General features: G+C 36.5%; 2 protein-coding genes and 1 non-coding gene across 6 annotated transcripts; 2 read left to right on the forward strand and 1 right to left on the reverse strand.

The window, feature by feature from the left end:
• Nucleotides 1–4,382: 4,382 nt before the first annotated feature.
• On the reverse strand, nt 4,383–85,509 carry SLC30A7 (solute carrier family 30 member 7). Of its 2 annotated transcripts, none has more exons than XM_030868818.2 (11): nt 85,359–85,509; nt 84,286–84,387; nt 71,387–71,500; nt 66,964–67,051; nt 66,203–66,329; nt 57,252–57,395; nt 53,211–53,261; nt 49,812–49,947; nt 24,663–24,753; nt 18,587–18,736; nt 4,383–9,710 (listed from the first exon to the last, which is right to left on the reverse strand). In XM_030868818.2, the coding sequence occupies exons 3-11, from the start codon at nt 71,470–71,472 to the stop codon at nt 9,663–9,665; spliced, it is 921 nt and encodes a 306-aa protein (XP_030724678.1). In that variant the 5' UTR covers nt 71,473–71,500; nt 84,286–84,387; nt 85,359–85,509; the 3' UTR covers nt 4,383–9,662. The 2 variants fall into 2 exon arrangements, with proteins under 2 accessions (XP_030724678.1, XP_030724675.1); XM_030868815.2 differs by lacking the exon at nt 85,359–85,509 and adding an exon at nt 84,605–84,828.
• Nucleotides 20,526–20,631, forward strand: LOC115859966 (U6 spliceosomal RNA). Its single transcript, XR_004042283.1, has one exon. It is a non-coding gene; the product is annotated as a U6 spliceosomal RNA (small nuclear RNA).
• A 71-nt stretch (nt 85,510–85,580) lies between the features above and the next one.
• Nucleotides 85,581–99,506, forward strand: EXTL2 (exostosin like glycosyltransferase 2). Of its 3 annotated transcripts, XM_060302102.1 has the most exons (6): nt 85,997–86,137; nt 88,350–88,429; nt 89,909–93,094; nt 95,282–95,709; nt 96,358–96,428; nt 98,988–99,506. In XM_060302102.1, exons 3-6 carry the CDS (start codon nt 93,051–93,053, stop codon nt 99,474–99,476), a joined length of 1,032 nt encoding a protein of 343 aa, XP_060158085.1. In that variant the 5' UTR covers nt 85,997–86,137; nt 88,350–88,429; nt 89,909–93,050; the 3' UTR covers nt 99,477–99,506. The 3 variants fall into 3 exon arrangements, with proteins under 3 accessions (XP_030724681.1, XP_060158085.1, XP_030724685.1); XM_030868821.3 differs by lacking the exons at nt 88,350–88,429; nt 89,909–93,094 and adding an exon at nt 85,581–85,752 and having other exon boundaries at nt 85,971–86,137; XM_030868825.2 differs by lacking the exon at nt 89,909–93,094.
• Nucleotides 99,507–144,179: the final 44,673 nt, after the last annotated feature.

A 144,179-nucleotide genomic window follows, 5' to 3' on the forward strand; every position in this document is an offset into this window, starting at 1 on the left:
TTTGGGGTTCATAATCAACTTCACAACGTTGCTTTCCTCCGTCTCTATGATCTCCTCACTACTTCCTGGTTCCCTAGGCTCCCTTTCTTTAGTCCTCTGGCCAGAAACTTGGAGTTCTGTTTACTCTGTTGCTCTGTGTCTCATACCTTCATGATTGGGCCTACATCCTGACCTATATGGAGTGGGGATAGAGGAAAAAAGCAAGAGAGGTTTTCGCTACCCTCTTGAAATCATAACTCTGTCAAACAGAAAAATTCTCATCTCTCAGTTATAGTTCGTGTGGGTTTCCATAGTTGCTGGCCGCTACTACAGGATTGTCTAGGGGAAGTCTTTGGAAGCCAATGGGAAGCCTTTGCTCCAAATGATATAACTACAAATGTAGTAACTTTGTCTTGATTTGAAGTTCTGAGGAAGTCAATATGACCTGTGTACAAATTATTGCTCAAGGGGAAGTAGTATGATGCACATACAGGACAGATAACCCCTGTAAAGTTGAACAACAATCTGATCTAACTTAATGCCTAGGGTGGAAAACAGTGATGGCTAATCAGACAGACCTTATTTATAATTTTAGAAGCAGTTACAATGTTTTCAAAAGTCCAGGCCAAATGGCAGGGTTCTAATTGCTGTGAAACTATACCTATGCTTAGATGTGAATCTTAACTTCTTGTTTACTTGTACAGTGAGTGTCACCCTTTTAAAATATTATATGTACCTAAAGTCAGGAAATACTTTGGGGAATGCTTTTGTTTTCATATTATCTTGTTTTCAATCCTTTGACTTTAGCAGGGACTGTCTTTCAAAGAGTACAATTCACTTTAACAATCCATACAGAACCATTTTTCAAAGAGGTGCTAACCTTTATATTGTAAGCATAATTCATCCATTGTTTTCAATAAATATTGATTGTTTAAACGGTGCCAGACCTGATGCCTTTGAGTATTGTCACCCTGTTACCATTATTACTCCTATTGGTTATAGGAATTTATTAGATAAAGTAGAATTATTCATTTACATGTTGGTAGCTTGTGCTAAGCCTGAACTTCATGGCAGATTTTTTTTTAAGTCTGGAAGTAGAGCTGGATGAGCTGACAGATTGTTTGAATGAGATTGAATCCTATTAAAATGATGTTTTCTTTTCTGCATACAGAATGAAAAATACCAAATTGCTGTCATTTTATCTACATCTGTTAGACCTGCTTGCTTCTCTCTGCCTTTGCTGTTTCTCTGGTCTAGAGTAATGAAAAGTTTGCTTATTGCCATATCATGGGAAATGAGATTGAATAAGGAGGGAAGGCAAAGCATTATGAGTTGCTAAAGTTGTTCAGAGGAATTTGTATTTGATGAGCATTTAGGCAGCCACTCGATTCCTGAGCTGAAGGAATCACAATGGAAACTGGGAAGCTTACTTTGTTAGTATAACACAGGGTGGCTTCTGGGGGGAGGGAAGCCAAAAACTCTAGATAAAGAAAGATTGGGTAGTGAACTATTTTAGTAAATAACTTGCCTAAACCTGTATGTAAACAGAAGAGGCTGCTCTAAAGGGGCGTTGATAGGCCACTGTGGACTTCCACTAGGCCAGAGGCTAATTCCAGAGAACACAGGAAAGGCAGGGCAGGGAGTCCCTGGCAGGTGCTGTAGCTCTAGCAGGTCAAAGTCCACTATGCAGAAGGGCAAGCAGAAGGGCAATCAGGAAACCAGGTTAGGGGAAATGTTTATAAAGGGCCTGGACAGGAGTCTGATTCAGCAGAAATTCCTTGTCTTCCTGCCTAAGGGCAGAATTGTTTTTGTGGTGTGTTGTGTGTGCGTGTGTGCTGAAATGGAGGTGGCTAGAGCTGGGCATGGAATAGATGGGAAGTCAGACAGTTCCTCAGAGTGACTCTGCGTACAGTTATCAATGAAGTACTAGAGTAGGGCAGTGGGAATGGAAAGGTGAATTTAAAAGATTTGCAAAGAATTGTTGCAGGGACGGGGACCCCGAGAGTGGGCTGTCGTCTAATACTCGGAAATGAATTGTCCAAGGAGACACGTGTGCTGACAAAGCAAGAGACTATTGGGAAGGGGCGCCTGGGTGGAGAGCAGCAGGGTAAGGGAACCCAGGAGAACTGCTCTGCCACGTGGCTTGCCGTCTCGGGTTTTACGGTAATTGGTTTAGTTTCCGGGTTGTCTCTGGCCAGTCACTCTGCCTCAGGGTCCTTCCTGGTGGCGCGTGCATCGCTCAGCCAAGATGGATTCCAGCGAGGAGGATTCTGGGAGGGTGGTAGGACATAAACGGACTGGCATCTCCTCTCTCCTTTTGACCCTTCCCGAATTCTTCCGGTTGGTGGTAGCTTGTTAGTTCCGCGTTCCTTACCAGGACCTCCTGTATCACATGCAAGTGGTTGCTGTGATACCTGGCCAGGGTGGGCGGTTTCAGTCAGTGGTTCCCCTAACAGAATGAGGAGGACTTTGTGATAGGGATTCAGGAAACGGGGGTGTGGCAAAGGCGACGTTTAGATTTCTAAGAATTCTGTAAGGAATTCTGACAGAAATGGTAGTTGAAAAGAGATCTGAGTGGGAAAGGTAAATGTATTCTTTTCTTTTTGTCGAATTTGAGATGCTGGTAGTTATGCCACAGTTGTGACAAGAATCAAGCCACCGATGGCCTTTGATTAACTCCACAAACTAGGGAGGAGTGAAGCAATATTACTAGGAGCTACAGAAATGGTTAGAAAGGAAGTGGAAGAAGCACATGTAGACCACATGTAAGATGCTTGACAACAGACACCCTGAGGATGAAGCCCTCATTGTGTGGCAAAGACTGATAGTAGGAAGAGGCTGCATTTTAAGAGTATGTTTCAGAAAGTGGGATGAGTGGGATCTGGGGTTTTGTGGAGAAGTTACTGAAATAAAAGAATTTCTTCTGATTAGAGGGAAAAAATTTGGAAGGATAATGGAGGCTCATGTCAGATGGTTTTGGTCTTCATTTCCTATAAGCTGAGATCATAGGGAATGAGGTGAGAGAACAATTTGGGGTTAATGGTAATGTCTGGAAATACTTTAAGACTTGCTTATGAGGTAAAATAATGAGTATGAGGATCCACAACGAGGATCTTCACAATGTCAAGACATTTCCAAGTCTCCTGCCATCTCCTCTTTCCTGATCAACTTTGCTGTTTCTGGGCCCTGAGAATCATTCTTTCCCCTCCATTCCTTAAGTCCTCCAGAATCTGTTCCAATAACTGTTAAATTCACAGTGTTCTTTTCAGTTCATCAAACTAATAGACACAATTCAGGTAAAGATTTTTAAACAGAAATTTTATTGGAAGAATTTTGATACAATAGTTTATCATTCTTTTTAAATACATCTGAGGTTAAACAAAATATATACATGAATGTCTTCAAGTAGAAAAAAGTGAAATATACATTATGAATTTGTTGTGTTGTTCTTAGGCAAATCATAATTGCTCACTTTAGCATATTCAAACCAAATTACAACATAGTCTTTGACATTCCAACCTAGCCTTGTACTCAAACGTTTATTTAGAAATGTTTTGATGCCATACTCTTCACCATAGGAATCAAACCCAAATTCAAACTTGGCCATACGTTTAGAAACCATTAAAGACAGGGAGGTAAAGAGTTGTAGGGGTGTTTAGAATAGGATTTGGCAATTTTTCATTCACAGTATTTCTGATATAAAAGACCCATTCTGTGTATTGATCAAAGTCACAAATGTTGGGGCAAAATATCACTTGGGCAGAAATATCACTGAATTTGCTATTAGAGGAAGCAATGAGATGATTACTTGGCAAGCTCTTGACAGGATATGTCTAGTTCAGAACAGAATCTTCATTGAGCCTAATCGATGCATGATATATGATACATAAAACTCAAATACTAAAATTCAAAATAAAGCTTTTTTTTTTTTTTCCACTAGTGAAAAAGGGAAGTTTTACATTGGCAGAAGCAATGAAAAGAGATGGAAAATAAGTAAAGAGAAGCTCTACTGAAATTTAGTATTTAGAGGGGAAAAGACAGAGAAGATAAAAACTATCTTAGGAATGTTTAAATCACTTAATGAATACATGTAGTGTTGTTTTTATAGAAGTACCTTCAAGATATACCTTTGAAAGAGTTTTAGATGAAAATACATCTGGGATAAATGAAATAGAATGTTATACACAGGTCCTTAAAGTAATAGGAATATGGCAACTTTCTATAAAAACAAAGGAGAGTGTGGTTTCTCATTTGGCTATACAAAATATAAAAATTCAAGTGACCCAGGTTCCACAGTCCCAGTTCTACAAAATTCCTGTCCAACAGCATGCAAAATGGAAAACATCTTGATATTTCCACTGTTCCTGTATTAAAATGAAGGAGCAGCTAGCTTAGAGGGCTACTTGAAAAAAAAAATGGCCAAAGTGAATATAAACTCACTTATTTGTGCAAAAATGCCAAAGAAAAGCTGAGATGTCTTCTGTAATAAACAGTAAATTACTGGTTTACCTGTCCCCAGTCCTTACTTGTGTATCCACTGCTGTCTACAATATTTACTCACTGGTTATCCAAACATTTACTAAGTGCGTTAAGTGTAAATTCATGCTAAGTGTGGTGACAATAGGATGTATGAGACAAAGACATTCTTTTTTACAGGCTTTCCATCAAGATCAAAATTACAAATATTAAATTTTCAAAGCCATGGGAAGAGTTCAAAGTTAAATATTATTAAGTTTAAGCATAGATTACTACTAATTGTGAAATATATTTCTTCCTTTTGAAAAGGTGTCTATAAAATGTAATGTTGTAAATCAAATCCTATGTATCCCTCTCATGCAGTGCAAAATTATTTGTACTTCTTGGAAGACAACTTCCTACTAACTAGGTTAATGTCTCTTGGCCAGGAGTTCAGTTTCTCGTCACACACTGGTGCTGACACTATTGAATCAGTCCCTTTTAAGCAGCTTACTCTGTGTCAAAAAAACTTTAGTTTTTTTTAAAAAAGTTCTTAAAAGTGCTTAAAAGAGCTCTGATTGCTCTTTTTAGCCTGCACAGTTTAAGTTAAATGGCAAAGGTAATAAGCATAAGAGAGCATCCAAAGAAGGAATGAGTCTAACCAATGTATATATAACAACTATTCCCCTATATCAATTTTTTCATGGTGATGGTTCATGATTTTATAGGAGAGTGTGTTTAGATCTGCTACAACTTCTTGGACCTTTAAATCATTGTAGAATGACATACAAAAAAAGAGTAGTTGTCACCAAGAAGTACTGGATCTAGAGTCAGTGCTCTACCACTGGCTATCCCCCAGTTAGGTCATTTACAATCTCTCGAAACAGCTTCATCTGTAAAATGGAGTTATGAATTAATTCCTTCCTCACAAGAATGTTAGGAGAATCAGAAGATAAAATATATCTGAAAAAGATCTATGGATCAAAATCATGGAAAAATCTTTCTTTATAAAAATATGAGGATTTTAAATGTGATAACATGAAAAAGGCCATACAAAGAGCCTGATATATAAACACTTAATAAAAGTAACCCCACCCTTCCTGTATAATTTGTAGTTAGGAAATGGTTAAACATAAACCAAAGACACACTCATCAAAGACATCAATTTGACCTTTAAATAGAACTATACTTCTCTGCAAATACTTTTTTTGATACATAATTTTTCATTGTCTTGATTCTATGATAGAGGTCTGGATCACTAAGGCTTTTTGGGATTGTGTCTTGAAAGAATCCTCTATGAGTAAAACTTTTATCGAATGTTCTTTAAAGAATAAGATAATTTCCTTTTTTGTCAAAGTTCTGGTGAAGTGGAAAATAATTTGTTTCGAAGATAGTGACAGAAAGAAAAAAAGTTTAACTTTTTTTTTTTTAACTTTCTCAAGGTAATGCTTTTAATGAAGAGTTGAAAGTAGCAGTTTAACATCTGGGATTCTGATAAGACTTCAAAATTTTACCCTATTAAAAATTTTGTTTTGTTCTATACAACATTTAATGCCCAATTTTGTGTGGCTCTGAGAATAACGTTAAGAATTCAAGAGCTCTCTGGTGACTGAACAAGGATGAAATGATATGTCCTATGAATTAGCCTGGTTTCTAAAAAGCACCAATTCACAGAATTTAAACAAAATAAAGAAACTAAACAATCCTTAAATTGGATTTAGTCTTGGGCAATTAACAGAAAAATTTACTCACAAGTTAAAAGTATCCAATGCACACCTGTCACTATTTTTTTTTAAAAAAATCAGAAACTGGTTCCAGAAGAGTAAAAAAGAGTTAAAAAAATTAATCATATCTTTCATAAAGAATACTATGGAAATAATATTCTAAATCTCATAATTAGCTAAGAAAAATAAGACAATAAAAAAACTCCATTTATCACGTGCCTTAATGTACCAAAAATGGAGGTCAGACGTCCTTTATTTAAAAATGCTTCTTCAGAAGCATTCAGAACATTTACAGAATTACACTGGAGACAAAGCACAGTAAGTCAGAAAACCTGGATTCTGGTCTTGGCTTTGCCACTAATTATCTCTGTGACCTTGAATAAATGACAGCATTTCTGGGCTTCAATTTTCTCATCTGTAAAGTGAGAGGTAGAATGAGAGACTGCTTCTAAGGACAGTCTCCTTGGATGTAAAATTCTATGCTAAGCAATGAATTATTTTTGTTCTTAAATCCCAGCATTATATAAGAGGATGCTACCATATTAATAATTCTGTAAAATTGATTATACCATGGTAGGTAAAAACATTACAGAACTCTGATCATCTGCATCTGGAGTCAACGATTTGGCTGCTTTACAAAGGTGCACAAAACTCACAGTATTTTGGTTATTGGTGTTTACCAGTAGGCTTTGAAGAACGCTGGAGCATTCCAGGTACATGGGAAATGCCAGTAACATCTGTTACCACTTCCTTATGCCTCTGCAGAAGATGCTGTGGGGATGTGTGAGGTACACTGAGCTACAGATAAACTAGATACTGTCCTTCACAAAGTGCACAAGGAGTAAGCAAAATAAGGGAGCCATACATAGGTTAAGCCCTTCATCTCGATCAATATAATCTAGATTTAAAAACACAAAACTAGTATAGGTATATTTCTCTTTGGGGAAGTTTACTTGGCAAGGTAAACATTCCCTGAGCAATACAAATTTTTTCTCCAGAGAATATTTGGTTTTTAAAATATCAGCAAAGTTATACTCAGATTTTTTTCCCCAAGAATTAGGCCAACAATAGGGACATTCTAAATTTATAATAATAATCAAGGAGTATTTCTCAGTGAAATTATCTACTTTAGCAATACAACTGTGCCAAGAACACTGAGAAGACAAAGTATTTCCTAAAAGGGAGAAAAAAATTCCTTTTTGTCCTGCTGCACACACAGGTTTAAGAACATTTCATTAAAGTATAAATGTTAAGGCCAACCTGCTAAATGATATGAACTGGAGATCTCTTGTAACAGGTGCAAAACTAAGAGTTTCATCTCAGTCAAATGTCCTATATATATACTCTATTCCTTATCAAAGGAAAAAACCATACTCATGCACTTGTGTATTGAGAGCGTAGTTAAATAAAGTGATGCATATTTTGACAAGAAACTTCACTTGGAATGGAGGCCTCAGTGAAAGGCAGAATTGGATCTTCAATGTGCACTGTAAATTTTACAGGCCAGTGCAAAAATTATCTCTGTATGTGAAATATCAGTACAATTTCACATAATTAGTTTTTAAAGGCACACATCTAAAATCCCCGCCTTCCTCTAGATCTGTCATTTTACACAATATGCCAAAACCTATAGAATATCGCAGGCTTCTATCAGGCTTGGTAGTGGATGCAAACTTCCAAGTGACTACTTATAATGAAAAAGCAGTACCATTATCAGGACATTTCCTTTTATATTTCCGTCCTGAAACATCTTAACAATTGTTTCAGTTAAATGCATTCTATTGCAGGAATTCTTAGCTTTAAACTGCCTGGCAGTAAGTAAAAATGTTTTGAAAATACTACTTAATCTGCAAAAAGGGGACTATCAACAGTTCATGGCAACCTGCAGCGGTTTAGAAAAGCATGAAGAAAGCAGTCTATAGTTTTCCTAACACAGTATATTTCATAAATTGTAGGTCAGAAATAGGGAAACAGATACCTTGAAACTTAGACAAAATCAACAGTGATTTCTGCCACATCAGTGAAAAAGTGCTTATTACTGATCTACATTCTAAACATTCATTTCCATCCTGCAGGGTTTTCCCCCCAGCAATTTAAATTTTTCCCTTTCAGTTAAAAGGGAATATACATTGTGATAAAATGAAGTACAATGGGAAAATGTCTATTCAGAACAATTTCTTCATAAAACACAGAGAATATTTAAGTAGAACATTCAAGCACTTATCTCAAATTGCAATTTTATTTTTCAAATACACAAGAGCCTAGAAATCAACTTATTTATTAACTTCCAAGATACCTGTGTTAGGAAGAGTTCTATGTTACCACATTTACTCAGTACCTTCAGTACTTCAAAGTCAATAAAATGCTGCTTTAGGATTCCTGAAAGCAACTGTATTTGTGTAACACTTGCACAGGAAAACGTATGACTTGGCATTTGAAGAATGAAAAAGCAAAATAACATTGTCACAACCATTTCTGCCTTCACTCTACATGCCTTTTCCTTTCATTAATAGAATCTATAAAAACAGTAAGGAAAGATATACGAAAGTTTATCACAGACACAGTAGCTTTTATAGAAATTTGGAATTTAGCAGATGTTTTAAGTAAGTTAAAACACCCGTCTGTATAACAGAAGCATTTGCAAAGTTTTGAAAACACAGTACACAAAATAATTTAATGTAATAACTGAATTTGATTTAAAAAGCAAAATAACACCTTTTATTTTTTGATGGGATAAAGCAATAAAAGGCAGATTTTTATATATCTAAACCTATGCTGCAAGTACACAAAAAGACATCTGTATACATTACTAACAAGCGTCTTATTTTGTACAGAATACAGAATACCCATTAAAAAAAAAACATATACATGACCTTTGATGGTACATTTCTATGCTGGCAAATACATTTTCTGATACAAAGGCACTTTGAAAACCCAATATGGTTTGGTTCATAAGTTTGCAAGGTACAAACAATTTTACAAACATGGTTATATTGAAGAACGTCAACAATTGTGACATTACATATAAAGCAGATTTCCATTTTTCTTTTTTTTTTTTTTTTTTTTTAAATAACACTGGTTTTCTGGGAATGAAAGCAGTGGTTTCCAGCAGCTTCAGTGAAGACATTCCAGATGATTAGAGGCCCACTGTCTGAATTTCTTACTGGCTAGGATGAGGGGTGGGAGTGAGGGCATTTGAAATGAAAAAAAAAAAGGAAACAAACAGAAAACAATACCCTGGAACAAAACTAGAAACCTCAGAAATCAAAATGGTTTGGAGGGAAGAAGCACAGAAGACCAAAAGTCCAGGAGAGATCCTCTTAATTCTGATCCCTTAGTTGTAAACTCCTGGCAGAGCACAATCGGCTGACTCTGCCTGGTCTACTTGGTGCTGGGAAGTTGTAGTGATGATTTCTCTTTTTAAAAAGCTAGGTACCATGATTAGGATTTTACAGTACCAGAAAAAATTAGGTCCCCCAAAAAGCATAATTTCTTTTCATTCATTTACATGGCCGCAAAGTCAATCTGTACATAAAGCTGTCTCACTCCGGCCTGAAAAGTTAAAAAAAAAAAAAAAATTAGAAAATCAAACAAACCAATAATAGACTATACATTTCAGAAAAGTAGTAGGAAAAAAAATTTTTCTTTTCTTTTTTTTTTTTGAAAAAGGGAAGAATTATTTTTCTTTTCTGTCTTTGGGAAAGAATTCTCCATTTTTCATCATAAAGTGCCAATAATTTTATTTTAGAAACAAGTATGTTAATAAGTTGCAAAAAAGATTCTCCATTTAGCCCTACAAAAGAAAGCTATGCTACTAATTACATGCCCTGCCCAAGTGAATTTTGGAAAAATGAGGTTACCCAGCTACCATTATTCTGCTAGAAAACACCACAGTGCTTGACTAGTTGGCTACTAAAATCATAAATCTATCCAGTCTAAATCTTCCTATGATAAATGATTTTAAACACTGAAATAAGCATAACCATCTACTGGTTACTGAATTACTTTACACTCCAACTCCTCTTTTCAATTTTGGATATAAACTTGCTATTCAAGGACACTGATCTCAAAATTGCCCCCATCTCTCCAGTTTTATCAATTTTTCTATATTTGCTATCTATAATTCCTTTACTCTCTTCTCTCTTGAACTCATTTCAACCAAACTTTTGCTGCCAACCACTTCCCAAAACTGTCAAGGTCACCTCTAAATTGCTTAGCCCAGTGCTCAATTCTCAGTCCTCATCTTAGTAATTAATCTAGCAGCAAAAAGGACACAGACGATCACTTCCTCCTACTGAAACACTTTTCCTGCTCTTGGCTTCCAGAGAAAACTCGCTGGTTGCCCTTTTACCTCACTTATCAATCTTTCTCAGTCTCCTTTGTGGGTTTTTCCTCCTGTCTTTGAATACTAAACACTCAAATACCCAAAGGCTTAGTCCTCAGATCCCTTCTTTTTTGACACTTGTCCCCTAGATGGTCTCACCCAGTATCCAGACTTTCAGTACCGTCTACATGCTCACACCTTTTGTAGACTGGAACCTACCTACCATCTACCTGACAGTTCTACTTGGATGTCTGACAAGCATCGAAACACAGCCAAATTGATCCCTATTTCCTCCCCTCTAAACTGTTGATCCTATATCTTCTTAGGCTCAATTCCTTCCTCAATGCTGCAACTTAAAAACCTTTCTTTCTCTCATACCCAACCCATTAGCGAAACCTGTTTGCCTTACCTTCAAAATAATGCAAATACAGAATCTGATCAATTTACATCACCTCCATTGCTATCCCCTGGCCCAAGTCACTATCATCTCTTACCTACATTTTGTAACGGCCTCTGATCTCGTTTTCACTCTTTTACCTTTGCCCTCCTTTGGTCTGTTTCCAGCAGAGCAACTATAGTGATGTCACTCCATCACTCAAACCCTACAACAGCTTACCTTCCTCAGTCCTTAGCCCAGAGTCCTACAATGGCCTTCAAAGCTTTCCCATGATCTGGCCCCTATTACCTCTCTGATCTCATCTCTTACTTCTCTCCCTTTGTTGACTCTGTTCCAGCCACACTGGGCCCTCTGCCTGGTACAATGTTCCTCGAGATTGCCACATGACATACTCCCTTTCCTGTCATATCTCTACTCAGATGTCAGTGAGGCTTATCCTGACCACCCTATTAAAAAATGCATTCAATTCATTCATCCAACAAATACATTTTGTGCATCTATTGGAATCCAGGCCCTCTTCTGTCCCCCGGGAATACAACAGCCAACAAAACAGGTAAAAAATACCCTTGCCCTCATGGAATTTATAAGCTGTTGGGAACTAGGAAGGAGGGGAGATGATAAACAAGCAAGTAAATAAATATGAGATGATGAGATAGGTATTATCTATCTATCTATCAAAAGAACAAAAAACAAAAACAAAGCTTGGTGCAAGAGATGGTAAATGCCTCAGCACCCCCCCACCCTGCTCTCCCTATCTATAACACTTATCACTTTCTAATATATCATAAAACTTATTTGCTGTGATGCTGTTGATTGTTACTCTCCAATGATAATGTCCAAGATAAAAGGACTTTGTCCTGTCTTTTGCTGCTGACTCCCAGAACCTCAAGTAGTGCCCAGCACACAGTAAATGATCAATAAATACATGTTGGATGAACTGAAATTCTATTAATTTCCTTCTTTCAAATAAAAAACAATTTTTAAAGATTAAAGCATACAATCGGTTACAATTAAGCACTTTCTTGTCAGCAACATAGAATGAAGAGTAAAGTGGAACATCTAAGAGAAAGAAAAGCCGGAGTGGGGGATAAAATAATAACGCTACCTTCTCCCAGGAATTTCTGGGCTCCTGAAAGCATTACTTTCTACCATGGCTTTTCTTCTAGCATTCCAGTTGGAGGGCTCTGCCCAGCACTAATGAATGTCTAACGAGTCAGGAGCTGCTCTAGTGGAGTAAAAAGCTGGAAAAGACCCCAGTAGCTTTCCAGCACAGAAAACATGCTAGCGTTTTTGCCTCATTAAAAAAAAAGAAAAAGAAAGAAAGAAAAGAAAAATCCTTGCTGTGGTAAAGTTAAAGTTCTCTGAAAATACATTGAATTGCACGCACTCAAAGAGTTTTGTGGCAGAAAAAAGATAGAACTTAACATCTGTATGATTTTAAGCTAAAAACTGAAACAGAATCTCAGTTTTCCTAATTTTAAAAGTGTTGATAAATACCAATCCTACTTATCTCACAAAAATGTTATATATTCATCCAGTATTTGACAAACATTTAATAAATCCTTGCTACATATCAGGCACTATTGTAAGGATCATATGTGAATATACAAGAAAGGATTCTTACATGCTATAAAAAACAAATTATTATGGTTGATTATATTTGATTTACTCAACCCAGATGGGCCCCGTAATAACTGTACTTAGGAGCCCTTCTGCAAAATTCTTGTGTATCTAACCTTAGGAGAAAACAACTATTGCCCAAATAAACTGGCTTAATTTCTTTTCTCTTTAACAAAATTGTTAATGAAAGAAAAATGGACAAGGTAAGTTGGGCTCCCATTATTATCTCTGCCACTTTCCTAACCGCCCCCCCCATATACAGTGAAGATAGTAATAAGAAATGAGGTAGCCCAAGGCAATAAAAAACAAAGAGGAAAAACAAAGAGGCTAGGTAAATTGATCTTTGCATAATCACAAGTTAATTACTCAAGCTGATATCTTTCCCCAGAGGGCCTACTGCTTTACACAAAAGCCCAGTCTAACAGAAAAAGTCATTTTGTTTCATCCATCTGGCTGGATGGGAACACCTTTAAGTCTTCCAGCTTCCCATTTTCCTTTCTCAATTTCCTTCAATGTAGAGAAAAAAAGTGGAATTTCCAAAGACTCCTTTAGGAAGTCACCTACTTCCTGAATGCAAACTAGGTTTTCTTTACAGTTTATCCACACGACAAAGACATGACAAATACTCCAGCAGATCAAAACAGTGCCCAGTGCCATTAAATATTCTACCTACCGCTGGGATGACACTAAAGCCGGCTGAGGGTTGTCCTCAAAAAAAGTGAAAACCCTAGAATACTTGTGTCTTATATCCTGAGAATCATGTATAAACCGTAATTCAGTTAACACTTTTTTAAGTTGGAAAGACAGCTAGTTATTTTTAACATCCATGCTTCTAAGAAAATAAGTGTTAACCTGAAATCATAGACTTAGAATACTCTCCATAAATACTCGTTGTGGAAAGGAAGACAAATCAGCAGTAAAAATTTAGAAAAATAAACAAGAATACGGCTAAAGAAAATTACTGGGTTGTTTGTATTTCTCTACCAATTCTCAAAAACTGCAGAAACTTTCTACTTTTTTTTTTTTTTTGCAGTACGCGGGCCTCTCACTGCTGTGGCCTCTCCCATTGCGGAGCACAGGCTCCAGATGCGCAGGCCCAGCAGCCATGGCTCACGGGCCCAGCCGCGCCGCGGCATGTGGGATCTTCCCGGACCGGGGCACGAACCTGCGTCCCCTGCATCGGCAGGCGGACCCTCAACCACTGCGCCACCAGGGAAGCCCTCTACTTTAATTTTTGACTCAATGTAGAATATTAGTCTTTATCCCTTAAAAATGAATTCTTGAAAAACTGCCTTACTCTTCCATGTGAAAACTGAATCATCTCAGAATTCGTGAAATAGTGACTTAATATGATGAAATTACAAGTCATGAACAATAACTTGGGTCTGGGTTCCTTTTTCTGTAAACTGGGGAGAATACCCCACCTGTGCTGCAGGTAGATTAATATGTTAGGTGTCTATCGCAGTGCCTGGCATGTGGTGGGCTCTCAATAAGGCTAGCTGCTGCTGCTGTTATTATTTCCACCACCATCAACCAATGGACACTTAACCCCTGTGGATTAATTAAAACTAATCAATCATTATAAAAGATTAAAATTCCCTACAAACAGGAAGGGTGGAAAACTAGCTAGCCACCCGGAAAGGCATAGAGAGCTTCTCCTATTCCCTACTGTCAGAGACAGGAAGGGATCGCGCAGGCAGGACAGTGGTGCAGGTGGGAGGTCCTGAATCTGGGGGAACTCCCATCTGGGTTAGTGAGGAGGCTTTTTGGTTCCTTCCTGGCGATCAGTGTTAACTTCTATTTTGAGGCAAGAAAATAGAGCACAGAAAGCTGAAGCAGGAAGCCAGGGGTTCAGGACTTAATAGGTATAACAGAAACAGGCAGAAGAGAAGATGGAAGATATCAAGGTACAATTTCTATCAAGGAGCAAATAATATGCATTAGCCTTGATTGTCTTCTCTGCTGTGTGGAACTGAGGACGGTAATGAACCCAAGCATATTCTAGATTTTTCTTCAAACTTTATTTCTAACCAAAGTGTATTAAAAAAATTAACAGATGATACCAGACAGTTTAAAACAAGAAACATAAATGATAAATTGCCTTCCTCATCCAGTATCCCACATCCACTTCCTGTTCATATACTAAACATAAATAATAAGTTTTCTATTTCATCTGTTCCCAAATGATAAATCATTTTTAAAAAGTTAGTGCACGCGGTGGAAAGGAGAGGGACTTTTTCTATGTCAATAAAGAACCCTGTAGTTTAAAAACTGGATTATCACTTAACTAATAATCCCAAAGGAATCAAAGTACTGAAGAGACTTCTACCAATTCACTAGTATTGCTCTATATTCGTGATAGCAAGCCAACTGCCTTAGCCATTCATGATAAAGTGATAACTATGGAACATGAGAATAAAAAGACATGCTTAATGTACAGTTCCAAAACAGTTGCAAAGCTTATAGTTTTAAAAACAAAACAAAATGTTATAATTCTCAAACTTATGTTAACCTTTTCAAAGCTAACCCCATATAAATTTTAACAACTTTTTAACCAAAAAAAAAAATTTTAATTCCAATTTAAGATCAGCTATAAGAAAAATACATTAAAATGTCATAGAACCACAAAGTATTGAGAAAATCCTTCTTTTGGTCTTTTGGAACTAAGGCCACCAGTATTTCAAGTCTTTCTACAAGAAATGTACTTAAAGGATTAGTGTAATTTTTTTCTTAAAAATGGAGCAATTTGATCTTTACTACTTTTGATAAGTAAAATCTATGATTAAGATATAATTTAAAATTTTTAAAAAACGTAAAAAAATTTAAATTTCATTTCATGAATTGCAAATGTTACTGCAAGGTATTGGATATACTCATAGCATAATGAATATGCATGACTAGGGCATAAGCAGTAAAGGAAAATAAATTAATAAAAAACTTCAGTTTTGCATACGTCAGAACCAAAACAACTATCACAAAACAACTTTACAATCATTAAATGTATGGAATGAAAATCATGAGAAGGATGACTTCTCTCTGCCTGCTGGGAAAAATGTGTTGAACCATTTTCACTGCAAGCCTAAGAGAGTCCCTAGTCTCTGCAAGGAATGAAATCAAGTGTGCTTGACCTTAGCTGATAAAAAGGCTTAAAATATGTTTTAGAGCTTAAAATTTTCAAAACCCAAATACAGTTTCCAAAACCAAAGAGGCAGCTGAGTAAACTTTCAACTTCAGCCATTTTAAAAGCCAAGATTTCTAAGGTTACCAGAAGAACCTCCCTCCACCTACTTCAATTACAACTTCAGCAGTTCTAAGCACAGACACAGCTGCTCACACATTTCTAAACCTATAAATTGCATTCCTTCTCAGAGGGAAAATTAAGTGACTTAAGTGCCAAAGTCTTCGGACAGTATGAGGTATCCTAGAGGTGGACAGAAGCTCAGACTATGAGGGTGGAAGGACATGGTATAACTAGGAGAAAATCGAGACTGAAGGAGAGAATAATGACCTAGAAATGGCAGTGAAAAGCAAGGTTGTTGCTAGTCATGTTCTCCTTTTTGCCTCTGAAAAAGGGAGGAGGTGTGAGAAGGATTCAGACATGTTGTGAAGGTTTTGCATGCTGCATTATGAAACTCATGGTGGTACAGACTTCTTATAATGTCTGTTAAGAAAAGACAGTTCTTAAATGTCTAGAGTAAATAAGTGGTACCAGCATATTGTTTTGTAGTAGAGGACGTCTGGCTGTTGCCTACATTATAAGATTATTTCATTAATTATTCCAAAGGAACATAACCATACACCTCTATTAGAGAAGAGATCGTTTAATTTATGCTAAGGTCCTGAATTTAAACTGTCAGTCTGTCCCTCTCTCTTTCTCTATCTATATGATGCTTAGAAGGGTCTTTAAGGCTTCAGAGAGAAAGTAACAATTGAATTGGACCTTTACATTAGAGTAGGATTTTTGTCTCACACAGGTAAGTAAATAGTCTGGTGGGGCTGGCGTATGAAGTACATGGCAATGAATAATAGTAGGAGAGAGGCTTGAAAAGTTAATTGTGTCATGCTAGAAAGTTTGGGCTTTATCCTGGTGGCAATGAGGAGCCACCAAACTTTTATTTTTTAACTTTTTATTTTGAAAAGGCTTAAAGTCAAAAGAATAGCACCATAAATGCATATCTACCCATCACCTGTATAAACCAATCGCAAACATTTTGCCACATTTGCCTTATTTCTCTATATATGTATTTATTTATAATCCTTTTTACTTTTGCTGAAACATTTGAAAATTAGACATCCTGATACTTTGCCACTAAAGCCTTCAGCATGTATCTCCTAAGAATACAAGCATTCTTCTATAACCACAATACCATTATCGTACCCAAGAAGTTTAACACCTACACAATTATATGAGCTATTGTGTGGTCCATATTCTAATTACCCAATAGTTTCCTCTGTGGCTGTTTCTCCCCAGTCCAAGATCCAATCAAGGGCCACACACGGCATTTAATTGTGAACTCTCCTCTAATCTAGAAGAATCCTCCATTGTTCCTTTTTTTCCTTTCATGACACTGACACTTCTTAAGAATCCAGGGTAACAGTCCACAAGGTGACGGGATTCACATTAACTATTTCTGGCAAGAGTGCCACACAGGTCATGCTGTGTACTTCCCACTGCATCACATCAGGAGGGCTGGGTCAGTTTTTAAGCACAGATTTTTTTTTTTTAACATCTTTATTGGAGTATAATTGCTTTACAATGTTGTGTTAGTTTCTGCTGTATAACAAAGTGAATCAGCTATACGTATACATATATCCCCAAATCCCCTCCCTCTTGCGTCTCCCTCCCACCCTCCCTATCCAACCCCTCTAGGTGGTTACAAAGCACCGAGCTGATCTCCCTGTGCAATGCGGCTGCTTCCCACTAGCTATCTGTTTTACATTTGGTAGTGTATATATGTCAATGCTACTCTCTCACTTCGTCCCAGCTTACCCTTCCCCCTCCCCTTGTCCTCAAGTCCATTCTCTATGTCTGCGTCTTTATTCCTGTCCTGCCCCTAGGTTCTTCAGAACCATTTTTTTTTTAGATTCCATAAATATGTGTTAGCATACAGTATTTGTTTTTCTCTTTCTGACTTGCTTCACTCTGTATGACAGATTCTAGGTCCACCCACCTCACTACAAATAACTCAATTTCGTTTCTTTTTATGGCTGAGGAATATTCCATTGTATATATGTGCCACATCTTCTTTACCCATTCATCTGTCGATGGGCACTTAGGTTGCTTGCATGTCCTGGCTATTGGAAATAGTGCTTCAATGAACACTGAAGCACAGATTTTTAAGGCATGGAATCAGTTTCCTCATTAGATTTATGTGTTAGATAATTTTGGAAGCAGTGTCAACATCTAGATTTTTTGCCAAATATTTCCAGCAAGCTAGACCAAAAAAAAAAAAAAAAAATCTGTGGTCTCTCTCTTCAGATATTCTTGACATGATGTTCTTATTCTCCCAGTATATACAGAATAACCTAGTAATCACTTTTACTTTATCAGTCACTGACTATGTCAACTCATGATGGCATAAACATTACCTGATATAATTTGGTTGCAGTCATGCACTGACTAATTCGTGATTCCATATACAGAATTAAGAAAACCTCAACAGCATATTAAGCCATTAAATGACACAGAAGTAGAGATGGCTTTGCTATCAATAAAAATGTTAACATAGTTTGCTTTTAGCCAACGCCACTGACCAGACATTATTCTTATTCCAAATGCTACCTTAGAATTCCTAGCTTCAAATATCATATAACATGTCTTATAAGGAGTGTACAGTAAGGGAGAATCTACTTTTTCTTAAAGGAGCTCAAATCAGTACAACAACGAGTAAACAGGACTACCTTCATTAACAGTATTCACTAAAGTAAGGATCTCCCAAATTTGACTCTGTGGTTGAAAAAAAACTTTCACACTTACCTCACAGTGTAGTATATATATATTCAATATGTTAAATAGTAAATCTTTTTAAGACTAGTAGATACAATAAATTCCTAGACCCTTAAAAGAAGTTAGTAAAAAAATCATACCTGAGTAAAAATATTATGTGTTTGGCTTAAAATCCACCTGGCATCAGCATCAGGTGCTACTACTAATTTCAAGGTCCCAACATAAACATCAGAACATAAGGTCCAGAAATGCTGTTCTTGTAAACTGTAAACTCCTTGCAACTGCTGCACCTAAAATATAAAGAGCACATATTAACAAGAACTCAAGTATAAGTACACCCAACTTAAATCATGCAACACATCAGTAAACATGGATTCTACTCTCTAATGAAAAAAGTGGCCTGGTGTGGCGGGGGGGTGGCTTGCATTGATTAACAAATACCTACTGGGTACTTACTATGTGCTGGTACCATGACAGGTGTTTGGGAAATATAAATGAGCACGTATCAAAATTTGTGGGGCACAGCTGAGAGAGCACCTAAGTGAAATTTACATTTTCAAATACAGTTGACCCGAGAACAGCACAGGGGTTAGGGATGCCAGCCCTCTTCTCAGTCAAAAATCTGAGGATGCAACCAACCATGGATCATGTAGTACTGTGGCTATTTACTGTTGAAAAATATCCATGTATAAGTAGAACGTGCAGTTCAAACCTGTGTCGTTCAAGGGTCAACTGTACATCGATCAGAAGACAAATATAAATACAAATGAGCTAAGAAATTAGGAAAAAAACAAAAAAGTCAACTTAAGAAATAAAAAGGAAGGAAATAAAGGATGGAAATCAATGATCCACAAATTTAGAAATGACAGAGTTCACAATATCAAAAAACTAGTTCTCTGAAAAGATTAACAAGCTAGAGTCAGTGTTTCGTACGTAATGGGGGTATGTTTTAGACAGGATGATTCTTCATCGTGTACAAGTGTCAGAAACTACAGGATCTTTGCATCCCCAGGACCCAGGGAACTACATGCCAACATATACCCTTCCCCAACTCATGTGACAACCAGAAAAGGGAGGGATGTCTCAACGTTTTTCCAGTGGCTCCTTAAGTGTTCCACACCCTTAGGTTGACAACCACTGGCAAGACAAACTCTGATGGCGGTAAAAAAATAAAATAAATGAACATGCAATTAAACAAAGTACAAAATGAAAAAGGAAAAGAACTACAAACAACAGATTTTAAAAACTATAAAACGGAATACTATATGAATGTATCAATATTTGAGTGTACAAAATACTACAGCTGAGTAGGATCCAAACACTTCTCACCACCTCTACTGCTGTCAGGCTAGTTGAAGCCACTTTAGTTTGGATTATTATAATACCTTATTAACTGGTCTCTCTATTTCTAGCCTTGCACCTCTTCATCTATTCTCAAAACAGTAGCCCAAGTAAGAATCTGTTACGTTAGATCAGATGCTTTCACTCTGTTCAGAATCCTCCAGTAGATTCCCACCTTACTCTGAACAAAAACCAGTGCTTTCACAATGACTTACATGGACCCACGTCATGTGGCCCCTTGTTATTTACCTTATTTACCTCATCTCCTACTACTCCTCCCCTTGCTCCCTCTTCCTCAGCTACAGAAGCCTCCTCACCACTCTGAAAAGTCAGGCACACTCCTGTCCCAGGGCATTTGCTATTCCCTCTGCCTGGAGTGTCTTTCCTTCCAGATTTCTGCCTGGCCTACTTTGTTTGGGTCTTGACTCAAATGCCATCTTCTCAGGAGGCCCTTCTACTGTTATTCTATGTAAAACTACAATGCTTTTATTTTTACATTTCTCTGGTTTGTTTTACTTTTCAGCATATAATGTCGCACACTACATTACTATGTTATTTATATTGTTTCTTGCCTGTCTCCTCTGGCAGAACTCAAGCTCAATAAAGGCAGGGATTTATTTTCGATTTTTATGTTTTGTATCCTCAGCACCTAAAACTGTAAGGACCTAAGCCTGGCCCAAGTAATTGCTCAGTAAATAGTACATATATGTATATAAAATGAATATAAATTCAATTTTGGTGTTTGCTTTGGTAACACATATACTAAAATGAGAACGATCAGAGAAGATTAACATGGCCCTTGTGCAAGAATGACATGCAAATTCATGAAGTGTTCCATGGTCATTTCACAATGTACATGTATATCAAAACAACATATTGTACACTTTAAATATACATAATTTTCATTTATCAATTTTACCTCACTAAAGCTGGAAAAAATAAATAATAAAATCAGAAAAGCAACAACAAAAAACACAATTTCAAAAATCTAGACAAAAATGAATAAATTTCTGGAAATACAGAAAATGCTGTAAATAAGAAAAAACCAGAAGATATAAAAGGGCCATTAAAAACTGAAAAGGTAATAAAAGTTCTCTTTCATAAAACCCCCCCAAACCCCCAGTCCCAGAGGGCAGACTTTCAAGAAACTTAACATAACCTCTTAGTTTTGCCAGAAAATAAAAAAGAGGTGCTATCTCATATAAGAAATAATCTTGATCCCCAACCAGATAAAGACAATAAATCATAAGCTAATTTCTCTTATGAATTAAATAAGCTAACTCCAACAGTATATTAAAAAATGACGTATCATGACTACGTTAGGTTTATCCCAAGAGGGAAAGATTAAACATCAGAAATTCTATTACTCTTATTCTTCAATTAGTGAAGCAAAGGAGAAAAATCACATAGTCATTTCAATAAAAGCATTACAATTATTTAATAAAATTCAACCCCTATTTATGATTGGAAGGACACTTCCTTAACTTAATAAAAGCTATCTACCCAAAACGTACAGAAAACGCTTAAGGAAAAAACGTTAGATGTAGTCCCTTGAAGATCAGGAAAATCTTTACAAAGATGTCCAAATCACCGCTATTGTTCAATATCTCTGTATAGATCTAGAGGAGATGAACTAAGATCAGAAACCAGAAGTTAAAAAGATCTTTATAACAATTACAGCAATTTAAAAGAGAAAGAGGTTACTCAGTGAAGGGGCTAACTACCGATTCCTGAAAATAGTCAAGAAGCCGAATGACCAACTGAATGTCGCAAAGGAGATTCTTCCAACAGATAGAAGTCTGGGCCAAATGAATAATAAGATCTTTTTGAATTCTGAGATTCCCTGATTCTTAAGTAATCTATTTGGGCTGTCAATTAAGAAAAAGTTGAACTTATATTTATCAAAAATATTTATTTTTATCAGAATTTGTTGTGGGATCACTTTCTATAAGCTCCAAGACACTTGGTGGGAAATGTGAGACAATAACCATTGTGCCCTTTAAAAAAACTGCTTTTACTAGGGAAAGAGGTCAAGGTGCACTTCCTCTTCCTCTTTCAGGACTCTGATGACACAGTGGTTTGAACCTGATATCCCTCCATACTTTTCTAAATGGAAATGGTATACTGCTAGGGAAACAACACCCTGATTGAACAGATTTCTTCTACCTCCATAGATATAGCAGTACAAGCACATTCCTGCAGTTATCCTAAAGCATAAGTTAAGGAATGAATCTTACAGAAACTGGCATTAACTTTACTCGAATTAAAAAAAGTGGGGAAAGTGTAGCTACAGATGAAAATCTGTGTCGCTCTTCCTGCTCGGACCGTGTGGTTTAACAAAAAGAGCATGAGCTTTTAAAGCCAGAATGATATGGATTTGAATCCAGATTCAGCCACTACCATCTGTGACTTTAGATGAGTTACTTAAATCCTCAAACATCAATTTTACTCAATTTTCCTAGGGAAAGGAAGACGAAACTTACCCTGTATGGTTAATGTGAAGAAAAGAAACAATATATGTAAATCACTTAATATAGGGACCAGCTTAGAGTAGGCGTTCAATAAATTGCCCCTTTCTCTTCCACAACTATGCTGACTGGTCCTACCTTAAAATCATAAAACCACAAATGTCAAATGGGCAGCACTTCACTTTCCCTACCTCAAAAAGGACTATTCTATACCTTCTCTTTTCTCCTCTGGTCTTCTAATTTCTCTGCATGATTACTCTGCCCTGTAAATCAAAGAGAAAATAGAAGCACACAGAAAATCCCTTATCCTGCACCACCAAATCCACCAGTCAGCCCTCACCTCTTTCAGCACTTTCTGTCTTCCCTTGGGGGATACAGTACCCCTGGCTCCTATCTACAATTAATTCCTCCATAGTGCTTTGGGTTCTCTCCTTTTTCACCTTCTCAAGACCTTCATTCCTTCAGCAGGTAGTGAAGTAACCTGCTTCACTACCATACCATCAATTTCTTCCTGTAACACACAGGCTCCAGAACTGCACTGTGCAATACAGAAGTCACTAAACACATGTGACTAAATATATGAAAATGAAATGAAGTTTAAAAATTAGTTGCGCTATAGCTCAAATTATTAAGCTTCAAGTGCTCAATAGCTACGTGTTCCTTGTGACTTCCATACTGGGAAATGTAGATTATTGAACATCTCCATTATTGGGGAAAATTCCATGGGATGCTGTTTTAAAACATCTCATTTTAAAAACAAATTCCCTCACCACTGTTACTATATCTACAGCCAAGCTATCAGCTCATTTCTTTGTTCCCTTTAACAACACTTCTTAAAAAAAGTTGACTGTAACCACTATCTCTACCTCCCCAATTCATTTTCTCCTTAATCTACTATTATCATACTTTCTCCAAACTCTACTGAAAATGCTTTTATCAAGGCCATTAATGCTGTTCATGATCCCAATCAATGGTCACTTCTCTGTTCCTACTGTAATTGCCTCACAGAAATATTTGGCACCGTTGATTACTTCCTCCTTCAACTTCTTCTGGGTTTTCCAGCTCCCATTCCTGGCTTTCCTGCCTGTGCTCTAAATCTGGAGTGGAAGCTTGACCTAAAGATTAGAGCTTAATCCTCCCAAGGTAACCTCACATAATCCTAATGTTTTAAATGCTAGTCATATACTGATGACTCAAACTCCCCCTAGTTCTCATCAGTCCCTAAAACTCCAGATTTGCATATCCAACCACTTGAGTGACATTTCCCCTAGATGTACAGTAGGCATTTCATTTTTAACATATCCAGAATAGAACTCTTGATTTGGGAGGATTTCCCACCCTCACACCTGCATCAACCTCAACAAATGGTATTAGCATCTACCTAGTTGCGATTCAACACTTTTTCTCCCCTCTGCTAATATAATCCATCTCCAAAAACTTATCCAAAATATCTACTTAGCTCCATTTTCACTTCTACCACTGTAGTCCAGGCCATGATTTTTCAGATTAGAACAGCCTCTTAACTGGTTTTCTTTGCTTTCTGTCTCCCTAGAGTTTATTCTCTAATAGCAAGTAGAATAAGCTTTTAAAAACTTACATTTTGTGACACTCTATCTGCCTAAAAGCTTACTAATGCTTCCCAGTGAATAGAATTAAATCTAAACCTCTTAGTAAGACCAAAACCTCCATATGATCTGTCCTCTGCCATTCTCCCCAGCCTTTCCAGCCACTCTTCCCTTTATTATGCTTCAGCCACAATGGCTTTTTTTTTTCCTGTTTTTCAAACACACTAAATTAGTTCCAGTCATAGAACTTTTCGCATTAGCATTTTCCTTTGCTTGGAACACTCTTCTCCAAGATGTTCATGTCTGGCTCCTTCTTGTCAACAAGATTTCAATTTCCTTGAATATGACTTCCTGGATAAATCTGACATAGCCATCCATGTCTCACATGACTTTATTTCTATTATAGTAATCATCACTGATATTTTCTTATTTATTTATTGCTTAGTGCCTGTGTTTTCCCACCAGACCATAAATTCTTTGATAGACCCTGACTACCTTATTTACCATTACACCCCTAATACCTTAGAAGAATATATGGCATAAAAGGGGAGCTCACAAAATCTATGCTGAAGAAATGCTTATATCATCTGCTATTTATATTTATATTTTAAAAGAGCTGCTTGATTTCTAGATGAGGACAACTTCTACCACATTTTCTTTAGTGAAGCTCAATATTTTCCAATGATTTTATTCTGGTTCATATAAATGGCATTCATGGTCAGCATTCAGTCTTGGCAGAAATACTAAATTATACACACATGCTACCCATATTTATAAAAGTTATAACCCCTAACAGCTTGGAAACAACCAAAACCCAATGGTTTGGAAGCTTTGAAACTTACCCTCTGATAGCACTGAGGGAGAGTATTTTCCAAAAGGGGAGGAGTTCGCTGCATTAATATTCCAACAGACTCTCTTAAAAGAGGAATAACACTATAGAAAAGGAAGACATCAAACTTATTAAAGCCACATTCTGACAATCCCATCCTGCAAGAAAGTAATAATATACCTCCCAATAGAATATAACAAAGATTTGTCAGAATAATATGAGGAAAAAGAATCCAGCCATTGCTCCAAATTTTTCATGGGACAAATAAGTTATTCTTTAAAGTAAAAGTAAAAGAGCTAAATGAAATGTATCAATGTATGAAACAATAAACACGCCACCGAATAGTACTGGAGCATCTAAAATTTAAACACAGCAGTCATTCAACTGTCATTTATAATATGACTTCAAATGGCTAGAATCTTCAAGGATAATCTATAAAGCATATCATGGCCAACTGGTCCTTAACGTTTATCAAATATTTACATTCATTTATCTGAAGAGTACTGTTAAGGAAAATACAAAAAAAATTAATACAGCATATTAAGTTCATTTGTCCAGTGTTTTTCCAACCCGATTATATATCAGTCTTCATTGATTATTAAAAAAAATAGAAGCCTGGATATAACCACAGATCTAGTGAATCAGCACCTCTTGTGACAGGGCCCCAAAGTCTGTATGAACTGATGTAATTAGTCCTCAACCAGTATTTGGAAATTATGGCTTTAGGCTACTTGGATGGTTAAATGCACACAAAGCAATTAATAGTGTAATGGTGAGGCTGACTCTAATGCAGTAGTTTTCTAAACCAGCTACATATCAAATTCACCTTAGAGTCTTGTTTGTTGTCATTTCTAACATATTGAATGAGAACCTCTGAGGGAGAGTTGAGGCATCTATGTTTTTAAAAAGCTCTCCAGGGGGAGTCCAATGAGTCAGGGGGTGAGGCACTGCTCTATTGCTTGAAGCAGACTGAGAGGGAAGGTCAAGAATAGCTTCATTACACTTAATAGTTTAAGCCAGTTCTTTCTTTTAAACTTGTAGTATCTCAATATTTCTAGAGTAAAACCCCTCCTGATTATAGCTATAGGAGATAGAGATAAAAACAAAACAAAACAAAACATATACCTTTTTAAGGAAGGTAGAAGGTGAAGTGTACCTTAAAAGATTAGTAGTACTTCTGACAGACAGAAAAGAAAGAGAAGATATTAATGAAGACACAAAGGAACAGGGACAATGCTTGTCTTGTTCACTGTTATATTCCCAAGGAGGCCTAGTAAAGTGCTGGTCACAAAGTGGGCCCACAATAAATACTTGTTGGTTAAATGAATGATAAATGCATAGATATTAGATGTTTTAGAATCTAGATTAAAGAAAGGAAAGGCCCCAGGGAAGAAATTAGGAGACTGTTCCATACTTTGTGTACAGTGATAAGTATTTGGATAGGGAGGGTAAAAACAGGAAGAGAAACAAATAGGAAAATTAAACAGATACTGAGAGATATTGAGATATTTAGAAACTGGTGTCCAGGGAAGCAACACCAAGGGCAAGCTTAGAAAACTAAAAGTGTGGAGAGAATAGCAGTAATGAATATAAAAGCTCAATGTAGACAGGAGTTTAAGTCACATTCAAATGAAATTATTCTTCAGTCAGATAGTGATTTACGAGCCAAGAATAATTGGATGCCACCTTTAATTGCTTCTTCTCCCTTAAAACTCTCATGCTCTAAATCGCCAAGTTCTCATGACTTAACATTCTAAACACTTCTAAACTCCATCCCCTCCCTGTCATTCTATTACATATGTCTACAATAATCTCCGTATCACTTCACTTGGATTATTACAACAGCCTCCTAAATGGTCCCTTTACCTCTAGTCTTATTTCCTTAAGTCTGCTGTGATAGGCAGCTTTAAAGATGGATCCCAATGACCCCTGCCTCCCTAGCGTTCATGCTCTCGTGTAATCCCTTCCCCTCGAGTGTGGGCTGGATCTAGTGACTTGCTCCTAATGAGTAAAGTATGGCAAAAGTGACAAGATGTCAATTCTAAATTAAAGTACTCTGGCTTCCATCTTGTTCACCCTCCTCTCTTGCTCTCTCACTTGCTTGCTCAAAGCTGCCACGCTATGAGCTGTCCTATGGAGAGGCTCAGGGCAAGGAACTGAGAGATGCCTCTGGAGAGGAACTGAGACCCTCAGTCCAACAGCCCAAAAGAAACTCAATACTGTCAACAACCACTTCAGTGAGCTTGGAAGTGGATTCTCCTCCAGATGAGCACTGGAATGACTGTAGCTGGCTGACACCTTGACTGTTAACTTGTTAGAGACCCTGAGCCAGAGCCCAGTTAGCCACGCTCAGGTTCCGGAACCAAGGCAAAGATAATAATGTGTTATTTCAGCTATGAGGTTTTTGTGTTAAGTTCTTATGCATTCATAGATAACTAATATAACCATTCTTTACAAAGCCATTAGACTAATCTACCTAAAATCAGTATCTGACTCTATTCCTTCCCCATTTAAAAAAAATCCATTAAGAGCTCCCTACTGCCTAGCGGATTAAGTGTAAGCTCTTTCACATGGTATATTTTTTGATCTGCCCTCCTCTAGCTTCACCTCCTATCATTTTTGCTTCACATTTTAAGCTCTCTAAAACGTAATCATGTTTGTACTTCACTTTCTGCTGTTTTTCCTTTCATGCTCTGGCTCATGCTGCAACCTCTCTAGAATGTCCCTAAACTGCCCTGTAATCTGGCTTCTATTCCTTCTTTAAAATCTCAAGTGTCACCCCTTTTAGGGTATATTCCCTGATCCCAAACTGTCCTCCAAACTGTATAAATGTCCTCTCTGTGCTCCTGTAAAAAATCTGTGATACCTATATTAACACTGGAGGAAAAATGGGTGGAAAGCAACTGGAATCGGGGTTAAGGATTTTGACAGTGAAAGAACATCGGTTATTCCTTCATCTAACCTGAAGAGTAGTGTCTGTTTCTATCTACTGTGCTGTTATTAAATAGGTGAGGACTCCCTGGATTTACCAAAAAGGCAAAGAAAAACAACACAGTAGAATAATAAGGCATAATTCAACCATTACACTTTTTTCTTTCCTCTCTCCATCCTCATTTCTCAGGAAAAAGAAAGGATCAGTCACTAAATGTTTCTATATATCTAATTTACACAATTTTTATGTTTTCCTACTTTCCTTATTGTACTTCTCAGAAAATGAGGCACAAAAATGGTTCCCCTAGAATAACTGTTTGAGAATAAGTTTAAAAAAATTTTTTATACAGCAGGTTCTTATTAGTTATCTATTTTATACATATTAGTGTATATATGTCAATCCCAATATCCCAAATCATCACATCACCACCCCCCTGACAATAAGAAAAGTTTTTCCATGTGCCCACTAAATTTAGCTATTTTGATCATTTCTTCTCCAATCTTTGTCTCAAGAAACTCCTAATAATCTGGAGATATCTGAGGTGGAAAAATCACTCAAATGCAAATCATGAGACTTGGGGTTCTAATTCTGCCATTAAATAGCTTCAGGCAAATAGTATAACATTCCAGAGCATCAGTTTTCTCATCTATAGAATGAGGAAGTAGATTAAATATCTAGGCAATTTCTTCCATCTTTAATTTATTTTCATTCAATAAGAAAAAGAAAGGTCAATCTACAAGGAATACTAAGAGAGAATATATTTAGAAATGAAAGAAAATATAAGTTGTCTTTATATTCTAAACAGCAACAACAACAATGCACAACAGCATCATCAAATAAGATACACTTTGCGAATGAATTTAATCTATTACTAATTAGGTAATCCTGCAAATGGATTTTATTACACGATCAATACAAATAACCAATAATTAAGCACTACATGCTTTGCTTGGCATCAGATTTTCTCGAATCAGATGGAATCTTACTCTAGAGTTGTGGAAATGGAGACCTAGTGCACCAAAGTAACTTGCCCAAGGACATAGCTAATGAATGGGAGAGCTAGAATAATAAGAACAGGTCTTTTGACTACAAACTCAATTTTTAAAAGTTCAAGTCAACATTTACTATATGCCTACCATGTGCCAGACATGTGCTAGGCACCAGAAATAAAAAGATAAATAATACACAATGCCTTACCTCAAAGGAATTCACAACTATTGAAAAAGCCTGTAGAGATCAATGGAAATCAGGCAACAAACACTTATTTAGGACCCACCATTTGGAGGAAGGCATATGAATTCAAAACAACTGTAGATTAAAAGCCTGTATCCAATTTCACTTCCCATGAACTTTTGGTGAACGGTTTTTTTATTAGTATGTTGACAACTTACTTTTAAACATACCTTTAAAAATAAAAAGTATAACTTTCAAAATAAAGTGGGGGAAAAAGGAATAGAAGAGAACATGGACTCTACTGTAACAGAAGACATGCAATATGAGCAATGATATTACTTAAGCAATAGTTGTAAAATATCACCTTGCAAACAACTTTTAAAATATTTATTGTCTTAGAATACCTAGGGCTAGTCTAGCTTTCCCTGCAAAGAGCTAAAACACAATTAATACAAAAGAGTTGAGTCCAATCTAAAATAATCCTTAAGGAGATCAGCTTTAAAACATTAAAGACATTCCCTTAATACAGTCTCTTAATAAGTCACCCAAAATAACCATCTACAAATTTATCCAAACCTTTGTTCAAATTTTTGTGTTAACCCACGTGTGTTGCCTCTCAAAGACTGCTACTCCCTTGTAAGAACAACAACAATAACAACAACTAGTATGGCCCTTTTTCTCCTAAAGTTTACTTTCACCTGTGGCCCTTAGTTTGAGGATTCTAGAACTGGTAAAGTTCCATGATCACAGATTACACACTATTAGAATTAACAGAGGGGACTTCCCTGGTGGCACAGTGGTTAAGAATCCGCCTGCCAACACAAGGGACACAGGTTCAAGCCCTGCTGGGAAGATCCCACATGCCACGGAGCAACTAAGCCCATGTACCACAACTACTGAGCCTGCGCTCTAGAGCCTGCGGAGCCACAACTACTGAGCCCACGTGCCACAACTACTGAAGCCTGTGCGCCTAGAGCCCATGCTCCTCAACAAGAGAAGCCACCACAACGAGAAGCCCGCACACCACAACGAAAAGTAGCCCCCGCTCGCCGCAACTAGAGAAAGCCCACGAGCAGCAAAGACCCAACGCAGCCAAAACTAAATAAATAAATTTATAAAAAAAGAATTAACAGAGAATTTAGAGATCACTCATTTTAACACAATTGAAGAACCATAATGCAGATAAATATTTTAATAATAAAATTAACGTTGGAAGCAAGCATCTATTTTAAAATAACTAAATAAAAGATATAACTGAAATGTATAAGGAAATAATATATAGAGAGTGTACCAACAGGTTCTTACTGATTTTGCTATACTATAAAATTTGGAATGGTTGCCTACTTAGGTAGAATTTTAATAAAATATTTACATTCAACAGCAGCAAGCATTTCACCAAAGCACATGGAAGCATTACACTAATTTTCTCCAATAATAATTTTAAAATATTGTTAAGAATTTCAGATGTAGGAGCTATATAACTAGGTTATGAAACTGGGGTGGGGAGAAAAAGGTGCTTGCTAAATCACATGGTGATAAGCAATTTAGAACCAAAGCCAATTTCTATAACAATCTCAGAGGTCATAAAAATGTAAAAGGAACCTGTAGAAACTCTATTTTTGCTTTTTAAAAATTGTGTTTAGCTCAGGAGCTTACGCCCATATTTTTCTGATTAACTATTGTAATAGGGAATCATAAAGTAGATTTTAGCATGGATCTATCTAGCCATAATGAAAGGATATGGGGAAAAAGACAAACTCAGCAAATTCCTGACTGAGCTAAGACTTAGAGCTGCATCCAAACCCAGAAAGTAAGCATTTGGAAACAATTAGAGGTTCACTTCTGGTTGACTAACTCAATTCTAGCTTTAACAGTGAAATAGCATTTTCCTAGCATATATAAAAAGAATGAGTCATTAGGTACATGAGTTCACCAGTAAACATGGTAATTGTTTTATTCCTCAAAACCTGAAGATAAATCAAATTTACAATCATACACTTAAAATTAATATGAAAGCTTAAATGTTAGCAGATTAAATAAGCAACAGTTATTACTCTTTATTGCCAGTAACTTTGTAAATGAAAAAATACTAAATCTTACTTCAAAAGCAGCATATTTAGTGAGTCTCACCATTTCAACAGTACATAAAATTATCTAGCAATAATTATAAACAAACCAAACCAAAGAAAAGGGTATACATTATGAAAACTTTTGAAGAACAGACTGGTGATAATCATAATCATTAACAATAAAAAATTTCAGAGAGTTGAAACTATTACTTAGATCTGAGAATAAATATTAATAATAATTTAAAAAATAATTACTGATTCAACTTTTTTGAATTGGCTAATGGGCTTAAGTCCTCCTGCATATTACCAGTGGTTCTTATAATCTACAAGCGTATAGACAGCTGTACTTTATAAAAGAACCCATAAATTTGAAGGTCTAGTATATATCACATACTCGAAAATGTTTAGTGGACCAAAAAACCAAAGAAAATTGGCCCCCCAAAGCAATGTATTCTGCATTCAGACATGGTGGTCCTATGACAAGCTGTAAATATGCAGTCATATTTACACAAATACAATGATTCTGTAGTAAAAAACAATTACCCATTAACCCAGAATTTCATGAGCCTAATATAGAACAGATAACCCAGAACCACAGGAATTGTGGTTCGCCTTATAATTATTCTGAGTTTCTGAAACCTATGGTTTAAATCAATGCATATTTACAGAGTACCTACTTTACTCAATAATGGAGACAGTAAGATATCCTAAAATACCCCTAGAACTTAGAGCCAAAGTCATGAAAAGGTCACTCTTTTCCTTAAACTTCTGGAACTTAGTTATAACACTTAATGCATTTGGTCTTTGGACTGAAACCATTAGTAAATAATGTCGTTAGTAAATAGTAATGTCTTTGTTTAGACAACACTTAATAGTTTTTAAAGTATTTAATAAATTTTTTCCAATTTGATCCTCACAACAACCTTAAGTAACTTTCAGAAAATGCTGGAATCACAGATGTAAGCAAGATAATAAGAGATCATTTAGGCCAACCCCCTCATTTTACAGAAAAGAAAACCATCTCAGAGAGACTAAGACAACCTGTTCTTTGTTACACCCTGGTAAGTGGCAGAGTTGGGTGGGATAACTCCAAGACTAAAGCTCTCTGCACTACACTGCAGTCTCATCATGATTGAGTCCTCTGGAGTCAGAGACCATATTATATTCTTTTAATTCCCAGTGCCCAGCACAGTGTATGGAATATAATAAGTGCTTGACATATGTCTGCTGAATGCATAGTCTATTTTAAAATTTCAAACACTAGAGGAAGATTATTAAAATGTAAAACATCCCTTGTTTGACATGACTTTCAACCCTTCACAATAACAGCTAAATAACAAAACAAGAAAAGCGCCCCTCAATTTAGTCATTTCCCCAAAAGAATCTCCAATAAATAGAAGCAAAAGTATCTTATTCTCTATTCAAGTATAGGTGAGAAATAATTAATTACACTTAGGCAGAAGCAATCAACATTCCCAGCTCTTTATGTGCAATTTGTTATCTTAATAAAGGCTCTTTATTATAATGAATAAGAATATTCTCATAAATAAGAAACTAAAATCACACCAACAATATAAGTAAAAAAAAAATTACTAAGTGACACATATGTATCCATGAAGAGCAAAGGTGCAAATAAATAAGAAAAATGAATGAAAATTCATAATACCCTGTCCAGAGGGAGGGAAATGGGGAAAAACAATGGAATAAAAGAAGTAAGAAGAGAAGACTTCTCTGGTGGCGCAGTGGTTAAGAATCCCCCTGCAGGGGACACGGGTTCGAGCCCTGGTCCGAGAAGATTCTACATGCCGTGGAGCAACTAAGCCCGTGTGCCACAACTACTGAGCTTGCACTCTAGAGCCCACGAGCCACAACTACTGAAACCATGTGCCACAATTACTGAAGCCTGTGTGCCTAGAGCCTGTGCTCTGCAACAAGAGAAGCCACCGCAACGAGAAGCCCATGCACTGCAATGAAGAATAGCCCCCACTCGCTGCAACTAGAGAAAGCCCGCGCACAGCAACGAAGACCCAAGGCAGCCAAAAATAAATAAATAATTTTTTTAAAAAAAGGAAAAGCAGAGAAAAAGGTGAAAGGATTAAAAAAAAAAGAAAAAGACGAGGACAAAGAGCACCACAAGATATACATAGTTTTGAGAGAAGACTGGAATAAATCTTCTTATTCTTATTAAATATGGTAACGTTTGTATTGAAAAGATCATGAGACTTGGAGGTACCTCCCCATTACCTCTGCAACTCACTGAAAGCAGTGGCGAGGCTAAGATGGACAAAGGCAGGAGATGAAGCTCTTTAAGGAAATCTGCATTTTAAAAAGTACAGAAGTGAAGGAACAGGATTTTATTTAGGAAAACCAGATAAGAGGGCAAGAAATATTTATTAATCACTTCAGTGATCACAAGTTTTAACTCAGAACAAAAAGGGCTTAAGATCAGCATGAAAAATCCAAGAGGAGTGGGACCAGAGTGCTGATCAAATACCTAGGTTCAACAAGGCTATTAGGAATCTGAGCTAAACAGTGTCTATCTGGTTTTAGGTTAAGCAATTAACGCACAATGCTTGCCAAGTGGCAGGTCTGTTCTAGGCTTGGTATATCTTAACCTATTTAATCCACATATAGCAAATTATGAGGAAGATACAACTATCATTGCCACTTTAAAGATGAAAAGTGGCTTGTCCAAGGTCACACAGATAAAAAGTAGAAACAGGATTTGAACCCAGGCAGTTTTGCTCCACAGTAAATGCTCTTAACTTTTCTGCAAGACTCCTTCCAACTAAGTCATCAGGGTGGCTTTGCTAGTGCTCCCAAAACACCTTTACCCAAAGGAGAATTCTGACATTAGGAAATGCTGACCTTCAAAGTGTATAGGAGGCCTGGACCACAAAAAGAAATTTAAAAGCTCTGGAAAAGATGATCAGTAATAACAATATGAAAGTTTTCTGCCATCTGAGAGCTGACTGGTAAAGTCAAAAGTTGAACAGAAGCAAACCCCTGACACCTAGTTTCTGTTCTGGACCCAGCCTCAATGATAACTTCCAAAGTCACATGTCTGAGAAGCAAACCTAACATAAGAAATGAAAAGCAAAGGAAAAAGTACTCTTATTTGCTTACCCAAATTAAACTTAAAATACCACTGTGAGAGTATAATTTTTATTAAATATCTCAAAGTAGGTTTCTAATTGCTACAGTGCTACATTGGATGCTGACTACATTAAAATATTTAGTTACTGAGGTAGGAATAGAAATCATGTTTTCAAAGGATAAACTAAGCAAGAGAACAGAGTAACAAGTGCAGACTATACCTAGTGGTGGAGAATTTCAAATTAATTACACACAAATTAACAATGAACAATGAATAATCAAAGGGACGAATAGTTTTTCTTTTGGCAGGAGTAAATTAAGAGTAGAAAAAACTTAATATGCTTTCAACCTTTTAAATTTTACTTTATTTTTTTAAAGGCTAAAAATGTCTATGATTCCGAAGTCAAAAGTATATTTAAAATATACTTCAACGTCTCACTTCCAATCCCTTCCCTCTGCCTAGAGGTAACTATATTTATCATATTTGTTTTTGGTTTATTCTTTGTGTTTCTTTTCAAAATTATAAGAAAACATGCAGATTATACGTGTATCTCTTCTCATTATGGAAAAGGTAATAGTGCTACTTTTTGCCTATCTTATGCTATAATCCTATGTATCATTTGCTACATATCAAGTGCTATTTTGTTTTCTTAACAATACATCTTGAAAATAACGCCACATTACCATATAGAGATATTCCTTATTCTTTTTTTTATTATTATTATGGTAAAAAACATGTAACACTAAATTTATTATCTTAACCATTTTTAAATATATAGTTCAGTAGTGTTAAGTAACATTGTTGTGCAAAAGATCTCTAGAACTTTTTCACACTGCAACACTGAAACTCTTTACCCATTAAACGCTATACTTCCCATCCCTCCTGCCCCAGTCCTTGGCAATCACCTTTCTACTTTGTTTCCACAATTTTAACTACTTTATATATTTCATATGAGTAGACTCATACAATATTTGCTCTTTGGGATTGGATTATTTAGCTTAGCATAATGTCCCCGAGTTTCATCCATAATGTAGTGTGTGACAGACCTTCCGTCTTTTTAAAGGCTACATAATATTCCATTGTATGTATGTACATTTTCTTTATCCATTCATTTGTTGACAGATATCTGGGTTACTTCTACCTCTTGGCTATTGTGAATAATGCTGCAATGAACATGGATATATGAATATCTTTTTGTGATCCTGCTCTGAGTTCTTTTGGACATGTACCCAGAAGTGGAATTGCTAGATCATATGTACTCTATTTTTAACTTTCCATAATGGTGGCATCATTTTACATTCCTATTAACAGTGCACAAAGGCTCCAAATTCTCCACATCCTTGCCAACACTTATTATCTATTCTTTTGATAGTAGACATCCTGATGGGTGTGAGGTGATGTCTTGTCATTTTGATTTGCATTTCCCTAGTGATTAGTAACACTGAGCATCTTTTTACGTGCCTATTGGCCAGGTGTAAATCTTCTTTGGAGAAATATTTATTAAAATCCTTTGCTTATTTTTAAATTGGTTTATTTTGTTGTTGTTGTTGAGTTGTAGACTTTCCTTGTATATTCTGAATATTAACATCTTACAAGATATATATGACTTGCAATTATTTGCTCCAATTCCATAGGTTGCCTTTTCACTCTGCTGATTGTTCCTTTTGATGAGCTGAAGTTCTTAAGCTTGGTAAAGTCCAATTTGTCTATTTTTTATTTTTTTTGCCTGTCTTCTTTGGTTAGTATCCAAGAAATCATTCCTAAAACCAATATTCTGAAACTTTTCTCCTAGGAGAAAAGTTTTTGTCTAGGAGTTTAATAGTTTTAGATCATATGTTTAAGGTCTTTAATCCATTTTGAGTTAATTTTTTTATGTGGTGTAAAGTAAGGGGCCAACTTCATTATTTTGCATGTGGATATCCATTTTCTCAAAACCATTTGTTGAGGAGACTGCTTTATCCCCATTGTGTAGTCCAGGCACCCCTGTCAAAAATCATTTGGCTATATATATGCAAATGTTTACTTCTGGGCTCTTTATTCAGTTTACTGGTCTATATATCTGTCTTTATGCCAGGACCACACCATCTAAATCACTGTTTCTTTGTTGTTATGTTTTGAAATCAGGGAGTGTAAGGCCTCCAACTTTGTTCTTCTTTCTTAAGGTTGTTTTGGCTATCATAGTCTCTTCACATTCCATACAAGTTTTAGTATTTTTTAAAAATCTATTTCTGAAAAAAAAAATTTCATTAGGATTTTGATAGGGATTGCACTGAATCTGTAGATGACTTTGGGCAGCATACACATTTCAACAATATTGAAGTCTTCTGATCCATGCATGAGATGTCTTTCCATTTATTTATATCTTCTTTGATTTCTTTTAGCAATGCTTTATGGTTTACAATGTACACATGTTTCACCTCCTTGGTGGAATTTATTCTTAAGTATTTTATCCTTTCTGGTGCTATGGTAAATGGGATTGTTTTTAAAATTTCCTTTTCTGATTGGTCATTGTTATTATATAAGAATGCAACTGGGTTTTGAGTGCTGATTTTGTATTCTGCAACTTTGCTGAATTCTTTTATTAGTTCTAACAGTTTTTGTGTGTATGTGTAATCTAGGATTTTCTACATATAAGATCATGTCACGTGTGAACAGGGATAATTGTAATATTTCTTTTCCAATTTGTATGCCTTTTCTTTTTCTTGTCTGATTGCTCTGGCTAGAACTTTCAGTACTATGGCAAATAGTAGTGGGAAAATTGGGCATCCTTGCCTTGTTCTTGATCTTGGAGGAAAAGTTTTCATTCCTCCCCAGGTGTGGGTTTTTCACATATGGCTTTTATTACGTTGAAGTAGTTTCCTTCTAGTCTTGGTTTGTTAGTGTTTTTAATCATGAAAGGGTGTTGAATTTTGTCACTTTTCTGCATTGTTTGAGATGACCACATCTTTTCTTCCTTCATTTTGTTCATATGGTGTATAATACTGATTGATTTTCATTATGTTGAACCATCCTTACGTTCCAAGTATAAATCTCCCCTAGTCATGGTGTATGATGCTTTTAATGTGCTATTGAACTTGGTTTGCTACTGTTTTGCTTAGGATTCTTAAATCAACACTCATCAGGGATACTGGGTCTATAGTTTTCCTGTTGTGTCTTTGTCTGGTTTTGATATCCAGTTAATGCTGGCCTCATGAGTTTGGGCTTCTCCTCTCCTCTTCAATTCTCTGGAATAGTTTGAAAAAAACTGGTACTAACACTTCTTTAAATTTTTGGTAAGATTCACCAGTGAAACCGTCTGATCCTGGGCTTTTCTTTGTTGAGAGTTTTTCGATTACTGCTTCAATCTCCTCACTAGTAATAGGTTTGTTCACATCTTTAAAATTTCTTCATGATTCAGCAGTGGTAGGTTGTATGTTTCTAGAAATTTATCAATTTCTTCTAGGTTATCCAATTTGTTGGCATACAACTGTTCATAGTAGTCCCCTATAGTTCTTTTTATTTCTGTGATATCAGTTGTAATATCTCCTATTTCATTTCCTATTTTAGATATTTGAGTCTTTTTTTTTCTTAGGTGGTCTAGCAAAGTTTTATCAATTTTGTTGATCTTTTCAAAAAACCAACTCTAGGTTTTGTTGACTTTTTTCTATTGTTTTTCTATTCTCTATTTCATTTATCTCTGCTCTAACCTTTAGTATTTCCTTCCTTCTGCTGACTTCGAGTTTAGTTTGTTCTTTTTCTAGCTCCTTGAGTTGTAAGGTTAGGTTGTTGACCTGAGATCTTTCTTTCCTTTTTAAAAAATGTATGTGTTTATAGCTATGAACTTCCCTCTTTGTACTGCTTTTGCTGAATCCCATATGTTTTGGTATGTTGTGTTTTTGTTTGTTTTCATTTGTCTCCATATATTTTCTAAATTCTCTTGTGATTTCTTCCTTGATCCATTGGTTGTTAAAGAGCCTGTTGTTTAATTTCCACATATTTTTGGATTTTCAAGTTTTCCTTCTGCTATTGATTTCTAGTTTCATTCCACTGTGGTCAGAGAAAATATTTTATATAATTTCAATGTTCTAAATTTTGTTAGGACCTCTTTTGTGACATGACATATCTTCTTTCTGGGAGAATGTTCCATGTGCGCTTGAGAAGAATGTGTATTCTGCTGTAGTTGGGTCAGGCTCAACAACAACCTGTTAGGCCCAACTGGTCTACAGTGTTCAAGTCTTCTCTTTCCCTATTGAGTCTCTAATGAATGACTGGTTGATTTCCTAGTTCCTCTAAGGTACTGAAGTCTCCTACTATTACTATGTTGCTGTCTATTTCTCCCTTTTTGTCAATGTTTGCTTTATATATTTGGGTGCTCTCATGTTAGCAGCATATGTATTTACAATTGTTATATCTTCCTGGTGAATTGACCCTTTTATCCTTACAATGTTTCTTCTTTGTCTCTTGTGACAGTTTTTGTTGTCTATTTTGGCTAAGTATGGCTACCACTGCTCTCTTCAGGTTCCTGTTTGTACGAAGTATCTTTTGCTACCCTTTCACTTTTAGTCTATGTGAGTCCTTATAGCTAAAGTGAATATCTTGTAGGCAGAATAAAGATGACTCTTTTTTTCTTAAAATCCATTCAGCCAGTCAATGTTTTTGAAATGGTATGTTTAATCCCTTTACATATAATTACTGGCATGGAAGGACTTACTATTACCATTTTGTTCAGTTTTCTATCTTGTAGCTTTTTCATCTCTCTTTCACCTTTTTTCCCTCTTTTACTTCTTCATTTGTGTTTCATTGATTTTTTGTAGTGACATGTTCTGGTTCCCTTCTCATTTCCCCTTTGTGTATATTCTATTAATATTTCCCTTGTGGTTATCACTGCATGTGACAAGTTGCTCTTCTTTTGCTGCTTTCAAGATTCTCACATTATATGTAACTTTTGACAGCTTGATTATGATGTGCCTCAGTGTAGGTTTCTTTATATTATATTTATCCAAGTTGAAGTTCTTTACATTTCTTGAATTTGTATATCTGTTTTTCTTCTTAGATTTGGGAAAGTTTCTTTAGCTAGGTATTCTGCACCTTTCTCTCTTTCTTTACTTTCTGAGACTCCCATAATGCATTTGTTGTTCTGCTTGTCCATAAATCCCTCAGGCTCTCCTCATTTTTTTTCTTCTTTTTTTTTACTCCTCTGCCTCAATAATTTTTGTTAAGTCCTGCCTTCAATCTCACTGATTCTTTCTTCTGCCTGGTCAAATCTGCTGTTGAGGCCCTCCAGTGAAATTTTCAATTCAGTTATTGTTGTTCTTTTGTTTGGCTCTTCTCCACAGTTTCTATCTCTTCGATGATATTCCCATTTTGCTCATGCACCATTTTCCTGATTTTGTTTAGTGTCTACCTGTGCTTTCTTTTAATTCATTGGGCATCTTTATGATGGTAATTTTGAATTCTTCACCTGGCAATTCATATGTCACCTTTTTTCAGGTTTGGTTTCTGGATATCTAATTGTTTCCATGGTTGGCTGTTTCTTTGTATGTCTTATTTTTCATTGTTGGGATTTCAGCACCTTAAGAATCAGTCAACTTTCCAGATTTTGTGGTCTGGTTTCATGCAGGGAGGACTTACTCTATATAGCCTGGCTGGAGATTCAGGAGACCTCTCAAGTCTTTTCTGGTACATGCCCTCTCTGAGCTTGCGCATGTAACCTCCTATTTGAAAAAGGATGCTGGCTCCTATTCAAGAGCTCCTCCTGGTGTTTATCTGCAATACTGCTGCCTCCTGGAGCTGTAGTAAATCACAGTCCTGGAGTTCCACCTAGTGTCTGTCTGTGATACTGCAGACTGTAATGCCCAACTGACGTCTGTTCCCAGGGATGCCCAACCAAGGCACCGATTTTTGTCAGTGCTTGGATACAAGCAAGACAAATCTCTCAGGCAGCACCACCCTAAAAGTCAGTTAATGTTAAACTTCTTTCCCCCCGCAGGAATATGGGAATTGGAGGTTTCCTCCCAAACAGTCCACCATGTGCAGGCTTGGGTGGTGGGAGTGGTTATGAGGAGAGAAAGTGGGGAGTGTCATGAATTTCCTGTCAAGCTTCCATGTGGTTGGCTTTCCATTAGCCTGGTGTGCAGGAAACTTTTAACTAGTTTCTGGATTTCTCACAGAGGTATTTTGTCAGTTTGTTGTGTTAAATCTGTCTCCATGGAGGAAAGAGAGTCTAGGGCTTCCTATTATGCCATCTTGCTGATTATACTTCCTGTCTCCCTTTATTCTTTATTTTTAGGGATACATAGAAGTCCCTTACTGATGTACATATGTGTTCTTTCCAATCTTTGGCACAAACACATAAAACCACAAAGAATGGCCTTAAAATATATCTTTATGTATTTTTGCCAATTTATCTTTAGGATACATTAGAAGTGGGACTACTTAATCAAAGGTAAACATACATTTAATTATGCTAGATGTTTGTCAAAGTTCTCTCCACAGAGACAGTACCACTCTCATTTCTATCAGCAATGTATGAGAGTACTTATTTTACCTACAGCCTTGCCAAAAGATTATGCAAATTTTTGGATATTTATCCACCTGATTGGTGAGAAGTGGTGTTACAATATAGTTTTAATTTGCATTTCTTTTTTATAAGTGAGGCTTAACTACTTTTACATGTTTAAAAGTCATCTGTATTTCTTTTCCTTTGAACTAAATGACCTTATACTTTTGCCCATTTTTCTATCAGGCTTTTAATTTAATTTTTATTTTTAAGAGTGCTCTCTATATTAGGGAGGTTAGCCCTTTATGATCTAAGTGGCAAATATTTATCCCAATTGATTATGCATTTTGACTTCCCTTATGGTGCTCTTTTTTTCTATGCCAAAGTTTTTTTTTTTTAAATGTAACTTAATTCATCAATCTTTTCTCTCACTGATTCTAGGTTTTGAGCCATAGCTGTTCCCCTAATATTCCCATGTTGTAAAAATAATTCAGACATGCTTTTTTTCTAGTATTAGCATGGGTTCGAGTTTTACTTTTAGAGCTCCAATCCATTTAGAATTTATCCAGGTAACAGTATGAGGTACAGTTCCAAATTTATCTTTCTCCACATGGTTGGTTATCCAGTTAGTAGAAAGCTCATCTTTGCCCCACTGACTCAAAATGCTGCCTTTATCCCTATAAAATTTCTATTTGCATATAAATCTATTTCTGGAATTTCTAATCTGCTCCATTAGTCTGTTTGCTTTTTTAGGCATCTCACTATTTTAATTGTAAAGGCTTGGGGCTTCCCTGGTGGTCCAGCGGTTAAGCCTCCATGCTCCTAATGCAGGGGGCCTGGGTTCGATCCCTGGTCAGGGAACTAGATCCCGCATGTTGCAACTAAAGATCCTGCATGCCAAAAGGAAGATTCCGCGCATGGCAACAAAGATCCGTGTGCCACAACTAAGACTCAGTGCAGCCAAATAAATAAATATTTAAAAAAAAAAAAAAACTGTGAAGGCTTTACACTTTACATCTTCTTTTTCAAGGTTTTCTTGGCTATTCCTCCTGCTTCTTCATTTTTCCTTATAAACTTTAAATTCAACTTTTATTACCTCCTCTCTAGAAAAAAAAACCTGTTGGTATTTTTGTTAGAATAGTTTAAAATTTATAAATAAGAGTTAACATGTTTATAATGTTGATTCTTTAAAAACACCATAATTGACCAAAAAAAGGCTCTGTTCAAGTCTACTTTTGTTTTTCAGAAGTGTTTAAATCTTTTCTCCTACAAGTTTTACACATTGTATCTCTAGATTGTCTTTGTTATTGCTACTGAAAAGGTGTCTTCTCTTTAATTGTAACATTCAACTGGATTTTGCTTATATATAAAGGGTACTAATTTTATACATTAGTTTTGCATCTGTAACTTTACTAAATTACCTGTTTGTCATAGTTTTTCCATTGAGTCTTAGAGGGTTTAAAGAAATATAGTCATATATTTTACATAAAAGAATAATCTCTTCTTTCCAATTTTTAAGTCTCAAATACTTTCTCTTATCTAATGTTATTGGCTTATGATCACTAATACATTACCACACTTGCTCTGTTCCTTTTAATATTTCTAAGACTGTCTGCCAGCCTTTCTTAATTGGGATCCCTCTTCTGAACCATTGAACACAAAATGATTTCAGTGACTATTTCTCAATGTCCGCAAGAATAGTACATAACCAGTACTTTTCTAGATGCAGAGGTGAAGTTAATAACTGCATACAAATGGATACTTTACGGCATTAGGGTATTCTCTCCCAGAATGCTGGTTGAGAAAAGCTGTTAGACTATTCAGTATTTATAAATGCTCTTACTAACTACGATGGTTTTACATGTGATTAAAAAATACAATTACCATACAATAATATTCCCATACGTTTGATTTTACAATATGAGTATAAACAGCAAGTTAAAATCTTGGGAAACTGTTTATCTTTATCTTAGTCCCAAAAGTATAGTACACAAATTATAACCACTTGAAAGACAAACCGCAAAGGAAATTGTTAGGCAACACCCAAAACCATTCTCGAAAAAAAAAATCTGTAATTTCTCATATATATACAACTATTTGAAGATATGGTAGCATATTACTTGTTTAAAAAAATGCTTTTTTGACTTAACATAGGCTACAAATAATTATCTATTTAACCACAAAATCAACAAGGTTTATCAAAATCAGTATCTGATCCAAATCCTGTATTCTTGAACAATGATAACCATCTAGATAATCATTTAGAATTTCAACTTTATAAATTTTGTTTCATTACTGTATATTCTTTCCATTTCATACTGCAGCTTATGACCACTACCTGTTATTTCTAAAGCCTGTACCTTGGTTTGCTTCTAAAAGTTGGGCTATTTTTTCCTTCTATATGATAATAAATAAATATATTATTTGAAATACTTTTGCCCCTAACAAAAAGACAATTTCTTTTTTTAAGAAAAGTTTTCTTTGTATTTACAAATGATTAGTGAAAGTCACAGAGCAGCACAAGATAGTATCTTTTGAGTTGCAGAAAACTGATTAAAGAAAAAAAAAAGGCTTCAGAAATACCACACCAGTAACAAAGCTTTTTTCTGCATCCTGTTTATGTATTTTTTCCCATCATGCACAGGTACCCTTTTTATTTAAGTGAATCAAAAATCAAGCTACAGATTTATGTAGCTTTTAAATCACAGTGCAATTCAAAGCTACAACTAATTGTTCAGATTTCTGTTCTCTAAGTTATGAACCCACTTTCCATTCCAATTCAACTTACTAAGGGGGGGAAAAAAGTGAAATCACACTGAAATCTCCTATATTTTCAGATGATAAAAGATTATATATACTCTTGCTCTTATACTCAATCTCCTGCTTTTCACTGGGAAAAAAAAAAAATCCATCACAGTACAACCGAGTTTCACACAGAAGTTTAAATTACCCTTTGCGCGTTAGGAAATGTTTAGAGAAAAAATGTCTTTTTCTAGGAAATCACTTTCACTTGAAAGTGATACTGCAACACTGGGCAGCCTAGAAGGGACAGACGTCTATTTCATGGCACATTCTCAATTGAGGAACATTTAGATCTAGAGAATATATAAAGAGTACCATTATTTCTCTTGTTTTTAGTGAATTGAGAATATATGAAAAAATTAACGGTAAGGAAAATTACTTCTCTAATACTCCATTTTGTTGAGTGCTTAAAAATTTTAATCTACTTCCTAAAATTAGTTTTGACTAATTAGACAAACTCTTAAACAATTTGAGAAGTGTCTCAAAGTTATCTGCTTGCAAATATTTCATTATCATGTAAATATTTAAGTAAAATAAGTTTGCTTTCTTAACAGAAAAACAGACTGAACTGGAATGTCTTAATTTTGTACTTTGGAGCTACCTTGGTTTTTACTGCCTGCCATTAAATATATATATATATATATATATGCATATATATATATATGTTTTTAAAAGGCAAAGTCACAATTATTGATTTACTTTAGAAAAATTAGGAAAGAAGCAGAATTTTAAAATTACATCACCCAGAGAGATCCAATTAACATTTAGGGATATATATTTTTTTTTTTTTCCCTCCATCCTATATGTAAAGAGAAATATATACTTCAGATATGGACTGTTTACAATAATGACTCATACTTATGCATTGCCCTGTATCTTGTCATTTATTGTCACTGAATTAAGACCTTGCTACCTAATAAATCATCCCAAAACTTTATTGACTTAAAACAATAACTGTACTATTATCTTTCATCTAGAACCTGCGAATGCTCTACTACTGACCAAACTTAATAAATCAGCACATGTAGTAGAAACTCAATAATGGAAAAAAAGAAAAGGCCTAAAAATGACTAAAGAGATACTGTTAAAGTGATAACGTGACCCCTGAGTGTTGTGATCCCGACTGATCTTTCTTGACTTCTTTATATTTTCATCATTTCCCAAGTTTTCTATAATGACTACATATTTATTATCAGAAAAAGCTAAAAAATTTTTCTTACTCAGAATATAATCTTGTATACATGATACAGACAAAAATACTATATTTATATATATATATATATATATATATATATATATATATATATATATAAAGAGACTCAGAATAAAAAAGCCAAACCCATAAAAATATTAACATAGCTCTCTTGGCTGGTGGAACTATGGGTAATTTTTTTCCTTATTCTTTTTATATTTTACCAAGTTTCTTTATCAACATAACTATTTCCATAATTTTAAAAAACTAATTTTAAATATGTAATTTTCACTAAATCTTCAGCCTCCCCTCTAAATAGCAACAGCATTTCATGCTCTACCTGAAAACTGGCTATCACCTGAGGACACTTTTCCTTACAGCACTTTCTCTCCCACAGTCCCTGTACTACTGGGACTTACCGGGAGGTAAATGTCCTCCTCACTTATCACTACTACTGTTCCTACTTCTCCCCAACACAGCTCCTTTAAGGCCCATGCCATCAGATTATGCCACCTTCTACCCACCCTAATTACTAGTGATACAATTCTTGATAGCTCCCCTTCAGTCACTGAATAGTTTAGCAACAGGCTTATTCTCTTTCCATCTCTACGTTTTTCATTACTCTTAATTGAAATATCCACGTGAACAATCCATCCAACATTCGGCCTCTATATGATGCTCTTTTCCTGGATCCACCCCTGTGATCAGAACTTAGACCTTAAGATCTCAATTTCAAGCATCTCAATAAAACTTCCTACTTCTGATTTCTTCCCCCAATCCATCTTTAACACTTTTCCCAGAATTCCAATCCAATCCACTCCCATCACTTTCATTTTCAGAATCTATTATTACCTTTAAATCTTAGTTTCCTATGTCTAAAATCCCTGCCTTGCTCCTTTCTCACTCTGCCAGTGAGAAAGGAGCAAGGCAGGGATTATAGACATGGGACACTAACACCACCCAACACTCACCCAACAAGACACTCACCCAACAAAACCTCAGACCTTTTAAATCCAGCTCTCTGCCTATTCCATACCTTTTACCAAGTAGCTGAACAAGACTAGAAAAAAAGAAAAAGAAAAAAAAACACAACTGTGCTGGTTGCTTTCACTTTAAATTCATGACCACAAACCTCAAAGTGAGCCCTCAGTGTCGCCAGCAGTCACTGCTCCCCTTTACAGCAAAGGGCCTTGAAAAGGAGTTGACTACAGTTACTTCCATTTCCTCCCCTCCCATTCTCTCTTGAAGCTACTCTGATCAGGCTTTCATTCTCATCACTCCTCTGGGCATGTTATCTAAGTTACCAATTATCAGCCCAAAAGCATTTAATAGGCTTAATTATTCCTTCTTGTTTAAAACACTTGCTTTACACGGCTCCTAAAACAAGGCACGCCCATGTGTCTCCTCGCTCCTCACTGGCCACTCCGCTTTCCTCTCCTCTGCTGGAGTTGCCTCTGTTCCCCACCTCCCCTAGGGTTCAGTCCTCCAGCCACTTCTCTCTATCAGTGCTCATTCTCTGGGCAAACTCATCCAATCTCATGGCTTTAAATACCATGCAGCTTGATGACACCCAAATTTCTATCTTTCACCTCAACCCCTTCCCCAAATTCTAGATACATATACCTGCCACCTTTCTGCCCTACTCACTGCACTCCCCTCTCGTCATTCCTCAAACGATGCAGAGGACTTTCCAAGCCCTTCTAAAATACAGCCCCTTCCCCTACTTCATAGCATTTATCACTATATGACATACATTATCTATTTGCATGTCCATCTGCTTTATTGACCATAACCCCTATTAGAATATAAGCTCCATGAAGGTAGGGTATTTGCTATATTGTTTACTGACTAGCACAGAGTGGGCACTAAAACATTTGTTAAACGATTTAAAGATTCGTTAAAGTTTTCTGCTTTATCTCCAAGTGGTGGGATTGAAAGGACATTTCAATAGACAAGTTGCACATTTCAATAATGTTTGAGTTTTTTACAATCAACATGTATTACTTTTGATATGAGAACAAAGGAAAAGAACAAGTAAAAATGTTAAGCTTAACAAAAATGAAAAAGAATCAAATTATATGAATTTGAGAATATATATTTATGTAAACTACTGAGAAAAAGTTTTATAAACAGGTCAGTAGGACTTAGACAAGGATAACACCTAAGTTTTATAGGTTTATCTTGAAAGCCAACTGTAGTTGGTTGTGGCTGCCTGAAGCATTATTCCCTTTAGCTAAATTGGGTTCAGCAGAAAAGAGGGTTGCTTTCCAGGAAAATGGAAGGGGTAGGAATTGTGGAATTCATGACAGATAAATGCTACTCCATGACTTTAAATCTATATGTGAACTATTTCCAATCCTTTATATTCAGCTGAGTGCTCCCAAGATTTCTGTACTTGTACTTGCACCACCTACTTGAGATCACCATATAAATGTCTAATGAGAGAACTCAAACCTGGCAACAACCAAAACAGAACTTCTGATCAGCAATGCCCATTGAATCAGATAAAACAACTCTTCCCCTAGTCTTCCCACTTTCAGTAGAGGAACCTTCATTCACTCAGTTGCTCATGTAAAAACTCTAGGAATTATCCTTAATTTCCCCCCTTTCACTCAACCCTTCACCTAAACATTCATATCTAGGAGCAAATCTTATTAATTCTAGGCCCAAAGCATTTTCTAACTTTAGCTACGTCTTTCTACCTCCTAGATTATTATAGTACCTTAGACCAAGGGACCCTGGCCTCTTATTTGGTCCACTTTAATAGCTTTCTAGTTGGTCTGCCTGTGTGCCCTCCTACCCCCTTTTAATCTTATTAACTACAAAGCAGCCAAAATTATTTTTAATGATACAAATCAAATAATGTCACCCCCTATGGTTTCCTCCTCCACCTAAAATAAAATCCAAACTCCTAACCCTGGCTAATTTTCCCAGGCCTATCCCTCCGGCTTTATTTCAAAGCACTCTCCCCTTACTCCCTATACTTCTGCCATAATGACCAACTTTCAGTGCTAATGTTCTTTCCACTACAGGGCTTTTATACTAGCTGTTCCTTAGACTAGAATGCTCTCTTCAACACTCTGATCTCAATTTAAATCCTCCCTCTTCAGAAGTCTTCTCTTATGACTCAATCTAAAATGGCACCGCAGTCACTAACATCCCATCTTAACTCTCTGCACAATTAACTGCTAGATACTTGAGTGGTTTATTGATTAATTTGTTTGTGTCTCTCTCTTTTACTATAATGTAAGATCAAAACAGTAAGTTATCTTGTCCTTTCACCACCCTGGTGAGAGGGTGTACTTAATAAATATTTGCTGAAAATAATTTGTGTAGCTTTTTAATGTGTTATATTTCAGAAAAAAAAAAGTTCTCTTGTCCTCTGTGTGTGTGTTTATTTATTTATTCATATTTGTGGAACAAGTGAATGGGACTAGAACTAAGTAAGAATTCCCGATTTAGGATTAGAGAAAATAATTCTCTGAGGCTGAAAAAACACGAATTTATTTTGATTCAAATCAAAAATGTACCAACTTTTGCCTGGCAGAGTTAGGTGCTGACTTTACAACAATGAAAAAACAGTTTGCCCTTATGGAGCTTAAGGAAGACAATAAGACAGGCTATTTCAACATAGTTAGTAAATGCCACAAGAGGAGTAGCAGGCGGTGCTACAGGTATACTTAACCCCTCCTGGGAGGTAGACGATCAGGAAACGCTTCCTCAAGGAAGTGCCATTTAAACTGAAATCTAATCTCAAGGATGAGAATTGTTATCTAGTACTTGTGGGGGTGAAGGGGAAAGGAGAAGGACACTCAGTGTAAGAGTATTTTATTTTGGAGAGAGGAAACAAGAGCAAAGCTCAGAATCCAGAAAGCTCATAACATGTTTTCAGGGAACTGAGTTATTTACTGTGGCTGGAGAGCAGAACAGAAATTGAGACAGGGTGAGAGAAAGACTGAAGAGATAAACGGGTACCAATGTGAAGGCCTACTGAGGAATTCAGACTTTATCCTGAGGGCAAGAAAGCCATGGCACGATTTAAAGCAAGATTATTTTTCCATGTACCATAATCTTCATTAAAGAAAGATCACTTTGGTCACAATGTGGAAAAGAAATTAGAGGGAGACAGAAAGGTCAATCTCTTCCAAGCAACAAATGATAGGAGAATTAGGATAATATGAGTGGAGACAAAGGAAAATAAAGATTAAGATCCTACTCTAAGAAGTATTAGAAACAGCCACAAATTATAACATGCAAATAACAAAATAAAATAAACACTGAACATGCAAATAAAGAGGTACAGATGTAAGTTACCAAATCTATCAGGAGTTAAGTTTCATAGAAAATGTGAATCCAAGCTGAACTTTCAAGGAAATATGTAAGATTTCCAAAGATGAAGAAAGGAGATTCTGAGTTTTATAAAAGATTTTTACATAGCAGAGATGATTCCTAGTACAAATAATTTAAAGAAAAATTTAAAATAATCTGCATGTTTAAAATGTATACTGTATCCTATTTTTTAAGCAAAAACTTGAAAACCTACGTTTATGACTAATTTATAAGATTATAATTTCATTGTAATTTTTAAAGTCTATTCTATTCAACTGCAAGCTATAAAAATCATCACAGTCTGCCCTCTAATAGCTCTTTTATCATTACAAAGATAGCTTTACTAACAGTAAAATCATATGGATAAATTAGACAAAAACAGTCCAGTCAAGACATATCTATATGAATAATTCAGATTGTGAAATAAAGGCACATAATGTTCCATTATTCTGATAAAAATTAAAATAATAATAAAATAACTTGACAGAAATTTAAGAGATAGTAACCATACACTAATTCAGAAAATATTTATTGAGAATTTATACACACTCACACACACTTTTACATACACATTGGTACTATGACAGGCAACAGAGAGCCAAAGAGCTAAAAGATAGATTCTTCCTCAAGAATTTATAATCTAGATAGGGAGAAGGACATAAATATACTTCAGTAAGCAATTTTATAAGACTTCTGCAATGATAATATAACTTTATAAATTAAAAATTGTTCTAGAAGAGATTTTAATATTCTTTTGCATTTGATAGCGCAAAAGACAGATGTCAAAGGAATAATATTCTAACATTAATACATTTTATATTTCTAATGTTCTACTCTACAGATATAGTGTTGGATTTAAGAAAATTACTACTGATTTGATTTACAGAAGATCAATTACTAAACACCAAAAAGAAATATCAAACCCTAGGTAAACACAGAAAAAACAGTAAGATGAAAAGAGAAATAATCTATGTAGAAATTTGTTAAAGACCAAAAAACCCCCAACATAATAATAATTTAGATCTGTAATTTAAGTAGTATATTTATCACCTCTCATTTTAATACCTGAAAGTAACATACCAACACTTACCTTAAAACTATGAGCATGGCTATCAGGATTGAACAAATAGGATCTGCTATCATTAGACCAAAATTCTGCATCATGATGGCAGAGACAATTACACCGATACTCCCAAGTGTATCTGCTAGAATGTGTAAAAATACACCTAGAAATAAAACATAATGAAAATCAAAATAACATTTTCTGATCAACTGAAAATGCAAATATTTCTTAAAACTATATTCTTGATTTTATATATAAAAAACTAGCAATTTGAAAATCAGTAAGAATGCAGATTCACTGTTTAGTAAAGAAGTAATATTGATAGTACCTTTGGGAATTGAAATAATCTTTCCTTTTAAAAAACAGCAGGGGTTAAAATATTTGACTCATTAAGTTATGCTTGCTCTTAATGGTCCTTAGTATTTTGCTATAATATAAATGAAGAAGTAGAGAAATAACTGATTTAAAAAATTTTTTGTGCACATTCGTCTCTGGTTAAGAGTCCAGAAGTTAATTAATACTTTGTTAGAAGAAAACTGCATTAGGCTGAAAGAATCAGTCAAGAAAACATTGTTTATAACTACAAATATATGTACACACAGAGCCCTCTGCTGGTAATTAAAATTATTACCATTTGAGACTAGAATTTCCTAAGGACCATACTGCTAATCCTGGTAATTATCCTGAAGGTATTGTTACCTAAAGTTACACACTAAACTCAAACCTGATATGAAAGAAAGTAGAGATTTGAATATTTTAAAGTGGACATAAATATATTTTGAACTTTTAATAATTAAATATTACATTAGTAGGATACTGATACTCTGCCCAAGAACCTAGATATATTAACATTTAATAATTGATACTTGACTGGAAAACCATTAAAAAAATGTCAAAAATTAAGTTTAGTATACATTATTTAAAAAAATTTTAACTAAGACAAATTATTCAACATTTAGATCTGTAACAGGTAAAATTTACTGTATAGCAAAACACTGTATCTTAAACAAACCTCAACCACATGTTGCTAGAAATAGAACATTCTTCAACAGCATCAACTACTCTATCTGAAAAGAAATATCTGATGTGTGAAACCATGTGTCTACTTTAGAAATACTTATTTTTCTTTTTTATTATTCAATAAGCAATTAAAGGTAACCCAATTATGTTTTAGGTATAAAACAGATTTATTTAAACTTGAAAACACTTTCTAATAATTTAAAAATGGACTATTAACAAGTTGTTAATTGAATCTTAATACACCTGAATTGAATCTTAACACACTCTATGAAAATATGCTTCAATCAATCTGCTAATGTGGAATTTTATATCATGTATTAATACCAAATGTAACTGATTCCTCAGTACCTAATATGCTTTTTCATTTGTACACAGCATTGACCTTTACAACAACTCTTCAAAAAGTTAACAGCTCTTTTTTCTGTAACAAAAAATATGTTACAAGCACACTTATGAAAAAAATATTCTATTTCTCTATGGTGTTTCATATAACAAAGAATTAAATAGGTTAATAAATTTTGGGACCACTTTAAGTTTTAAAATTAAAACTGGAGGAAGATACACATGGAAGTGGATTGAGGGTCCCTAACCTTCAAAACTCTTAAGTGATATGTGATTTTAAATTTTAATACATTCTTTAATCAATGTTTTGGTAGGAACAGAATTGAAAGCAGCTCTAAACACTGAAAAGGAAAAAGAAAAGAACAAAGGTTCTTGATTTTCCTTTGACTGGCAAGTCCCTGGCTACATCTTATTTGCTGACCTGAAAACTGGCTTTACTAGCAAATGTCATTAACTAACTAAGCCCTTCTTACTTTCCAGTAACTCTTTCAAGAAGAAAATCACTACAGAGAGAAATCTAAACTAACATGTTTAACTTATATAAAAATTAAAACCCTTAAAAGACTTGGTAGGATACTGATATTTTAACTGCCCAAGAACCTACAAAGCCAGGGGTCATATTGAAAATGCAGCAAATAACTGAAAAATTCAGTAAAGTCGGTTTTTCATGTGTGAGTATCTATATGGAAAAGTTTTAGTACCTAGAAGTTATCCTAACCTTCAGCTTTCTACTGGGCTGCTTCAGCCACCATAAATTAATGGATACTCTGAAAATACAAGCTAATTTTCACAACAGCTTGTATAAAAGATAATTAGGAATGCAAATCTGACCTCCCTTCCCTCAACTTGTGATGATTTCCAAGACTAAAACTAAATTCTTATTATCAAGGCTAAATTTGTAGCACTGGATACAGATGCATTACATATGCATGATTACAAGCTATTTCAGCAAATGCTGTCCTAAAACAATTCTGTGTATTTCACAAATGGAAAACTAGTCACTACAAGACACATTTAAGCCTCCTGAAATAAGCTCTTCAGTATGGAAGAACATATTCACAGTGAAAAAATAAAAAGCAAGAACTATATCAAAGAATAGAGGAGAAAATAAAAATAAGTACAGTTGAAGTTGGATCACAAGCTAGTGAGAAAGTCAGACTGCAGTCAAAAGTTAATAAAGGCAGGAAAATGGGGAGCTGCAAATTAGGAACTGTGACAGTGAAGTTTATATGGAAATCCAGAGCCAAAGGTTGGTTCACATCCCAAAAAAGAAACTACCATAGTTCATAGACAAGACTGATTTTCTCTAGCTTGTAAAATTCTGTAATATATCATTTTACATAATATGTAAGTCCTCTTTAGGTGTCATCATTTGATGCCTATGGATATGAGAAAGATCTCCCTTTGCATTTTTTTTTTAAATATAATAGACTTTATTTTTGAGAGCAGTTTTAGGTTCACAGCAAAACTAAGTGGAAGATAGAGATTTCCCTTATGCCCACTGTTCCAATTCAGGCATAACCTCCCTCATTGTCAACCTCCCCCACCAGAGTAGTACATTTGTTACAACTGACACATCATTATGACCCAAGTTCACAGTTTACATTAGGATTCACTCTTAGCTCTGTACATTATTTGAGTTTGGATGCATTACATTTTTAGCATTAAATTTTTCCACAACATAAATACATGTTGAACGTTATTCTTGGAAAAGTTATTTAATAATTCTACAAAGGCAATCATACTATTATTTATTACTAATACAGTTATTGCTAAATATTACGGTGTTACTAGAGTCACTGGAATGAGTATTTATTTAGATTTAAGCAGTATCGTTTCTGAATATTTTAATCTTCTTATTAAATCTGAGAAAACAGCCTAGTGACAGTTAAAAGAACATCTGCTAATATACCTAATAGTATATATTAAAAAATCGACTAGGAAGGCTAACATTTTAAACACAAATACTGTGTTAAAAATTTTTCTTAAAGGAAAACTTCAGATAGCTCAAAACTACGAAAACAGTTTCATAAAACTGAGAAATATACAAATTGCTTGTCATACCTTGTAAAATCTGTCTACTGGGTCCTGTTGTTTCTTTTAAGGAGGGGCCATCTGTAGAGAGTTAAGTTAAATTATTTTAAAACATGTCTTCATTCCTGATTCAATTTTTGCAACTCAGAGTACTTTTCATTCAAATGTATCGTGAAGGATGCATGACTATATAGCCACATCAGACCTACAAAATTATTTTTAAAATTTAATATGGTAATTAAATGAAGATAGACATAGGAAATTTCAAACTGCATCAACAGTACAGAGTATTTAGGAAATTATTATATTAAGCAATCTAGTAAAAAAAAAACGTAAATAAAAACACTGAGTCTTCTAATATTCATAACATACCTTACAGAGCCTGCTGTAACAATTTTACAATTGGAAAATCCAGAAAAAATAAAACTACTACTTGATATTATAGAAGACCAAGAAATGAAGCCAGGACGGCATCCAGGAAAACTGGACTATGGCAAACAGTTTCCCAATAACTTCTAGATGAACGTGGCAAGCTTTTCATATAGAAGAGATAAAAATACTTTTTCATATTGCCTTTATAATGACGAAATGAAAAAATACTGCAATTTTTATACTTGGAAGATTACTAATCAGCATTAACATCAAAGCAGAAAATACAGGTAAACAATGTAAAAGATCAGCAATGTTTGTTATGGGATCATCAAGTGGACTGACGAGCTTTCTGATCATGAGTAACAGTCATGGTTCTTGGCCCACAGCACCAAAGAGTGGACACACCCTTGTTACTACATCTTTGATGGAACACTGTAACAATGCCAGAAGAAGTATAAAAGCATAAGGCTACACAATGACTTCTGTCTTAATATGGCACTGCTGCGTGGGGAGAAAGATGGAGCTACCTTGAAAATCCTGATAGTCAAAAGTGTTAACTCTTCTAAAAATGCAGCTCCTAATCAGAGCATGAGATTTCTGTCTATACATAGTTGGTCGAGATAAAGACAGTTTTTTTTTTTCCTTTTCCATTATGGTTTATTATAAGATATTGAATACAGTTTCCTGTGCTATACAGTAAGACTTTATTGTTTATCTATTTTATATATAGTAGTTTGTATCTGCTAATCCCAAACTCCTAATTTATCCCTCTCCCACCCCCTTTCCCCTTTGGACCATAAGTCTGTTTTCTATGTCTGTGAGTCTATTTCTGTTTTGTAAATAAGTTCATTTGTGTCATATTTTAGATTCCACATATAAGTGATATCATATGGTATTTGTCTTTCTCTTTCTGACTTACTTCACTTAGTATGATAATCTCTAGGTCCATCCACATTGCTGCAAATGACATTATTTCATTCCTTCTTATGGCTGAGTAGTATTCCGTTGTGTATATATACCACATCTTTCTTATCTATTCATCTGTTGATGGACATTTAGGGTGCTTCCATGTCTTGGCTATTGTAAACAGTGCTGCTATGAACATTGGGGTGCATGTATCTTTTTGAATTAGAGTTTTCTCCAGATATATGCCCAGGAGTGGGACTGCTGATCATACGTCAACTCTATTTCTAGTTTTTTAAGGAACCTCCATACTGTTTTCCACAGTGGCTGTACCAATTTACAATCCTGCCAACAGTGCAGGAGGGTTCCCTTTTCTCCAAACCCTCTCCAGCATTTGTTATCTGTAGACTTTTTAATGATGGTCATTCTGAGTGGTGTGAGGTGATACCTCATTGTAGTTCTGATTTTCATTTCTCCAATAGTTAGCGATGTTGAGCATCTTTTCATGTGCCTATTGGCTACCTGTATGTCTTTGGAGAAATGTCTATTTAGGTTTTCTGCCCTTTTTTTTAAATTGGGTTGTTTGTTTTTTTGTTATTGAGTTGTATGAGCTGTTTGTATATTTTGGAAATTAAACCCTTGTCGCTCTCATTGTTTGCAAATATTTTCTTCCAGTCTGTAGGTTGTTTTTTCATTTTGTTTATGGTTTCCTTTGCTGTGCAAAAGCTTATAAATTTGATTAGGTCCCATTTGTTTACTTTTGCCTTTATTTCCATTGCCTTGGGAGTCTGACCTAAGAAAACATTGGTACGATTTATGTCAGAGAATGTTTTGCCTGTGTTCTCTTCTAGGAGTTTTATAGTGTCATGTCTTATATTTAAGTCATAAAAATAACATTTGGTGATAGGTCATGTAATTTTTGGAATGTAATTCTGAAGGTGTTCAAAGAATTAAGTGAAACTGCTATAACAGAATTCCTTAAAGTTTCTTAGTATTGATACTTACATTATAAGGATGGAAAATAGGAACAGAATTGATGCCAAATCTGTTTTATGCTAATAAGTGTTACTTATCCATAAACTAGTTGAGGAAAAAAAGACTTCCAGTCATATCATTAAGATATGCATTTCAGGGACTTCCCTGGTGATGCAGTGGTTAAGAATCCGCCTGCCAATGCAGGGGACATGGGTTCGATAAGATATTGAATATATCTTATCAATATCTTGGGATCTGCCTGGTCTGGGAAGATCCCATATGCCATGGAGCAACTAAGCTCGTGCGCCACAACTACGAAGCCTGCACTCTAGAGCCTGCAAGCCCAACTACTAAGCCCACGTGCCACAATTACTGAAGCCCATGTGCCGAGAGCCCGTGTTCCACAACAAGAGAAGCCACCGCAATGAGAAGTCCGCGCACCGCAACGAAGAGTAGCCCCTGCTTGCCACAACTAGAGAAAGCCCGTGTGCAGCAATGAAGACCCAACACAGCCATATAAAATAAAAAAAGATATGTATTTCAAATAAAATGTTGCTTTATGTTTATATACATATCAAAAATCAAAACAGAATTATTTTCATTGACTTTATACTAGTAAACGCTACAATAACTCCATCCAAAAGAAATGTTTAAATGTTGTCTTGTGTTCCTAAGAAATAAAATATTTTAATTTATATACATATTTTATTGCCAAGAAATATAAGAGATGGTCAACTAAGGACTTAAATATACTCCATTTTATAAAATTCTGGAAAGGAAGTGGAATAGAAATTAGAATTCGAGGAGAAACAGGATGCTGTAAAATTTATAACTGTTTATGCATTTTTGAATGGGTGACAGTGGGTCTCAAATCACTAAGGTATTTAGAGTCCACTGACTGACTATATTCAAGAGTAATATGGAAGTTTCTTTCTAAAATATAATCTATAAGGTATCAGAAATTACATTCTTTGCAATTATTTAAACAAATTTTTTTAGAAATCATCTTAAAACTGTGGGCAATATATGGTTTTTCAAAATTATTTTGGGATGCATGTGAGCAAAAAACTTAGAAACGCAGGTTTTAAAGCATATCAGTGTAATAGTTACAAAAATATAGCAAATGTTAGAGACTGAAAAAATTAGGGGCTTAGTATTTAATCTATAAGGCCCATTTCATATTTTCAAATTGAAAGCTTTAGGATTTGGTCTGTGTGCCAAGTACAGACAATTTTTAAGCATATAATTTATTTAAAGATTAATAAAATGGTATCACCTAAGCAGCTTGTATCTATTAATCTATAGTCTAAAATTTTGTGAATAAACTATTTAAATATAATTTTAAAATTCAATGTTAATTAAGTTGATAAATACCTTATAATTTAGTACCTAGTACTATATAAGTTAGCATATAAAGATGGATGTAAATATCAGGTGATAGCTATCAAAATTACAAGAAAAATGTGAAAAATTGAAAACTGTCATATTTTTATAAGCCTATATATGGCACAAAAGGCCTCAGTATACTTCAAAAAAATCATTTGCTAAAATGCAATAGTTCCTCATTCACTGACACTCATTTAAAATAGTGGCATTTTATTATAATAAACTCACTGAAAAAAGCTACAATCACTGCCTATGCCAAGTTAATTTCATTATATACTAAAAATAAACTAGTCCAGGAAACCATTCAGTCTGACTCATTAGAAAGGAACTTGATTGCAATATTTTTAACAGATTATTTCAACTACAAAAATTAATCTACGCAATTTCTGTTTATTTAAAAAACTGTCCACTTGAAAGCATTTAGGCTGTACTCACCATGAGAATGAAAGTGTCCATGTCCATGAGCGTGATCATGGCTATGTGCAGCACCATGTTTCAATTCATGACTATGGCAATGATCTCCATGGCCATGTGCCTGATCCAGAGCACCGTTAAAGAGGGAATGACTGTGTCCATGGCCTAAAAACAGAGAGTGTTAGAACAAAAGTTATGTAAAAATATATTATTTAATGGTTACAATAATACTGACATTAGTGAAAAGAATTGGCTCTAAAACCAGATTCGATTTACTTGTAGAAAGTGCTACAGATTCATTAAAACAATACTGTATAGTATTGTATAGTATAAAGTACAGGAAGGAAATAAAAGCATGGAAGGAAGTAGATTTTCATCTCCAGTAGACTTTACTGGAGATGAAAATAAGTGAGAAGTACACAAATATTTAAAGAGATTAGACAATGTTGTTCATTCATTCATTTGGAACACATTATGTTACAGCATCATTCTAGGCACTAGGGATAAAGCAGTGAACAATACAGACAAAATCTTGGCCAAAACTTTGCCAAGTACTATTATACATACTAACAAAGATAAAACAATGCATGCATATGGTCACATTAAGACAGAGGCAGGGAAGCAGCTGCATTTGGTAAAAGGATCAGTAAAATTAAAGCAGGTAGAATCCTTAGGGGAAAAAAAGCACAAAACAGTGGGGAATCATTTCTCCATAGCAGACCTAAAAACTACTAAACCATCATAGAAACATCTTCTACAAACTATTCCAAAGCATAGAAAAAGACTGGATGTTACCTAATTCAAAAATATCACTTATATTTACAAAAATCCTAAACACCAGAAAATCAAATTCAGCATTGCATTACATGAAAAATCATGAATAATGGGGAAATCAACTTCCAGAATGGTGGACAGAGGATGTGGGCAAACTAGCTCTCCTAAAACAACAAAAATATGTGGAACACAACTAAAAAATTTCAGAACTCTGACAATTAACCAAAACCACAAAAGGAACTGAAAATCATCTACCCAAGAAACTACCAAACCTCAGTAAGATAGCAGGGTCTTGATGTTTTAACTTGGGGCTATGCCATTCCACTTCCTGCCTCAGCTCAGTTGAGAATAGCCAAAAGCCAGCAGCTGTGCAGACAGTGGAGAGATCTGATTTCTTCTGAAGCACTGTTAAAAGCACCATGTCCAGAGCACAGTCAATATTTTGTCCAAACTTTCAGTTCCCTGAAAAAAATCTCTATTCTCAATGTGATAATTATCAGACTCAGAGTTCAGCTTTGAGAATTCAATAGCCATACACTGCAGGAAATGAATTAATCCAAGGATGTCATACAACAGAAAAAAAAACTACAATAATATCAGCAACAACAAACTCTGAGAGGGTGAAGTAATCTGATATCAGTGTCATTTTAATATAAAAGGTCCAGTTTTCAACAAAAAAATTATAAGACATGGAAAAAAAGAAGCAAGTATGCCATATATACAGGAGAAAAACCAGCCAAGAGAAAATATTCCTGAAGGGTACTCAGATTTTGAACTTAATAAACAAAAACTTTACATCAGCTCTTATAAATATGATCAAAGAACTAAAGGAAACCATGTCTAAAGGATGAAAGTATAATAATGATGACTCATCAAGTAGAGAAAATTAACAAAGAAACAGAAATTATCTATCTATTAGAAAACCAAACAGAGGACTTCCCTGGTGGTGCAGTGGTTAAGAATCCACCAGCTGATGCAGGGGACACAGGTTCGAGCCCTGGTCCAGGAAGATCCCACATGCCACGGAGCAACTAAGCCCACATGCCACAACTATTGAAGCCTGCATGCCTAGAGCCCGTACTTCGCAACAAGAGAAGCCACCACCATGAGAAGCCCGGGCACCGCAACGAAGAGTAGCCCCCGCTCGCCACAACTAGAGAAAGCCTGTGTGCAGCAACGAAGACCCAACACGGCCAAAAGTAAATAAATAAAATAAATTTTAAAAAAAAAGAAAAGAAAAGAAAACCAAACAGAAACCCTGGAGTTAAAAAGAAATAACTAAAATAAAATATCCACTTTAGAAGGGCTCAACCACAGATCTGGGCTGCAACAACAGCAAACTTGAAGATGGATCAATAGAGATTATCCACTCTGAAAAGCAGGGAAAGAAAAGAAAATCAAGAAAAATGAACCTTAGAGACCTGTGAAAACATCAAGTGTACCAATTAAGTATAAAGGGAGTCTCAAAGAGAGAAGAGAAAGAAAAAGAGATAGAAAAAGTATCTGAAGAAATAATGGCTGGAAACTCCCCGAATTTGATGAAAAATATTATCTACGCATTCAAGAAGCTCAGGAAACTCCAAGTAGAATAAACTCAAATAGAGCCATATCTAAAGACATTGCAGTCAAATGGATGAACATCAAAAAGAAATCTTGAAAATTGAATAGCAAGATAAAAATGACTTATCACATACAAGGGAACTTGAACAAGATGAAATGCTGACTTCACCACAAAATCATGGAGGCCAAAAGACAACAGGATGACAAAACTAAAATAAAAAAAAGACTCAACCAAGAATTCTAAATGCAACTAAAGTCTCCTTTAAATATAAAGGAAAAATTAGACATTTCCACATAAACTGAAGTATTCCCTACAAATGAAATGAAAGGACACTTAAACAGTAACTCAAATCCACTCAAAAAAATAAAGAACACCAGTAAAGGTAATTACGAAAGAGAGGATAAACATATTTTTTTATTTGTAACTTGTTTCTTCTCCTATACATTATATTGGGTTGGCCAAAAAGTTCGTTCAGGTTTGTCCGTAACATCTTACAGAAAAACCCGAATAGACTTTTTTGGCCAACCCAATAAAAGACAACTGCATAAAGCAATAATTATAAAACTGTATCGATGGGCTTAAAAGATAAAACGTGTAATTCATCTGACAATAATAGTACAAAGAAGAGCGGTGGGAATCAAGGTATATCAAAGTTTTGTGTATTATTAAATTACTATTAATCTGAATTATTAAGTTACTATTAATCTGTTTTAAGTTAAGATGATACTTGTAATCCCCAGGGCAACAGTTAAGAAAATAACTAAAAAATATACAGTAAAAGAAGAGAATTAAAAAGGTACACTAAAAAATATCTATTTAATTTAAAAGACAAGAATCGAGGAACAGAGTAACAAAAAGGACAAAAGATACAGACAACAAATATTAAAATGGCAGATGTAAATTCTACCTTAGTAGTAATTACATGAAATGTAAATTTTTTAAAAACCCCAATCAAAAGGCAGAAGTTGTCAGAATGGATTAAAAAAAAAAATGATCCAGCTGTATTCTGTCAGCAAATTCTAGATTCAAAGACACAAATAAGTTGCAAGTAAAAGGACAGAAAGGGGCTTCCCTGGTGGCGCAGTGGTTGAGGGTCTGCCTGCCGATGCAGGGGACGCGGGTTTGTGCCCCGGTCCGAGAAGATCCCACATGCCGCGGAGCGGCTGGGCTCGTGAGCCATGGCCGCTGAGCCTGCGCGTCCAGAGCCTGTGTTCCGCAACGGGAGAGGCTGCAACAGTGAGAGGCCCTCGTACCGCAAAAAAAAAAAAAAAAAAGGACAGAAAGAAAAGTATACCAATACCATGCATTATGGCGTGCGTGTGCCATAATGGCTATCATAATACAATAAGCTAGAATTTATTGTGAGAGAAAAAGAACATCTTATATAACAAGTTCAACCCCTCAGGAAGATATCCCACGGTTATAGAAATATATGAACTGAACAACATACCTCCAAAATACATAAAGCAAAAACTAAAAAAATTAACTGGGAAAATAAACAACAATAATAGTTGAAGACTTCAATATCCTACTTTCAATAATGGGTAGATAACTAGGCAGAAGCTCAACAAGGAAACGGAAGATTGAGCAACTATGAACAAATCAGACTTAACAGACAGCTACAGAACACCCCACCTAACAGCAGAATACATACTCTTCTCACATGCACAAGGAAGAGTCTCCAGGAGAGACCAAGTGCTAGGTCATAAAACAAGACTCAACAAAACTTTTAAAATTTGAAATGATAAAAAGTATGCCATCTGATCACAATGAAATTAAATCAGAAATCAACAACAGAAGAAAATTAGGGAAATTCACAAATATGAAAAAAATCAAAAAACACACCCCTGAATAACTAATGGATCAAAGAAGAAATCAGAAGGGAAATTTAAAAATACTTTGAGATGAACAAAAATGAAAACATGACATACCCAAACTTACATTATAGCAATGCTTAGAAAAAAATGTTTAGTTATTATGCCTGTGCTAAAAAAAAAAAAAAATCAAATCAATAATCTAATCTTCCACCTTAAAAATATTAGAAAAAGAAGAAAAAAATTAAACCCAAAAGCAAGGAGAAGAAAGTGCGTAATAAATATTACAGCAGAAATAAAATGAAATGAAGACAAGAAAATCAATGGAGAAAAACCAACAAAACCAAAGGGAAAAATAACTAGACTGACCAAGAAAAAAAAAGAGAGAAGGCATAAATTGCTAAAATCACTGCTGATCTTATGAGAAAAAAAGGGCACACTTTTAAATACATATCTATAAACAATAATAAGTTATTTAGATGAAATGGACAAATTCCTAAAAACACACAAACTGCTGAAACTGACTCAATAGGAAACAGAAATCATAATAGACCTATAACAAGCAAAAGAACTGAATAATTTTAGAACTGCCAACAAAGAAAAGCCCAGGATTCACAAGTGAATTCTGCCAAACATTTAAAAAGTACCGCTACTTCACAAACTCTCCCCTACCTATGTCCTCCAAATAACAGAAGAGAAAGGAACATTTCCCAACTCATTATATAAGGCCAGTATTACCCTGATACGAACACCAGCCAAAGATATCAAAAGAAAACTACAGACAAATACCCCTAAAGAATATAAACACAAAAGTCCTCAACAAAATGCTAGCAAATGAAATCTAGCAATATGTCAAAAGGATTATAAACCATGGCCAAATGGGATTTATCCTAAGAATGCAAAGGTGCTTTAATATCTGAAAATCAAGCAATGTAATATACCATATTAATAGAATAAAGGGTAAAACCCAACTGATCATCTTCAAAAATAAAGAAAAAAATCACTAATAAAATCCAATACCCTTTCATGATGAAAACGCCCAGTAAACTAGGAATAAAAAGAAAACTTCCTCAATCTAAAAGGGCATTTCTGAAAAACCCATAGCTAACACAGCTAAAATCACCTTTAATAAAGAAAGATTGAATGCTTTCACCCTAAAATCAGGAAAAAGAAAAGAATGTCTATTCTCACTACTTCTATTTAACACTGTAGGATCTGGCCAGGGCATTTAGACAAGTTATAAAAAAAGGCATTCAGATTGGCATTCATCTGGGCCTTCAGCAAGTCACAGTAGTAACATCAAAGATCACTGATCACAGATCATCATAACAAACATAATAATAATGAAAAAGGTTGATATATTGCAAGAATTACCAAAATGAGACACAGAGACATGAAGTAAGCAAATGGTGTTGGAAAAATAGTGCTAATAGGTTTGATGCAAGGTTGCCACAAACCTTCAATTTGTAAAAAAATGCAAAATCTGCAAAGCTCAATAAAATAAGGTATGCTTGTATTTGGAAAATTCTAAAGAATCCACCAAAAACCTGTTAGAATAATGAGCTATTTCAGCAATGTGGCAGGACACAGTATCAATATACAAAAATGAGCTGTATCCCTTATCCCATTTTGCAATCCAAAGAAAACAATCCCACTGATAATGGCAGGCAAAAAAAAAGAAGCCCTACAAGTAAAGTTAACAAAAGAAGTGTGAGACTTGTACCCTAACAACTACAAAACACTGTTGCAAGAAACCAAAGAAGCTACAAATAAATGGAAAGGCATCCCATGTTCATGGATCAGGAGACTTAACATTTTTAAGATGACAATAATTCCCAAATTGACCTACAGATTCAGTACAATTCCTATCAAAACCCCAGCTGCCTTTTTTTTGGGCAGAAATTGACAAACTGATCCTAAAATTTATATGGAAATGCAAGAAGAGACCCAGAGTAGCCAAAACAACCTTAAAAAAGAATAAAGTTGGACAATTCACATGTTCCAATTTCAAAATGTACCCAAAAGCTACCTTAATCAAGACTGTGTGGTTCTAGCCCTAAGGACAGACATATAGATCCATGAAACAGAATTGAGAGTCCAGAAGTAAACTCTCAATTGATTGTTGACAAGGGTGCCAAGACAATTCAACAAAGAAAAACAATCTTTTAGCAAATTCTATTGAGAAAAGCAGACATTTATATACAAGAAAATGACATTGGACCCAGACGTCACAACATACACAAAATTGACACAAAATGGATCGCAGACCTAAATTTTAACCCCCAAATTTAAGGACGGTTCCTCATGAGAAAATCAATGTAATTACTAATTTTAAATTAACTAAAGCAGGAAAAAAAATGATTATTTCAATAGATGCAGAAAAAAAAGAAATAGGGCTTCCCTGGTGGCGCAGTGGTTGAGAGTCCGCCTGCCGATGCAGAGGACATGGGTTCGTGCTCAGGTCCGGGAAGATCCCACATGCCGCGGAGCGGCTGGGCCCGTTAGCCATGGCCGCTGAGCCTGCGCATCCGGAGCCTGTGCTCCACAACGGGAGAGGCCACAACAGTGAGAGGCCCGCGTACCGCAAAAAAAAAAGAAGAAAAAAGAAAAAAAAAGAAATATCCTTAACTTGATAAACCAGTTTTATCAGAAACAGACCACAAACATCAGACCCAATGGTAAAACTTTAGTAGCGTTCTTTTATTAAAGCAATGGTTCTGAACATTTACTGCACACTAAAGTTGACTGGAGAGCTTCAAAACATGCTGATGTTTGGGTCTCTTCCTCCAGAGATTCTGATGTAAATATTCTGGGATTAAACCTGGGCATCAACGTTTCTTTAAAAGCTACCCAGGTGATTATCCAGGTTGACACAATGATATAAGCTATAAGTATTTCTAATGAACATTGTTCTAGAGGTCCTGGCTATGTAATTAAGACAAGCAGGAATAATTGTTTTCATTCTTAATAGTGAGAAAAACTTTTCAAATACCTAAAAATGAACCAAATGAAAAATATAAAGATCTTTATTAAAGTGCCTAAGACAATTTAATAAAGGACTCAAAATATAAGATGTTAATTCTCTGCAATAAACATAAAGACAATGCATTCCCAATCAAATCCCAAAAAGATTTTTCATAAAACTTGACTAGCTGATGAAAAATACCAAATGAGCAAGACAGGCCCAAACAACTTTGGAGGGAAAAAAGAGAGAGAGAGAGAGAGATGGGATTAACCCTACCAGATATTAAAACATAAAGTTTACAGCAATTATTCCAGTGTGATAGTGGGGTGGCCAAAAATAAACAGGCCAGATCTGATACATAAAGCAATTTAATATAGGGTAAAAGTGTCCTTTTATATCAATGATGTAAAGAGCAGATTAATAAATGGTGCTTAGAAAACTGCTTATTCATTCACACCGAGAAAAAAAAGTCCTAACTCACCCCATCACAAAAATAAATTACATACAGATGAAGGACCAAAGTAGATAGGAAAAAACCATAAAACCAAAGTTTTCATAGTATTAAATAATAAGAGAATACGTTTATGACCCAGGGACAGAAAATTCCTTAAACAAAGCAGAAAACATACCACAAAATATATGACAGAAAAACTAGACTATATCCAAATTAAAAACCCCTATATAAAAGCTTAAATAGACAAGCCATAGACTGGGAAAAGATATCTGCAACACATAAAACAAAGAATTAATATACAAAATATATTAAAAATGCTTGTAAGGGGATTAACAATAAGAAAAACAGGCAAAAAAAAAAGGGGACAATTCCAGAAAAGGAAAAAATCTGAATGGCCTAAAAACATACAGAAAGATTTTCAACCACACTACTAGGCAAAGAAATACCAAATAAAATGATACCATTTTTATCAAAATATCACCAAAATGGTTTTAAACCCATAATATTAAGTTTTGATACGGGTGACAGAATACTAGTACTTGAATTTTTTGCTGGGGTAAAAGTGAATGAGTCATCTGGAGGGCAAATTGCTAACATCTATTGAAACTAAAAACTAGATATCCTGTGTTCCAGCAATTCTACTCATATTCCAGCAGACTGCAATTCAAAGAACTTTCTGTGATGATGGAAATCTTCTACATTTGCTGTCCAAATGGTAGCCCTATGTGACTACTGAGCACTTGAAATGTAATTAATATAACTGAGGAACTGAATTCTTAATTTTATTAAATTTAATTAACCATAATGTAAACTTAAATAGTCACATGTGACTAATGACTACTGTATAGGATAGCACAGCTTTGGAAAAACACTTGCATGTGTTCACAAGGATATGCTTCATATGGAACTGCGAAAAACAAGAAACGACTTAAATCCATAGAAGACTGGTTAAATAAACCATGGTAACCCACACCATGGAGTTTTGTGTTTCTGTTAACAAGAGAAGGTACACTGATGGATACCAGGTGGAAGGATCTCAAAGACAGATTGTATGATAAATTTCATACCCCCATACACTGTAACTTTTTAGTAACTAGATTTGTACTGTGGTTTTGATATTTGTTTGTTTTATATAAATGATATCATACTAAACAGATGAGCTACAGAGGTCTGCAAGTATCCACACCAAGCTGATAACATGCACAACTCTGAGAAGCCACTAAGAGGGAGGGACATGGAGAAGCGGGAAGGATTGTTCAGGAAGACATTAATATGAGTCTATTAACATATTACTTTCTTTATTAAAAGTCAGTATAGTAAGTTAAACTTTAAAAATTATCAATTTTCAAAAGTGACTATGACAGAAACCAGAAATGAAGAAACAAAGGGTTCTAACCATCATACCAGAGCCATGAGAATGTCCATGACCTCCATGCTTGAAAACAAATATTCCTACTAGGTTTACCAAAAACCCAAGAATTGAAACAAGAAGCAGTCTCTCATGGTGTACATCTGGAGGGGCTAATGCTCTCTAGAAAATACAGAATACAAACAAATTGCATTGATATAATTTCTGACTGATCAACTGGTAAATTTATTTTCAGAATTAAAATCACTCCAAAATTATCTGCCAAAACAGTTAATAAAAATAAAACCATTGCTCACATACTGTAGAAAAGGTAACAGTTACTATTCTTAAATAAATACATTTAAAAGCATGAACATTTGGACTAAAACCATCCTTCTTCAGAATCTTAAAATACTGTCATTAATTTTCAGTTGATTAATCTTTAAATTTTCTCTTTACTTGTTTTAATATACAAAACATTCAAGATTCATTGGCAAAATCCTCACATTCTATCTTAAGAACTCTTCCAACAGACCTCACTACAGGGACTGTGTGTTTACTTTTCATAAAGTGTCAACACTTCATTCACAGCTTGTAAAGCACTATTATTTGTTTTCAATTTGAAGTAGTTTCACATATAATTTTTTCAATTACTTTATAAGTTCCTCCTGTACACACATAATATTTTATCTAATCCAAGACTGGCCTCAATAAATAATGATAGTGTGAAAAATAGCTCTATTACAAGTATCTTTAGTTAGTAAGTATTTTCATTATAGAAACATAATTTACTGACTCTAATTATTATCTACTATACCTCAACTCCTTCTGAGAAAATAAAAAAAGCAGTGAAGATCAAAAACAGGCCGTTGACAAAACCAGCCAGAACTTCCGCTCTAACATACCTAAAGAAGAGCAAACAACTGAATTAAGTTAGTTCTTAAAAATCAAATCACAAATTCATATATTCAGAGGTCCTAAACCATACTATATGGTTATAAGCAGCCAACGAAGTCCCAGTGTTTATAGTATGTTTTATTGTACATATAGCATAAAATTGAGAAAATAAAATTATGAGTTATATTTAACAGCAGAATGCCATAAAATATATAGATTTCTACAAAAGACATTTTTAGAGTAAGTAGGTTTAGACAGACCTTTCACAGAAATATAAATCTCAAGCTGCCAGTGGAGAAGGAAGGACAGGACCAGATAAGTGGGCAAAGAAGGAAGGATACAAAGATAAAAAGTAGAAGAAGAGACCTTGAAAAAGGGGTTTTTATAACTTGTTAATTCCTTCTTTTCTAAGAACTCCTTATGCTTTCTGCTTTGTACCTTTCAGCTTTCAAATCTTTGGCAAGGGGAGCTTTGACTGAAGGAAAACATAATTATTTCTGAATTATCCCAGAGACAACTTGAGATTTATATTTCTATCACTCTTCTTCTAAGATTAATAAATTTAACAAAAACTTTTCAATTACCTATTTTTAGAATCAATTCTAGCTTCACATAATTCTAATTAAACTATTTTTAAAATACCTCTCTTTTTCTCCATGGGCTTCTGAAGCTTTCTGCTTCCTACCTGTGTGAAGCATTGGGGAAAGATTTTATTTTTCCATGAGGTATATTTGGCTTAGTTAAAGTCATTAAAACAACTTTAACTTGGCAGTTTTACATGTTCAGACATTATTTAAAGGGTGCTGACAGCAATTAATGACTCTGGTTCTTGAACAATGTTAACAGGAGCATCAAAAAGCTAGACTTCCTAGCTTTCTGTGTTAATTTCTAGATAATACAATTTTCACTGCAAAAAATATTTTTAAAGAGAAAAAACTCTTTAAAATATACTCCATATGGTTATGTTGAAGCTTGTCTGTTAAGTACATTCCAACATAGTGTATATTTCTACACTCAGAAATACTGCATATGTCTACCTTCCAATACATATATGTGAATTAAATTAGTATCTTATTTGTCAAAGCAAACACTTTTTTTTCATTAAATTCAAAGAATTCACTGCCTGCTTTCCACAATCCATACTTAGGAATTTATCTAATATATCAACAGTGTTACTGTCCAAGAAATAAAAAACACTTTCTTTTAACCCACCCTTCTAATCCCATAGCTAATGCTTGATGGAAAGCCTTTTGTCCTTGAGTTCCATTAGATTTCAAGATCAAAGGCAGGAGTGTTTTTCAGGCATCTTTTTGTCCCTAATGCTTAGCTTAGTAGGTGCTCCATAAATTCTGATAAATTGTTGGGCTAAAGTGATTTTAATTAGGTTTAATATATTTGCTAAAGTTGACTGCAGGATTAAAATGAAAAACTTGTGAAATCTAGACACACTTGCTTTTCCAAACACACTGTGTTTACCTGAACACAGACTGAGTCTTGGAATTAAAACATACGATGCATGAATGTGCTATTGCCTATTTAGTATGATGGTATGTGGATTCTTTAGCCAGGGAGAAAAAGATACAAATATATGTACATATGTATATAAGCATGCACATATGCATCTATCTACCTATCAGATATGTATTACTTTTTTTTTTTTTTTTGGCGGTACTCGGGCCTCTCACTGTTGTGGCCACTCCCGTTGTGGAGCACAGGCTCCGGACGCGCAGGATCAGCGGCCATGGCTCACGGGCCCAGCCACTCCACGGCATGTGGGATCCTCCCGGCCCGGGGCACGAACCCGCGTCCCCTGCATCAGCAGGCGGACTCCCAACCACTGCGCCACCAGGGAAGCCCCAGATATGTATTACTTTTATTCTAGCTTTGCTATTTCAAAATTAGGAGTGTGACAATACACAGAGATGACTTTACATAAAAAAAATACTGAAAAGTTTTTGCTGCCTTTCAGATTCTGCCTATGGTTTCTACTATTGCAGTCAGCCTGCTATTCTGATCATACTGAATTAGGGGTTTGGGGATTCATCACTGGCTTAGCCTACTCAGTGTAATTCTGTTATACTGGCACCTACATTTACTGCTGCTACTTACTACTATAGCAATTACTAATAGTTTCAAATGTTACATCAGCTTTTTTCCCCTAATTTTTCCCTTCTCAAAAGAAAAAAAAGCAAATAAGGAGAAGACAGGATAAACAAATTTAAAAATGTCAAGAATATTACTCTCGTATATTTTAGTTAAAGTTGAATCAGTAAAACCTGCTATGGTACTGAAGGTATTCAAAGCTATTTATAAAAACTATCTTATACCAGGAGATTATGCATTCTAAATAGAGAACAATAGATACCCTAAGAATTAAGGAATTGAGGAGAATTCTTATAGTTAGTTACTGTCTATCCAAGAAGATTGCTTAATAAGATACTCTAATTAGATATTTTTATGTAAAATATGTATGAATTACTAATTTTCCAACACAAAATTTTAACTTCACATACAACCTTTAGTAATTCAAAATATACTTAAGAGTCTTTTGATTATACAATGCCATGGAATAGGTTCTTTTCTGAGCTTTTGAGCTGTTTGGATTTATAAATAAACAGGATCTCTTGCTCTATAAATATAACATAATACTATTTTTTGTCTCACTTTTTATAATGTTACAAGTAATCATACCACTTGGGTTATACCCCAAATCAGCAAGTCCTGTCACAGAATTTCACATATCTCTCTTTTAGCACTTGTCACACAATGTATAGTTATCATAGGATTTTTACAGAACTGTTTCCCCATCAGACCACAAGGCAGACGTCATATCTTATTCATTTTTATATCATTACAAGTAGCACAGTATTCAAATCATATTGGGCCCTCGATAAACATCTGAAGAGAACAAGAGCACGTGCAAGAAGCAGAGAGTGTGTAATTACTCAAGAACAAAGCTAGCTAGAAAGAAAAGCTAGAAAGAAAGAGGAAGTAGTGGGGGAGCACCAGTAGAAGAGAGAACCAGGGGCACAAGAAACAGTGCATGTAAGAGGGTGGATGTGAACAGAAGAGAGAGAATGAGAGGAACTGCACAGGAAAGAAAGTGCACAGGCAAGGAGAATCAGGGAAAGAAAGAAAGAGAGCCTGGGAAAGGGAGAGAAAAAAAAAAAAACAACTACAGCTGAAGAGGTTAAGGGGTGGGGAAGATGGGATGAGAAAGAGTCTTAGCCATACAGTGCTACAGCATAGAGGAAGAGGAGGAGAAAGCAAAGAATAAGAGAAAAGAAGAGAGGGAGGGAGAAAGGGAAAATGGAGAGTAGAAGGGAGAGGGAGAGAAAAAGACCATGAGCACAGACCCAAGTAACTAGAAAGAAAGAACAGGAAAGGAAAGAAGGGAGTTGAGAAGTAAAAGGGAGAGAATGAGTATGAGTATGGGGAGACAAATGAGAGATGGAGTGAAAACAGGAAAGACAGCAAAGAAAGGAGGGAGTGCAAGACAGTACTCACAAGGGAAAGCGAGGGGAGGGGAAGAGACAGGGCAATAGTCAATAAGTAAGCAGGTGAGGGGGGGAGCAGGAACGAGAAAGTGGGTGGGAGAGAGAAAGAGAAAGAGGATATTAGTTCTGAGCGCTACTTATTTACACATAAATATAATTACATTGTAAAACAGTCTATGAGCTCAAAAAAAGAGAAAACACTCAGGCAGAGTAAATCAAATAATGGAAACTCCATTGCTGCCCCCAATCAGAGATGGCAGAAAGCAAACTCTGCCTCTAACGTTACTAGGCTCAGAAGTGAGACCAGCCCCTTCGGCATAAAAACACTTTCCAAATATTTAGTTAATTGTACATATTCAGCAAAAGTAGGGGAAGTACTTTACATAAAAGCAGAGCTGAAGACAATAAGTAAACAAAATATCAACCAAAAAAGAAAACTAAAGAAACATGACCATTTTCATATACTGAAACTTTCTCTTTTTCCTCCTTCTTCAAAAAAAAACAAAACCAAAAAAATAGATTAAGAGTTGAGAAATTTCCCTATCTAGTAACAATCTCACCTGAAAATTTCTGGTAAAATCAAGATGCAAGAGAACTCAGATGCAAAAAAAAAAAAGTACACATTGCAGATTCCAATTATATATTGTCCAAAAACAGGCAAAAGTCACCTATGGAGTTAGGAAAGCGGGAAGGTGAGTGTTAAAGAACTAGAAGGAGGCATGAGGGGTTTTCAAGGGTTCAAGTTAGACAAATGTATTCAATTGTGAAAATTCATTGAGCTTGAATTTTATATATTATTTTCTGTATTTCTTATACTTCAATAAAAATGTTTTTAAAAAGTCTTACCCATAAGAGAAAGCATCATTATCTCTCCATTTTGAAATAACGGACGCTGCCAATCCAGCCAAAATGGCAGTGCTATCGAAAAACATGTGAAAAGAGTCGGAAATCAAACCTAAGCTGGAAAAGAACAAACACATTGGCATATTATAATAATAACCAAATAGTAGTCATCCTTTTCTAAAAATCTAAGATCCAGCCTCTGCTCATCAGGAACTAATCTTCTAAAAAGACAACATTAAAATATGATATATTGAAAAACATTAAAGATAATTTTTAAGCATCTAAGAAGAAACCCTCATACCCCTTGCCAAAGGAAAAGCCCAGCTGCTACTGAAAGAAGGATAGGCATCTGTCCGCCCTCTGATGACTAGCTAAGGTCAGCTGTTGGAAGAGGTGCAGGACCCTTGCTCCTTTTCTTGATACACGGCTGCGGGGAGGGGTGGGGAAATGGGCAGGAACATTAATAACACCCACTCTGACACTCAGGGGGAAAAGGCCTACCTAATGTTGAGGCTGCAACAGGAGAATGAAATATTCATCCCCCCACTTCCCCACCCAAAGCCTTGCCTAAAGTAAAAGACAACAGCAATCTACCTCTGAGAGTCAAGCAAGAGCACGGAGAGACTCCCTTGTGGCACAGGTATGCAGGGCTTGCTGAAAACTGAGAGTGAAACAAGAACACTGAGAAAACCCTCCAGTACTCAAAATCCTACACTAAGCACAAAGTGGTAGAAGCCTCTGGAAAAATGTGACATCTGTGGCTTGTTGACATTAACTAGCAATATACCATAACACAAAAGCCCAGCTCAACTATTGATCAGATAAGTTCAAAACCCCCATGCTGACAAAACAAAACAAAACAAAAAGGGCGTGCACGTTTCTGTGCATAAATACTACTAACCTCAGTCTCTATTACTCTTTTAAACATAATATGCAGCACTCAATAAATATTTATAAGGCATATAACAAGATCAAGGAAACAAAATAATAAGACCCATTGTTAAGAGCTGAAACAGTCAACAGAATCAGAAGCAGAAAAGTCCCAGAGATTAGATTGTAATAGGGACTTTAAAACAAATATGATTAATATGTTAAAGGATGTGGTACAAAGCTGGAGAAAATTTATGAACGAACAGGGACTTTCCACAGAGACAGAAACTATAAAATAATCAAATGGAAGTGATAAAAACTTTTAAAATATCATAGTATTAAAGATTAAAAATAACATACATGAGCTTCTGAGCAGACAGGACACAGAGAGAAAGCATCAGGTCAAAACAAATTATCCAAAGTAAAACACAAAGAAGAAAAGGAATGAAAAAAAAAATAAAATAAAAAAGAACATTCAAAACCTATCAAAGCATCAAACAGACTAAAATACATGTATTTGGATTCTCAGTAATAGAGAAGAAAGAATAGGGTAGAAAGAGCATTTAAAGAGAAAATGCTTGAAGAGTTTCCCAAAATTAATGAAAAACAAAAAACAAATCACATATCCAAGAAGCTTAATGAAGTACTAGCAAGGGAAAAACCCTACATACCTCACAAATTGCTGAACACCGAACAGAAAGAGAAAATCTTGAAAACAACCAAAAAAAAAAAGAAAGAAAAATTGGATACAGAAAAACAAAGATAAGATTAATAGCATATTTTGCATCAGAAACTACTCAAGGCAGAAGGCAATGAAGCAATGTCTTTAAAGTATTGAAAGAAAAAAAAAGCGTCAACCTAAAATTCTATATCTAGCAAAATATCTTTCAAAAATGAAGATAAAATAGATTTTTAATACAACCAAAACTGAGAGAATTCACTGCCAGCAGATCTGAACTACAAGAATAGAAAGTTCTTTAAGTCCAATATGATACCAGATGGAAACTTAGCCTTGTATGATGATCACTGAAAATGATAAATAGGTGTAAAAATATTAAAAATAACTTTATTTTAGTATCTTTAGAAGATAATTGAGAATAGAAAAAAAGAGGAAAAAACAATAACCCAAAAATTGGTTCTTTGGAAATATCAGTAAAATTCACAACCTTTAAATAAACTGACCAAGAAAAAAGAGAAAGGGCTCAAAGCACTAAAATCAGCAATGAATGTGAGATACTACTACTGACTTTATAGAAATAAGAAGGACTATAAGAAAATACTATGAACAACTAAATATAAACCAATAAATTAGATAACTTAGATGTAATAAACAAATTCCTAGAAACAATCTAGCAAAACTGGGTCAAAAAAAAATCTAAATAGATTTATAACAAGGAAACAGATTAAATTAATAATTTTAAAACTTTCAACAAAGAAAAGCCCAGGCCCAGATGGCTTCACTGGTAAATCCTACCAAACATTTAAAGAACAATAAATATCAATCCCTGGGCTTCCCTGGTGGCTCAGTGGTTGAGAGTCCGCCTGCTGATGCAGGGGACGCGGGTTCGTGCCCCGGGCCGGGAGGATCCCACGTGTTGCAGAGCAGCTGGGCCCGTGAGCCATGGCCACTGAGCCTGCGCGTCCGGAGCCTGTGCTCCGCAACAGGAGAGGCCACAGCAGTGAGAGGCCTGCGTACCACCAAAAAAAAAAAAAAAATTCAATCCCTTACAAACTCTTCCAAAAAACAAAAGATGAAGGAATACTTCCCAACTCATTGTATAAGCATTACCCTGATACCAAAATCAGACAAAAGACACCACAAGAAAAGAAACTACAGACAAGTATTTTTTGCAAATACACACACAAGAATTTTCAACAAAATACTAGCAAATTAAATTGAGCAATATATAAAAGAGTATACACTACAACCAAGTGGGATTTATCCCAACAATGCAAGGTTGGTTAACTACATGAAAATCAATCAATATACTACATCATATCAATGGAATGAAGAACAAAACCCACATAATCATCTTAATAGATGCAGAAAAGCATTTCACAAAATCCAACACTTTTATGATAAAAACACTCAACAAACTTGCTATAAAGGGAACTTCCTGGACTGATAAATGGCATCTACGAAAACCCCACAGCTAACATCAGCATCACTAGTGGCCAAAGACTGAATGCTTTCCCCTAAGATCAGGTACAAGATAAAAACGTCCCCTTACCACTTCTATTTAACATTGTACTAGAGGGTGTAACAAGGGCAATTAGGCAGGAACTGAAATAAAAGGCACCCAGACTGGAAGGGAAGGAGTAAAACTATCTCTATTTGCAAATGGCATGATCTTGTATATACAAAATCTTAAAGACTCTACTAAAAAACTATTAGAACTAATAAATGAGTCTGGCAAGGTTGCAGGATACAAGATCAACATACAAAAATGAATTATATTCCTATATAATGTGATGCACAAAAATGAAATTTAAAAAATTTCCATTTACAATAGCATCAAAAAGAATAAAATAATTAGGAATAAATTTAACAAAAAAGTATAAAAGCTATACTCTGGAAACTATAAAATATTGTTGGAAAAAAATTAAAGAAGACCTAAATAAATGGAAAGACGTCCATGTTTATGGATCAGAAGACAATACTGTTAAGATGGCAATACTTCCTCAATTGATCTACAGATTCAACTCACTCTCCATCAAAATCCCAGCTGACCCCTTTGGAGAAATTGACAAGCTGATCTTAAAACTCATACGGAAAAGCAAGAGATACAGAATAGCCAAAACAATATTGAAAAAGAAAAGCAAAGTTGGAGGACTCACACTTCCTAATTTCAAAACTTATTATAAAGCTACAGAAATCAAAACAATGTGGTACTGGAATAAGAATAAACGTATAGATCAGTAGAATGGAATTTAGAGTTCAGAAATAAACCCTCACACATTTATGGTCAACTGTTTGTTGACAAGGATGCCAAAATAGTTCAGTGGTGGAAAGAATAGTGTTTGCAACACTGACACAACTGGATATCCACATGCAGGAAATGATTTTTGACCCTTACTTCATATTATACACAAGGGTTAACCTAAAATGGATCAAAGACCTAAACATAAAAGCTAACGTATTCACAACCTTGGATTGGGCAATGGTTTCTTATACATGATATCAAAAGCACAAGCAACAAAAGAAAAAAAGTAACAGACTGGACATCACTGAAATTTTAAAACTTCCATGCTTCAAAGGACATATAAACAAAGTGAAATGACAGTACACAAGTGGGAGGAAATATCTGCCAATCATATATCTGACAAGGGGCTTGTATCCAGAATATATGAAGAATTCTTAAAAATCTTCAAAAAGAGAAATTATCCAATTTTTTAAATGAACAAAGGATCTGAATAGACATTTCTCCAAAGAAGACATACAAATGCCCAATCAGCACTAGAAAAGTTACTCAGCATCATTAACTACAATGCAGGGAAATGCAAATCAAAACAATGAGAAACAACTTCACATGCACTATGATGACTACAATAAAAAAGCCCAATAATCCCAAGTGTTGGTGGAGAAACTGGAACCCTCACACACTGCTGGAATAGTATTTGGTAATAAAAATAAATGAAATACTGATACATGTAGAACATGGATAACCCTTGAAACCATTATGCTAACTGAAATAAACTGTCACAAAAGATCATATGCAAATGATTCCATTTATATGAAATGTTCAGAATAGGCAAATATATAGAGATAGAAAATAGATTAGTGATTACCTAGAATTGGGGCAGATCAGGAGATGAGAGAATTGGAGGGTGACGGCTAGGGGTGCAAGGTTTCCTTTTGCAGTAATAAAAGTGTTTCAATATGGACTGTTGTGATGGTTTTACAACTCTGTGAATACTATACTAAAAGCCATTCAATAGTAGACTGTAAATGGAAGAATTTTAAGGTATATGAATTATATCTCAATAAAGCTGTTTTAAAAAACCATATCTGACAGTCTAAGGCAGGGTGAGCAATCTATGGCCCACAAGCCAAATCTGGACTACCATTCATTTTTGTAAATAAAGTTTTACTGAAACACAGTTATGCTCATCTGCTTATACACTGTCTATGGCTGCTTCTGTGCTGTAACAGTAGAATGGAGAAACTGTAACAGAGATCTTATGACCCTTAAAGCCTAAAATATTTATTATCTGCTGTCAAGAGAAAAGGTTTGCTAACCTCCGGTATAAAGCCAAAATAGGAACACTGTATTGTAGGGTTTACATAAACGTGAAGTGTATGACAATAATAGCACGCAGGGACTTCGCGGGTGGCACAGTGGTTGGGAGTCCACCTGCCAATGCAGGGGACATGGGTTTGATCCCTGGTCCAGGAGGATCCCACATGCCGCAGAGCAACTAAGCCCGTGCGCCACAACTACTGAAGCCCACACACCTAGAGCCCGTGTTCCACAACAGGAGAAGCCACTGCAATAAGAAGCCCACGCACAGCAACGAAGACCCAACACAGCCAAAAAAAAAAAAAAAAAATTAATAATAATAATAGCATACAGGATAGAAGGAAATGGAAGTGTATTATTATAAAGTTCTTACAAGATACATGAAGCAACATATTATTTGTGATGTTAAAGATTTGTATTATACATGCTTTAAAAAAAAGCTACTGGGGGCGGGCAGGAAATCCTATTGGGCAGAGGATCCTGTACCAACACAAAGCAGATGTTTTGCTCTGACCAAAGGAGCAGGAAACTCACTCTCACCCAAGACCATCTACATAAATGTGACAGACTTTAGCTGTCACCAAAGGAAGGAAAAAATGTTAGAAACAAACAAACAAACAAAAGAAAAACAAACCAAAAAACATACCCTTGAGGCCCAGGCTCACAGGGCCTGCCTAAGACTGAGGCTTGGTCAAGTTAATGAATGCTCCTCTGCCCTCACCACAAACCTCACACTGAGTAACAATCAACAGCAGTCTATAGCTTGGCAGGGGGAGGGTGCATTGAGCATAAAGAGAGAACTTCTGTGACACATGCATATGAAGAATACTGGAAACAAAAGGCCTAATCGCCTGTCGGAAGATGCATGCCTATTCCTAGTCATAAATACTGCTATCTCAATGTCTACTGATCTCTACTCACAATGTCAAGGCTTTGATCAAAAATTTCAAGAAACACAAAAAACAGCAAGCAAAATAACTCGTTGTGAAGAGATAAAGCAGTCAACAGAATCAGACCAAGATGCTGGCCCAGATACTGGAACTATCAGAACTATAATTAGTACATTAAAGGATCTATGGAAAAGGTGGGGGAAAATGCATGAATCAATGCGAAATTTCAGCAGAGAAATGGGAAGTACAAAAATTTAAATGGAAATGCTAGAAACAAGAAACAAGGCATCAGAGATGAAGAATTCTTCCACTTGGCTTATCAGCAGACTGGACAGAGCTGAGGAAAGAAATCAGGCAACTTTAGGCTAGGTCAACTTCTGAAAGCAAGCATATCGGCAGCTCAATCTTTAAAAAGCAAGAAGCATCAGAATGGTTAAGAGCACTACTTCGGAAGTCAGAGTATCTGGGTTCAAACCCCAGCTCTACCATTTACTAATTCTGTGACTGTGAAGTTGTTTAACTACTTTGGACCTCAATTTTTTAGCCATCATTTAAACAGGTAACAGTAAAAAATGTCATTAATGTTATAACTGAATTAATATACATGAAACACATCACAGTGCTTGTCACATTAAAGCCACATTGATATTCCCATTATTACTATTATTAATATGAATACCTTATAATATCTAGTGTTCCCAGTATGATCTATAGCTCTCAATATTTGGTTATATGCTACAGCTTTCTTCAATTGTAAGTGCTACAAACTAAAAGTCAAAAACATTCTTCATAGAAGTTGAAAAAGCAGTTTTTACATTTCCTTATAATTTAGGATAATTATAAAATTAGAAACAAGTAAAGCACATTACTCACCCACACAGAAAGGAACAAAAATTTATAAATTTCTCAAAAATCATTATAAAGTATTTTGAAAATGTCTTAAGTTTTATCATGAACCTTGTATATTTTATTCAACTATATATAGATGCATGATAGTTTAAGTATCGTCTATACTTATCTGATACCCAACTCAAAGCAGAATAAGAAATAGTGAATAAATGAAAAGGCTGAGTGAGAAAATCAAAACCTGAGAACAAGGTAAGGTTCTTGCTATCCAAGCAATCCTCTCAGATTTAGTTATTTTAAGATTTTCCTTGGATAGTTAGATCACCGTAAAACTACACACTTGGCCCTTAATAGCTTTGTAACACTGAAAATAATAATTTAATTATATTTTGAGGTATGAAAGACCCATTTGAAGAATATCTCTGTAAGGTGTTATAAAACCAATAAAAACATTATGATTTTTTCTATGCTCTGATAAAGGACTGATATGGTAAGCTATTTTTAAAATTTGGTTTCAGAAAACTCTGTCTCTATTCTGATAAAATATTGTGGTGTTGCAGTAAATCCTGACAATGAGAATCTTTACCCACCCTGCCTTGATTTCATGAGATTTTATAACCGAATTTAAAAGTCAATTTCAGCAACGACATTAGGCTACATATTTAATAGGTTTATTTTTTTCTCTGTATATGTGGTTTTTAAAGTTTTTATTTCTTAATTGGAGGGTTTTATTATATATATGACTTTTATTCTAAATAACTGTAAATTAGTTGTAGAAGAAGGCAAATATTCATGCTAAATAAATATAAATTTTAAAATTTACTGATTTATTGATCTACATATATTAGTGCAAGAAAAGGGTAAACCTCTACTGTATACTAGAGCAATCAAGTTCCCTTTTAAAGAGGCTTAGATATAGCATGGCAATTTTAATACTCATCAAAATGAGATTTTGATTTTATTTAAACTTTAAGTAAATTTAATTGTCATTAAAGTGTTATTTTATTTTTAGCATAACATAAAACATGATTCTACCTGAAATAATACTTCCTCTTCTGAGGTGGTAGAACATCATGTTCTCTTAAAGCATTGTGATATGAGATCTTTTCACCTAAACCTGGTATCATGATTGGTAAATTACTTAGTTACAACTATGTAGGCAAACTCATGTGAAAAAAGTCTACTTCTAGTTCTCTGCTCACCTATTATATGTCAAAATAGTGTTCATGAGGAATGTCAATTTTGCTGCTCATCTTCAATATCAGTAAATGTTTCTGATTATGAATTATCACTTAAACTACATGGCATAAAATTCCTTAGAAAATAAAGGTAGCATAGAGAATATTTAAGGTTATATGATTTACACATCAAATGTGACTTGATTAAAAAAATTAGTTGCTAAAAGCAGCCTCCTTGTTTTAGGCTCCTATCTTTAAACACTAAATACTAAAACGTATTTTTAAACTTTTTTTTTTTAAGTGACCACTTTCTAAGGACATTTTTATAAAGAAAACTTCTTAGGATATAAAAAAGAAACCTGATCACTGAAGCAAAATATAATAAATGTGAACAGAACATTTGGCAAAAGAAACTTATGAAATGGATTTTATTTAAGGTCTATTGAAGGAAAAAACAAAGAAAGGGAGAAAGAACCTATAAATTAAGAGGTATGAGACATATCAACCAAATACCATTGATCTTGTTTAAATTCTGATTTGTAAAACCAACTTTAAAAAGAATTTATTTAATAAGGGACAGGTGAACACTCACTAGACATTTGATATTAATAAATTATTAATTTTTATAGGTCACAATGACATCAGATTATGTTAAAAGGGGGGGCTTTTATGTTTTAGACTCAACTGAAGTAGTTATGGAAGAAATTATACTATATCTGGTATCTGCATTAAAACAATTCAATGGTGACAAGTGTAACAGATGAAACAAAATAGGCCACATGTTAATAAACATTAAAGCTGGGTGATGGATACATGAAGTCCACTAAACTCTCTACTTTTATATACATTTTCCACAATAAAAAATTTTTTAAAGGTCTACTGGTAACTAGGCTAACAGCATATTTACAGTGGTTGTTAGACATTAATTCAAAATCAAAGAAAGGGAATCATCAACTTGGGTTCTATGAGATAGAAAGGGGGAAAGAAACTATCAACTATCGATTAATTAGTAAGAATTAGAAAATCCTTAGAATCCTGATACTTGTATAAGTTGTTAAACTAATGAGAGTTACAGTGAAAAACCCACAACTCCACTACATTCCATATAACCCTTTACTGTAAAGAAAAATTCTCAGCACAATGGAATCGAAATCTACATTTTTAAAGTAGAAAAAAAAACTATAGAAAAGCAAAAGTCATCACCATAACCTGGTAAGTAATGTCTTTTGGGAAGAGAAGGGAAAAGTTGATAAAAGTCTAAGACATTGAAAATTTTTAATGCTATAGAAAAATACGTAACTAATGGAAGCCTTTTTCTTAACCAAGGAAGTACTTTACAAACATATGCTATGACATACTTTATAAGAAGTAGGACCAAATGAGTGACTGGTATGGCCTAAAACATTTCTTTAACACATAATTACTTTGCTAATACAAAGACATTTGCCTTTAGAGTTAAATGAGTTTCCTCTATGTCTAAGGGGGAAAATGGTTGTAACAGCTTTGGTAGAAAGTATCACTGAAATTAAGAATTTTAAGACAGTGAAGTAAACATAAAATAGAAGAGCATAAAAACAAAGAAAGCAAACTATATTAAGATACTACGGAAAGAATCACCGTATAGTAGAAAATACTTGGATAACAGGTACTTCTAGGCTCTTCTGCTACTCTGGAAAGTAAAAAACTCCCTGGGCCTCCTATACTTTTCCACCTGTAGAAGAGGTCCAACCGGCTTATTTCTCTTTCTACTCCCACTTCATAAGCCTACATATTCCCTTTCTTCATTAGTGAAAACTCCTTGACTTTCAGCAGAATACCTGGTTGACTGGAGCAAATATGGCATTTGCAACTGGACATGAACATGTGACAAAGGTTGAGCCACTGAAATATCAGTGAAAACTGTTGTGGGTTAGCGTCCAGATAAATCTCCTTAAAGACACTTTACATACTTTTTCATTCTGGACATTCTGCTGCTAGGGATGGCTGGAACTCTAATAGCCACTTTGGAAATAAAGTTTTATCTTGTTTAGGCAATCACTAATTTGGGGTTTTTCTAAAACTTGAGAAAGAACCTAATCCTAGATGGTACAAAACACATTGTTTACATATACCATTCTACCATGAGATTAGTTACTCAACGATGAATAAGTAAATGAAAATAAATGCTAGAAGGAAAAGAACCCTAGAAGGAAAGATCACATATAGTATTCCTACCATTTTCCTACTAAGAATAAGAAGGGTTTAATGTCCCCCTCACCCTGCCCCAAATGGGGTAGTTAGCATGGTTAGTTTAGGGAGGTTAATTCCATATATTCATTATTCCTTCATTATTTCATTCTGTAAACATGTATTAAGCATACTATGCACCAAGTACTAAGGTGCCTGAATAAGACAGAAGAGATCCCATTTTAATAAAGTTTACATTCTAGTAGAAAGGTAAAAGGCACTGGATATTTAATGAGGGAAAATATACAAAGAGCTTAGCTATTCTCCACTGATGACACATTTTCACCAACAAAAATATAAACCAAGTATAATTAAGCTCTTATTTAAAATGAAGGTGTTGAATAAGAACCAAAACTATTTAACATTTGTTGCAACTAGATCAAATGTTTCTAAGAACCTTTATTCATGAAGAGAAAGAATGTTTTATCTATCTTTTAATTCCATAATGGAAAAAAACTCTTGACATTTCATAACATCTTGAAACTTAACTTTTAAATAATGCAAAAGAACACAGAAATGACTATGACAAAAACAAAAAACAAGTTTTGGTAACAAATTTACTCAAGGAACTTAAAATCTAATTGAACCTTTAGGAACAGAGATAATCTAGTCATATAAAGAAATCATTGATCAGTCAACAAAGGGGCCCAAAATTTGTTGTGTCTAAATAAGACAAAAAGCCAGATTATGAAAAGGCCCAAGCAATTTCCAAGTCTGCCAAGGCTTCAACGGGAACACATTTGTACTCCCAATTAGTTGATAAAAATTAATATTGGGGGAAAAGTGACTGTGGATGTGGAGGTTAACATAAAAATGTATACCTGCTAATTAATCTAGGCATGACAGACAGTGGTTCAGAGCTAGACTGCAAATCTGTAAGATATAACACAAAGGGAGTAAACTGGAGGAGAAAAGGCCTAAAATTAAAAGAACAAGCTACCTGAGGGCAGAACAAGTCATGCATCACTGATGTTTTCCTTATGTACTGATGAATATTGACTAATGGCTTAGAAAACAATGGTTTTAGTAATTTCCTAAAGGGATCTCTACAGATCAAAAAGAATTACTTTCCATGAAGAGATGGTTTAGGGACTTCAAATATGAATCCCTTGAACAAGACATTTCACATAGTAATTTATGCAATGGAAAGCCATAGTGAAATATAATGTATTGTAATATAAAGTAATTGTAGCAAAACTGTATGTAGGCAAACCAAGATACAGCCAGCACATATACCACAATATGGCATAATTTAGGAAGAAGAAAATATAAAATATAATATAAATATCACATATTTATAATAAAGTATGATTATTTCAATACAAGTTAAGACAATAGAGTGCTTTTAACATGTATATTAACATGTATATTAACATGTAATATATTGAAGGGTGTTAATATTACAGGACACATATATTGGATTCCCAGAGGATTAAAAATGGTTATAACATATATTGACATTTTATTATGTTTCAGTATGCCTTTTACACTTAGGTGGTGACTAAACCAATAACCGTCATAATCTGCTGAGTATTTTTGATAAAACTGAATTCACATTTGAATTTAAAAGTCCACGTTTTCATATGAAAGTATACATGTCACAAAAACTGGTGGTATCACCTAATGTCACTGTTCAATCTCAATAGAGATAAAAATCAAGAACAGCAATTCTCTCTGAAAATGGACCTTAAAGGACAGAGACTAAGTCTATTTAATTAATAGGAAATAAAGCATAGATGGTATAGGTTCTTATTTTGGGGTCCAAGACCTATTTCAAGAAACCCAAAGAAAAAACTTAAGTTTTATATAAAATTTTGAAGTGTTGGCTGTTATGAGATTCTCAAATGAGTATGATATTTAAAGAGGAATCAGTACACCTACAAGTGAGATGATCTTATCGTTGCTGAACAATTTTATAAGACCTTAAGTTATTCAACAGCAAACACCTGGATAACAGTACTGCATCTTCACAGTTACACTGGATAGACCTCTTTCCATTGCAGTTAAAAACAAAAACAAAAACAACCAAAGGTGACACCAAAAACCATCAACTCAAGAGATGTAAGGCTTTTAGAAAACTATATGGGATCTTCTACCGCAGTCAAGACCAAAGGAAAATCATGATACAGTTTCAGCATAAAATTAAAAGAGAATGAAAACATGTTTCTTTCGATATCCCCTTTATAAACCTCTTCCTGGTTTCAAGACCTAATAACAAATTAAGTAGAACATCTCAGATATTCCCTCTCGGAAGTTTATGGGTGAATCCCAAATGCCACTCCCCCACAGAGTGGCAGGAAACGCGTTTCTCCCAATTCCAAGAAAGTGGACAAAGCTAAGGTGAGTAAGGACAAAAGACTCTCTCCATCTGTCAAAATGAGGAGGGGACTTGTCACTCCGGTTTGACGGAGTGGGGGGAAGTGGGAAAAGGAAGAGGGGACCTAAATCTTAACTGCTGCACGTGATGGCCTCGGCTCTTAAGAAATGTAACCGTGCCAGATTGGTGTGGATATGAGAAAGCAACTCAGCAGCAGAGGTGGTGGCAAAGGCAAGAGCTGAACCTCCTGGTGAGGAGCTACGTGGCATTAAGCAAACAGTGCTTCGTCTCCCCACCCGCTGCTTCCGCCCCAACCCTTTTCCCCTTTGGTTACCAGTTGCTCCAGATGCCGTACAGTAGTTCAACAAAAGCGAAAGAGAGGTTCAGGCACAGGAAGAAAAACAGGTTCCGAGACGTCTTGTCCGACAGGATAGACCTAAGCATGACACAAGTAAGGAATAGCCGGGAAAGTCAGGAGTGCCGGACCAGGAGGTTGGGTTCCCCTTTCAGGACCCTCCCAGTCCACCCGTTCCCGTCCTCACACGAACGAGGGTGTCCCTGACGCTCCCTCCCTGGACCTCGGGCCATTCTTAAGTCTGGGCCTTTTCCCCTTCTGCCGGACACCCCCTTCCCGCAAATACGGCACCCCGCACCTAAACCAGCCTGAGATCTTGCCGAACAGATTGAACTTAGGTGGTTTGTATTCATCGTCCTTGATGGACAGGGGCAACATCTTCTCTGCCCGGCGAAGGGCCGGGTCTACTCCCCTCTAGTAGTGGCTCCGTGTGTGACGGTAGTGACAGTGGTGACGCCTCAGATGGGAATCTGGGAATCCCGCTTGCCCCGGGCCGCGCGCGGCTTCGAGACAGACAGACTCAGACACACACCGGAGAACGCGCCGACTTCCGGCCCCAGCCGCGCAACGCGTCCTGGGACGGGAAAGGGGGAAGGCGGGGCCGAGGGAGGGACGTGCGCGGTGGGGCGGGGCTTACGACAAGGGTCGGGTTGCGCGAGTACTGCTGGGGGCAAAAAGAGTTGGCAACTATTAAGTGGTCTAAAGGGCCGACTTGGAATGGAGTCCCGCCACCTGGACTCAGGAAGAAAATCCTCAGATGGCCACCCACAGACTGGGCTGGCTGGGAGGCTGTGAGCCCACTCACGCCCACTCCGACTGCCTACCATTCTTGTTCCCGGATGCGCTGGCGTCCAGCGCCTGCCCTTTCGCCATTGCCTCTATTAGCATTAAATCCTGGTGCATTAGAGAGCAGTGCTTAAGAATCCAGGCGGCGACATATTCTCTCGCCGCCAGTCCGCAGGAAGCGCAAAGAATGGTTTTGCTGGATGAACTCCATGGGCGCCCAAATCCTAGTAATCCACCCCGTCCCGCCCCCGAAAACAGTGCCTGACCTTTCTGTACTGCCACGCAGGAGGCAATCAATAAATGTCTTCCGAAAGAATGTTAAAGGTATTTAAAAGAGCCTTTTAAAAGGAGATCCTACGAGACCGTGTTGAAATTGAGGTTTGGTTAAGGCATTGCTTCCCCGACAATCTCAATCCGTTCATAACCCCAAACTCGAGTTCCTACACGTCCCCTTCACTTCCAGGTCATCCCGGAGGCCGCCGCCGTGGCTCTAATTCTCGTGAGAACCCCATAACCAGTTTCAGGGAAGTGCAGGGAAAACTGACTCGTTGGTGGGACGTGAGGGCTTGCGGAGCGCCGAAGGCGAGCCCGTTGGGCCAGTGCTGGGCGCCCACGGTGGTTGGAACTCCTCTTCCAACGCCTCTCTGGGAAATTGTTTGGGTAAGGTCAGGTGGTCCATCACCTGAATGATTAAAAGTTGTTACCCTTGGGGGGAGAAATGGGGCAAAGGAGGACTGGCTTTTGGAGGTGGGCTAGAAACTACAAAACCGAGATTCTTGGGAACGGCTTTTTAGTCTAACAGGAAGTGGAGCGTCACCGAAAGGGAGGGGCGGCCACCCGGGACTGCCCTCTTCTTCAGGCTCTCTCTTTGTGGGCAGCGTTTCATCCAGGTTATCAATCCAGCGAGTAATGCCGGGTGAATGCACGCTGCTGGGTTTGGAAAAAAAATGAAAAATGAGCAAGCGAGACCCCCCTTTCGTTTCATCGTAACCAAGCTGGAAGCAAATAAATCGGCTAGGTCCCACTGCAGTCTTCTGCGCTCGAGGTAAGGAAATAGGAAAATACTCTCGTGTTAAAAATCTTTTTGCAGTGAGAATATATGTGTTTTGCACTCCTTCTTGGAACTTTGTGAGTGTGTGGGGTAGTGATTCTGTGGTTTTATTTTTGAAAATAAAATTTACTTATTCTACAATTTTTTTTTTAATGTTCGTGTTAATTAAACTGCTGTGTAAAAACAGCTAGATTTCAGAAATTAAGTTCTGGAAAGAGTATTTTGTCTTTGTCTTTCTTGGCGTATATTTCATTATTTTAATTTGAACATAGAAATATTTTCAATTAGTAACATTTACTTATATTTTTAGGAAGCTTTTATATTAGCCATAGACTGAGTTTTACTGTACTGCACTGCTGGGGAAACGTTAAGTGGGTACAAACTAGGTTGAAGATAAATATTTCCACAGCGATTGAGTGTTTCTCCAAAGCTGCTTTATTTCAGTATGATGTAACTGGGAGTGGGGGTGGGGTGTGCATATATGGAAATAACTAAATTTCAGCAACTGGTTTCCAGCGTTCTCTTAACTCATCCAGGTCAGCTGCAATTTGAGCCTGTGTTTTTGTATTCTGCCTTTGAAAATAAATTCTACATTTTGCCCTATATTGCTGCAGATGAGAAATTGTTCACCTGGGTTATGGAGAAATCTGCAATACCCTTTTTCAAATAGTTTTGAAATAAGTTGGAGAAATTGAAGTTTAATTTCAGTTACAGTGGTCCTGGAACTCCTAAATTCCCCACTGCTCACTCCCCAGAATATAAAATAGCTATTCCGGTGAGGGCCTTCTTTCAAAAAGTGGCAATGCCACTTCACATCTTTCATTCTCAGATGACATAATTACCAACTTCAATACTAAATATTTTATTAGATATGTAAATTGGACACTAAATCAGGAAAAGTGCTATGAGTGGAAAATGTTTGACATGTCTCACGTGATTTGTCGTCTTGAAATAATGTTTGTCCCATATATGTTAACCAGTATATGTTGTCATATCAAAATTAAAGTTAATTTCATTCATTCAACAATCATTTAATGAGTGTCTACTATGTGCTAAGCTCTGTGCTGGGCACGGGGTGGGGAAAGGGAGGTAGCTTAAAAAGCCTGATAAAGTTCTTTCCCTGGAGGAATTTTATGGGAAGAAGAAGCGGGATGTGAGGAGAGGGCAAATCAGTTCAGGATTTTAGAACTAAATGATATTTAAGATGTGCACAAGAGGTGCTTTTGGTGTAGCGAGGAGGAACAACTGTCACCTGATGAGTCCAGATACATGCTAAGCCATCCCTTTACCCCTTCAGTAACTTGAATCATGAAAGAATATAAGTTTGGAAAATCAAAAATGATTCTTCAGGTCTATTCAGGTGGTCATTACAGATGCAGTATCTTGCTGGTCTCCAATCAGTTCTGAATTCCTTCATATGTTATGGGTTTATAAGATCATAAAATAGGTAGATATATTAATGAACATTTTAAACCAATAAATGGATTTCTACCCTGAACTTTTAAATATTTGTTTAGATCATCTACTAATTAATTGCATTAGGTTAACTGTGCAGACTATATGGGGGAAGAAATCCCTAACTTCTTAGACATGTGATTAAGGACTGTGAGAAATGAAAGCCGAGAAGATTAAGGGGCAGAAGCTCATCTCCAGCCAAGGTTCCAGCTCCTTTTGGGCAATAGTAAGGAATAGGAAGGATGCCATCTGTCATTCCTCAGTAATCAACGCTGACATTTACCTGCAACCCTATGATAGACCCTGAGCTTTTTTAGTACTTCAAATTGAATGCCTTATGAACCTTTAGTGAAAAAAGGAGTTTTGATGGTAGATAAAACTACAGATACTTAAAAATCTAGAAATTGAATACAAGTGCAGGTTGCTAATGCATTCAGAGGTCTTGCTCCATGGCATATATGTTCTGGTTTCAAAAGTGTAAACACATTAGATCATCAGCATGATGTGAGTTTATTCTGCTTCTGGATACCTAACAGAAAGATGAAAACAAAAAATATAGCAATGTTAGCACCAACCTGACAGGTAGCACCTACCTAATTGCCTAAATGTAGTTTTTAGAACACAGTATAGCAAATTTTGATTTCTAAAAATAATTCAAAGCCTATGGATGATAGCATTAAAAAGCATTTTTTTTAGATTTCCTGGTGATTGACAAAAACATCACAGAAAATTCTTTGATTTCCCTTAATAGTGCCAAGAGAGCCTGTTCCTATCAATTACTGAAGCCATAAGGAAATTTTTTTAAAAAAATTAAAACTTTACCATAATGAGGTAAGTACCAGTATTTTTTTTTTTACTTTTTAAAAATTGTGGTAAAATACACATAATATTTGCCATCTTAACCATTTTTAAGTGTACAGCTCAATAGTGTTAAGTGTATTGACATTGTTGAGCAGCCAATCTCAAGAACTTTTTCAGCCTGCAAAACTGAAATTCTATAACCATTAAACAACAACTCTCCATTTCTCTGTTCCCCGGGCCCCTGGCAACCACCATTCTACTTTCTGTTTCTATGAATTTGACTACTCTATATTCCTCATGTAAGTGAAATCATAGAGTATTTGTCCTTTTGTGCTGGCTTAGTTCACTGAGCATGATGTCCTGAAGGTTCATCCATGTTGTAGCATGTGTCAGAATTTCCTTCCTTTTAAAGCCTGAATAATATTCCATTGTATGTCTATACCACGTTTTGTTTATCCATTCATCTGTCAATGGACATTTGGGTTGCTTCCATTTTTTGACTATTGTGAATAATGCTGCTATGGACATAAGTGAAATACCAGTATTTTTATCTGAGAAAAATTGTTTCCTATAGAGGTGTTTTTGTTTCCTTGGAAATAAGAGTTTTTACTTGAGCCAGGGTCTGTTAGAAAATACTGTATTGCCTGTTTTAGATCTTATCCATTGAAATAGTATTCCAGGTTATAGTATAAAGTCAATACCTACAAAGTTGAAATATTCTTGTAGACTAGAACAAAGCTGAAAACAGAGACTACTTGAAAGACACTAAAAATACAATGTAGGTCAAATGTGAGAGTCGGGAGTTTGTTTGGACCCACCACTCTTTCTGTGGCTCAGGAAACATCATTTAATATTCTCAGTCTCAGCTAGCCCATCTACAAAATGGGGTGGATATATTTTAATTCCCGTGTCTCTGACGGTTTGAAACACTACTGATTTGAGTTGTTAGGTAACATAAAGAGGGAAGAGGTCTGACAACTTCCATTACTATTGCTAAGCTCTGTGAGGGCAGGAATTTTGCTCATTACCATCCCTAGTGGCCTGACAGTGCTGGGCTCGTGCATGGTAAGCACCTAGGAATGTTTATGGACTGACATAACTACTATGGATATTCTGACCTTCCTCTAATAAAGTTAGGAAGCTCATATGAATTAAGATTACGTCTTTGTTAGGTTTAATATCTAAAGCTATTTACAAATCATAATTCATGTGTATGAAATCTGTTTCTCTTAGAGAAACGATTTTGCAGTGTGAGTTTATTGCTGAAAACCAGTGTTGTATAAAAGGGAGAGGGTTCCATAGAATATTCCAGGTTTCTGTTGCCCAACAATCTTGCCTCCCCTCTATCTTCCTGTGACTAAAACAGAGAGAAGTTCAAGTAAAAAGCTTCAGTGTCCTGGAATGGTAAAAGTAATGTATTTGCAGATGTACTTGGCTTCTTTTTGACCCATTTCTGGAACTGATTTTGCATGGCACTGTACTGAGCTAAAAATGTTTTTCTATTTCTAGGCTTTCTTCTTAGGATGCATTGACTCCTTGGATCCTTATAAGTCGTGGATGTTCCTCTTAAGAATAAGGCCATTCCTTCTCCTGCCCTGATATATGCCCATAAGTTTGGTCATCTCCAAACACCACCATCATCATTATCATACAATTAATTGTCAATTCCTGGAGAAAGATGCAAGACGAGAAGGAACTTTCATCTAGAATAATTCAGACCTGTGCACTTTGAGGGTAGAGAAGGCCTCACTGCCTCAGTAACAAATAGCTGGATTGAAGGACGCAGTGCTTTAAGAAGCCTTTATACATAATATTTATGTTATTTCCTCTTAAATCAATGATGAGAAAGCAAATCTAATTAATTGGTAGTAGCTGCCTGAAGAAGTATTGAGAAGCAATTTGATGCTTTGTACAGGATGCTTAGGAGGGGAAAAACAAAACGCCAGGACTGTCAGGCAGCCTTTGCTACTGATAACAGGGTGAGATTAGGGAGGGAGGTGGAGACACAGGTACTTAGTGTCTGCTGTCTGTTTTAAATGGTGTCTTCGGTGTTTATTTGAACCTGATTTACCTGTAAGGGAATGGCTCACTCAATCTTGCTGCCAGGAGAAGAACTTGCTCTAATTTAATGCGACCAGTGCAGAAATTCTTTCCTTAACAGCTTGAAGTGAGAAATGACCTGTTGCAGCAACTTCTGTTTTTCAAATGTGATACTGTAGGAATTTCAGCTATTTATCAATATGTTTTAGCACCTCTGTTTCAGAACTATAGACTCAAAATGCAGTCTATAGTCCTAAGCTTTCTAAATGACAGGACGTAGATTGGCTACTGATGATCATGTATATGTTGTTGTTAAAGTGATTTTCTATTGACAGTATATGTGCATCTGCATCAGTTCAGGCAAATTCCTTATGCCTGGACCTTGGGTTCTTTATCTATGAAACAAGGAAGCTGGCTTAGGAGGGCTCTGAGGTCTCTTTCAGTTTTCTGAGTTTATGATGTGTTTGTATCATAAGGCATATAGATACTGGGGCAGTTTTGGAGACATTGCTTTATCCTTCATTGAGCGTAATACATAGCAGTAGGGATTTCAGGGGCCACCTGGCTAGCAGTGTTCGTGTTCAAGGTAAAATATATGTAGAGCAGGGCTTTTCCACCTTGGCATCACTGGCATGTTAGGCCTGGATAATTCCTTGCTGTGGGGCCTGTCCTGTCCATTGTAGGATGTTTAGCAGCAGCACTGCCATCTGCCCACCAGAGAGCAATAGCATCTCCTAGCCCCAGTCACAGCAATCAAAAGTGTCTCCCGACTTTGCCCCGTGTTCCCTAGAGAGCAAAATCGTCCCTGGTTGAAAACCGCTGGTCTAGGAGATGCTATGTAACCATATCAAAATAACTAAAAGGATGTGCTCTCTACTCATGAGGAACTAAATAAGTTAACATATGTGCAAAAAATATCATCTGAGGATCTTTGATTTTGCAGATGATTAGGAGAAAAAGAAGGATTTTTGTTTTGCTGACATTTACTGTGTTTATCAAAGTCACATTTAGTTTACTATAGTCATAGATGGAAGAAGGGCAGAAAGGGGATAGACTAAGAACTGTCAGATCCTTTCTGGAATGAGGCAGGGTGCCAGGAAATATATATATCAATAGATATAATTTTAAATTAAATAATTTTAATTCTTGGTTCTTTCTAAGTAAGGCATAGGTTATCCAGATGTATTCATTTTCATATCCCCCCATTCAAAACTCAGAGCTGTGATTTAAGTGATAGATTCTTCTCTGGACAAAGGACAGAAGAAAGCTATAAACTGAAATCCAGATAGCTGTGAAGTCATCATCACTCTCCATACTGTTCTAAGGCTGTTTCCAGTAGGCCTACAATAAAGTTCCAGACTTCAGCTATTCTCAAAGTAGAGATGCCCCTTGCACTGCAGTCTATAAAGTTTTTGTTCTTGCTTTTCTATGTAGACTGCAAATGTAACATAATTTTATCAGGCGATATCATTTAATAAATACTACATGAAATATTTACATTGTCTTTCCAAAGATATAAATTATATCTCTCAAAACATTTTTGATACAAGTAAAATAGGGGATTAGAAGCTATCTGAAAGAGGAAATTTCTCTGACAGATAAAGTGGGGTAACTCCCACTTTAAAGTGTAGATAAAAGTGAAACAGTCGTTCACGATTATCTTTGACAATGTATATTCATAGTAGGCTATAGAGATGAATCTTCATTACTTTTTCTCCACTAAAACTGCCAGGTAGCTATTAATGTCTGTTTTAGAGACTAGAGACACTGCTATGTAAGTTTTATAGTATGTTACTCCTACTCAGCTGAAGAAAATGAACATAAAGATCTTAATCAGGGTATACTTTAATGCAGTTGTCAGGATTCTTAACTCTGAGTGCTTATAACCAGCCATTTTTATGCAGAACTGAAAATATGTTTTATGAGACCTGCTTTTGAGTCAGTATTAGAAGGATTATCAAGGCCTTTGAACCAAGATTATTAATTCATAATGGTTTCTCTTTGGTTTACCACATTAACAGTATATGTTGTTTTAGTAAAAGGGTGTATACAGGGAAAAGATTTGTGCTCTCAAACCTTAAATCACCATCCTTGAAAAGTAATCATGGTAAAGCTGAAGTTACTTCAAAAATAATTCATTTTGTTCGTATCTTAGAGTGAAGCTATGATAAAAGGAGAAACACAAAATTTCTTTTCTTAACAGAACAGGCTGCAGAGAAAGTCCAGGAGAGAATATCCTTGAAAGCTCTCTAAAAAGATTACTGCAAGGGAACATTTCTTTTCAAATCTGGACTTTTGAAAAGTGAGAGTTGCTGAATGACAATGACCATTCCCTTGTCCTTATGAATAAGTTCTTCCTTTGCTTGCACAGGCCTCAGCGCATTATCACATCATGGGGTGTATTCCCCTATAAGCCTTGCAATTCTCCAGTCCCCACTTCTGTGAACTTTAAAGAGAGATGTTAAAGGCACGGTCTATATGGCCTCTCTATGTCCTTGCTGACCTGTATAGAGAAAAACTGTTGCTACAGTTACAAAACACACCTCCCAACGTGAAACAAGATCGGGGAACGTGACTGTCACTTTAACTCCACCACTGCCAAGTTTCCTCGATGAAAAACAGAAGACTGATCGGACATCATTTGGATATAGCCAAGTGAGATTTCGTTTGGAACCTAATCTGTTAGACAGGAAGATTTAGACTAGTCTTAGGATTGTCTGTAGAATGGTGGCCTAGCTGCAGATGCCCAACTGAAACCACAAGGTGCAAAATCAAGAGCTTACATACAGACACAGTGCACTTTTTCATGAAGGAAACCAAAATAAACTGTACAGAAGCAGTGTTATACAAGGAAGAACAGTGACAGTGGCTTGTACAGTTAGCACACCACAGGTGTGAGTTAGCAGTGAGAAGTCTTTTCCAACTTGATATTATTTATCTGTAATAAGGAATAGATAAGGGTATCTGTTTTTTGTATAGCCTGAGAGGAAAAATTGTATTAAAAGTAGTAAGAGTGGATAGACCATGGGTCAATTAAAGTCATCAAGAATAATAATATCTCATTCTTTCTGGTTCTGAGAGATCTATTTTTTTTCTTAAAGATATGTTTTATATGTCTAGAAACTCCTGGTTGATTTTTGTTTTCAGTCTTTTTGTAAGTAAATTTCTTTAAGCTTTCTTTTTCCTCATTTCAGACTTTTGTACTTGAGTAGAGTAGTAGAATAGATCTAGGAAAAGTGCTGAGATGTATTTGAAGGCTCAGCTGCCAGCATGGAAAATGAGGCCATCCCTCAAAAGCTTGTGTAGGCTTGTGGAGGAGTAAGTAAAGTAAGTAAATCAAAAGCAGAAATAGCAGAAGAATCAAACAACAGCAGCAATTGAAAGCCAGCAGTTCTCCAAAACGAGGCAGTAGGGGTGATAATGAAACTGTATTGGAAGCCAAGAAATCAGAGTTCTGGGTATCTGTAAAACAGTATGAGATTTAACCTTTCCTTACATTTGTGACTGAGTTTTGATCAGACAAAAAATTTTGACCAATAAATCTCCAGGCCTCATCCCTTGGTTTTTGTTCGCCTACTCTTCTGTAGCCATCTCAGGCAGATCCTGTAGGTATAGTGAGGAATACGAGAGTCCAGAGCTGATGACAATACCTGGTGATCCTCATGTTCTGTGACGGAGGTTGCTTTGGAAGCTCAAGAGCCCTACCTCAGCACATCCCACATTTGAAACTGGCAGTACACTCCCCAGCCCATGATGATGAAAAAGTCTGGGCTCTGGCAGGAGTTTTTTTCCTAGATTTGGATCCTAGATCCATTACTTCAGTTGTTTAGTAACCTTGAGAAAGTTATTTAACCTCTGTAAGCATCCAAATACTATTAAATGGGAATAATAATACTAGTAAAATATAAACAAGATTCTGTTGCTCCCCTGATCAAAACCCTCCAATGGCTTCCCATCTCACTTAGAATAAAATCCATACTCCTTACTCAGGCCAACAAGATCCCCCACAATCTGGCCCTTGCTTATCATGTCATTCTGATTTATTCTCTTCGTTACCATCATGCTGAATTAGCTTTGAGTTTATTTACTTTGTTATCTGTTTGGCCCTACTATTTCCTCTGCTACTAATAGCAGAGACTTTGTCTATCTTATTCATTGCTATATTCACAGAATCTAAAACAGTGCATGGTACAGTAAGTGCTCAGTGGTTATTTGTTTAATTTACTGAGTAAGCACGTACTATGACATGCAAAGCACGTAGTACAGGGCCTAGAATGTTAATAAACCCACTATAATTGTTTGCTTCTGCTGCTATTACTATTATTTAATATATTAGGGTTCTGCATATGATTTCACTTGGAAAAAAGTTTGCTACCAAAATGTAAGTTTAAAGTTAGTGTACTGAAATATACATATATCAGAACATCAAGTTGTACACCTTACATATATACAACTTTTATGTGTCAACGATATCTCAATAAAGCTGCTTAAGGAATTAGTATACTACCAAGAAAAATATGATCCCATCTGAAAAAAAATAATCTCAGTTCCAAATGTCTAGTAGTGAAATGAGGGCAAATTTTAAAATGCACTGCTTAATTCTTCCTGTTCGGTGTGTAGATAACCCTTTGTCTGCAGCTGCAAAGCGAGCAGGGCCAGAAGGAAAGGTTTATTCACTGTACTTTTTATCTAAGGCCAAATCACCTTATCAAAGAGGCAGGGTGAACTGAACTTGAGTCAGCTAAAAGATGATTAACCTCTCTCCTCAAAAAAGCAAAAACAAAAACATGGTAACTAGTAAGAATGCTAAGATTCTGCATTTTATTTCCATTTCTACTCCAGGTGTTGCCACATCTGCAAACTCCCTGGAAGAGTGATGGGGATTCGAGTACTTCGTTTCTCTTTGGTGGTAATCCTTGTGTTACTGCTGGTAGCTGGGGCTTTGACCGCTTTACTTCCTAATATCAAAGAAGACAAGATGCTCACTTTGCGTAGGGAAATAAAATCCCAGGGCAAGTCCACCCAGGATTCCTTTACTCTCATAATGCAGACGTACAACAGAACAGATCTCTTGTTGAGACTTTTAAATCATTATCAGGCAGTACCATATCTGCACAAAGTGATTGTGGTGTGGAACAATGTTGGGGAGAAGGGACCAGATGAGTTATGGAACTCTCTAGGGCCTCACCCTGTCCCTGTGATCTTCAAAGTACAGACAACAAACAGGATGAGAAATCGACTCCAGGTCTTTCCTGAACTAGAAACCAATGGTGAGTTGCAACTGGGTTCTTAGTCTGGCAGGGCTGCAGCTAACCAGAGCTGGGGGTGGGTGCGTGGCTTTTGGGCCTTCTACTTGTCTTAATTGCCTGGAGAAGATAGGGAAATTTAATCATAAGAAAGCATTTTGAAAAACTTAAGGGGCAGTTTCCAAGATGTCAAGAAGCAGTCTCCTGGGGAAGAAATCGCATATATCTTGCAACAGTGACAAAGAGGTTAATATTGTGAAAGAAGATATGCTATGATTACATATTACTGCATCACAGAAGTTAGTAAAATGCCATTTAACTTATGCTTAATGTATTTTTTGCCGCCTCCTTTTCCTCCCACTCAGCAGTTACATGAGATTGTAATTTGCTTAAAAGAACCTTGGTTTTATTTATTTATAGGTTCATTAGTTTCTAGGATAATGGATGATAAATACATGATAATTTCCCCCTCAGGAAATTATAAAAATCAATTACATTTCAAGTAAAAACTTTTTCTGCTAGACAAATCTCTCCAAGAATACATTTTTTTATTTACTGAATTTCATTCAGAAAATACTTCATTTGAATGACTTATAAAAACACCACTGTATCTTATAACTTCTGTCTTCATTTCCAAACTGTTTGATTTAAATTTTTTTCCTTTCATTTCAGCGGTGTTAATGGTAGATGATGACATGCTAATTAGCACCCAAGACCTTGTTTTTGCTTTCTCCGTGTGGCAGGTAATGTTGCTACATCCTTTATGAAATCATCCGTATAAAGTCTGATCTAGTGTTTAACCAGAGCAGCACGGTTTAATGTGAGAGTCACCCAAACCAGCGTAGACAGTATTTATCTAAAAGGTAGATGAATTTGTCATAATCAGATTTCCTGAGCTCAGTTAAGCTACTCTGAAAGTTACAGTATCTTTTATCTGTATTTGATTTATATTTGGTATATTGGAAAGAAGAGCTAGAACTGACTTCCAAAGAACAATGAGGAAACGATCTGGTATATGATAGAGCAAAGACTAAAATCCAGAGGCACTTTCGCCTGTATCTCAAATGAGAAGTGTATTTCTGTATTAATATTGCACAGAACTTCCTTTGAAAGAAACAATTTATTACATCCATAAAATTTAATTCTGATTCTGAGACCATTGTTTAAAAATTAATAATACTGATAATAATTCTGCATGGACCATTGTAGTGGCAGTTTCCCCCACCCCCACCCCCTTAAATTCCAAGCTGGGATAAACAGGCATAAATTGCCTGGTATCTATAAAAACTCCTTTTTCCTACTGAATATGTGTTAATAGTAGCCAGCTTTTACAAGTTGCACTACAAGTACCTGAAACCAGAACTGCATACAAATACTTTGAAGCCCTGTCCAATAATTAAACACTGTGCTACCCAATAAATGGTCTAATTTGCACTATAGTAACTCTCCTTAATTAGCGACTTGGGATGTAACAACATTAGGTATTAATGGTAAGTGGTCACAGTACTCTGCAGATATCATCATTCTCAAAACTTCAGTTTTCAGCTTCATGCCTAGTGTACTGATCAACAGATTTTTTCCATATCAGCAGTTTTTCCAGCCCTATAAATAAAAGCTTCCTAGGCGAAAAGTTCTAATGTAATACTCCAGCTGTGAGATTTCTATTTCAGGTAAAAAATCAATTTCCTGAAAATATCAGGGTGGGGGGAAATATGAGAACTGCGGTTAATTAGAACAATCCAAGTAAACCATAATTAAAGATGGATAAATATGACTTTAGGTTTTATTCATAAAACCATCAAGAACAGTTTCAATCCATTGCGCAAGATAATTTGATTCCTAAAGTTCTGTCCCATCAGTGCCCTGCATAGTGTAGTGATTTGGGGCCTAGAGAGAAGCAAGATTAGAGCAGACAGGTATCTGTGCCTTGGCACTCACCCATCACCTCCACTTGCAGTGCTTTACCTTTTCCACCTCCATTCATCCGTGAAATCTCTTTCATCGCATAGATTAAGTGGCACATCTTCTCTGAAGGCTCCCAGCCTTTACACCCAACCCTTGACATTCCCCTTTGCTTCCCAGCAGCACAGTTGTCATTGTGTCCTCGGTGCCCCCCTGAGAATTGCACAGCTGCATTTACAGCTTTTTCACAGTGTGGTAATTCCTGGTTCACATATCAGTATCATACCCTCTCTAGACTATGCGTTCTTTGAAATGGGATTTAACCCACCCTGACTTGTGTGCGTGTGTCCCTAGTTTAGTGTCTGTTCTGTAAATGAATGAAACTCAAGTTATTTGTGAGATTGAACTAAACCTTTTAATTCTATAAGTTCATACTTCTTTTCCATGATTCTCTGCTTTTCTTTGCTGATTTTTGTTTTATTTTTAGTCACTCTCATCCTACTATTATTGTTTTAATACTATCCTTCAAAGATCCTGACACATCTCATATATCTATATATATGTCTATATCTATCTGTCTATCCATCTATCTATCTATATATCTTTGAGCAACATGGATTTGAACTGTACAGGTACATTTATACTCAGATTTTTTCAATAAATACAAACCACAGTACTACATGATCAGTGGTTGGCTGAATCTAGAGATGCAGATCTGTGGATGCGGAGGGCTGACTGTAAAGTTATAGACGAGTTTTCTACTACGCTCGGGGGGGTCAGTGCCCCTAACCCCTGCATTGTTTAAGGCTCAACTGTATATGTGTGTGTTGTGTATATATGTGTGTATATATTTTTTTTTCTTATGCTTTTAAAAAAGAGACACCCAAGCTGAAAAGAGATAAAAATAAACATCGTTTAAAATCAATGGTGACTTTCAAAAACATTGAAATCAACATGGAAAAACAGTAAAATGATACATGTAAATCCATAATTTTATATACGCCTAAGAGATTAAAACAATTTTTCAAAATAATCACATTATATCTTCTTATCTCCTGTAATAAATATCATTCATACAGTCAACTTCTCTTATAGCAAACTCTGAAAAACCAGACTCTTTGGTAACTCGAATTTATTAATATTGGATAATGTGTAAATTAGGAGAATATTTGTGAGGTTAGAAATTTTGTTAGAGATTTGGTTATGATGAATTGACCTTTAAACTTATCAGTCCATAGATTTATGAATTTGTCTGGAGTTAAAGGAAATTGAGATGTAGAAGCCAGGAATAAAATAACATTGACAAATCAGTTTAATTCTTTCTGTAGTAAATCATTGCCTTTCACCATGTCAGCTTTAAAGAAATGCCACACTTAATTGTTCTTTTTCCATCTTTTCAGCAATTTCCTGATCAAATTGTAGGATTTGTTCCAAGAAAGCATGTGTCTACTTCCTCTGGTGTCTACAGTTACGGAGGTTTTGAACTGCAAACACCAGGGTTTGGAAATGGTGACCATTACTCTCTGGTGCTGATTGGAGCCTCATTCTTCCATAGCAAATACCTTGAACTCTTTCAGAGGCAACCTGCAGCTGTCCATGCTTTGTTAGATGAAACGCAAAACTGTGATGATATTGCCATGAATTTTATCATTGCCAAGCACACTGGGAAGACTTCGGGGGTATTTGTGAAACCTGTAAACATAGACAATTTAGAAAAAGAAACCAATGGTGGCTATTCTGGAATGTGGCACCGAGCTGAGCACTTTCTGCAGAGGTCTTATTGTATAAATAAGCTTGTTAACATCTATGACAGCATGCCCTTAAAATACTCCAACATTATGATTTCTCAGTTTGGTTTTCCATATGCCAACCACAAAAGTAAAATGTGAAAGTAAAACAAACAAAAACAAACCTCAAAACTGCTTGGTATTTGAGTAGCTTCTTCATGCTATGGTCGGTTTATTTATTTATTTTTAAGCACATCATGAACTTTTTTCTACTCCAGAAGTCTCTACAAGGGGGAAAAAGTGCTTAGGGCTTCTAGCATATAAAATTTACAGGCACTTCAAAACCCAAGAAGCTGGTATTACCCAGATAGGTCTTCCTGTGAGAAGTTTTCATCCACAGATATGATTCCTTGGTCAACAATTTTATTGTTTACATCCTGAGACCGTTCTACAATTTAAAACAAAATTTTTAATTGAAGTATAGTTGATTTACAGTGTTGTGATAATGTTCTACAGTTGTTTTGACTCCTGGCACTTGCCTTAAGGACCTTTAGCAAGCTGTTTCCAGGATCAGAAACTCAGGACAAGTATTTCTCAGCTTTTTCATTAAAGGATGATTATTTTCATTTGAAGCCTGAAATGCCTCTTCAACAAAAGCCTGTGGTATAGGGAAAAGCCATGTGAGGAGAGAATAGTCTCAATCCCATATAAAAATGAGTGGAAATTTTGTGACTATCAGTACTTTCCTTGTGGTCCTTCCAACCAGCCCTTTCCAGGACTAACTTATCCCAGCATGATTTTGGTGTAACCATCAGTGCTTTTATTTCTGTGGATATCTGTTGTGACTGGGAGGGTTAATTTTAGTAGCTAAAGGATGTCTAGTTGTTCACTTGATTTTTATGAACATTTACTGCATGGATCACAAGTGCAGCCTCTGTTTCTTACATGCAACTTATATGCAGTGAGGAGTAAATGTGTTACTAGATTCAGGTCGTGCATTTTGTCACTGAATCTGACTTTGAGATTGCACATTAATTCTTAGATTTTACATAAAGTATGTATTGTTTAAGAAACATGTATAAAATAACTCTTTTGAAAGAATGTTTAAGTAGGAACTGGCAGAAATTACAACCCTTACTATCAAATGATCTTTATTGTTATAAAAGCGTAGGTTATCTCCTGGATACTAAAACGTGTGTATTACGCACTAAGTCAATCTCTTGCATTCAGAACTTCTTCCCTCCACACAGCAAAAGATCCAGAGATCATTTCAGTTACATAGATACAGGAAAAAATAAGAGACCTGAGTCATAGTAGAGGAATTCCACAGGGAGTCTGTATCAGCTGATTGTTAAGTTGCCCACTTCCTGTTATGTGAATTAGTATCTGTTCCACACGGTGTCTGTGTTTGGTCCTCGTTCACTATTGGTGGAAAGGAATACTTAGGCCTCTTTCTGCCACCTTCTCCTCTTCCTATGCCCCCTTCTGCTCCCATTATGCCGTTATATTCTCAAAATTGCAAAGCTATGAAAATAATCATGGTTAATGTTCCAACAATGAGGTCTCTGTGCAATTAGCTCAGTGTATATTGTTCCTTTACATGGGCATGTGTATGTATCTTAATGCCATCAGAGAAAGCCAATAGAACTCGCAGCCTCACTAAAAATTTATAGTGTTAATTATCTGCTTTGTCCAACCTTGGTAGTGACTTTTTGCCTCTTGAGATTGGCAGATAAATAAAATAAACTTTTACCATCCAGATGTTCTATGTTAATTAAGCAGACTCATGCTTTCGTGGTTGGTATTTACACAGATTTTCAAATATTCTCATATTTTGTTCCGAGTAAGATTAGAGGTATTAGCTACATTGCCCATGGGAAAATTTTCCAGTGGGAAAATATTCTCAGGTTTTATTTCTCATCTTGTATTCTTAAACTTATCTTCAGCATCACTTAAGTTGCTCATATCACATTTTTCAGACCTTATAGAGCAAATATGAAAGCAAAGTGAAGTTCAGTCTGTGTTACAAAAACTCTTGCATTGATTGAGGCTAGACATATACTAAAACTCTTTTTCCCTGCACCCTCTTATTCTTGCTCCAAATGATCTGGGGAAGAGAGGATGCTCAGGCTTAAAGCTACATCAGAAAAGCAATACAGCTTAGGGGTTAAATGTGCCAATGGAGTCCTTGGGCTCAAATCCTTCCTGCATCTCATGTATACTTCACCTCTTGGAGCTTCAACTTCCTCATCTGCAAAAATGAGAATAATATCTACGTAGGGGTTTGTTTCAAGGAATAAAGGAGATAGCTTGTGTAAGTATGAACACAGTGCCTTGCCCATTTTAAATGGTCAATAAAGGAAAGATGTTGGGGTGTGTCATTAACAGTAAAGGCAGTTCATTCTACTCAACTCACCTCTCAAGCATCAGAAAGGCCCCCGGACCCACCAGGTGCGATATTTGGGAAATTGTTTCTACGTAACAAATGTTTCTACATAACAGTGTTTCTGTATAATCATGGCAATTTTCATCTCATTTTCTTTATTTCAAATGCCCTTTTTCTAGTTAAAACAGTACATATTCATTCTAGCAATTTTGGCATATTCAGACCAGTATAAAGAAGAAATGAAAAGCCCCCAACCACATTAACGATGGCTAAACATTTTTGTGTCTATTCCTCCTGACTTTTCTAGGCATATATTTTAAAAGCATGATTTGTTTGGTATTTCATTGGATGGGTAAACCATAGTTTATATAATCAATCATATTGCTATTCTGTTTGATAATTTCTTATTATTGTAATAACATTTGGGTAAGTGTCCTTGCCATGAACAGATCTCTTTGAGCCTACCTATAATGATTTCTTTAAAATCAAGTCCAGCAAGTCCAATGCCTGGATCTATCTAGTCTTCATATTTTTAGGGGTTTTAATACATATTGCTATATATCCCCAAGAAACATTGCCATAGCTATAGTATTACCACATCTGAGAGCACCTGTTTCTCATCAGATTCCCAACATTGCATATTATTTTAAATTTTCTTAATTTCTTTTGCCATGCACAAACGCTGCAGAATTTGGAAGGACTCTGGCTGTGTTAAGAACTCCATGTTGAGAAGACTGAAAAAGCAGGCAATCAACTGTCAAATGAAAGATTCCAGGACAGTGTAAGCTTCAGGAATCCTGAAGTGCTTCCAGAAATTCTTTGCTCCCAGGCTTGAGTATAGGCAATGAATTGTTGGCTCTTTGCTGGTCCCAGGAAAAAAGAACTTGGAAGCAACAAAAAATGCTCACAATGGTTCCTCTGAAAAAGACCTAGGGCTTTGACCACAAAGTCAGGAGTGTATTAGTGAATGTGTGTGTGTGTGTGCCTATGTGCACGCACACCTACGTGCACATGTGGTGACAGTGGGGAGGGTAGGAGGTAGAGGGAGTGGGAAGGAAGGGGATGGAGTGGAGGACAGTGCTGTGATGGAAGAGGAAGACAGAGGTGCTAAATCTCATTGGTAGCTACGAGGACATAAATGGTGAGATCTGATCATCCTCTACCGCATGCTATTTCATAAGCCAGTTTTAATTTTTCTGCTAGTTTCCTCCAACTTTCTCTCTCTCTCCCCTTCCACCTCCTCTCCATTCATGAAGGCTCTCTCAATATAAAACCCAAATATTTTCAAAAATATACTTATTGTGGATGAAACGCAAAGAGCATTTGATTCATTGGAAACATGCACTGAGTCCTGGCTCCACTAAATTTCCTCATCTGCTGAGTGGGGTTGAAAATACCTGCCCTAAAATTTCGCTGGTTGTTTTTGGTTTCAAAGGGCACAACGTGTAGGAAGAACTTTACAGTATCAGGGAAATGAAAGAATTTTTTAAAAGCCGTTACAAATAAAGAGCAGCTCAGCTGAGAGTGAAAAAAACTTGGTTGTGAAATAGTAGCTGTGTCAAAATAACACCTTAGCGCATAAAAAGAAGTGAAAATAAATATGCAAGTACCGAAAACAATTTAAGGAACCCACTTTATTAGCTCTGGCTCAGAATGAAATATTTAAATGAAGTATTTAAACTAGAGATGACTCGAGGCTCTTTCTCTTTTCATATATCAATATTTATTTTATTTAAAAAGAAAAAGGACAAAATTTTTGGTCAGAATACTTAAGTAGATTAAAAAAAAATAAATCTGGGGCTTCCCTGGTGGCGCAGTGGTTGAGAGTCCACCTGCCGATGCAGGGCACACGGGTTCGTGCCCCAGCCGGGGAAGGTCCCACATGCCGCAGAGCAGCTAGGCCCGAGAGCCATGGCCGCTGAGCCTGCGCGTCCTGAGCCTGTGCTCTGCAACAGAAGAGGTCACAACAGTGAGAGGCCCGCGTACCATAAATAAATAAATAAATAAATAAATAAATCTGAAGGAAGCAGCTTTAATTTACAGCAATGGTTCTTCACTTGGGCTGATTTTCCTCCCAGGGGTCATTAGCAATGTCTGAAGACACATTTGGTTGTTACAAATGGGAGCAGTCTACTGGCATACAGGGAGGATGCTGCAGCACTGCCGCCCCCAATTAACTGTCCCAAAATGTCAATAGTGCTGAAGCTGAGAAAAAACGTGCATGATATATTATAGAATATTTGATTGGTAATTTATCTATATAACTAACACTTTATGACACTGCCAGTTGCATTCCTAAAGTTTTATCTTATATAACAGTGCCTATTGGAACAAAATTAAGTGGGGGGGGGAACATGTTTATATTACTATTAAGACATCTGGTGCATAATTCTGTGACCCAAAATCTGATCAAGGAGCCAGAAATTTCCCTGGTTAAGGTTTATTTCTGACTTTTTTTTTTTCTGATCCACTTGCCTTTTTCTGTTTTCACATCTGAAGAAATAGACAATAGAGCTTCAGTTTCTGGGAAGGACCTATGAATAAACATATATTTCTGAAGAACTACAGAGCAATATTACATAATATAGTGTATATTTTCATAACACATCTCTAGTTAGAGAAAGGATGGTTAAGTTAAAGTAAACTAAGTACAAATTTTCAAATAATCATATTTATGTATGGTCAAGTATTTTTGGTTTAAACAATAAACTTAATAAACAGCTAGTGAAGACAATTTATATAGGAAAGAATCCTGGAATGAGAGAATTAAGAGACATTTTTCTTGTATCAGCTAGGTAATGAGTTCTGTACGTTTATCTAGGTCTCAGTTTCCACATCTACAAAGGAGAGGGGTAAACTAAATGATTAGTAACTTTCTTTCCATTTGTAAAATTCTGTGACCCTAAATCAGTGTTGAATTGGTAGGTTTTAAAGGAGCCACGTTATACTTCCTGACAAGAAAAAAAATATTCCCTAGAGTTTAGCTCTGCTGGAGCTTACAACCTTCCCTACACCCTAAGCCTATCTTTCCAGGAATCCTTTCTCAAAGTGAAAACTAACTTAATAAACATCACTACCGTTGTACTGCTTTAGGACCAAAAGACGTAATCATGATGATGGGATAAAAAAGAAGTTGATGATGTCATCTTTCAGTGTTAAACACTGACTAGAAGAGGTTATGATTTAAAAGATGTTTTACAGAAACGGACTCACAGACTTAGAGAATGAACTTATGGTTACCAGGGAGAGAAGGGTGAAGGAAAGGGATAGTTAGGGAGTTTGGGATTGACATGCTAAATTGACATTGCTAAATTTAAAAAGGATAACCAACAAGGACCTACTGTATAGCACAGGGAACTCTGCTCAGTGTTATGTGGCAGCCTGGATGGGAGGGGAGTCTGGAGGAGAATGGATACATGTATATGTATGGCTGAGTCACTTTGCTGTGCACCTGAAACTATCACAACATTGTTAATCAGCTATTCTCCAACATAAAAAAAATTTTTTTAATTAAAAAATAAAAGATGTTTTACTTCTTAACCAAGCATCTGTTGCCACTGGCCTTCAGGAAGATCCCCAAAAAAGTTGCAACAGGCTAACAAACCACTTGAATCAAATTGAACTATGAATCAGAAATCATTAGGTAAAGCCACTAATTTGTTAAACCCAGAATGCAAATACAAGTTTTAAAGACTGAATTAAACTATTTGATTCTACTGACATTTATAAAACATGATTTTAATGGAATTTTCTATCTTACCAGCAGATGTCAGTGCAACCTAATTAACTGAGTAACACTTTTTTTTTTAAAGCAGATTAAATACCTGCCAGTAAACTGAGTGAAAACAGTCTTAAAATAGCAGTTAAAAAATCTACTGTCAATGTGTTTGATTAAGAATATCTTCTTAAGTGGAGCTATAGAAAAAAATCAATCCTTCAGAAGTTATTAAGTTAAAACGGGCCCTTGCCTAGGTAAATCATATTACATAAGTTATAACACATTGTTATTATCGTCATAACTTATGTGACAATAGCATTTCTCAGTGACATATAAAAGACATGACCTTAATTAAATACAAAATGCTAATCTGGGGTGAAGTGTAAGAATAACAGTATTTTAAAAACTCACACATCATAGACGCTAGAGCCAAAGGAAACTCATTTGTCTCTGGGTGACGTATTTACAGTCCCTGAAGAAACACAATAAGTCCTAATGAATCCCTAAAATATCTAGAGTGTGATACCATCTGTCTTCTAGAATGTAGCCTTTGCTTGTAGCAAAAGTTATTAATCTAATGGCAGTAACAGCAACGTCTATGATGTGGGGAATTTGTAACAGCCTACAACGTAGATACTTGTATCACCCACCTTTGAGGATTCAATAACTGATGTTCAGAGAGGTTAGGTAATTTGCCTAATAAAGAAAAGTTACGCAGAAAGTCAAAGTGACAGAACTCAGATGGTTCCAAGGCTATATTCTTTCCTTTATGCAATATTCTGCTCCTCTAAAACTGCTATTTCATGACCCTGTATTAAAGAGGCCTCTTGTTGCATTTTTTTGTCACACTCGGAGTTCAAGCTATATTTTGTACAAAACATTTCTACAACAACGGTATGGGACACAACTAGAATTAGGCTAAAATAAGGAAAAATAAAGAGATATGTGTAAAACCACTTTTAAAATGCAAAAGCCAGTTTTTTAAATAAAATTAAATGTGCACTTACCATCTAACCTAGCAATTTCATGCCTGGACATTTACCCAAGAAATGTGAAAATATATATATCCACACGAAGACATGCATAAAAAATGTTTATCAAAACTTTGTTCATAATCATCAAAAACCGAAAACAACTCAAATTTCCATCATCTAGTTAAAGGATAAATATATTGTGGTTTATCCATGCGATAGAATGCTACTCAGCAATAAATGGGAACCAACCACTGATACATGCAACACCATGGCAGAATATCGACTCATTAAGCCAAGTAAAAAAAGACAGACACAAGGCTACATACCATACGATTCCATGTGTATAACATTCTGGAAAAGGCAAAACCATAGAGACAAAACAAATCAGTGGCTCTTTCTACAAAAGAGCCTGAAGGAAATTTGGGGGATGATAAAAATATTCTAGATCTTGATTGTGGTGGTGTTAATGTGACTATATACATTTACCAAAACTCATAAAACTACAAAGTTAAAATTGGTGACTTTTATTTTATGTAAATTTTACCTCAGTAAACCAGACTTTTTAAAAAATTGAAAGACATTGGACACAAAGTATTAATAATTCCATAAAAATTTATGAATTGTTGAGTCAAATAACAAGAGATAGAGAAGTTAACAGCCTGAATCTTGCCTTGGAATGCTTAGCCTCATCTGGGAATGTAGGAGAAACCAGGGTACTAGTGTTAGCTGGCCAACCCACTTGTGTGTGATCCTGAGTGAGAATTACTTCTCTCCAAATCTCAGTTAAGGTACTGTTAAAGAAATTGCATTAAATAGCTAAATTATTTAAACCTTCTTGAACTTCTCAAGCCAAAAAAACAAAAACAAAAACAAAGGACCAGTTTCACCATTCCAAAAAATCTCCCTCCTGCTGATTAAAGGTGATTAAAGGAAATCTAATATATAATTCCTAGGTAGGAGAACAATATTAATAATATCAGCTTTATTTACTCACCATTCCATTGGAGAGGGAAATTATATAATTTGGCCAGCAGGTGTCACGCACTCATCTATGAAAAACTGACAACTCTTTCTATCAAAATGCTTTCTTAATATTTGCCTAATATTTTCATCTGTAATGATTATGAACATTGTTTCTCTATATAAATGCTTAAAGGAAGGAGGATGTTTGAAATATTCAATCTTTTCCTCATTTTTTTTCTTAGTTCTAATCAAGGATGGTAATTAAATCTACATATCAAGATAGAAATCTCTCTTATTCCATTATGTTTAACGTTTCAAAGGTTTTTAGAAAACAGAGTAACAGCTTCATGAATATTACTTGCCTAGTTTCGGCAAACTCAGTCCTTTAATGGCATTCTGTTTATTCTCAATGTCACCTCTTGCATGAAGCCTTCCTCTGGTATCTCATATACCATAAAATGTTCTATGTTCTATGTAAAGCAGCCTCCACATTGTCTTATAACTGTTTATGTATGTCTGTCTCTCTTCTCTTTTGACCACTCCCCAAATTATAAATTCCTAGGAGGTACCAGTGCTGCATCTCCAAGTTGTAACATAGAACCTTATGCTCAATAACGTTTGTTGATGGTAAGCAAATAAGTGAACGAATACTTGAATGGATTTTGCCATTTCCAGGCATGTGGTTTTTCAACGACCAGGTGAAAAGTGAAAGGACCAGTAGGCAGTCAGATCAATAGAAAAGCACATAGAGGCACATGGCTATTTTCCCTGGAGGAATGTTTAGGACAATTGTGGCTTATTGAAATAAAGGCAGCAGCATATAAAAACCAAAAGTTGGGGATAATAGAGTAGTACATGGCTTATGTAATGGACTAGCAGGAAGTCCTAACTGTTTAGTACCAAAAATTCTTTGACATCTGGGGAAGGCTACAGATCCCTTCTTAGGAAAGTGTTTTTAAAGAACATAAAATAAAATACATAAGATTACAAAGAAAATTAATTACATATAAATACAGTTTTCAAAATAGGTTTAAACAATTTATTAAGATTTAGCAGTCAGTTTGATAACTACCATAATTTCATAAAAGCGATGAGTGTAAATGATGTTTTGAGAAATCTGTGACAACTGTAATACGATATGAAAATATATTTTTGACAGTCACAGTCACTGCTATTCTTTTGCAGTTTTTACCTACATTCATAAAGTAGGCAAAGTTGATGAAAATGCTAAATTTCAGGCTAGTAAAATTAGAGCTGTAATTTTTTTCTCCTTTCTAAATTCACAGACCCCTTAAATTCTATTCATGAACCACTTGACAGGGTCTATGGACCCAAGGTTGAGAACCTCTGGATAAAAGGGAAGTTGGCATAATGGAAGATAGGGAATTATACAGGAAGAGGGAGCAAAAGGAGTTTCCTTCTACAGGTAGTCTTCTCTCTCTCTTTTCCTTGAGAAAGCTCATATTATTCACTTCCTAGCCTCTCATCTGTTCTTTGCCTCATTACAGTAGAGTTTGTACCCCTGTCATTCCATGAAACCATCCTTTCCCAAGTCGTGCCTGCTGTCCAGGCAGGACATTAACCAATGACTGTGTCTCGGTCCTTACCTTGTTTGATTTCTCTTTGGCTTTTGTACTGTTGACCACTCTCTTTTTAAAACTTCTTTCCTCCTTGGTCTCTTTCTTTTTCTTATATCTCTTTGGTTCCTTTTCAGCCTCCTATCCTATTTCTTCTTCTGCCTTTGGATGGGTCCCTGGAGTTCTACCTACCCTATACTTCTCTCTCACTCTGCATGCTTTCTCTGGATATTCTCTCGTCAATCTAGTTTACGTCTCTAGCCCAAGACTCTTTCCTGATCTTAAGTTCCTATATTCAACTATCTATGCCACAATTCTTCTTAAATATGCCAGGGATCCCGCAAACTCAATATATCCCAAATTAAATTTATTCTCTTCCCCTCTCTGCTTCTTCTCTTATGTTCCCCATTTGGGTGAATGACACTACAATCCAAAGCTTCCTGAATCAAAGGTCTGGAAGCTCTTTTTGATTTCGTCTTCTCCCTTACCCCCAGACATAAAAATAACAATAACTGCTGAATTTTCCAGAGTATCTATCTTTAAGATTGCTCAAGCTCATCACTTTTTCCCAGTTTTACTATTATTGCCTTAGACATTTTAATAGCTACCAACTATTCATTGTTTACGATGGATCAGGTACTCTGTCAAGTGTTTTACATAGCTGTTTTAGTTAATCCTCGTATCGCCCCTCAGGGTAAGAATGATTATGCCTAAAATTACAAATGAGGAAATAGAAGCAAAGGGAGACGACGAACTTGCCCAAGGTCACAAGGCTTTTTAATGGCAGAACCAGGATCAGAGCATTGGTCTGTTGGACTCCAAAGCCATATGCCTTCTTGTTGCTCTTAGGGTCTTCATGATTGCCCTTCGAAACTCCATTACGGTATCACCAAAGTTCTCTCTCTAAGAAGCAAATCTGATCACCTTATTCTGCTGCCTATACTGTTCAGTGTTCCCAGGACCCTTCCCCATAAAGCTCAAAATCCTCAGCTGGGTTCCAGGAGCTCACCCCGGCTTATGTCTCCAGCCTCTTCTCTTGTGGCCACCCAGCTTGCGCTCCACATTCAGATGCTTTTCTTCCCATATAGGCTCACTTCACTCTTCCACCTCATAGTATCAGTCTGTTTAGGCAGCCATAACAAAGTACTGCAGACTGGGTGGCTTGAACAACAGAAATATATTTTATCACAGTTCCAGAGGCTAGAAGCCAGAGATCAAGGTGTTGGCAGGGCTGTTTCTTCTGAAGCTTCTCTCCTTGGCTTGCAGATGGCCATCTTCTCACTGTGTTCTCACATGATCTTCCCTCTGCGCAAGTGCATCCCTGGTGTCTCTCTGAGTGTCCAAATTTTCTCTTCTTTCTTGCAAGGACATCAGTCAGATTGGATTAAGGCTTAACCAAGTGGCCTCATTTTAACTTGATTACCTCTTTAAAGGCCCTAACTCCAAATACAATCACATTCAGAGCTACTAGGGGTTAAGGTTTCACCATATGAATTCAGGGAGGACACAATTCAGTCCATAACACCCACTCACAGAGCTAATTTTGACTCACCCCTTTCAACTCATTCTTTCATGCCACCCTCTCTGAAAAGTCTTCTCTGGCTGCCCCAGTTCTGAGTTAAAGGTCTCTGACATTAATACTATTACAGCCTTTGAGCTTCTTCCTGTTATAGCATTTACATTTTGTATTGCAATTACTTTTTTGCTTCTCTGACACCGCCATTGGACCAAGCTCCTTGAGGGCAGGAACTGTGACTCATTATTCATTTTTCTAGCCACAGCCCAAAACCCAGTACCTGGATCACATATGTATTTAATCAGCCAATTAGTCAGTTAATAATTTGTTAGTTAATATTTTCCGAAAGCTTATTTTGATCAGCCACTTTTCAAGAAATTAAGGACACAGTAGTGAACAAGACCAAAGAAAGTTCCTTCTCTCATGTAATTGACATTTTAGCAGGAAGTCAATAAATAGGTAAAAATAAATAGTATAATTTTGGTACTGATAAAGAAGATAAAGTGGAGTAATTTTGTGGAGAGCAGCTTTAGGGGACTTCTTTGGCTGGGGGGTTCAGGGAAAGCTGGAGGAGACACATGAGATGTGGTTTGAATGATGAGATGTAACCAATGTATGATCTATAAGAAGAGAGTTTCAAGCAGGAAATATCAAAGGCAAAGACCCTGAGATGGGAATTAACTTGGCAAGTTTGAGGGACAATAAGAATGCCAGAGTGACTATAGGGCAGTGACTGATGGTAAGAGCAGAAGGAAATGATGTCAGGAGCTTGAGCTGATTTCTAAGTGCAAAGGAAGTCACTGAAATGTTTTAAACCAGGGCTGGAGATGATATGGTTTATGTCCTTAATAATATCACTCTGGCTGCTGTGTGGGGTGTAGATTTTAGAAGGACAGTGGTGGAACTGGAAGACTAAAGAAGAGACTGATGTCAATTATAGACCAAAGGTCTCAGTGGGGGGTGATTTTGTACTCCCTAAACCCTCAGAGGACATCTGGCAATGTCTGGAGAGATTTTTGGTTTCTCACAACTGCGGAGTGGGAGTGCTACTGGCATGTAGTGGGTAGAGGCCAGGGATGCTGTTAAACAGCCTACAATGCACAGGACAGTCCCCATGACAAAGAATTTTGGGGGCAAAATGTCAGTAGTGCCAAGATTGAGAAACTATGATTTAGAAATGGTGGTGGTTTGACCTAGGTGGTAGCAATGGAGGTTTTAAGAAGTACTTAGACTTAAGATATATTTGGAGGTAGGCAGTAAGCTGTACAGGATTTGTAGACAGATTGGATGTGGGCTCTTTAAGTTTGGGGTCTGAGCAATGAGGTGGATGTTGGTAATATTTACTGAGATGAAGAAGACTGGGGATTAGTTATTAGAGCATAGATGACATTTAAAGCCATAAGACTGGGTGAAATCATTCAGGTGGGTAATATAGAGAAGAAAAGAGGGCCAGGCAGAGCCCTTGGACACTCCAGCATTGGAAGTCCTGTTAGAGGAAAAGTAGCCAACACATGAGACAAGAATGAGGTCTTTGGGAAGGCCAGGGAGGATGTGCTCCAAACTGAGGGGAGGGTCAGCTGAGGAGTAGCAATACTTCTTCCACTGGAAAAGGAGGGGAGGTAAAGTTCATGGATAGGTATATAGGCAGCTGAGTGGATTTGGTAGCGGGAAGAAGAGTAGCTCCCATCTGACTGAATTTATCATCTTCATGAACTGAGGTCTGAGTGTGAGCATCAGCTGAGTGTGAGTGTGAATGTGTGTGGGGGGGCGGGGGAGAGAGAGAGATACTGGAGATTTGAGAAGGGAGGATGTTATGAGACAGCTAACTTGCAGAGAGGGAGAGTGAAGTCACCATGGAAATGAGATAGAATTCTCAGATAGTGTTATGAGCCATCTGAGATTTGTAGTCACAAATTTAAAATGAGTCTAGTCAGTATAGCTTCTGGATTAAAACAATAACTTTTATTGAATGAATAAAGTGTCATAGTAATAATAACATCAACAACTACAATTTCTTGATCATTTATAATGTAGCGTGGATCAGCCTTTGTGGAATACTCTTATTTATTTATTTATTTATGGCTACATTGGGTCTTTGTTGCTGTGAGTGGGCTTTCTCTAGTTGCAGCGAGCGGGGGCTACTCTTCCTTGCAGTGTGCGGGCTTCTCATTGCGGTGGCATCTCTTGTTGCGGAGCATGGGCTCTAGGCGAGCAGGCTTCAGTAGTTGTGGCACGTGAGCTCAGTAGTTGTGGCTCACGGGCTTAGCTGCTCCGTGGCATGTGGGATCTTCCTGGACCAGGGCTTCAACCCGTGTCCCCTGCACTGGCAGGCGGATTCTTAACCACTGTGCCACCAGGGAGGTCCCAGAATACTCTTATTTAATACTCTCAAACAACCCTGTGAGATAGGCAATTTAATTTACTGATAAAGAAACTATAGCTCAGGGAGATTAAGTGATTTGTTCAAGGCCACACAGTATAAGAACAGGATTGAAAACTGGGTCCATCGACTCCAAAGCTCACATTCTTCACTAGTATTTTATATCCTACTCAGGCTATGGTTAATGAAAACCACTGCCCTGAGCAGGGCTTTGTAACTTCCCTACCTTTTGAGAAGGCCAAAGATGCTAGGAACTCAAAGAGGAAGGATGGGACTAAATGAAGGTAGTGCTGAAAAAAATCACCTGATGTTCATTAAAAATGCATATAATTGATGCTCTAATTATAAACGCTGCTGTGATTTTTCTCTTTCAGGATTCTTCTTAAGGCTTACTTAAATCCAATTGTCCTGTTTATCCAAATGGGCTCAGGACAGCCTGTGGAGAGGGAACAAGAAACTGGAGAGGGAACAGGGCACAGGGTGTGATTTGCCCTCAGCCTCCAACCCCCCGTGGGACAGTCTTGAGTTCTGAAAAGGGACTAAACTGACTTCTACCAAGGAAACATTCCATGTTCCCCCGTGCCTCCACCTTTGGTTGAAATGGAGACATGAGGGTTGAGAAAGAGGTTATCTGAAACCTCAAGAGATTCTCTGAAGAGAATGGAGATTTTCCTTTGTAATTTGACTCCTGCTGCACATCCAACTCACTACACATTCTTGGCAGTGATGTGGCTCCTGACATGACTGCAGTTAACAGATTAAATGCAAAATATGACAGGTCCTTTCAGTCAGAACCGCCAACGCAAAATGCCCCATTGTTTCCCTCATTTTAAATAGCTGTCAACCATACTCTTTATTTCCCTCCCTCCAACAATTAAAATATTTTAGGGCCTGTGGTTTTTTTTGTTTTTTGTCTTTTTCTGCAGTGGATGAAGAGGGGACGAGGACAGAACTGGACAGTTGCTAGATCTGATGAATTTGCATATAGCATTATTGATATAAATGTATATCCCATGAAAAGTTGGGTTTATTCTCACTGTTTCAGTCATATTTACCTACCACTTGCCATTAACCATGCTAACGTTGCCCTATTATCAAAAAGTTTTTTCTAAAAAATAACATTTTTGACACTTTTGTTTAAATACTTATGAAAGATCAGTTAAAACTCAGCATTTATTTATTTTTTCTCTGAGCCTTGTTTCAAGCAATTGGTATATTTTGATCACATACTTTCTCACTTTATCAGTCATGATGAAACATGTCAGCTAGGACGGAGCACCCTACATGACACTAGGCGAGTTAACATCTCTCTTATACATGCACTAGGTTAAGCCCTGATGTATTTGGTTCTTCCTCTCCAGGAAAGAGTTTAAGCAATCATTTAGCATTCCACAAACATTGATTAATCACCCACTACCTAGCACCATGTTAGGTGCTTGAGATACAAAGAAGGGTAAGAAATGGTCCTTGTTCTCAAGGAACGGAAAGAGACAAGTATATCAAGTGTTACAGAGAGTAAAATAGCTTCATCTGAAGGGTAGAGTGGAACAAAAGGAAGAAGCACACAACCTACATAAGGTTCTGGCCTTTCTGTCCTAAGATGAAGCCACTGGCCATTTCTCACTCTGACCCCTCATGACCAACAGGGCTCTGGAGAGAGAATATCGGCTGGTACCATCAGCCACCAGAAGACCTGGGCTCTGGAGTCAGATAGACCTCGTTCACATTACATATCTATCACTGAGTAAGATGTGAACTTGGCAAGTTTTTTAACCTCATTGAACCCAAATTTCTTTATCCTCAAAATAAAGCTTATTGCAAGGGAGGCAATGTTGTGAAGTGCCTAAGAGGTGAAGGTTTGCAGCTAGGCTGCCTGGATTCAACCAGGTGACCTTGGGCAAATTATTTAATCTCTCAGATTTACAAGGAAAAGATTATCTTAATCTTCTGCAAACTCTTACAGTTTCCTTCATTTGTAAAATAGGGACAATAATATCTTGTATCTCATTGGTTTTGGAGTGGATTAAATGATTAAAGAGCATAGAATAGTGCCTGGTACATTGTAACTGGTCAATAAATGTTAACTATCATTATTATTATTATTATATCCGCCTTATAGAGCAAGTTGAAAGTTAAATGAAATCATGTGTGCACAATAGCTAGCACAGTTCCTAACACCTAATAATCACTTACTAAATTCAACAAATGAAACTAAATGAACTAAATGCAGCATTCTCACTTTTGTTTCATCAAATCTCTGACCATGACCTTAACAGAGGGAGCTTTTAAAAAGTTAAATCAGTCATATCACAATTCTTCTCACAGCTCTTCAGTGGTTTCCTGGCTCACTCAAAATAAAAGGCAAAGTCCTCAGAGCAACCTACAAGTCCAAAAATAACCTGATCCCACCCTCCCTCCCTGACCTCATGGCCTACCCCTCCATGCCTCACTCACCCTGCTGCAGCCACACAGGATCTGGGCTGTCCTTTGAACACACCAAGCAGACTCTTATCTCCGACCCTGGCTCTTTCCTCTCCCTGGAAGGCCCTTCTTCCCCCAGATACTGGCACAGCTGGCATCCCTTCTTTGCTCAGTTTATCTTACCAGTGAGGCTATCCTTCATCCTGCTGTTCCCTTACTCTGCTTTATATTTCTGCTTAGGACATTGGTATCTGCTGTACCATATATTTTACCTGTCTATTTTATCTAGCTCTGTCTTCCTTCACTAGAAGGTAAAGTAACCTTAATTTTTATATAAAAAGTTTATACTTTGCTGAACATATCTGTTTAAATACTTATCAACGCTTATTTACAAAAACTGGCTACAATCTGGGCCTTGAAACAAAGCTTGACAAATTTCCAACTGTTCTCACACAAAACATGTTCTCTAAACACAACTTAAAAGTCAACAATAAAAGACAAGCAGAAAACTTCTCATATACTTGGAAAGGAGAAATTAAATTGTATAGTACAAATATTTATAACCAAAAATATTTAAAATATTACATATCGAAACATGAGGGGACCAGCAAAAGGAGTTTTTAGAAAAAAGTATATAGCCTTCAATGCTTGTTTTAGAAAAGAATAAATGAGCTGTACATGTGACCTAAAAAATTAGAAAAACAGAAAAAAATTAAGAAAGAATAAGTTAAAAGCAAAATTAATGGTTTAGAAAATAGAAAATATAATAAATAGGATCTATAAAATCAAAAGTTGGTTCTTTGAAAAGACTATTAAGAGACAAACCACTAGCAAGATTGATAAAGAAAGGTAGAGATGGGGGGGACCTTGAAGATGGCGGAAGAGTAAGACACGGAGATCACCTTCCTCCCCACAGATACACCAGAAATACATCTACACATGGAACAACTCCTACAGAACACCTACTGAAGGCTGACAGAAGACCTCAGACCTCCCAAAAGGCAAGAAACTCCCCACATACCTGGGTAGGGCAAAAGAAAAAAACAGAGACAAAAGAATAGGGACGGCACCTGCACCAGTGGGAGGGAGCTGTGAAGGAGGAAAGGTTTCCACACACTAGGAAGCCCCTTCGCGGGTGGAGACTGCGGGAGGCGGAGGGGGGAGCTTCGGAGCCGCTGAGGAGTGCACAGCAACAGGGGTGCGGAGAGCAAAACGGGGAGATTCCCGCACAGAAGATCAGTGCCGACCGGCACTCACAGCCCAAGAGGCTTGTCTGCTCACGCGCCGAGGCGGGCGGGGCTGCGAGCTGAGGCTCGGGTTTCGGTTTCAGTCAGAGCGCAGGGAGAGGACTGGGGTTGGCGGCTTGAACATAGCCCGAAGGGGTTAGTGCACCACGGCTAGCTGGGAGGGAGTCGGGGGAAAAGTCTGCACCTGCCGAAGAGGCAAGAGACTTTTTCTTCCCTCTTTGTTTCCTGGTGCGCGAGGAGAGGGGTTTAAGAGCGCTGCTTAAAGACACTCCAGAGACGGGCGCGAGCTGCGGCTAAAAGCGCGAACCCCAGAGACGGGCGCAAGCCGCGGCTAAAAGCACGGACCCCAGGGACGGGCAGGAGACGCTAAGGCTGCTGCTGCCACCACCAAGGGGCCTGTGTGCGAGCACAGCTCACTATCCACACCCTTCTTCCGTGGAGCCTGTGCAGCCGCCAGGTTCCTGGGATCCAGGGACAACTTCCCCGGGAGAACGCACGGCGGGCCTCAGGTTGGTGCAACGTCACGCCGGCCTCTGCCACCACAGGCCCGCCCCGCACGCAGTGCCCCTCCCTCCCACCCCCCGGCCTGAGTGCGCCAGAGCCCCCGAATCAGCGGCTCCTTTAACCCCGTCCTGTCTGAGCAAAAAACAGATGCCCTCCAGCGACCTACACGCAGAGGCGGGGCCAAATCCAAAGCTGAGCCCCCGTGAGCTGTGAGAACAAAGAAGAGAAAGGGAAATCTCTCCCAGCAGCCTCAGAAGCAGCGGATTAAAGCTCCACAATCAACTTGATGTACCCTGCATCTGTGGAATACATGAATAGACAACGAGTCATCCCAAATTGAGGAGGTGGGCTTCGAGAGCAAGATCTATGATTTTTTCCCCTTTTCCTCTTTTTGTGAATGTGTATGCTTCTGTGTGAGATCTTGTCTGTATAGTTTTGCTTCCATCATTTGTCCTAGGGTTCTACCCATCCATGATTTTATTTTTGAATTTTTTTCTGAATAATTAATTTTAATTTTAATAACTTTATTATACTTTCTTTCTTTCTTTCTTTCTTTCTTTCTTTCTTTCTTTCTTTCTTTCTTTCTTCCTTCCCTCCTTTCTTTCTTTCTTCATAATTCTACTAATTCTCTCTACTTTTTCTCCCTTTTATTCTGAGCCATGTGGATGAAAGGCTCTTGGTGCTCCAGCCAGGAGTCAGGGCTCTGCCTCTGAGGTAGGAGAGCCAACTTCAGGACACTGGTCAACAAGAGACCTCCCAGCTCCACATAATATCAAACGGCAAAAATCTCCCAGAGACCTCCTTCTTAACACCAGCACCCAGCTCCACTCAACGACCAGCAAGCTACAGTGCTGGACAACCTATGCCAAACAACTAGCAAAACAGGAACACAACCCCACCCATTAGCAGAGAGGCTGCCTAAAATCATAATAAGGCCACAGACACCCCAAAACACACCACCAGACATGAACCTGCCCACTAGAGAGACAAGATCCAGCCTCATCCACCACAACACAGGCACTAACCCCCTCCACCAGGAAGCCTACATAACCCACTGAACCAACCTTAGCCCCTGGAGACAGACATCAAAAACAGCAGGAACTACGAACCTGCAGCCTGCAAAAAGGAGGCCCCAAACACAGTAAGGTAAGCAAAATGAAAAGACAGAAAAACACACAGCAGATGAAGGAGCAAGATAAAAACCCACCAGACCTAACAAATGAAGAGGAAATAGGCAGTCTACCTGAAAAAGAATTCAGAATAATGATAGTAAGGATGATCCGAAATCTTGGAAATAGAATGGACAAAATACAAGAAACAAGGACCTAGAAGAAATAAAGATGAAACAAGCAATGATGAACAACACAATAAATGAAATTAAAAGTACTCTAGATGGGATCAATAACAGAATAACTGAGGCAGAAGAACGGATAAGTGACCTGGAATATAAAATAGTGGAAATAACTACTGCAGAGCAGAATAAAGAAGAAAGGATGAAAAGAAATGAGGACAGTCTCAGAGACCTCTGGGACAACATTAAACACACCAACATTCGAATTATAGGGGTTCCAGAAGAAGAAGAGAAAAAGAAAGGGACTGAGAAAATATTTGAAGAGATTATAGTTGAAAACTTCCCTAATATGGGAAAGGAAATACTTAATCAAGTCCAGGAAGCACAGAGAGTCCCATACAGGATAAATCCAAGGAAAAATACACCAAGACACATATCAATCAAACTGTGAAAAATTAAATACAAAGAAAACATATTAAAAGCAGCAAGGGAAAAACAACAAATAACACACAAGGAAATCCCCATAAGGTTAACAGCTGATCTCTCAGCAGAAACCCTACAAGCCAGAAGGGAGTGGCAAGACATACTGAAAGTGATGAAGGAGAAAAACCTGCAACCAAGACTACTCTACCCAGCAAGGATCTCATTCAGATTTGATGGAGAAATTAAAACCTTTACAGACAAGCAAAAGCTGAGAGAGTTCAGCACCACCAAACCAGCTTTACAACAACTGCTAAAGGAACTTCTCTAGACAAGAAACACAAGAGAAGGAAAAGACCTATAATAACGAACCCAAAACAATTTAGAAAATGGGAATAGGAATATACATATCGATAATTACCTTAAATGTAAATGGACTAAATGCTCCCACCAAAAGACACAGATTGGCTGAATGGATACAAAAACAAGACCCTTATATATGCTGTCTACAAGAGACCCACTTCAGACCTAGAGACACATACAGACTGAAAGTAAGGGGATGGAAAAAGATATTTCATGCAAATGGAAACCAAAATAAAGCTGGAGTAGCAATTCTCATATCAGACAAAATAGACTTTAAAATAAGGACTATTAGAAGAGACAAAGAAGGAAACTACATAATGATCAAGGGATCAATCCAAGAAGAAGATATAACAATTGTAAATATTTATGCACCCAACATAGGAGCACTTCAATACATAAGGCAAATACTAACAGCCATGAAAGAGGAAATCGACAGTAACACATTCATAGTAGGGGACTTTAACACTCCACTTTCACCAATGGACAGATCATCCAAAATGAAAATAAATAAGGAAACACAAGCTTTAAATGATACATTAAACAAGATGGACTTAATTGATATTTATAGGACACTCCATCCAAAAACAACAAAATACACATTTTTCTCAAGTGCTCATGGAACATTCTCCAGGATAGATCATATCTTGGGTCACAAATCAAGCCTTGGTAAATTAAGAAAATTGAAATTGTATCAAGTATCTTTTCCGACAACAACGCCATGAGACAAGATATCAATTACAGGAAAAGATCTGTAAAAAATACAAACACATGGAGGCTAAACAATACACTACTTAATAATGAAGTGATCACTGAAGAAATCAAAGAGGAAATAAAAAAATACCTAGAAACAAATGACAATGGAGACACAATGACCCAAAACCTATGGGATGCAGCAAAAGCAGTTCTAAGGGGGAAGTTTATACCAATACAAGCCCATCTTAAGAAGCAGGAAACATCTCGACTAAACAACCTAACCTTGCACCTCAAGCAATTAGAGAAAGAAGAACAAAAAACCCCCAAAGATAGCAGAAAAAAAGACATCATAAAAATCAGATCAGAAATAAATGAAAAAGAAATGAAGGAATCAATAGCAAAGATCAATAAAACTAAAAGCTGAGAAGATAAACAAAATAGATAAACCACTAGCCAGACTCATCAAGAAAAAAAGGGAGAAGACTCAAATCAATAGAATTAGAAATGAAAAAGGAGAAGTAACAACGGACACTGCAGAAATAAAAAAGATTATGAGAAATTACTACAAGCAACTCTATGCCAATAAAATGGACAATCTGGAAGAAATGGACAAATTCTTAGAAATGCACAACCTGCCAAGACTGAATCAGGAAGAAATAGAAAATATGAACAGACCAATTGCAAGCACTGAAATTGAAACTGTGATTAAAAATCTTCCAACAAATAAAAGCTCAGGACCAGATGGCTTCACAGGCGAATTCTATCAAACATTTAGAGAAGACCTAACACCTATCCTTCTCAAACTCTTCCAAAATATAGCAGAGGGAGGAACACTCCCAAATTCCTTCTACGAGGCCACCATCACCTTGATACCAAAACCAGACAAGGATGTCACAAAGAAAGAAAACTACAGGCCAATATCACTGATGAACATAGATGCAAAAATTCTCAACAAAATACTAGCAAACAGAATCCAACAGCATATTAAAAGGATCATACACCATGATCAAGTGGGGTTTATTCCAGGAATGCAAGGATTCTTCAATATACGCAAATGTATCAATGTGATAAACCATATTAACAAATTGAAGGAGAAAAACCATATGATCATCTCAATAGATGCAGAGAAAGCTTTTGACAAAATTCAACACCCATTTATGATAAAAAACCCTGCAGAAAGTAGGCATAGAGGGAACTTTCCCGAACATAATAAAGGCCATATATGACAAGCCCACAGCCAACATCATCCTCAATGGTGAAAAACTGAAAGCATTTCCACTAAGATCAGGAACAAGACAAGGTTGCCCATTCTCACCACTGTTATTCAACATAGTTTTGGAAGTTTTAGCCACAGCAATCAGAGAAGAAAAGGAAATTAAAGGAATACAAATTGGAAAAGAAGAAGTAAAGCTGTCATTGTTTGCAGATGACATGATACTATACATAGAGAATCCTAAAGATGCTACCAGAAAATTACTAAAGCTAATCAATGAATTTGGTAAAGTAGCAGGATACAAAATTAATGCACAGAAATCTCTGGCATTCCTATACACTAATGATGAAAAATCTGAAAGTGAAATCAAGAAAACACTCCCATTTATCATTGCAACAAAAAGAATAAAATATCTAAGAATAAACCTACCTAAGGAGACAAAAGACCTGTATGCAGAAAATTGTAAGACACTGATGAAAGAAATTAAAGATGAAACAAATAGATGGAGAGATATACCATGTTCTTGGATTAGAAGAATCAACATTGTGAAAATGACTCTACTACCCAAAGCAATCTATAGATTCAATGCAATCCCTATCAAACTACCACTGGCATTTTTCACAGAACTAGAACAAAAAATTTCACAATTTGTATGGAAACACAAAAGATCCCGAATAGCCAAAGCAATCTTGAGAACGAAAAAAGGAGCTGGAGGAATCAGGCTCCTTGACTTCAGACTATACTACAAAGCTACAGTAATCAAGACTGTATGGTACTGGCACAAAAACAGAAAGATAGATCAATGGAACAGGATAGAAAGCCCAGAGATAAACCCATGCACATATGGACAACTTATCTTTGATAAAGGTGGCAGGTATGTACAGTGGAGAAAGGACAGCCCTTCGATAAGTGGTGCTGGGAAAACTGGACAGATACATGTAAAAGTATGAGATTAGATCAGTCCCTAACACCATACACAAAAATAAGCTCAAAATGGATTAAAGACCTAAATGTAAGGCCAGAAACTATCAAACTCTTAGAGGAAAACATAGGCAGAACACTCTATGACATAAATCATAGCAGGATCCTTTCTGACCCACCTCCTAGAGTAATGGAAATAAAAACAAAAATAAACAAATGGGACCTAATGAAACTTCAAAGCTTTTGCACAGCAAAGGAAACCATAAACAAGACCAAAAGACAACCCTCAGAATGGGAGAAAATATTTGCAAATGAAGCAACTGACAAAGGATTAATCTCCAGAATTTACAAGCAGCTCATGCAGCTCAATAACAAAAAAACAAACAACCCAATCCAAAAATGGGCAGAAGACCTAAATAGACATTTCTCCAAAGAAGATATACAGACTTCCAACAAACACATGAAAGAATGCTCAACATCATTAATCATTAGAGAAATGCAAATCAAAACTACAATGAGATATCATCTCACACCAGTCAGAATGGCCATCATCAAAAAATCTAGAAACAATAAATGCTGGAGAGGGTGTGGAGAAAAGGGAACACTCTTGCACTACTGGTGGGAATGTGAATTGGTTCAGCCACTATGGAGAACAGTATGGAGGTTCCTTTAAAAACTACAAATAGAACTACCATATGACCCAGCAATCCCACTACTGGGCATATACCCTGAGAAAACCAAAATCCAAAAATAGTCATGTACCAAAATGTTCATTGCAGCTCTATTTACAATAGCCCAGAGATGGAAACAACCTAAGTGCCCATCATTGGATGAATGGATAAAGAAGATGTGGCACATATATACAATGGAATACTACTCAGCCATAAAAAGAAACGAAATTGAGCTATTTGTAATGAGGTGGATAGACCTAGAGTCTGTCATACAGAGTGAAGTAAGTCAGAAAGAAAAAGACAAATACCGTATGCTAACACATATATATGGAATTTAAGAAGAAAAAAAAATGTCATGAAGAACCTAGGGGTAAGACAGGAATAAAGACACAGACCTACTGGAGAACGGACTTGAGGATATGGGGAGGGGGAAGGGTGAGCTGTGACAGGGTGAGAGAGAGTCATGGACATATACACACTAACAAACGTAGAGTAGATAGCTAGTGGGAAGCAGCCGCATGGCACAGGGATATCGGCTCGGTGCTTTGTGACCGCCTGGAGGGGTGGGATAGGGAGGGTGAGAGGGAGGAAGACGCAAGAGGGAAGAGATATGGGAACATATGTATATGCATAACTGATTCACTTTGTTATAAAGCAGAAACTAACACACCATTGTAAAGCAATTATACCCCAATAAAGATGTTAAAAAGAAAGAAAGAAAGAAAGAAAGGTAGAGATGGCACAAATAAATAATGTTAGCAGTGGAAAAGGAAAATAACTTCATAACCAACAAAATTTATAAAACATAATAAAATAATACTTTGGTTAATTTTATGGCAATAAATTTGAAAATATAGAAAAAATATACAAACTTTTAAAAGGAGTTCAACAACTCTTAAAAACACTGACAAAGTAGTTAAACATCTTCCTATAAAGAAAACACCAGTCTCAGATGGTTTTATTTATGTGTTCTACAAAATTTGCAAGGAGAAGTTTATTCTAATCTTTTGCAAACTCTTTCAGAAAAATAGAAAAAAAGAGGGAACGTTCCCTACCGTATTCTGTGAGTCCAATAATAACCATGATAACAACCAGACAAGGATTATATGAGGAAAAAAATTACTCGCCTATTTTACTTATGAATGTAGATTTAAGAATTCTAAACAAATATTAGATACATCATGATTAAGTTGGATTGTCTCATGAATAAAAGGCTGAGATACATAACTTTAGAAAATTCTAGAATGTTAGTCATCAGAAGAATAGATTAAAGGAGGTATAGCTTATACATTTTTTTTCTCAGAAATTTGATATTATCCCAAGGAATATTTTGAAAAGCAAATAACAATAAGTTGTTTGAATTTAAACCCAAAATTTCTAAGTTTGCTTGGCTCTGACTAATCTATCCTTTTATCACCTGGCAGAATGAAGGAACAGAAAAAGAAAGAAAATTAGACTTTAATATCTGAGTTTTGTCCTTAAAATATCCCATTTACTAAGCCTGCCACTGGAATGGCTTTATTTTCTTATATCCATACTCATGCAGACTATGCAAGAAAAGTCTTAAGAGACACTATTTTATTACTAAGTTTGGTGGTCAGCATCTCCTCCATTCTTTTATCTTGTAATTCATAATTTTAAAATAAAAAAATTGTTAATTGTGTAGAAGGACTTGTGATTTATTTATTTTTTAGTGAATAGAATAGTTTATGATCGTTTCCTTTACCAGATTAAAGTAGGAATAAAGTAAAGTAAAATACTTATTGAGCTTAACATATGACAGGCACTAGGTAAAATGCTCTACAAACATTGCTTTGTATACTCCTCTAAGGTTACTTATGCTTAAAGAAGTGAAGAGACTGGCTGATGGTCACTGCTTCCAGCACAGAATGTTATGGGAACTTAAGATGAGTTCTATTTGACTTTAAGGATTAGCCTTTTTCTGCCAGATATTGGTGAGAGGGTAGGGAATGGCATACTGAGACACTTTTCTTCATAATTAGAGAAATTCTCTCTTTCACAGGTTTTTTTTTTCCCCCACTTCCCCCCCACCCCAACCCACAGGTACTTTTTGTATGGGAACCTTATACAGCTCATTTCTGTAATTTTGCTGGATACTCTATGTATCAAAGCTTTTATTGAATTGTATATAAATTCCCATTTTGATACGCTCACTTAGCATCCATTACAAATTATGGTAATTTGTAGCAGGAATTTGCTTTGATATCGAAAGGCATTGGTGAGTTTTTGTACTAGAGGAAACTCATTTGACCTCTATGTTTGATCTGTGAAAAGAATAAAAGGTAAGAGAATTATTGTTTGACTTCTTAGCTTCTTCCAGGTCTTTAAGGCTCCCCCAATTGTATTGCATTCTACCCATTTTCTCTTGATCTCTCATACTCAGTCTATCATTAATTATTTAAAATATAGTCTTAATAGCTCATGCAACTCCTCTGCCTCTTTACCATAAACCTACCCTACCTGAAAAAACCCCAAACTTGGAAATCTTAAAAAATATTTCTGCTGCTATTCTATTCAGGCAGCTAAATTCTAAAGGAAAAAAGGTTCCCAATCATACAGTCGTCTCCTCTGTAAGTCTATGTTTTGTAAACTTGCTCAGCACTGCTTACCAAATTATTTCTTACTGAAGCTAGAATTAGCTGTCTTACTCTTTTTTTCTTTGGAAATTGTCCAGTAGCTTCTTTTTTCTACTCAAGCCTTCCGTTTATTTCTTCTCCACTCAGTAACAGAAAAGAATTTCCCTTTCTCTTTTTCGGGAAAACACTGAGGCCATTAGATCATCCTTTGACCCGTGCTTTAAGAGATATACTTTGCTTGTGTTGTTCATGTTTTCCATCCCAGTTAGCTGCTTAAATTTGTTTTTGTTTTCAATGATGTATCCCAAACACAATATCTTCCATGGAAGAATAGTAATTACCAAGGATGTCTTCTTTCTTTTTTAGGAAGCTGTACTACTTTTTCTAGTCATCTGCATTATCCCCAGTTCTCAGAGATTCTTCAAAACTCATTTTAAATGGATTAGTTTATATGTACCCAAAGTCCCTTAATATATTATCATTAAGAGCAGTTAGACTGGTGAATCTGGTTACATCCTCATTGTTTTCTTTGCTATTATTTTATAATATTTAGAAAATATTATTTTTCAAGTGTCTATTTGTTAATATGTTTACTTGTAAGTATGGGTAAATGTTTAACCATTTATTGTAATTAGCATGATTCTTTTTATAAGATCATATTGAATAAGTCCAAAATAAATAATTCCCCTGACCTATACCATGTCCTTCGCCTCATGTCTCTTTCTGACAACTGCTATTCTTATTATTGTATTATGAATAACTTTTTGGCATTTGCTAATCCCACAACTTTGATCTCAAGACATCTATTATTCTCTGGATCTTTCATGTTCATTTACAAGAAAACCTTGACTCTGTAATCATATAAACCTGAATTTAAACCTTGGCTCTACCACTTGATCTCCTCAGGCTTTATTTGCTCATCTGCAAAAAGGTCTTTAATCTACCTTACAGGGTCGTTGAGAGGATTAGGGAAGTTATATGCTGTGTTCCCATTATAATGCCTGGCACATAGTAAGTGATCAAAATGTGTTACTCTAGTTCCTTCTCTCCATGAACTGATTTCCCTCATTTTGCATTTTTCTGCATTACTTTATTTCTTTAAAGGATTGAAAGAAAACTCTAATTGACTTTGACCATCTTTTTCACAGGATTTTGCATTTTTGTTTTCCAAAAGAACTTGATAGAGTTTTGAATCCTCCTGCTTCCTTTAAGGACTGTTCTAGGCCCTAAATAGAAGATAAAACTCCACAGCACATCAGTTTTCCCCTCAAAACAAACCTGTAATTTATAACCTTCATGTAAATTACTATTTGGAAGCATTAACCATCACATTTCTTATATATATCGAGTAGTGACTATGAAGTTCTCAGGTCACAAATCTGACAATTTAAGAAAATATTTTTCTGAAACAACTTAGTTTCTGTCTCAAAAATCCCCTTTTTTCTCAGTAGCCAATAAAATAATCTTGTCAATTCTGAGTAAACCAGTCCAGTTAGGGTCTTTTCTCCTTTATCTTTTCTCTGATGTAGAATTTGATTTCCGGAGGCTCATGATATTGTGGGAGCAGATGGGGATGGTTGAAGGGTATCTGGCCCATGATTGACAGCTGTCATTCATATTGGCTTCCACGGAGTTGCAATAGCCCTTTGAGCCATGCACAGCCCTCCATGTTGGCATCCACGGAGATGTCACTGCTCCCTCCTGTACCATAGTGGTGTGATCCCAGCTGCTTTCCTCTCATTACAAATCCTCTTCATTATGACTGTGAATTCCTCACCAATTTCCTGGCTAGTTTCTGCACCCTTTTCTAGGGCATAAGAAAATTATCTCCTCTCCTACATTGCTATTGGGCTTCAGGAAGCTCCATAGGACCATCTCAGGCTCTAACTGCCCCCATCCATTTCCACAACAACCTCTGCTATTGAATATGCTCCATGACAGTAGAAAGGATTCTTGGGGACAATGTCACCTTCAAGAATCCTCTATGATCTTGCTACTCAAAGTGTGGACTGTAGACCAGTAGCATCGGGATCACTTGGGAACTTGTTAGAAATGCAGAATCTTGGACCCCATTCTAGAACTACTCAATCAGAAGTTCATTTTCACAAAATCTCCAGGTGATTCGTATACACATTAAAATTTGCAAAGCACTCATCCCTGAGATACAAGACAGAGTTTCAACTTGCCCTCAGGACCCTGACCTATCTAAGGGTTCGATTGCTTTTCCCTCCCTAAGGACCTAATTATTTTGAGGAAGGTAAGAGGAAGTAGGGTCCGGGAACCCTTCCTAGAGATCTTCACCAAGGTCTTAACAATCTTGTTTCCCACCCCAATTCAAACACTTTCTTTCCTTACCTCAGAAAAAAATTTAAACTGTCTCCTCTGGAAAGGGAAAATGCCCAGGAAATACTTGATTTAATCCTTGTATCATATAACTGGGCATCTTTAATTGCAAAGCCAAGAACTTGATATCTTTATTTTTTGGTTTGTGTTGCAACTTCCTCCCCTTCCCTTCTTCCTCACCCTGTTTCTTGGGACAATGGAACAATCCAGTCTAATGACCTGGATAGGGGAGGTTCAGGTAGAGGGAATACTTCACTGCATGACAGGGATTTTATTTATATTTTAAAATACTTCAATCTCCATTGGATCTGGGTTTTCTGGAAACCCAAAGTACATTTCTGAGACAGCAGTTCATGCTGGCATATTGAATTTCATTCTTTTAGGCTTTATTTTCTGTCAGTAGACTTTACTATAAAATTTTTGTGTTCAGTGAATATTGGGCAAGTAAACTCATGGAAGTAACATAAGCCTCTTCCATCTTCAATAATCTGGTTTGGTATAATATGCGATGCTTCAAATAATATGTTCTTTACTTCCTAAAGTCTTCTTTGACCCCTCAAGAGTGAGCCCTGCCTTTCCAGAATTCCAGGTATTTATTCTATGATAGCATTTAACACTCTGTTCACTATATCCCTTATTAGACTACAAGCTCACTGAGGTCAGGGTCAGTGTCTATTTCACTGTTGTGTTCCCAGTGCTTGACCCAGTACCTGTCTCGTTGGAAAAGTACAAAAACTGCTTGGATGAATAAATGAACAAATTCACTGATATTATTCCAACCTTTCCTCACCTACCCTCATTATATGACAGGAAGAGAATAAGTATAAAAAGTGTTGTAGAGGTCTTTTAGTCCAATCACTGACTCAAAGTAAAAATCCTATATATAGAATCTCTACAGAGAGTCAAGCTTTTGCTAAAATATTTCCCAAAGAGGGAATATAATTAGCTTTTTCCATTTATGGGTAGTTCATATTTTTAGAAAGTGCTTTTTTAAACTGAATCAAAATCTACCTCCTTGGTTTCATCTGCCCTTTGGAGTTTTGTAGATTTGCATTTCTATAGTATAATTCTCCAAATTTGTTAAAAAGACACAAAATCAAAAAGATTTAAAAAGTGGTAAGATGGTTTATCTTGCACAGAAATCACCATCAACTGGAATGTCTGCTTTTTCCTCCAATAAAACACACAGGTCTTGCTTTAGAACTAACGTATTCACAGAAATGTCAGAAATGGAATAGGGAAGGAATAGTGGTAGGTTTTGCTACTACATTTAAGGATGGGAAATTGCCTCGAGTTTTAGCCTTGTCCTTGTGAGAGAAGCATTGCTTAGGTACTTTATGATATATGTCATACAGCATGAGATGACGATTCATTTCTGGTTGTGATATCTTATATTAGAAAACGTTCATTAACATTTCTCTATGTGCTTTTGCTCTGTCCCCATATTGCTACTGCTTAGTTGTTGTTGTCACCTCAAATCCTACATTTGAAAGATGAAAATTCCCTTCTTTTCTTAACCAACTTCTTCTACCAATTGCTCTATCATTGACACCGTTATTCCCACAGGCTTATAAAATATGGGCTTAATTTATCCTGCTCATTCCCCCTATCTGGTCAGCTACCCAGTCATGCACATTTCTCCTCTGTAGTTTTTCTCACGTCTACTTCTTCCTCTCCAGTGATGCTGACAAATGGCCTTCACTGGCCACGTGATTCGATTTCTGCTTCCCTTTCTTACTCCAGCTTCTATCCCATTTTAATCCAAAAGGTAGATCACAGCCATACTAATTTTCCTTAAAATCCTCTGTTATCAGTATGTCACCTAGTTTAAAACTTACAATGTGTTGATGTTCTACTGCAACAGAAGCTAAATTGTGCCTCCATTTCAAGGTCTTTCTTCAACCCCTCTAGTCTCTCAAACTGTCCAGCTTTATTTTAGCTGCTGCACCCCCCATCTACCCACCTCCCTTCCAACTCCAGGTCCACTCTTGTCGGCACCCTTTCTCCCTGAAGCCCACCTGCATCCCCACCCACTCACAACCATGCTACATTTGCATGTGTATGATCTCCTCTCTCCTCTGGGCCAGTTCTGTAGCCCACCCTTAAGTCCTATTTCCCCCACAGATTTTTGTCCTAAATATTCCAGTCTTTATTCAGCTCCTTCCCTCTCTCTCCTCTATTATTTTTATTGTGAACTATAAACAAAAGGAGATAAACTTATGTGTACAGTTTTACACATGGTTATAAAGAGAACACCCAGGTTGCCACCACTCAGATGGGACATAGAACATTCTGGAACCCTGGGGGCTCACCCCTGCTCCTATGTGTCCCTTCTCAATCAATTTTACAGTATTAATAGTCTGTAACTCATAATTTAGTGCTTATAGTAATTAAATACCATCTTGCTTTGCCTTGTGGCTTAAGTGTGTTAATATTATTCCTCCTACTCAACTGTAGGCTCTTGAAGGGCAGGGACTCTATAGATTATTCTTCAGAAACCCCTCAGTGTCCTAAGCCATGCTAAGTGTATATGGGTATTCAGTAGATACTTGCTCATTGATTATAGACTAAGAAAAAGCAACACTGAGGACAAAAAAACAATATGTATGTATATGTCCACAGTGAACATTGTGATATCTCTCAAATTCATGTTAACCTTTAGAAACTGGCACAGTTCTATTTTGTTGAGTTCTTGCCCCATATAGTATGCTCCCTGGTTTCAGTTTTCTTTTCTTTCATATGGCACTCAGCTTTCTTGGAGATTTCTCAGGGAATTTCCAGTTTTGCAAAACAGAATGTGGAGGAATGCCTTGTCAGTGAATAGAAATCCATAGCAACACTGCAGAAACACCAGCGATTCTCTCTCCTATTTCGGTCAAGGAACCACTGTAATCACAAAACAGCTTTTTCTCCTCCACTGTACAACTCTTCCTCCCATGAAAAAACTTTGCATTGCATCCAAATGTCTTTAGAACTAAACACTTTTGCAAATGTTAGTAACATTCCCTGTCTTGGAAGTTTAATCACACAGGACTTCTAACAAATATTCTCTGCCAAGAATAGAGAAGAAAAGATATATGTGTAATAAACAACTAAGGAAATAGTAAACACAAAGCACACATTAGTAAAAAATAAATAAATGATCTCTGAAGGAGCTCGCTGTGTATGCAAAACATTTGATTCAAGGAAATGATGCAGTGTAAACATAAAAGATGTATAAAATATTCCAATGCTGGTACAGAGAAAAACAGCATATATATTATAAAACCATAATAATTCTAGTAACTGGTGAGACCTGTGAACAACCAAGCTATTGGGTTAAATAGGCATTCTTGCATAGAATAATCTGAGATTTAGCAGCAGAAGGAAGGAAATCCACTTTTTTGTCTTATCCTAGGACTTTTATGACTGGGGCAAAAGTCATTGTGTTGAAGAATTATTTCTGGCCTGGGATAGTTATAATGAGACAGTGGAGATAAGCAGGAAGGAAATCCATACTTACTGTAATGGGTTTATTTACAATAGCTTAGTTCATGCCTAGGCCCGTGAAATATCTATATCAGGCAGGATAGAAAGCTACAAATAATAGCACCTGACAATCAGCCCTCAATCAGTTAAGCAGCTACACTTAACTGTCAAACTTCAGATATGAAGGGAAGGACAAAAACTATTGAGAAGTCTCAGATTTTCATTCAGTCAGTTTACACATATTTGCTGAGCTTCTCCCAGGTGCCAGACCCTGCTGTCACCACTTCTGATACAATGTTGAACAAGACAGCTGAAAGTCCTTGCTCTTGTGGAGAGACAACATTCTAGTGAAGATATGCTGATAATGATTCATATAGTGTGATACGAATCTGTGAACAAGAGTTTACTTTTATGAACTTCAAAAACAAAAATAGACATTGTTTATTTTGAGGCAAAACCATAGAAAGCCTATAAGTAACCAGAAGCCTCACCATGGTGGTTGACTATAGGGAAGGAAGAGTCAGAGCAATAGGATCAAGAAGGAACAAACAGGTAGCTTCAATGATGTCGGTGATATTGAGCTTATGAGCTTGGGTAATGGATTAATAGGTGTTTGTTTTATTATTTTGCTTTACAATCTAAGTAAGAGTGACATAATTTCTTTTGTACATATCGAATATTACATCATAAAGTTTTCAGGTTTTTTTTAATGAAGGGAGAAAGAGGATGGCAGTGATTTTTTAAAAAGGACGAAGAGGGCAGGGCATGAAATTTATTTTCTCACAGTTCTGGAGTCTGGCAGTTCAAGATCAGGGTGACAGCATGTTAGCTTCTGGTGAGAGCTCTCTTCCTGGCTGGCAGATGGCCACCTTCTACATGGCAGAGAGAGAGAGAGAGAGAGAGAGAGAGAGAGAGCGCTCTGGTGCCTTGTTATATAAGGACACTAATCGCATTATGAGGGCCCCACCTTCATGACCTTGTCTAAACCTAATTATCTCCCAAAGTCCCCATCTCCAAATACTACCACATTGGGGGTTAGGGCTTCAACATATGAATTTTGAGGAGAGACAAACATTCCTTCTATATCAGACTCCGTGCAGAGGGTTTATTGAGGAATGTTCTCAGAAGATATAAGAAAATGAAAAGTCAGGACTGGGCAGAAGTAGAAACTGACAAGAAGTGAGGTTGCAACTGAGGCCTCAACCTATCTGACAAGGAGATGTGGAGCTGGGATAGACCTTCAGAGATATAGTGAACTAAGGCAAAGGGGTAGTCATTGGCTGTTGGTTGCTCCCTCAGGGATGTACTCCTGAGCAAGACAGTATCCAGGGAGAGATGCAGTTATGAGGCATCAGTAGCTGATGGTTCCAGCAGCTGGAGGATGGGTGTTTAAGCCCTGAAGAAGTGATCTGGGAAAAACACAACTGTAATCTCCAAAGTTTTAGGATTTAAAATATCATGGTGATGAAAACAGATGGAAGTTAAAATCTGAGTTCTGTGTGGCCTACAGAAGTTCATTGAAATCTATTAAAATTTTTTTCTCATCTGTAAAAAATGGTTATAATAATACTATAATAATATAAAATAACATAATATATTTTATATTATAGTTATATATTTTTTTCTAACAATTGTTATAAGGATTACATAAACTTAAAAATTTATAAAGAAACTTGTTGAAGGGCCTGACACATCCAGTAAATGGGAGCAATTATTATTACTATGTTAATATCTTATATACTTTCTGAAACAAGATTGAATATATACAAATAAACAGTCAGATGCCTCAATTAGTTCATAGGATAAAAAATTTATGTGAGAAGTTTTCAGTACCTACTGATATCAGTGCCTTGGAAGTGTTCTGAATTATAGTCCCAATTCTCACACAGGTGTCTGAGACAGCAAATGGATTTAATCTCAAGCTCCAGCCAAGAGCAATCTGCAGTCGCTGCTGAGAATGTAGTGTTAGGAAACTTTCTATGGAGATTTCCACTTCCAGTTAGACTATAGGTAGATGTGAAAGAACTCCACTCCTACAGTAACAACAAGGAAAAAACCCAAGCAAAATTAGAAACTCACACTTTTTTATGGGGCTAGACAAGAAAGAGGGGCATAAGGAAGCCTTTAAGAACTAAGTTACAGAGCAATATGGGCCACACCTGTGTGGTCAGGGAGCTGTGGCTTCCTCCATACCTGGGTGGTGGAGGAGGTGCCTGTTCTGTGTCCAGATGGAGGGAAGAGCTGGCTTGTCATAGGTGGAGAAACAGCATGAATAAGGATAAATCAGCTCAGCCTTTGCCTTAAATATATGCACTAATGAAACAGAATGACATCTGGAAAAGCCCCATATCCAAAGCAAATTGCTAGGTCTTACAGTTCTCTATAACCCCACTCTGAATTTGGGCTGAGAACACAGTGGGTGTTGAGGGGGTGGAAGTGTAGTCCTTGGCATTCTTGCAGTAATTAGATTCCAGGGATCTGCCCAATTATGTCCAAAAAGTGAACCAAATATATCTTAAAATTCAGCACCATTGACTGCCAGCTCAACTACCAATAAAATAAAAAGACAGGGCTTCCCTGGTGGCGCAGTGGTTGAGAGTCCGCCTGCCGATGCAGGGTACGTGGGTTCGTGCCCCGGTCCGGGAAGATCCCACATGCCGCGGAGTGGCTGGGCCCATGCGCCATGGCCGCTGAGCCTGCGCGTCTGGAGCCTGTGCTCCGCAACGGGAGAGGCCACAACAGTGAGAGGCCCACGTACCGCAAAATAAATAAATAAAAAAAAAAAAGACAGAGAGAGGCACGGGAGGATGTAAGTTGGACTAATCACAAGTGAACTTCAAAACAAAAACAAATCCCTGGAATTTCTAGAACTGAAAAGTGTAACATTTGAAATTAAAATTTCATTGGACATGTTTAACAGCAAATAGATCACTGCAGAAAAAAATTAATGAATTAAAAAAAAGTTAATAGAAATTATCTAGACTGAAGGAGAGAGGTAAAGTGATTTTAGGAAATGAACAAAGTATCAGGAATTGTGAGCTAATATCAGATGGTCTTACATGTGTGTAATTGGTGTCCCAGAAAGGGAGGAGAGAGACAAAGGGACACAAAATATATCTGATGAAAGAGAAGCCTAAAATTTTCCAAATGTGATGAACTAATACATATTCACTGTGGGGGGTGGCATATAGGCATCTGCTTTACCAATATATATTTTAATTTAATTTTTAAACTTTTAATATTAAAAAAGATCAATGTTGAAGAAAAGAGGTTTTGGAATTAGACTGCTTGTGCTTGAATCTCTGATCCGTGAGTCACCTTAGGCAAGTTTCTTTAGCCCTCCAAGCTCTACCTCCTGCATCTGTAAACTGGGTAGAATAGCATATTCACTTCATAGAGAACAATATGAAATAATAAATGTTAAGTTTTTAGCATAGTTCCCGGCACCAAGAAAGAACTCAATAAATGTAAAATTTCTCCTTCCCCTCACCCTCCTCTTCCTCCTCCATATTCTCTTTCTCTTTCTTCTTCATCATCACCTAGGCAATTTTCAGCCAGTGGTCATGTCTATGCCCAAAGGCCAAATTCATATCTGATACAGAAAACTGTAAGGCTCCTTCCTGACCACCCTAATTCAAGGTAAAGTTGCTTCAAATACATCATAAATGAGATACTATATATGATCATCACCCAGAGAGGTTGAGCCAGCATATAGATGATGGAAGAGACTGCAATAATCAGGTCTGTCCATATCTGAAGACATATTCTCTGGCCAAGCACACCTCTCTGCTGAGGGCACCACAAGGCCTGGAAAATGGTACCTAGTAGACCACTACTCAGTGACTAAGCTTTTGTTCTGGAGAGAAAGCAGAACAATTCAAGTAACCTATCAAGGACATCATGGTTTCCTACTTCCTTCCTAACCAAGTTTAGCATTCATTTTGCCTTTCTGGCAGAAAAATACACTAGAATGATGTCTGTTTGGACAGTCTAGATCAACTCTGTGTCCCTCCCTGATGGTCAGTGATCCTTTATATCTGGACTATTTTTCTCTATTGCACCATCTGGCATCTGTCCCTGTGGAAAAACAGAGCTGATTTTCTTGCATACACAGCCTTAACATTTTTATCCTAAAATGACAAGGGAGAGCATTTCCAGCTTTTATCTTTGTAAAAACCACTGTTTATACACTTTTAAAGTTAGCATTTATTTCTACTCTAAGTTGTGATCTTTAGAACAGTTTATCAATTCAAACATTTTAATGTATTTAATTAACAACTATTTATTTATCAGACACCTTTCTTGGTGGGGGGGTACATTAATGAATATATCAAAAATATGATGATCTTGCCTTTGTTGAGCTTACAGCCTAGTGAGGAAGAAAGAGAACAGTAGAACAACACCACTGACTTGAGGACAACAGCCTTACAATGACGGCACAACCAGCATCTACCATCATGTAAGGTCAAATCCTTGGAACAAATATAAGTATCTATAAAACCTCCTAATGGCTCTGCTTCTCTGATTGAACCCTGAGTGATACAAGTATTGAGCAAGTTTCCTCATCTGAGAAGCTCCAGGCAAGGCAGAAAGTAAGAGGCACACAGAGAAAAACTGTTTCCTCCTGTACAAAACTGGCTGAAGCAGCTATTGAACAGGTAGCGACAGCAGCGGCAGGAGTAAGAGGTGAGGCTGTGAAAGGATTTGAAGTGGCACACAAGAGGTGTCTGACACCGCATTCTATAATCAAAAACTATGCATTGGGGCTTCCCTGGCGGCGCAGTGGTTGAGAGTCCACCTGCCGATGCAGGGGACACGGATTCGTGCCCCAGTCCGGGAAGATCCCACATGCCGGGGAGAGGCTGGGCCCGTGAGCCATGGCCGCTGAGCCTGCGCGTCCGGAGCCTGTGCTCCGCAACGGGAGAGGCCACAACAGTGTGAGGCCCGCGTACCGCAAAAAAAAAAAAAAAAAAAAAAAAAAAAAAAAAAAATGCATTGGACGCTAGGGAACTACTCAATTCAACTGGGAGAGGGCATATCAAGGGAAGGATTCATGGATCTCTATCCCTGGAGAACAATGTCCTCCAATAAATGTCATCATGCTTGTTATAGTCATTGTAACATTCCATTTTTATCATCATAGTTTGTTACCTACCTTAGTCTTGGATTCTTTTGGGTTTTAATTGAATATCCATCTTTGGTAGGGAGACCAATGCTTCTGCTGATATAAAAAGTGCAACTTGTTGATGTGAAGGTGGAATGAATTCAAATGCTCCTAGTTTGATAGTGTGAAACACCAAATCTATCAGATCAACAGCATGGCACCTTTTAGAGTCTCTACAAATAGGATGCCTGTTTTGTTTTCTGGACAGATTCCCGGCACTTGTCTTTTAAATGCAGGCTTTAACACTGTATTTGCTTTATAATTCTCACCTCTCTTTTCCTTTCTTAACTTATCTTTAGCAACAGGAGAGGATTTGGGAGCTATAACAAAATGGTGACAAAAAAAGTAGACTGGGCTTAGTACATATTCATAGTAATGTGTGCAATGTTTGCAAAATTCTTTCTTATGTTTTGCCTGAACATAAATATTTACAACAGAAGCCAAAGCTGACTGTAAATAGCCATTTTTATTCTATTAAAAAGAAACTATGAAATCAGGTCTTTCATAAACTAGCTTTGTGTCTTTGGGTAAATAATGTAAACTCTCTGGGTTCCAGCTTATTCTTTTGTACATAACGTGTTTTGGTTAAATAAATTTTATTCTATTTTAAAATTCTATTATTCAGGCTTTCATTCTGCAATAAAATTTCCAATCACCAAGGAAGCCCAGAAAAATACCAGGAAATGTAACATTATTTCAATTATTATTATTACTGAGTTTCAAATTTCACTGGTGTTAATAGTTTGATTTAATAGCACCTTGTTAATGGAGTTTATTCTCTTAACCAGGGAAAAAGTAACACCCAAATGCCTGTTATACTGGACATATTGTCTTTAGATTTTTATCACTTAAAAGAGGCAGAAAAAAAATACTTTTCATACTGTTTAAAGGAAATGAAACAATTAATTTCTAATAGCAATAAATCAGTTAAGTGAAAGTTCTACACACCACACTCCTTGACGAGCACCTTGAAAGAAAGATTAAAACTGTTGCAAAATCCTTGTAGTATCAAAAACTCCCAACTTTCTTGGGAAGTTCCCCTGATTCCTGAAATTCAGAAAGTCTAAAGAACTGGATCTGATGAAAACTGAAAGAAAATCCCCTAACAATTGTGTTTAGCAATATTTTAAAAGAACAAAGTTTAAAATCTTAGTGAGTGAATTGGACCGGATGTGAGACATTCTGAGATCATCTTCTTTGACCTGATTGCTGTCAGACATAAAAATAAAACCAAAACAGTAGACAGGAAGGGCTGCACTTCTCTGCATAAAAATGAAAGCTAATTAAACTCTCTGACAGTAATGAAACTAAAGAATGAAAAGTAAAAAAAAAAAAAAAAAAAAGAATGAAAAGTAAAGAAGGTGAAGAAGAGGAAAAGAAGCTTCTAAAACTTAGAAACAAGAAAAGTAGTTTTACCGTGCAGGATGCTTTTGACTACCTTCGCCACCAGTGGCACTATCATTTATTAAATTTCTGTTTCCCAATATTCCACTGAATATTTTACGTACATTATACTTTACGTGCATGGATGGATAGCTCAGCTTGAGGGTAAGTGCATCTACTTAAGCAGTTCAGTTGCGTCGTTAGATTTGGGCAAATCTATTTTCATGAAGGTGCTGAGGATCCCCCTGGGAAATGACTAACCTTAAACAAAGAACCAGATATCACATGCCTAACACAATATCAAGCCTTAGTCATCAGAAAAGAGGAGAGAGGAGAGTTCACCCACTCCTCAACTGACTTTTGTGTCACTTGGATTTATGCCTTCCTCATGGACCCTGTCTGGGTCAGGGAGAGAGAGTCAGGTGAGAGTGAGAGAGAATGTGCTCTAAAAGAACATTTCCACTAAAACCCTGAAGTATTGGTACACCTCTAATACAGTGTAACATAAATGAGGGAGAGAGACTTGTCCCTTATTTATCACAATCCAACAAATAGTTTTAGCACATTGAGGGAGAAGTGTGTAGCAGGTGACTATAGAGCCCTTTGGTGAGAGGTAGCAAATGCTTAAGAAGGGCAGTGGAATCTGCTGGATGTCCCATGATAACTGACTGGATATATTCAGTAGCACTTCTGGAAATTCACTATTATTTCCAGAAAGTTTGGAGGCCAAAAAATGGGTGTATTCCAGGAAAGGCTAAATGGTCATAACAAATGTGTCACTTCTGTTTACAAGCCAGCATTGAGAAGAAGTCCTATAGCCTTGCCTAACAGCACGTAGGCAATATTGGGGAACCATAAAGGGTGGATACTGTAAGAAACAAACAGGTGAGGGCAAAAGCTTGTGAAATATACTCTTAATTTGACCTCATTCATTCTCACATACCAGTGAGACCAAGGATAATAGTCTATATACATAATACTTTTATTTAATCCTCATGACAGATTCAGAGGTTACGTAACTTGCTAGAAGTCACACAGCTGTTTCAGTTCTGCTTGACTCCAAAATATTTTTTTTTTATTATTCCATGTTTGCCACAAAGCTATATGCTTTAAAATGACCCCAGACATTTACTAAGTTCCTGCTCCATTCTTCATTATCTCATTTAGTTTTTTTACAACAACCCAGCGAGGTAAGATTGGTATTATCCTCAATTGGCTCAGAGAAGTTAAATGATTTGATCTAAGTCACAAAGCCTGCAAGAAGAGATATGGCTTAAGCCCAGATTTCCTGCCTTCAACTGGAGAGCTATTTCCATTCACTCTTTCACAATTGCACCCAGAAAGGTTAAGAATTTGCCCAGGGTCACACAACTAGCAAGCAATAGACTGGAATTTCAAATCAAATCACACAACTGCCAGTCTCATGCTTTTCACATCACAACGCCTCTCCTTAGTGATGCAGACACTTCATTTATACCTATTATCAATGCCATCGATCTCAGGCTGTAAAACTTAGTTCACTGGAAACTACTGGTTCATTCAGTGACTGCTACTCTGGAGAATAATAGCTTATTTCTAATTTAAAACTTTATTTTTCATTTGAATATGTCATTGAACATCTCTAAAGCATAAACTCCTTTGTTCTTCACACTTTGAACAAAAATAACTTTTCCATTAATTGTATTAGACATCAAGTAGGCAAGACGAATGCTTAACCCTAACCCATGGGATGTTTTCAAGGCAGAATCTATAAAGAAAAACTCAAACAATGTCAGTTGACATAAGTTCAGATGGAAAACAGGTGAAAGACTAACAGGAAAAAAGAATTTAAGGGAAATAGATACTAAATACTGACTAAGGATTGAGCACAATTTTTTTTTCTAAATGTGTGTCATGAAAAATGGTAAGAAAGAAATCCTATAGTGAGAATATACTAGGGTGTAGATAGAATCAAAGCAGGAGGAGAAAACTAGAGAAAGTCAAGAGTTGTTTGCATATCAACTAATTTACAGGTTATTTCTCACTGCAAAATCCAGCCCTATGCAGATAGGGTTTGAGACCTGTCTCAAGTAGATTAAACTTTGTTTATTGGTAAATAGACTGATTTCTGCATACGGGCTCTCAACTACACTCTGTTTAAAAATAGCCTTTAATAACAGGACATATTTCTAAGATGACCCACACTAATCTATCTTGAAATTATTGTGAAAACAAGGGGTGTTTAGACTTAACTTTCACCATTTTCCCTAAAGGGCAAACAACTGGCTCTAGTTAGAGACCATTAAAATGACTGCCTTTAAATCCAAAGTTAATGCAGAGAGTCTACAGCAGGGTCTCAACTCTGTCTACTCTTTTTTTTTTTTTTTAGCTATGTACAGTCAATTTTAATCTATACTTTAAAACTTCCAATTATTACCATTTAAAATATTTTCTTGGCAGCTAAGTCATCATAAGTGTAAAAAAAAAAAAAACCCAGGAAGTTATCTACTTTGTAATAAATGAAATGTTTGCTGAATAGTAAGGCTATGCTATTTTTGGAGACGTTTATGTTTACATTTAATTGAAAATCATTATAATTCAATATAATTACTTCACAGTTAAATAACACCATTTAAACTACAAGCTAATAAAAAGGAATGAAATTATTTGTAATGAGGTGGATGGACCTAGAGTCTGTCATACAGAGTGAAGTAAGTCAGAAAGAGAAAAACAAATACCGTATGCTAACGCACATATATGGAATCTAAAAAAACGGTACAGATGAACCTAGTGGCAGGACAGGAATAAAGATGTAGACGTAGAGAACAAACTTGAGGACTCAGGGGAAAAGGGGAAGATGGGACAAAGTGAGAGAGTAGCACTGACATATATACACTACCAAATGTAAAATAGCTAATGGGAAGCAGCTACATAGCACAGGAAGATCAGCTCGATGCTTTGTGACTATCTAGAAGGGTGGGATAGGGAGGGTGGGAGGGAGGCTCAAGAGGGAGGGGATGGGGGATATATGTATACATATAGCTGATTTGCTTTGTTGTACAGCAGAAACTGACACATTTTAAAGCAGTTATACTCCAATAAAGATATTAAATAAATAAATAAACTACAGGCTAATTTCCACTACTGCCATAGTTAAACACAATTATTTCTTTTTTATTTCTTTTTTTAAAAATTTATTTTTTTAACTTTTATTTTACATTGGAGTATAGTTGATTAACAATGTTGTGTTAATTTCAGGTGTACAGCAAAGAGTGAATTAACTCAGACTGAAAAAGACAAATATATGATATTGCCTATATGTGGAATCTAAAAAAAATAATACAAATGAACTTATTTACAAAACAGAAACAGACTCACAGACTTAGAGAACGAACTTATTATGGTTACCAGCGCGGAAGTGTATCAGGGAGGGACAGGTTGGGAGTTTGGGATTGACATGTACACACAGCTATATTTAAAAGGGATAACCAACAAGGACCTACTGTATAGCACAGGGAACTCTGCTCAATACCTGTAATAACTTAAATGGGAAAAGATCTTGAGAAAGAATAGATACTTCTATGTAGATAACTGACTACTCTTTAGAATCGCCTGAGGAACTGTCAATAAACATTGCCAGGTGCCCCCCCACCCCCACCCCCGCAGTCATTCTAACTTGATTGGAGTAGGGGAACCCAAACAACTATGTATGTTTAAAATATTATTCCCAGGTAATCTGACATCTAATCTATAGCCTTCCGCTACCAGTAATGTATGAGCATACATTTCTTTGAATAATCAGCCAGCCCACCCAAACAAACACAGCACAAGCCCTAACACATGGAAGATTAGCCATGTCATGCTGTGACTGGTTTGAGTTATTATTATGTTTTTAGTTTAATAGTTTAATTATTAGTGTATTCTTAGCAAACGCATATCATGACTGGTGATGAATCACATTTTTAATATGAGAAATCATAACAAGTTGGTGTTAAATCTTTTACCTTAATGAACATGGTAAAAACCTTTTCCACATCTTATTGTTAAATTTAAAGCTTTATCTTTAGCAATTCTCTCTATTCACGTCTGTGCACTTCCTTGCACACGGTTTGATGGCTCTCAGCGTGTCAGCTGTCTTTGTTCTTATATTCACCTATTCCTTTGTAATGTGGTAATTACTTTTAAGATAAAAGCCAGTCCCGACTAGGAGAGTACTGAGCTATTATTACCACTGGCTAATGTACCGCTGGAAGAACGTGCACAGTAAGCCAGAAAAATGGTTTTTCTTATGTTCTCTTATTGGTTTATTACTACAATTAAGGAAACCTTGGGCAAAATTTAGCTCTTAAGCAGAGAATAGAGATGGGGGAAAATAAAGTACATAAAGATGAGAAACAGTGAGTTTTCAGGGAGCAATTACTAAACCTAAGTCATTTTATATCTCAGAAGAGCAGGGTTTCAGCATCCGACCCTGATCCACTGGTGGAGAGGGAGTCTGAAATTCTATATATCCTCTGAAATGACAAGCAAAATAACGTGTGTGTGTATGTGTGGTTTTCGGGAGGTAGACGCCCTTGACCTTTACCAAAGGCTTATGAGTGAGGCATCAACAAATTGATTTGAAGGAAAATTCTCTGCTCAAGTCTTCTCTTTCTTACCAGTAACCAATACTGACTTCTTTGACCACTCTTCTCTTAGGATCCCTCTGCTGGTATAAGTCCATTAAGTACGTGCTACATTGCTTCAGTGTGTCCTTGCAAGAATTCCTAATTAATGAATATTGGAATCAGGCTTGCCTCTTATGTACAAATGCCACTAGGGCCAGGATTTTAATTTCCTGAACAACAACTGCTGCAACTTCTCTTCCTTTCCTGCCAACACTGCATCTAGTGATATTGTCTTCATCTTCTTTTTCCAGACTTTTTCATGTCTACTTGGTGGGTGGGTGGACCTGCTAGCTAGGTGCCATTGAGGCTTAGCACCTACCTAGATCCATGCTCTTCTCCTTTGCTCCATGGAGGGGCAGGTTGACATCCTCAATGTGAGAGCAAGACCTCAGCTCTCCTGAGTGAGCAGGAAGATAGAAAACAGGGTCACCATCTCATTATTTCTTAACACTGCATCAAAGTCTATCCATTTATTTATCCATGGCTCTATTCTTTTGCATGGAGAATTATCTATTTCCTATTTCAGTGCTGTTGGAATGCATTTGTGTGTGTGTGTGTGTGTGTGTAATTGTGTAGAGGGTGTGGTCTGAGGAATCAGGCTGTAGGAATGGGCTTATGATGCCCTTTCCTGATAATCAATGCTCAAGGCCAGACTGGTTACACAAAGTTCTCTGATATTTGAAGCAAGCTGTTGGCTTCAGCTCTACACATCAGGAGCCTGATGCCATCAACCATGTCAATAATAATTGCTCTTATTTATTGATACTTACTGCATATAAGGCATATAATTTGTGTTATCTCATTTAATCTCCACAATAATCCTCTTAGATAGGTCCAATTATTATTCACAGATTATTATCTACAGATAATAAAATAAAGATTTAGTGTAACCAAGTAATTTGGGTGTCATACAACTAGTAACTGGTTGAGTTCGGAATTAAACAGAAGTCTGTCTGACTCTAGAGCCTCATGCTCATCAGTATTAACTCCATGTCATCTGGAAGGATCCAGTCTCTACAGTAGGTAGATCCACAGTCAGGGAAAGGATACTCGTGTGAGCTTGAAGCCCAGGGAATAGAGCATTGGTTACGTATTTCTCACAGATATTTAAGAAGTACTTTCCTGTATCAAAAACATTGAAAGTAACAAGTTTTGATATGACCTTAAACATAATCAAAACAACAACAACAGCAAACAATATATTTAGTCACTTTAGACCTTGAAAACATCTAAATGTCCCCTTCAGAATATCCACAATTATTTATCTGCTCATCACAATTTACAGTGACTTTTCCTCAAGGAACAGATTTTTAAAATTAAAACTAGGAGATTGGTTCAAGATGGTGGAGTACACAGATGTGCTCTCCCTCTTGAGAGAGCAACAGAATCTAACTGCTGAACAATCATCAACAGGAAGACACTGGAACTCAGCAAAAAAGATACCCTACATCCAAAGACAAAGGAAAAGCCACAATGAGATGGTAGGAGAGGCGCAATCACAATAAAATCAAATCCCATAACTGTTGGTGGGTGACTCACAAACTGGAGAACATTTATACCACAGAAGTCCACCCACTGGAGTGAAGGTTCTGAGCTCCATGTCAGGCTTCCCAACCTGGTGGTCCAGCAATGGGAGGAGGAATTCCTTAGAGAATCAGACTTTGAAGGCTAGCGGGATTTGATTACAAAACTTCAACAAGACTGGAGGAAACAGAGACTCCACTCTTGGAGGGCAAACACAAAATAGTGTGTACCTCCTAGTATTGGAGGGTCTCCTGCAGAGGAGGGGTGTGGCTTTGTCTCACCATGAGGACAAGGACACTGGCAGCAGAAGTTCTGGGAAGTACTCCTTGGTGTGAGCCCTCCCAGAGTCCGCCATGAGCACCACCAAAGACCACGGGTAGGTTCCAGTGTTGGGTCACCTCAGGCCAAGCAACCAACAGGGAGAGAACCCAGCCCCACCCATCAGCAGAAAAGCAGATTAAAGATTTACTGAACTCTGCCCA

The sequence above is a fragment of the Globicephala melas genome, chromosome 1 (genome assembly GCF_963455315.2).
Source record: "Globicephala melas chromosome 1, mGloMel1.2, whole genome shotgun sequence".
NCBI lineage: Eukaryota > Metazoa > Chordata > Mammalia > Artiodactyla > Delphinidae > Globicephala > Globicephala melas.

Coding starts and splice junctions, on each gene's coding strand:
- EXTL2 (XM_030868821.3), top strand. CDS start 86,013: ATGCACGCTGCTGGGTTTGGAAAAAAAATGAAAAATGAGCAAGCGAGA. Junction 86,138..95,281: donor TGCAGTCTTCTGCGCTCGAG/GTAAGGAAATAG, acceptor TTTCTACTCCAG/GTGTTGCCACATCTGCAAAC. Junction 95,710..96,357: donor TCCTGAACTAGAAACCAATG/GTGAGTTGCAAC, acceptor CTTTCATTTCAG/CGGTGTTAATGGTAGATGAT.
- SLC30A7 (XM_030868815.2), bottom strand. CDS start 84,684: ATGTTGCCCCTGTCCATCAAGGACGATGAATACAAACCACCTAAGTTC. Junction 53,262..57,251: donor TGGACACTTTCATTCTCATG/GTGAGTACAGCC, acceptor AACTCTCTACAG/ATGGCCCCTCCTTAAAAGAA. Junction 49,948..53,210: donor CAGTAGACAGATTTTACAAG/GTATGACAAGCA, acceptor TTTTATTTCTAG/GTGTATTTTTACACATTCTA.